At 45.0% G+C, this 111,665-nt stretch overlaps 3 protein-coding genes across 4 annotated transcripts; 1 reads left to right on the top strand and 2 right to left on the bottom strand.

The window, feature by feature from the left end:
- Positions 1 to 16,020: 16,020 nt before the first annotated feature.
- Positions 16,021 to 56,255, bottom strand: TRPV5 (transient receptor potential cation channel subfamily V member 5). Of its 2 annotated transcripts, XM_003929796.4 has the most exons (18): positions 56,169 to 56,255; positions 55,726 to 55,821; positions 51,067 to 51,133; positions 47,384 to 47,529; positions 44,329 to 44,426; positions 44,038 to 44,160; positions 43,400 to 43,537; positions 42,994 to 43,092; positions 42,662 to 42,837; positions 42,062 to 42,208; positions 39,520 to 39,732; positions 29,473 to 29,559; positions 29,298 to 29,374; positions 28,883 to 29,048; positions 28,641 to 28,707; positions 26,575 to 26,843; positions 23,321 to 23,427; positions 16,021 to 22,612 (listed from the first exon to the last, which is right to left on the bottom strand). In XM_003929796.4, the coding sequence occupies exons 2-18, from the start codon at positions 55,791 to 55,793 to the stop codon at positions 22,318 to 22,320; spliced, it is 2,343 nt and encodes a 780-aa protein (XP_003929845.3). In that variant the 5' UTR covers positions 55,794 to 55,821; positions 56,169 to 56,255; the 3' UTR covers positions 16,021 to 22,317. The 2 variants fall into 2 exon arrangements, with proteins under 2 accessions (XP_003929845.3, XP_074235081.1); XM_074378980.1 differs by lacking the exons at positions 55,726 to 55,821; positions 56,169 to 56,255 and having other exon boundaries at positions 47,384 to 47,437; positions 51,067 to 51,129.
- Positions 52,883 to 53,848, top strand: LLCFC1 (LLLL and CFNLAS motif containing 1). The gene is made up of 2 exons (XM_003929797.4): positions 52,883 to 53,153; positions 53,646 to 53,848. The coding sequence occupies exons 1-2, from the start codon at positions 52,892 to 52,894 to the stop codon at positions 53,846 to 53,848; spliced, it is 465 nt and encodes a 154-aa protein (XP_003929846.4). The 5' UTR covers positions 52,883 to 52,891.
- KEL (Kell metallo-endopeptidase (Kell blood group)) lies at positions 56,222 to 77,602 on the bottom strand. The gene is made up of 16 exons (XM_074378981.1): positions 76,696 to 77,602; positions 75,846 to 75,987; positions 75,420 to 75,596; positions 72,689 to 72,813; positions 72,060 to 72,206; positions 68,728 to 68,790; positions 68,447 to 68,635; positions 68,066 to 68,214; positions 66,452 to 66,581; positions 59,180 to 59,290; positions 57,913 to 58,011; positions 57,590 to 57,667; positions 57,057 to 57,157; positions 56,764 to 56,874; positions 56,561 to 56,632; positions 56,222 to 56,338 (listed from the first exon to the last, which is right to left on the bottom strand). Exons 1-16 carry the CDS (start codon positions 76,696 to 76,698, stop codon positions 56,311 to 56,313), a joined length of 1,725 nt encoding a protein of 574 aa, XP_074235082.1. The 5' UTR covers positions 76,699 to 77,602; the 3' UTR covers positions 56,222 to 56,310.
- Between the last annotated feature and the right edge of the window lie 34,063 nt (positions 77,603 to 111,665).

The raw sequence follows: 111,665 nt of genomic DNA, 5'->3' as shown, positions 1-111,665 counted from the left end.
CGGTCCCTCTTCTGCCAGCCTTCTGCCCCGTGCTCTGCCTCCCCCACTTATGTCCTGGAGAATTCAATTTTCTGGACTCTTCCAGTTTCATTCTTGCCAGACCCAAAGCAGGTACACAAATCGCCAAGATTCTCCGTTCTCCCCGACTTTCCTCCCAGTCCCCGTCACCCTTGGTTCAGCAGACTTTTTCTGGAAGGGCCGATGGGAAATGTAAGTACGTTAGGTTTTGCAAGCCACGTACACTCTCTAATATACCTTCTTCTTCTTTGGTTTAGTTGTGGTGGTCGTTGTTTTTAACAGTCCCCAAAGACGTAAAAAGTATTCTCCGCTCACCAGCCAGGGCACGAAAATCTAGCTCTGGGCAGACCCCCTGCTCGGGAGCACCACAGACTGTCCACAGCGCCCCGTGCAAGGGGTAGGTGCCAGATCAAATACAGGATGTGGTCAAATTTGAATTTTAGATAAATAACAAAGAATTTTTTAGTATAAATATACCCCATGTTTTGCAAGTATTCTCTTTGCCAGCCTTCCCATGGAGGTGACATTTATTCAGCTGCTGCTGTGTGCTGGGCCCTTTAACTGAGCGTTCCCAGGTAAACACGTAACAAACCTGCAAGGCAGGTATTATTATCTGCATTGTACTGATGGGAGAAACCGAAGCTCATCTGGTAAAGGAGCTCTCCCAAGGCCATAGAAGCAGCAGAGGCAAGATTCACACCCATCCCTCATTTCAAGCCCACGTATTTCTCCTTAGCACACCCCCTCATTCTAACTGGCAAACAGTTTCAGAGAGGGGAAGCGACTTGCGCAGAAGAATGTCAGCATCAGGCATGGCCCACTCGCTGCCCACAACAAAGAGCTCCGTCATGAGCTTGCTGGAAGCTGTCGGAAAGGTCATTTAGTTCAACTTTCCACTGGAAAGAGGCAGAAGCCCAGGCTGATCCAACCTCTTGGTGCCAGCCAGGTGCCAATACCCTCAGGGCAGGTGTCTGGGTCTTCAGAGTCGCAGGTGTGCGGATCACCTCCTAGCTTCAGAGTCTGTTTTGTCCTAACTTTCTCTGACTCAGAGTTGGAAGATCCAGCAAGGGGGGCGTGTGCCCATGTGCATGGGTTTGGTGTGTGTGTTTGTGATGTGCCATTGGTGGAGTGTTTTGTGTGTGGCGTGCTGTATGTGTATGATGTGCCTGGGGTGTGTTTGGTGTGTCTATGTGTGTGTGATATATGTGGTATGTGCAGTCATGGCCTGCATGGTGTGTGGATGTGGTGTCTGTGATGGTATGTGTGATGTGTGTGTTGTGTCTGTGTGTATTGTGGGAGGATTGTTGTGTGTGTGTGCGTGTATGGTGTGTACTGGGTGATGTATATGGCATGTTTAAGGTGTGTGTGCGTGTATGTGAGGTATGCATATGCATGTGTGTGGTGTATAGTATGCCTAGTTTGTGGAGTGTGTGTATGGTGGGTTTGGTCTGTGTGTATGTATAGTGTGTGTGGTATGTTTTGCGAGTATGTATGGTGTGTGTGGTGTGTTTTGTGTGTATGTATGGTGTGTGTGGTGTGTTTTGTGTGTATGTATGGTGTGTGTGGTGCTTTGTGTGTATGTATAGTGTGTGTGGTGTGTTTTGTGTCTATGCATGGTGTGTGTGGTGTGTTTTGTGTGTATGTATGGTGAGCATGGTGTGTTTTGTGTGTATGTATGGTGTGGGTGGTGTGTTTTGTGTGTATGTATGGTGTGGGTGGTGTGTTTTGTGTGTATGTATGGTGTGTGTGGTGTGTTTTGTGTGTATGTATGGTGTGCGTGGTGTGTTTTGTGTGTATGTATGGTGTGTGTGGTGTGTTTTGTGTGTATGGTGTGTGTGGTGTTTTGTGTGTATGTATGGTGTGTGTGGTGTGTTTTGTGTGTATGCATGGTGTGTGTGGTGTGTTTTGTGTGTATGCATGGTGTGCGTGGTGTGTTTTGTGTGTATGCATGGTGTGCATGGTGTGTTTTGTATGTATGGTGTGCGTGGTGTGTTTTGTGTGTATGTATGGTGTGCGTGGTGTGTTTTGTGTGTATGGTGTGTGTGGTGTTTTGTGTGTATGTATGGTGTGTGTGGTGTGTTTTGTGTGTATGCATGGTGTGTGTGGTGTGTTTTGTGTGTATGTATGGTGTGTGTGGTGTGTTTTGTGTGTATGGTGTGTTGTGTTTTGTGTGTATGTATAGTGTGTGTGGTGTGTTTTGTGTGTATGCATGGTGTGTGGTGTTTTGTGTGTATGTATAGTGTGTGTGGTGTGTTTTGTGTGTATGCATGGTGTGTGGTGTTTTGTGTGTATGTATGGTGTGTGTGGTGTGTTTTGTGTGTATGCATGGTGTGTATGGTGTGTTTTGTGTGTATGGATGTCATGGGGTGTATGTCCTATGTGCTGTGTGTGTGGGGAGTCCATGTGTGGAGGGAGGTGGATGCTGAGATAGAGCAGGGTATGGAAGGGCCCCCTTCAAGTGGAAAGCTGTTGTGTTCCTGACGCTGGGTGGAGGCCAGGCCACGCAGCCCTGAGCCAACAGTTCAATTGGATTAGCTTCGTCCCCACCCACCCGGGTCAGTGGGTTCGGGCTGGGTTGGGAGAAGGTGCTAGAACCCAAACCTTGAACTTCAGACCTTTGTGCCCATTAAGCCAATTGTTTGTCGCTTGCTGACCCATTTAGCTCTGAAGACCTATGTAGCTTCAAAGACCCCAGCTTAGTGTCTGTTGGGGAAGGGGATAAAGCAATGGGGCTTTCCTCATGCTGGAGGGGGGCTGGGGGAGGGAGGAGGACAGGAGGAGGACAGAGTCGCTTTCCAACACTCTTCCTCTTCTTCAGCCTTCCCACCTGGTGTTGTGCCGGGATCAGCCAACAGACTCAACATAGGGGTGCCCGGATGGGAGGGGAGGAGGCGCTTGCAGGATATAAGCTTCTGGCTGCAATGGACCGAACATCGTGTCAGTGAGGGAAGGTGGCCCTAGGGTGGGTGGCACTACCCCCACAGGCTCCTGAAAGCACCCCCATCATTCATTTTCAGTGTCACATTTTAAACCTGCATCCCACATTGCTGGTTTCCAGGGGACAGGAAGGACAGCCTGGACCTCCTTCTTCCTGGAGATGAGCACAGCCCGTGCCACTGCACCCCACGGCAGCACCACCTGACATGAGAGGAATCCGTTCTGTGACCCACAGTCAAGGAGTGGGCATGCCCAGGAGGCTGTGGGTTTTGGGGTGAAGGGGAGTGAGGGGGAGACTGGAGCTCCTGGGAGAGCACTCAGAGGGCTGGCATCTCCCAGTCCCCTTGCCCAGACTCCACAAATAATGAGACATTTGTGCCCCCAAGTGAGTCGCTCCCTCTCAATGGTCCCATCCATACTGATGAGTGCGGGGACTGACCTTTTGCCTGCCTTCATGGCTGCTTCTGACCAAGCCCTGGTGAGAACAAAAGGGGTCAGGAGCCAAGAGGGAGGGCAGACTGGTCTGAAGCAGGCAACCCGCGGACCAGGGGATTAAACTAGTCCTCCCTGCCTGGGGCTGAGCCTCAAATGCTAAGTGAAAGTGAGGTCCTCAGGCTTCCCTCAGGGGCCCCAGGGCAATGGGTCAGAGCCTCCTCTGAGGGTCCCTGAGAGGGGCAGAGAGGTCACAGGTGCCGATGCCAGGGCGTGCAGCCCTGGGACACAGTCTGAACTGGGGACATAGGAGCTGTTGAAAGCAGTTTGGGGCACAATTTCAGATGTTTCCGCAGTTGGGGCACAATTTCTTGATCCAGGTACTATTGATATTTTGAAATAAATCTTTTCTGCGGGTGCTGTCCTAAGCAGCATCCGAGCCTCCACTCACCGGGGACAGTAGCATGTCCCTCCCCTCTGTTGTGACCACCAAAGAATGGCTTTACACACTGCCCGGTGTCTCCCGACTTGGGCAAAATCATTCTTCATTGAGAACTACTGATTTCAAGCCAAGGAAGTATATATATGATCTTTTTCTGGCTTTGTCTCTTTTATTGGTTCTGTGTCTTTCCATGTTCTGCTCAGTTTTTCCACGCTTACTGCCTCTGTCACTGTGCAATAATATCTCTGTTCCCTTGGTCTTAGTCTCTGTGGTGAGAGGTGTGTGTGTGTGTGTGTGTGTGTGTGTGTTTGTGGTGTGTGTGTACATGCATTGCATGTGTGTGGTATGTTGGGTGTGTATGTGATATATTGTGTAGTGTGTGTGGTATATGTGTTGGGTATGCGAAGTGTCAGTGTGTGGTGGGGGAGGTTGGTATGTGTGGGGTGTGAGGTGTGTGTACCTGTGTTCATTGCATAGTATGTATGTGTCATGTGGTGACTGTGTGTGTGGCATTTGTGTAGGTGTGTTGTTTGTGGAGTGTGTTGTAGATGTGGTTTATGTGGTGTGAGTGTGTGTTGTGTGTGTTGCATTTGTGTATGTGGTGTGTAGGTGTGGGTTGTGTGGTGTGCATGCGTGTGTGTGGGGTGTGTGTGTCTGTGTTGTGTGGCGCCCATGTCTGTGTGGTTTGTGTGTAGTGTGGGGATGTGTGTGCTGTGTTGTGTGTATGGTATGTGGTGTGCACTTATGTATGTGATTTATGTGTAGTGTGGGCATGTGTGTGTTGTGTGTGTGTGTGAGTGTGCCTATGACTGAGTGGTCTCTCTGTAGAATGCTGGATCTGTCCTGCTGCCCTGGCCTCTAGGGTTCGCCAACTGCCTGCTGCCCCGGCCTCTGGGCATGTCCTCGCTCTCTGGTCGTGAGGGATGGAACCAGCAAGGGGCAGCGAGGTCGAAGGCACTGCTTACTCACTCAGCTTGGACTTCGTTCCAGTCACTGGGTTCACCAGCATGTGCCAACTCATAAAGCCTGCAGAGGAGCCCATGATAGTGAGTGCATGCATATACACCTGAAGACACACACACACACACACCTGCAGATACACACACACCTGCACACCCGCACACATACACCTGCAGGCACACACACCTGCAGACACATACCCACATACCTACACACACACACCTGCAGACACACACACACACACCTGCAGATACACACACACCTGCACACCCGCACACATACACACACCTGCAGACACATGCCTGCACACCCACACAGCTACACACACACACCTGCAGACACATATCCACACACCTACACACACACCTACAGACACACACACACACACACCTGCAGATACCCACACACCTGCAGACACACACACACACCTACAGATACACACACACCTGCAGACACACACACACATACACACACCTGCAGACACATGCCTGCACACCCACACACCTACACACACACACACACACCTTCAGACACACACACCTGCAGACACATACCCACACACCTGCACACACACACACCTGCAGACACACACCTACAGACACACACACATACACACCTGCAGGTGCACACAAACTTGCACACCCACATGCATACACGCACCTGCAGACACACACACCTGCACACCCACACACCTACACACACACACCTGCAGATACACACACACACCTGTACACCCACACACCTACACACACACACCTACACACACACACACCTGCAGACACACACATGCACACACACCACATACACCACCTATACACACACCAACATACACATATACACTCCACACGACACACATACCTAATACCACACAGACATGGACATGTACACACCACATATACACACACCAACATACACTCATCCATCCCACACCACACAAACATCTTACACCACATACACATGCACACCACACATCACACAGCCCACACACATCATTCTCACATGCAGCACACACAGGCAGCACACACCACACCACACCACACCACACATACATACCACACACACCACCACACACACACGAAATCACACACCACACAACACACATACAAACCACACACGTAACACACACCACATACACATCACACACACACACCACATACCACACATACCACAGACATCATGCATACATACACACTATACACACCACACACACACCCCACTCCCCGCCGCCACACCTCCCACCCCAGGGCTGGGGGTGTGGTACGCTGCTGCGGTGTCTGGCTGGAGGTGTCTGACTCTTGAGCTGGCTCTGTGGCTCCCTGGAAAGCCCTTTGTTCTGAAACCCTCCAATGTCCTTTCGTACCCAAACATCCTATGTGTCTGAAGAAATATGTGTCACCCGTGGTTCCAAGTGCACACAAAGTCACTTCAACTTTCACAGGGCAAGAGGCCTAATTCATTGCAGAACTGCCGTGCACCTTTCCCTAGAAAGTGACATTAGTCCTGGATCCCCTATTCTCATCCTGGTCACTCACTGTAGCTCCAGCCCTGGGCCCCAAGCCCTCATTTCCTGCCTCCCAGTCCTTGGCCCATGGAGCCTCCACATCCAAGGAGTTTCACACTCCACACGCTTCCTTGGCAAGATCTGGGGCAACATCCAAGAGGAAGGTGGTCGAAGGGCTGAGTTGGAGATGAAAATAGGGCACAAGGAGGCAGAGGCGACAAGCAGCCATACCATGCAGCCAGTTTCACGTCTAGATAAGCATGTATGTGCTATTTGACGTAAATTTATGCACGGTGTGTTTTGTGTCAAAATGAATCAATATGTTCCAGCGATGTTCTAGAGCAATTGCGTGTGCACACACAGGTGTCTTTTTTCCAGCGTCCTCCCAGCGGTCTACAGAGTTCAAGATCCACAGCTGTTCAGGCCTCCTGGGCCCCTTCCCCTTTGTAGAATGTACCCAAAAGGCATACATGCACGTCTGTACGGTCACCCTCTCCTCTTGTCCGTGTCTCCCCACTGGCCGCTAGTTCTCACCCTCTCCTCTCTCACTCACCTCCTCAGCAGAAGGTGGGTCCAACCTTGGGAGCGCTCATGTGGTTTGCGGCTTCTCCATCACCCTCTCAGTAGGTTTGAGTCCCGGACCCGGAAGATGTCAGGGGAGGGGCTGAGTGCTGATCTGGCAAGAATGGGTACTGATCCTCTTGGGTTTGTGAGAGGAGGCCTGAAGCTTTGGAGGAAGCCCACGTGCCCCACCGGCCCCACCCAGCTGCAGCTAGAGTCCCCCTGCCCACTGCACCCCACCACCAAAATAGCGAAATGCCAGACTTGTTTAAGACTGGGGGATTGTTTAACATGTATAGACATGCCTGTACCCTCGGACGGGGACAGGCTGGGAGCAGCGTGTCCTTCCTGAAGGTCTGGGTATGAGGGGCTCAGGACAGAGAGACCCAGGAGCAGGGAAGGAGCAGAATCGAGGAGGAGGAAGTAGGGGCACACCTGAGAACCTAGAGGTCGGGAGGCACCGGTGAGTCCGGCGCACACCTTCCCCAACATTCCCACAGCTGGAGCTTCAGCCCTGGGGGGAACCGCAGTAGGGAGGAGGTGGTGGCCCAGCCTCCCCCTGGACCACAAGGCAGTGCTAAGCTGAGGCACCAGGGACTGGGCAGATTCTGTGGCAGGTACCTGAGCTGGGAGGCTGAAAGGAAGGCAGGGTGGCAGGAGCCGAGGGGACCAGGAGGTGCGGTCCCAGCGGAGTACAGGGAGGGACGGAAGGTAAACAGTGCATACTCCAGATGGCTGTTGGGCAATCCTGGACCTAACTGGGCACCAGGAGCGTGAGGTCCCTAGTCAGTCACTACAATAACAGGAACTACAAAATTAAAAAAAGATTTTAGCTGTTCTGCAACTCCCCACCTCCCCTGCCCCCATCACATGATTCTTGGGGTTTGGGGCATGATTCCCTCCTGTGTGTACTGCCCTGTGCACGTGGCAGTGTGGATGCTGTAGTGTGCAACGTGGCTTTGTTTGTGTGTGTGCTGCTACAAGCATAGGGCAAGGTGGAAACGGGCGTTCGCTGGAGCATACAGTGATCTCCTAACAGGAGTATCTGTTCACCCATCACCCCTGTCATCACAGAGGTATGTGCTATATCCTGAGAGCAGTTCTCCTGCCTGGGGCTCCCACTTGTCCTGCTTTATCTCCCTCCTCTTCCTCCTTTTCTTTGCTTTGCTGAGGTTCCTAACTATAAGAGCAGACTTTGGCGTGTCTGAGGGACCCCTGAGTCTTCAAGTTGCTGGGAAGGAAGACCAGGAACTGTTTTGCAGGCAGCACTGGGCCTAAAATTCTTGCACACAGACCAGAGGGCAGAAGGAAACTCAGCACAGGGCTGCCTATCCGAGTCAATACTGAAGGTGCTGGTGTGTGATTCCGCGACTGAGGTTGTGTGCTTACCACTGAGCGTGGCTGCTGTAATGCCCCAAACACACTGATTGTCAGTGGCATGTGAGTGCCTGTGAGCTGAGAGTCTCAGACGTGTCTCTTCGTTCCCTTATCTGTGTTCACCCTTGCTATAGACTTTGGGAAGAGGGCCGTGCCTGACCCACCTGGGTCTGGATTTGTCCATCTGTCCATACACCGAGGGAGCCCCTATGGAGACAGATCTCTCCAGGAGCCCAGAAATCCTTGGTCATTGCCCTGCTCCATTCTGGTGAGAGCTGTGACTTTAATCAGACAATCTCTCTGAAAATCAGCTTCCTTGTCTGTAAAACAGGGACACCTAATACAACTCTGTTTGCTTTATGGCGTTGTTTTTAGGATTAAAGAAGATAACAGCCATGAAAATACTTTATACACCGTAAAGTATCATATGATTGCAAGTCACTTGTTTTACCGTTTTGCTTCGGTGGGAGTGTTTGAAATCGAACCCATCTGGGAAAGGGCTTTCTGGTAGACACTTTAGAGCTGTCTTATCTCAGGGGCTCTGAGTCGTGAGGTAGAAGTAGGAGGTCTTGGAGCCAGATAAATCTGGGTTCAAAATCAGACTCTGCTAATTACTGGCTGAGTGATAATTAGGCCCATCAGCCCACCCCTCTCAGCCTCGGTTTCCTTGTCTACAAAATGAGCACAGTAGTAGTCACTTGACCTTAGGCAACTTACTCAGCCTCTCTGGGCCTTACTTGCCTGCCTATAAAACAAGGATGACAACAGCTAACTTGCAGGCTCCTGAGAATTAGAGAGAGAAGGGTGTGCAAGGCAGCTGGCCCGTGGCAAACATACAGTAATAGCCCTGTTCTTATTCCCTCATTCTTGTCTTCCATGGCAATTATTCTGCCCTGGAGCCCTTTCAGTGACAGACCAGATTACCCTCTGGTGAGCAAATCCGCTCTCTCCCTTCAGGAGGCTAGAGTAGATCCAGCCTCTGGTTGTTACCACCGACACAGGGTGGGTTTCTGTAGCATCCCTTCCACAGACCTCACCCCCTGCCCTCCCGAAGAGACTGTTTACATCTAAGTCCCTCGTTCACTGTTGACTTGTGTAGTGAGGAAATAAGGGTTATGACATTTCCCCTATGCCAGGCTCTCTAACCAGGCTGATCCTGCCCCCGTTCAGAAAGACACCCCAGATGATCTCTTCATAAACTCCAGCTCAGCCTCTGAAGCCCAGTTTGGATGTCAAACCCTCTTTTGTTCCCTAGGCACCCAGCCCTACCCAGTCAGGGCCAGTCCCTGCCTCCTCTGTGCCCCCGCCTCTCTCCCCTCCTGCCCTGCACGGAAAGGATCTTACTGCATTTACATTGTCCCTTTGCTTGCCTATGTTTCCCACATGGAGAGTCTCAAAGGAAGAGGCTAAATCACATCACATTCTTCTTTTTCCCCGTTGACGTGCCTGGCGTAGAGTTTATGTTGAACCATATATGTTTTGTGAAGGCTGTGCCTGGGAAATTGCAAGCTATTTAATAGGTATATTTTCTTTCCTAAGCCTCAAGGGCAAAGGTGGCCCAGTATACACAAGAGAGGGGCTCAGAAGGTGGTGAAGAGCAAGAAGAGGTAGCAGGGAAGTAAGTGTGTGTGTGTGTGTGTATGTGTGTGTGTGTGTGTGTGTGTGCACACGTGCCTGGTGGGGGTGGGGAGGGTATTTTGCAATCCCCAGCTCACATGCAGAGAAATGGCCATCTGCTCTTGAAACATTAATTGGCCTGGAGAAGGTGGGAAGGGAGCAGAAGCTAGGAGGGAGGAAAGGACATGGCGTGTGTAGTAAAGACGCCTGTGCCCCCAGCCATTCCCACCCTCATGTCCTGAGCTCCCCCATCAAGGCTGGCCTGGAACCCAGAGGGAGGGAGTGATTGCTGACGAGACCTAGAGGGGTTGGCACAGAGGCCATGGAACCTGCGATTGCTTCTTGCCCCTCAGGTTCACTAAGTTCACCCATGGAAGGAGGGAGAGAGAAGGGGAAGAGACAGAGACTTCTGCCTGGGTAAAGAAAGAACAAGTTGCTTGGGCAACATGGCTAAACCCATCTTTGCAGAAAAAAAAAAAAAAATTAGCCAGACATGGTGGTGCACCTGTAGTCCCAGTTACTTGGGAGGCTGAGTTGAGACTGCAGTGAGCCATGATCGTGCCACTGCACTCCAGCCTGAGCAACAGAGTAAGACCCTGTCTCAAAAAAACAAGAAAGAACAAGTTGTTGCAATCCTCCCTTTGCAGCTGCCCTCTCCGGAGCTGGTTTATTTAGGGAAAAGAGAGGGAAAGTGAGGGACTCCGGGATGAGGGGCTGGAGTCTGAGAGTTCTTTAAGAAGGAGAGAGCCATCACTGGGGGGTCACCCTCTCTGACCCATGGGCATGAGAGAGGCACTAAGGACTTCACCAGTGACACCTTCCCAGAGCCATGGTCTTTTATGTCTATATCTCCTTCCCTTGCCTCCTTATGTCTGAACTGGAAGGCGGTGTCCAGAGAGGGCTGAGAAAAAGCAGAGGGAGCAGGAGCACAAGAGAAGGGAACCAGGGCAGCCCACGGTATTACAGTCACTCCTTACAGCAGTACAATTTTAGGAACGTGTGTGCGTTCACATGCTTGGCGCTATTTTATTGTCATAAGCATGTCAGTTGCACAAGTCAAAAATGATCATCACTCACTGATGTACAACTTTCCTCAGCTAACACCACGGCAGAGCTGGGGAATGAAACTGGGTTTTCACGTGCTCACGTCATCCGTAAAGGGCCCTGGTTCTCGAGGGAGCTCTGCTCATGGGGATGAGAAAAGAGGCCGCAGCTAAGGTGGCCTTGGATTAGCCCAGTACCTAAGACAGTCAGCCACCAAAGAAGGCCCTGGTGGTGGTTGGGGCAGGGTGTAGTGATGACATGTCTTGGAGGCATGTTGCAACCCTCAGGGGGCACCATACCTTGGTCAGGAAGAAGAAAAAAAGCAGCTCAAGTAAAAGGGCCAAGGAGAGAAAGCTTCATTGATAAGACAATGGCCTTTAAGAATCACGAAGGAGTCTGGGCACAGGGGCTCACACCTGTAATCCCAGAACTTTGGAAGGTCGAGGAGGGCGGATCACCTGAGGCCAGGAGTTCAAGACGAGCCTGACCAACATGGAGAAAACCCATCTTTACTAAAAATACAAAAAAGATTAGCTGGGCCTGGTGGTTCATGTCTGTAATCCCAGCTACTTGGGAGGCTGAGGCAGGATAATGGCTTGAACATGGGAGGCGGAGGTTGCGGTGAGTCGAGATTGCGCCATTGCACTCCAGCATGGGCAAACAAGAGTGAAACTCTGTCTCAAAAAAAAAAAAAAAAAAAAAAAAAAAGAAAGAAAAAAGAAAGAATCATGAAAGAAAAACTCTTTCCCACAGGCAAGTAGGCAAGTGCAGGAAGCCCTGCACAGGTAAGGGTGGAGGCACACACTCGGGCTTTCCAGCTGCAGCTGGCTTGCACAAGCCTCTACCCCCTCAGGCCCAGTTGGTCCTAACTGCTGCCTCCTCGAACACAAAGATAGCAAAGAGGTGCAAAAAAAATGAAGAAGGTGTGTCCAGTCCTTCCACAGGTGGCTCCAGCCTGGCTGCCATCTCAGGGCAGAGAGAAGGGGGCCACACTTCTTCAGCCTCTCCCTGTCCACATGACATCACTCAGCATTACCTGGGTAAAGTATTTCTCTCCATGTTCATTTCTCATATTTTCCTCATTAAGCTTTAAGAAACAAGTGAGCCTGGCTCAGAGAAGTCAACGCTCCTTGACCCCATGTCAAGGCATTGTCTCAGCTTTTCCTGGAGTGAGCACAGGTGTGCTGAGAGGCCTTTTGGATGCCAATGTCTCTTCTCTGCCCTGCCATGCAATGCCACCCTGCTCTAGAGACCTGCTAAGGCAGCCCTTCCCTGACATGGTCTCTCCCCTCTCCTTTTCTTCCTCTCGATCAGCTCTGCCCAGGCCTTATCTTGCATTTCTTCAGGTGCAACACAGAGGGAGGAATGCTGCCCTCTGGCCTCCCTTCCTGAGGCTGCCAGCAGAGCCACTTCCCAGGTGCAACTCAATTGTCCTTACCAGAACAGAGCACCTTGTCCATAACATACTTTGCAAACGTCTCAGGGAGAGGGGCATTTTAAAAGTCCAGTGATGCCTGTGAGAACATCTTCTCATTGCTTTCCTGCCTCTGGCCTATGAGGCATACAGGAGCATGATTTTTTTTTTCATTCTATATTCTGAAATAATCAGGGACAGCAGGAGACAGGAGGGAAGAAGAGTAACCATTTGTGGATACCTGAAGAATTCCTGAGGCAGAAAGAGCATTAAGTACATTAAGTATTTGTTCGACTCTGTGTCTCTGTCCCTGGAGCCCTGTAAAGAAGCCTTGCAGCTGCCTGGCAGGAAGAGACATTTGCCATCTAGTTTAGCACATGGTTCGCTTCCCACATCTGCCCTGCAGTGAGCCGAGTGTGTGTTCTGTGTGTGTGTGTTCTCTTCCTTTCTCACTTGGGCTCCTGAGGGCAGAGGTGGAATCTCGCAGATTATCTTAATGCCTCTTACAGAGGGTACCGCATACCAGCCAGATCAGTAAGTGCTGTCCCAGAGCTTTGCTGAAGGACTTTTCCCCCTTTTCCTCTTCTTTTTCTTCTTCCTCTTCTCTTGTCAGCCCCCCTCCTGCCCCTTCTCTTCCACCACCTTTTTCCTCTTCCTCTTTTCTCTCTGTCTGTCTCACATTCACACACAGACACCTACACACAGACACACATACACACACATACATATTCACACACACTCACAAGCATATTTAGGATAGATAATTTCCTAGTAATCTCATTTGCATTTATTTTTATTCTTTCCAAAGCGTTTCCACTCGTATTACATGGTCGTCTTTAATGACTACAACCTCACTCAAAAGGCAGCTATGTTTTTAACACCTTTGAGAGGTAGAACAAAGTGGAAACATGTATGGCCAGTGAGAAAAGTTAGAATAAAAATCAATCATTCATAGATTCAGTTAAGGAATATTTATTTCACAATACATCGTACTAGGAATTATGCCAGATGATGGGAATACAAGGATGAATAAGATGGACATTGTCTTTACCTTTGTGAAGGTAACAGTCATTTAAACAAATAAGTGCAATACATTTCAGTGTGTGTAATAAAAAGAAAATATTGGTGGTCTAGCAACATAAAGCAGGTGGTCTTTCACCTTACCTAGGAGTCAGGGAGCCCCCTCTTTTAGCACACAGGTGCACATGCACACACCCTAAGTGTATAATCTTTAACCTGAGACCAATAGGATGAATAAAAGTTACAAAGATGAAAGAGGAAATGGAGGCAGAGGGGTAGAAAGGTCCAGAAATTATGAAGCCCAAGAGGAAGGAGAATATAGCACCCAGGAGTAAAAATAATACATCATGGTAAAATCATGTGCAGAACGAGATACTTTAAAATATCTTAAGGACAAACGCAACAACTTTTTCTAATCTACTATGCTATTATAAGTATTTTAAGAGAAACCTATACACACATATCCTTGGAAATGCCTAGAGCATTTCTGGAAGGATAAATCATAAACTTTTTATCAGTGAACGTCCCTGAGAATAACAAGCAAGAGGCTGAGACAGAGATAGGAGAGCTTACCTTCCTAGATACCTTGTGTGCTCTTTGCGTTTTGTACCATATGATGTGTGATCTAATCAAAATTAGTTATTTTTCAAAGCACATGTTTAGGGACTAGACTATCCACAAGACGTGAGATCATGAGATTTACTGGATCTGAGAGTTGAGACAGCAGTGTGGAGGACGAGACTCCTAGGACCCTGGCTTAGGCAACTTTGTTGTGCTACTGCATAGTTCGTTGGGAACGCTGGTGGAGGAGCAGGTTCGGTGAGGAAGAAAAGCTGTTCAGTTTGGGACATGTTGATTTTGACGTGTCTGTAAAATATCCAGGTAGAGCAGTCCAATCAATAGGCGTCCAAGCTGTTCCTGCCTGGAGCTCCAGAGACAGATCTAAGGTGAAGATAAGGAGCTAGGGATTCTGAGCTGGTGCGTGGTAATCTATTGAATCAGGCAGGACTACCCAGGTAGGGAGGAAAACAGTCTGTGGACTGAAAATCTTTAAGGGGTCGGTGGAGGAGAAGCAGCCAGAGCAGTTACGATGTGTGGCACAAGACATGTTAACAAGTAGCGCATAGTTAACTGTAATCTGAATGTTATCTGAGAGTTCAAGCAAAACTAAGACTGTTCAGTCTACAGGTATATAACCTCGCCATGTGGTATCTGTAGCATGAAGTAGACAGGGTCAAATCACAATGAGTGGAGGTGTCAGTGGGAGGCCAGTAGACAATGGGGTTTACTCTTAAGAAGTTTGGCCCTGTACAGGGAGTAAAAAAGGTAAAGCAGTAGCTGAAAGGAGAGGTGGGCTTGAGGGAGGGAGTTTGCAATTTCTTTGAAAACGCAAAAGAATAGAGTATGCTTATTTGCTGACAGAGCTACCGGGGAAGAAGAGGTTGAAGATACACACGTGTGAGAAGAGACATCGATGGACCTGGGGTGTGAAAAGACAGAGTTCGGAACAGATCTAGAACACAGAGGGGAGTTTAGCTTTGCACAGAAGTGGAAGTTGTAAACTCAGAAAAAGATGTCTGAGACAGGTCTCGATCAAGTTAGAGGTTTGTTTTGCAAGGTTGAGAACACACTCAGGAAAAAGAGACAGTAAGCTCTGAGGCCTGCATTTTTCCCAAAGTGGGTTTTGAAGGCTTCAGTATTTAAAGGGGAAAAAGCTGGGCAGGAGGGAAAGGAGGTAAGTTAAAGAAAGGCGGAAGGTAGACAAATAAGACAAGTGGTTACATTCCTTTTTTTTTTTTTTTTTTTGCTGCCACTCCACCCCCACACCAAGTGTTTACTTTCTTTAGAGGCTTTGATTCCCGCTCACTGAATCTGCATGTTGCATGTGAGAAGAAGGGAGCAGAGGAAAATTCAATTGTGTATTTGTGTCATGCTCCATAAATCTGCACTTTACATAAGACAAAGTAAATTAGAGGAAGAAGTCAAATATGCCTTCATTCCGGGGTAGATGGAAGGACGATTTCTGTTCCCGTCTTGTCCTGCACCTGTGAAGATAAACTGTTAATTTGCAATGTCAGGGTGAGGGAGACCTGTTTAGGAACAAAAAGACAGGGAGATTCCAAACTTTTTGGAAGAAAGGCAACTTCCAAAAGTTTGACTCAGTTTCCAAACTCAACTTTTCCCTTTCACCTGGTGAGTTTGAGGTCCCAAGATTTTATTTTCCTTTCACATTCCCCTCTCCTTCCCATTCTTCCAAATCTTTCGAGGAAAGCATTGTAGAAGAAAATGAGACTCTTATCTCAGGTTTGGTCTGATTGATCCCTTGTCACTAGGGCAGTTTATTTCTAGATGCTCAGGTCCCTCATTTTAGGAAGGATCATTCTTAGCAGATTGTAAAATCTCATGCTCCACAGAGAAAAATAGAGGACAGAAGAGAGAAAGAAAACCAGTAAAAAGGGAGGAAAGATCATGACCAAAAGGGGAAAGTAATCCTGGACAACTGATTTAGGCTATATTACTCTGAAGTCCATGCATCACTAGGCAGGCAACAAAAGGGGTTTATATACATAAATAAGTTGCTGTTACTTTTCCCAAAGTTAAGTTTCTAGTTTCACTTGGCAGAACTTTAAGAAAAGCACAGTTTTAATTTAAACTTAATTTTAAATTAAAATTTCTAGTTTTAATTTCTGGATTCCAAATGAGAAAAAAAAATGGGAGCAAATGAAATGAAAAAAAAAAAAGAACAGTAGTTTGGAGACTTGTAGCCAGGAAAGAACTTAGGATTCAGTCCAAATACATTTTAACAAAGAATAAAACTGAAAAACCATGGATAAGGTAAGATCTAAGAATAGGTGTTTTATACTTTTTTTTCTTTGAAACATAATTTTTCTCTCCTTAGTCTTCCATTTTTATCAGACAAATCATAGTAGGATGAATTTATTTGTAAAGAAGTTTTAGTTGGATTGTATGTGGCCTGATTCTTTGTATAAAGTGCAGCAAGAGTAATTATTTTCTATATAGGCTCTTTTTTTTTTTAATTGGCTTGCTGGAAGCTTTTTTGTTTAAGAAATCTCAGTTCAGACTTTTTTTTCTTTTCTTTTCTTTTCGAGATGGGGTCTCACTCTGTCACCAAGGCTGCAGTGCAGTGGCGTGATCTCAGCTCACTGCAACCTCCATCTCCTGGGTTCAAGTGATTCTTCTGTGTCAGCCTCCCAAGTAGCTGGGAGTATAGGCGCCTGCCACTATGCCCAGCTAATTTTTGTATTTTTAGTAGAGATGGGGTTTCACCTTGCTGGTCAGGCTGGTCTCAAACTTCTGTCCTCAGGTAATCGCCCGCCTCAGCCTCCCAAAGTGCTGGGATTATAGGTGTGAGCCACCGCACCCAGTCAGATTAGAGTTTTTAAAGACCCCTAGCCCAGTCAATTTATTTGCACCTGCAGATATCTGTATGAATTGGGTGAATGCCTCTCTTCTTAGTCTCAAGATAACTTGGGGTTCCTGAGCCTGTCAGAAAGTAACATTCTTTACTTATCACAGGTTGGAAACCCTGTAAAAGAATTGTGTAGGCAAGGGACAAGGCCAGTTTTTTTAAGGATCTTTTATTGTCTCTATAAGTCAATGGCAATTACTTAAAACAGTTTGCTTATCTCTTAAAATATTTCATTCTAGTCAAAGCTTTAGTAAAATAGTAGTCTCCAATTATGTCCTGTTACAAAAGAAAGGAGATTTTTATTGAACTCATGCAAATAATGATATTGCTATAAATTAAGAATATTCAAAAATAGTTTTCAATTTCTGGAGAAATCAGGTAGAAAGAAAGAAATATGCTTTAAATTTGGCTCACAAAAGCATATTTTACTCAATTATCTAAAGCTGTAAACAACTCAAAAACTGAAAAGAATCAGCAATGTTTCAGATAAAAAAGGTCACACAAAAAATTATTTTAGTCTTCTATTAGCTCAGTTCATGCAATTAACCTCTGTTCTACTTGATATTAGGTCAGCAATCCTCATGAATACATCAGATCTCTGAAGGTCTCTCTCTCTCTCTCTCTCTCTCTCTCTCTCTCTCTCTCTCTCTCTCTCTCTCTCTTTTAATGGGACAATCTCCAAAGCTGTCAGAAACCTTCATTTAAAAGTATCCATCTGATATGGTTTGGCTTTGTGGCCCCACCCAAATTTTATTTTGAATTGTAATCCCATAATACCCACATGTGGTGGGAGGGACCCAGTGAAAGGTAATTGAATAATGGAGGCATATTCCCCCCATGTTGTTATCATGATAGTGAGTTGCCCACTGTACTCCAGCAGGGGCAACAGATGGTTAGATAAGGGGCTACCCATTTTGCTTTGCACTTGTTCTCTTTCCTTCCACCCTGTGAAGAGGTGATTCTGCCATGATTCTAAGTTTCCTGAGGCCTCCCCAGTCATGCAGAACTGTGAGTCAATTAAAGTTTTCTTTATAAATTATTGAGTCTCGACTACGTCTTCATAGCAGTGTGGGAATGGACTAATACCCCATCAGAGTCCTATAGGTGATTATAAACAAGGTTTTGATAAGGAACAAAGTAAAATAATAATTGTGAATCACAAAAGATATCCATGGTCAAACATATAACTGACAAGGAAATCTGATTATTTCTGTGGCACACAATAATTTAAAATAATTATAATTATTACTGATAATATATACTAAGACATATTAAAATTATAAGAATATTATATAATTTTGGAACACATAGCAATAGCACATTTATATAAATATATCCCAAGAAAGTTAAATACCATTTTATATTTGGCAATGCTTCCTGTATGATTTTAACATATCAACTAAGCCAAATATGTTTCTCTTGGACCTTTAAGAGTCAGTTTGAGGTTAAAAGACTGCATTTAGAATATAATTTTGGAAACTTTGTCAAACATTAAAAGTTTAAAGCACTTGATATCACAAAATGAGATTACAGGTTATTATAAAGTAAGTCATTTAGCTAAAGTGATAACTCACCAATTTTTTTTAAAGCAGAAATCTTTACTTTTTGATAAAGAAGAGCTTAGTTTCCTAAAAAATAGGACCTAATAGAGACAGCATGAAGGTAACTGAATCTGTCTTTCTCTTTTTCATTATTATTATTATTTTGTTTTTGCCGTTTATTCAAAGGGCAAATGAAAATCTTTTATCATCTCTTAATATTATGCAAAAATCTTATTTAAAAGATAAAACCAAATTTTATTTTTTCTATTATCATATTATTAATTCTAAAGCTAATTTTAATAGAATCTTGTAAGCAAATCTATCAAATTTTAATTAGTTTGATTATAAGGTAAGGTTTCCATAAGACTTTTATAAGCTTTATAAATTCATGTTAAAGAACAGATCAATAGTCCAAGAAAATCCTGTTATCCTCACACAGGTGCTAAGATTTGGACCCCTTCATCAATGTGCTATTTATATTAATGTTCAATTTATATAAAAAACTAAATAATCCCCTTTAAATTTTAGCCAAACTTGAGCACACACAAAATTCCTCTTATAAGATCAATCTTCCACAAACCTTCTACAACTTGCTTAAAACTTCAGTTTTGTCCTTTCTGTTAACTTGAAACAGTCCTTAAAATCTTCCAAACTAGGGTTGGGCACTGTGGCTCATGCCCATAATCCCAGCACTTTGGGAGGCCGAGGCGGGTGGATCACTTGAGGTCAGGAGTTCGAGACCAGCCTGACCAACGTGATAAAACCCAGTCTCAAAACAAAAACAAATCTTCTAAACTTGAAAAAAACATCTTTTTTTTTTAAAGAGCCACACTCTCATGACTTATTTTAACATTTGTTTAAAAAAACAAAAAAACTACATCCTACCTCTTTAATACACATTGTTTGTACCTAGTAGTTTTAATTACATTCATTAATTTATAATGTTAACTCTTAGTAACTCTTATTTTTAGTGAAAAACCTAGGTGGTCAGAAATTTTAATTACATACCAGGTGCACAGACCAGAACAAAGGACAATACCTGAGGGTATGCCAAGGGCTCAAATCAAAAAACATGTAAGTTTATAGGCAAGTTAAGCAAGTATTAAAAGGATTACAGGGCTGAGTGCAGTGGCTCATGCCTATAATCCCAGCACTTTGGGAGGCCGAGGCAGGTGGATTGCTTGAGACCAGGAATTCAAGACTAGCCATGGGCAACATGGCAAAACCCCATCTCTTAAAAAAATACAAAAATTAGCTGGGTGTTGTGGTGCACACATGTAGTGCACCTACTTGGAAGGCTGAGGGGAAAAGATTACTTGTGTCCGGGAGGTCAAGGCTGCTGTGAGCAGTGATCGCACCACTGTACTCCAGCATTGGCAACAGCGCAAAACCCTGTCTCAGAAAACAAAAACAAAAGCAAAGGACTACAGAAGCAGAGTTTTAAAGAGCTTCCACTATGAAGAGAATAAAGAAGAAGGACGGCAACTGAGCAGTTGTCCATACCCTGCGTGGCCCTGTGTGTGTGAGCATGCGTGTTACACAGTGTGTGTGAGCATGCGTGTAACACATTGTGTGTGAGCATGCATGTTACCGTGTGTGTGAGCATGCGTGTAACATTGTGTGTGAGCATGCGTGTTACAGTGTGTGTAAGCATGCGTGTAACACAGTGTGTGTGAGCATGCGTGTTACACAGTGTGTGTGAGCATGCGTGTAACACAGTGTGTGTGAGCATGCGTGTTACACAGTGTGTGTGAGCATGCGTGTAACACATTCTGTGTGAGCATGCGTGTTACACAGTGTGTGTGAGCATGCGTGTAACATTGTGTGTGAGCATGCGTGTAACACATTGTGTGTGAGCATGCGTGTCACACAGTGTGTGTGAGCATGCGTGTCACACATTGTGTGTGAGCATGCGTGTCACACAGTGTGTGTGAGCATGCGTGTCACACAGTGTGTGTGAGCATGCGTGTCACACATTGTGTGATCCCTCACTGTTGGGCACTCAGCCCTGAGCTGGTGGTATCTGAATGAAGTCTGTGGTTTCACAAATCCCACTTATATCTCTGCTATCCCAGACCACAATCCTCTGAAAAGCTGTCATGGCTTTTTGATGAGGGTGATGACAGGGGCTAGAATTAGAAGTACAGTGCTGAGGACACAAGAGAGGTTACCCATGAGCACCTATAATGGGTGCCCTGGACCCCTGATTCCTAATTTCCCTCCTGGAGAGGGATGACCCTTCCTCTATTGTTGCTGGTCCTTTCACACCTCAGTGTGGGGCAGAGGGAGATGGGAATGGAGGATGGCTATGTCAGGAGTCCAAGCAGGAGTCTGTTGCCTCCAGGCATAAGCACAATTAGCTGCTGAGGACAGAGCAGGAGGGTCCTAGAAAATAAATGATTAGGCCATTCAAATATAGGCATAATTTGCCATACAAACTTAAAAATACAGCAGGATGCGAACACTTCAGACTGTGAGCCTCAAAAAGCAAAGAAAGGGCAATTCAACAACAACAATAACAACAACAAACCCAATTCAAAAATGGAAAAATAAACCAAAAAGACATTTCTCCAAAGAAGATACATAAATGTCCAATAAGTAGGTACATACAAACATGCTCAGTATCATTAGTGGTTTGGGAAAGGCAAATCAAAACTACATGTGAAACCACTTCACACCCATTAGAAGGGAATGTAAAATGGTAAAAGCTACTGTGAAAAACAGTAGGGCAGTTCCTCACAAAATTAAATGTAAGAATTATCTAGCAATTCCATTTTTAGGTGTATGCTTAAAGTAACTGAAAGTAGGAACTTGAGCAGATATTTGTACATCAGGTTCACAGCAGCATTATTCACAACAGCCAAAAGGTGGAAAAAACTCAAATGTCCGTTGGTAGATGAATAAACAAAATTTGGCAGATTTTGGACTAAGATTTGCAGAATCCCACTTGGATAAGATACCTAGAACAGTTAAATTTGTAGACAGAAAGTAGAATATTGGTTATCAGGGGCTGGGGCAGGAAGATAGCTGGAGAGTTATTGTTCAATGGAGATTAGAGTTTCAGTTTGGAATGATGAAAAAGTTTCATCAATGAATAATGGTGTGATGGTTACACAACAATGTGAATGTACTTAATGCCACTTAATTGTACATCTAAAACAGATAACACAGTAAATTTTATGTGACATGTATTGTGCCTCAATAAAAAACTAAAGAAGGCAAGAATAAGGACATTTTCTCATTGTAGTTGTGGTTTGGGTGCTCACTGGGGAGACAGCCCAACAGGAGGTTAGGAATAAAAGAAGGGCCACAACCTCTAAGCCATGCCTGGCCCTCCCCACATGAAGCCCTGGGGAGCCAGAAAAGCCTCATAGCTTACTTTTTAATTTTTTTTTTAAGCTGGAGTCTCACTCTGCCTCCCAGGCTGTAGTGCAGTGGGGCAATCTTGGCCCACTACAACATCTGCCTCTCGGGTTCAGGCAATTCTCTGCCTCACTCTCTTGAGAAGCTGGGATTACAGGCACCCACCACCAGGCGTGGCTAATTTTTTTTTTTTTTTGTATTTTTAGTAGAGACAGGGTTTCACTATCTTGGCCAGGCTTGTTTTGAACTCCTGACCTCATGATCCATTTGCCTTGGCCTCCCAAAGTGCTGGGATTACAGACATGAGCCACCACACCTGGCCACAGCTTACTACTTTCTAGGGACTGTGTGGGGCAGAAGAGACAATGGTCCTGACATTAATCTAGCATCCCTACCCCATGTCTTTAGTTGCCAACTTCCTTTTTCCTGACATTTGGGACTTCCAAGAACCCAGAAAATACATAAGACAATAGACGACCATTGTCCATTGCCAGAAATTCTGACGTGAAGTGTAAGACATGGCCCTTTATGAATTGTCCTGTCCCATCCTCCCATGATTAACAGGCACAGAAGTTAGACAGTTGCATAGGCAGATGTCTCTGTCTCTGTCCCCACCCCCAGGCCAACCGGGAATAAGGTCAAGAGTGACAGCGATGTTAATCAGAAATGGTAGACCTCCTCTTCATCCTCCTCACTAAGGTTCAGTCCAAGATTCAAGTGCCCCAGGGTGTTTCGACGAAGGATCTCCCAGCCTCGGTGACTGCTGCTCTGGGACGTGGTCCGGGATAGGGAGGAATTTGGGAAGGCCAGGGAGGCTCTGGCTAGAGTCCCACTCTCAGCCCCAGAGGGCTGTTTCTCAGAAAGATGCTCTTGGTCATCCTCCTTGTCTGAATTCTTGAATGCTTCCACATAGCGAAGCGCTCGCAGAGGATTCTGATCATTGTGGTTCTCAACCCTGATGAGGGGAAAGGGGAAAGGACTCAGTCCAGGTGGGGAGAGAGGGGCAGGGGAGAAGCAGAGGTGAACATTTAGAAAGCAGAGTCATGAGGGAAGGAGAAAGAAGAAAGCAGAGTTGAAGCAGGAAGAGTCTCTGGGATCAAGTGAAGGAGGTGATTGGAGTGGAGGTTAACCTGGGATAGAGATGATCAAGGCTGAGAAATCAGAGCTTGCAGGGTGGTAGGATGCACACAGGGGTGTGTGCATGTGTGGTGTGTGTGTGTGTGTGTGTGTGTATGATGTGTTACTACTATGTGGGAATGTGAAAGAAAACAGAGCCAACGAATAGATAAGTGTATCACAAGGATGACGAGATGCAATTCAAGAAGCAAATGTGAGGAGAGAGAAGAGTCACATCAGGAGATGAGGGCAGACTATAAAGGAGGAAGTTAGATCCAAGCCAAAAGTACATTGGAAATGGAGGTCAGCTCGGAACAAGACTGCAGCCAACTGGGTAACCCATGCTGACACCTGAGGTTGGACACATGCACACAACCTTTTACACGCGGCTGCCCTGCGGTACGCACAGCATTCTTCTTACCCCTCCACTTCGGCTCCAGCCCCCTCCCCGAGACAGGCTAAGGCGGGCTCCAGGACACCTCTCTGTCACCCTTACTTCCATGGCCTTATATGCATCTGCATCTTTGTATGCGCACACGTCACTCACCGCAGGAACCAGCGGTCCCCCAGCCCGTACTCGCACCCACAGATCCCGGAGCGAGGCCACAGGCAGCGAGGCAGCTTTCGTTCCAGCATCACTGTGGTGGCCACGACCTGGAAGGAGGAAAGAGGGACAGGAAGAACTCAGCCAGAGCCATGAGGGTCACAGAGGCACTGAGGCCAGTGGCAAAGGAAGCAAAGGCAGCCTGCGGAGACGGGACACTAGAGGCGGATGGTAAGAACAGCCACCTATTCACCCGCCAGCCTACACCAGGCACCATGCTACCAGCTTCACTCATCGAGAAATGAGAGAGGATATTTTGGTGAGTGTTTTGAATAAAATAGCGACCCTTGCATTACTATTCAGACTCATGGAAAATGAGTCACTCCAAACTGACCTTGATTTCTTTTTCACGGAAAAGCCGCAGACCAGTTATCTTGATTTAAATCAAATGATTAAATAGAATCTCTATGATCCTGGGGATGAATTGATACTGTTACCGTTCAGGGAATTTTCAGCAAATTAAATATCCACATCTTAAGACGGAAAAAGGTTGATTAATGACCGCAAAGTTGGCCGGGAAATTTCCAGTAGCAAGTCCACTCCGTCTTCTGTCCTTTGCTCAGCCTTCATTAATTACTTAGATGAAACGTGGAAGACCAGCTTATCAAATGTGCCTGTGACACAGAACTAGGAGGGATACATATGTGGGGCAACAGAAGCAATATAAAATGATCTCACTAGACTGAAATGCGGGTGTAAAATCAGTAACAAGAAATTTAAGTAAACCAAATCTAAGGCCCTACATTTACATTTAGGAAGCTTAGATAAGCGAGTCATAGAACAAAGATGTGGGAGTGCTGGCTGATCACAAGCTTAATAAGGGCCAGCTGTATATTTGCTAAAAGACCTGTCTCTGTTTTACGTGCCCTGAGCATTATGTCCAAGTAAAGAAAGGCATGGCCTCACTTTGTACCGTATTGCTCCAGTCATACTGGGGACTATTTTAGTTTCAAAGGAACCAGGATCTATCAGCACATGAACAAAGGGTACAATCAGAATAGGTTGGAGGCCGGGCACGATGGCTCACATCTATAATCCCAGCACTTTGGGAGGCCAAGTGACGATCAGGATGGTCAGGAGTTCTAGACCATCCTGGCTAACACGGTGAAACTCCGTCTCCGTCTCTACTAAAAAACGCAAAAAATTAGCCGGGCGTGGTGGCACACACCTGTAGTCCCAGCTATTCGGGAGGCTGAGGCAGGAGAATTACTTGAACCTGGGAGGTGTAGCTGGCAGTGAGCCGAGATGGCACCACTGCATCACTTCAGCCTGGGTGACAGAGTGAGACTCCGTCTCAAAAAACAAACAGAATAGCTTGGAGCCAGGAAGGCTTACTAACTGAAAGAATCGTTTATGTTATAAATAACTCACGTTTTTTCTACTCTCTCTTTCTCGTTACTCTACACTTCTCTGTTCCTTAGTTGCACCAAGTTCCCTCCTAGCCAGGACTTCCAGTCATTTTGCTCTCTTTCCCTGGACAGGTTTTCTTCTTTGCCTTGAAAGGAATGTCTATTGTTCTTCCTGAGCCGTCATGAAGCCACCTCCCTCCTCAGGTAACAGCACCCATTTTTCGTTTAGGGAATTGCTCTCTCACTCTCAGTGCGTTGGTTTGAGTGGACTGGGCTTCACACAGTTTTGCTTTATTAGTCTGTTCTTCCCCAAACCTCCCCTCCACCACCATCGCCAACACCCCCACTATCCAGTCCTTGGTCTTTCTTTAGATTCAACAATGTGCCTATGACCCAAATGTGTTCCCACGAGATGGAACATGGAAGGGGTTGACAGGGGGAAAGACGTTCTTTCTAAGCCTGCAGTATTGTCTAGCACCAGGAGCCTCACAGAACACAACGTGAATGGGCCCGTGGAGCTGTGTGTTGCAATGCACGGCCTCATTCTTTTTAGAGTTTGGAGCTTCTAGAAGTGATCTCACAAACAGGATGGGAGAGCTTGTCTTAGGAGAGAGGTCAAAGAGAGCTGATGTAATGTGTGAGATGGGGATCTGCATTCTGGCCAGATACCTCTAAAGTTAGTTTAGTTCTCTAAACTTTTCATTTACAAGGACGAACACATCCTCCTCCCCCTGTTTAAAAATCTAAAACTCTGTCTGAGTTTGGTTTTCTGTCCCGGTAGCCAAGAGTCCTAATTGATACTAACCTTGACCTCCATCCCTTTCCGTCTTTCCTCTTAACTAGCTAGTTTGCTCACCTTTGGGTTCTCATCTTAAATGTTACTCCCTCAGGAAACCACGTCTTCAAGTCTCATTCTGATTCCTCTGCTGCATCCCTTTCGTTGCACCTCACATTCTCTATGGCACTTTTGCTGCTGTAATTTTACAGCTTTCTGTGAAGTCAGTCGCTTCCTGCCTGTCTTTCCAACTAAACCGTCAGCTCCATGAGGGCACAGATGGTGTCTGTTGTGTTTATGCTCATGTTCCCAGCTCCTAGACATTTTCCAACACATAGCAGGGTCTAAACGATCATATTAAATGAATAAAAAGTCTAAGGGAAAAACGATGGCTATATTCAAATATTTGAATGGTGCTTATATGGAAGAATGTGTTCTGTGTTACATGAGAGGGCAAGACTGGGGTCAAAGAATGAAATTTTAAGAATATAGGCTTTAGCTCAATGCAACATGAATGTTTAAGAACAAAATCTTCAAAAATATAAGAAAACTCCCCTCCTCCTATCCTCTACCTGAATTTACAAGATAATAAGGTCCTAATCAGCATTACAGAAGATATTGAACGACCTGACCAATAAATGACTCTTATGTTAAGTAGGTCAACTTGAGGGCCATTGAGGGTCACTTCCGATTGTAATATTTGTTAGCCTATGGTATGAAGAAAAGATCATGGAGAAACAGGGATTTATAGAAGCAAATAGAAGGTTCAAATGGAAACTGGAATATACCAGAACAAGGTCATTTCTAGTTCCCACTGGACTAAAGAATGACTCCTAGATGGGCTTTTCGCCTGTGAGCAACAATCCCCCTCAAGCCAGGATCCTTCATTTAATCCTTCTTCCATCCCTTCCATTTATCCACATGTACCTCAGGTGTATGGAGACCTCTGTTGAGGTGACAGCCTCACTGGATTTTTGCATGACTCTTTTAAGAATGACCCACCATAACATATCCCACTTGGATTTTTCTCTCCATCTCCTGCCTCTTAGCAAGACTAACACAAAAGAACTCACCTGGGCCCTCCAGAGCTCATCCCTCTCCTGGGCCACCCTCCAGTGGGTGTCGCCCATCATGGCGATGAACAGGTTGAGCATGAGCAGTGTGGCAATGATGGCGAAGGCGAAGTTGACAATGCTGAACATGAAGGGCAAGTCCACATCGTAGTTGGCAGGCGCATCAATAATGGTGAGAAAAAGCTCGAAGGTGCTGAACAGTGCCATGGGGTAGTCGTAGAATTCCCCCAGACTGGTTGGGTCCTCTGTCTGGAAAATGATATAGAACGCTACTCCGCCCAGGAAGAGGACATGGAGATGGGATAATGGAGTTATCATAATAAGCACGGACCTGGTAAGCACTTATTCTATCTGTGATTTACATATTTATCTAAATACACTTGCACACATGCACAGGTAATTACGTACAGATAAATCTTTCCTGTGGAACTGTGTAACCCTAACATGTCCAAAGATTAAGTTCACCACTCTGGATAATGGTCATGGTAATAATAATCAGTCATTTAACAACAACAAAATTGTGTGTGTGTGCAGTGTGTATGTGTGTGTATGGATAATGGATAATAGGTCACCTAACTGGTTTCTACATTTTAGAAAACCAAATACTTAAAAGGCAAGTTATTACAAGAATGCATGGAATCTTCAACAATTTTTAAAGAACAGAACACATGAACAGGCTAAAAGGAGAGCCCCTTTTTCATCTTGATGGCCTCAAGATAACCGTCCGTCACTCTAACATTCCCTGGGTGAACCTGAACCGTCATAGCAAACGGATTCTTGCTCAGGGTGGAGCCTACCAGCTAGCAGTGACACTGGAACTTCAGAACAGCACTAGAACATTTGAAAGCCTCCTCTCTGCATGGGGAACTGAAGTACAAGATGATTCCAAGAGCAGAAACGGGGTCTTTAACAAAGCATTGCCTCCGTAGTTATTTAAGAGAAAAGCAAGTGCAATGGCCAAGAAGTGATCGTTTAGAGAGTTCTGGATAGAGGACATCTGCAGAGAGCCACTCTGTGACCATCACCAGGGAGTGGGAGGAAAGGCTACATGAGGGCTTCGGGTGGAGATCTCCAAACAGGCAGAAAGCCATAGTTTTACCCTTTCACATTTCAGATTTTGGTGGGGTTTTTTTGTTGTTGTTATTTTGGCCTATTGTTTTGGGGGAATCCCCATTGAATGGGCAATTCTTGAGGACAGTAATAGAGTCCTCTGCACTGAGCCACTGCCTTTTAGAGATGGGGGGATCTTCATGGGCCATCCAGTGCCTCCTCTTGTCTAACAGAGGAGTTGCAGACACTGAGGGCTGAATTTGAGTTACTGGCCTTTCACTCTTCAGACCTAGGCCTTCCTCTTTCTGTCCCTCTCTAAGGACTCTCTTCCACTCGTCCCCCCACCCTCTCCTGCCCTCTGGCTCCCTCCCCCTGCCTGTGGTTTCTTGCTGTGCTGCTCCTGTGTTTAGCTCCCTGGCACTCTGACTGGCTGTGCCTTGACTGGGTGCCTGTGTGTCCCTGTTCTCCCAGTCTCTCTTCACAACTCTTCTTTATTATTTTCTCCGTCATTCTTCAAACCATCCCAGCTGTTTTTCTGCACCTCCTTTTTATAATTCTTCATTATTTTTCTCAACTTTACATGACCACATATAGAAAGAAAGCAAGTTACATGTTGTTGAGTGCTTTGTTTCCTCTTCTGCATTGTAAACGTAGGAGAGTTCAGCGTGGCACTGTCTGTTTGTCCACATGGTTTTCTGAGATCCGTGACTGGCCAGTCTTTCTTGTTTAATGCCCTGCTCTCACCAAAGGCCTTTTTCTGTCTCTCCTTTAAAACCCTTGCAGAGCAGTTAGTGAACGCGAATGTTATTGACTCTGAACACATGGCTTTACCTTCTAGGCCAATCTGAGTGGCCCCTGGTCCTATAAATATGGGTGTGCTTTTAGACTTACTTTCCAACAGGAGAAAAAAAAAAAGGGCAAAATGAAGTGCAAATGTGAACTGAGAGTAAGAATGAGAATAAACTTTCCAGAGAACTGGATCTGCTGATCTAGTAGAGGTGGGAATGGTGCCTTACCAGAGGCAAATCCCAAGATGACCACAGCCATCAGCCAGCAGAAACGCATTAGGTCTCCAAAAATCATCTGCAGGAAACAGACAAGGGAGAAAGAGTGGGATGATTGTTTTTCCACTGCCTCTGAGCAGCTAACGCGAACAGGTCCGGAGGCCCCCACCGTTCTACCAGCTCTACTCTACCGCCATCCCTCTTTCCGGGAAGGCCCCGTGCCTGAGGCAGAGGAAGCTGTGAAAAGCACTGACCTTCTGGATCATGATGGTGAAGGGGCCCAGCATCTGAAATCCTCGGGCGAAATACATGACACTGCACCAGCCCAGCACCAGGGCAAAGGACATGGGCACCACCTCCCCATTGGTGCTGGTGAGCCGCATCACCATGATCACCAGCACCATGAAGGCATAGGCAATGCTGGGGGAGCAGGGAGCAGTGAGTGAGAGACAGACTGAAACTATTCTAGGTTCCTACAGCACAGTGGTACCCACACACTCAGGCCTAGTCTTTACACCTGAAACACACATACAGTCACACCTATAAGCCCACTGGAGAGAAATCCTTGGAGTGAAAGTGAGCTGAGGTCTAGATCTGAGAGAGTGAACTGGGAGATGGGAAACGATTCTGGTAAGGAAAGGCAGGGGGCTGGAATGAGGGGATACTCACATGATGACATGGAATGGCCCCCCAAGAATCGTCTGTCCAAAATATCGAGACGCACCAACCCTGAAGATGTCTGGGATCTGTGGAGAGGACAGCAAAGCAAAAAGACAATGCAGACTGTGGTTCAGCCTGGGCCTTAGATGGAAGGTGCTTAGCCTGGACCCCACCCGCACCTCACCTCTAGGAGCAGGATGATCACAGCCCCAATGACGCTCACCAGCTCCCCCACCAGCCTGATGATATCTTCACGTGTCTTGTAGGCCTCCTATTTGGGGGAATTCAGAAGTGCTTTCTGATGGGCAGAGAGTCAAATCCTTTTGTGCAAATGACTGAAAGCTGCTAAAGTCCATCCAAAATAAATGAAAGCTCCCCTTTCCACCAGCGTCACCCCACCCCCATTGTACTTGCCATTGTGGGCAACTCTGTGACCAGGACAGGAGTCTATGTATCCAAGGTTTAATATATGTCACATATACCAATGTCTTGCTCTACCATCTAGCAAAATTGCCTTTTCTATAGATGCTGTAAGCAGTAATTTATGATGTATATACTGAGCAGCTGAGAACACATTTCAGAGCATCAAGTGAGCCAACAGGAAGAGGCATTAATGGTTTGGGCTGGTTTCAGCTATGTGGAAAGTCCAGCTTTTCCAATCTCGTCATGATTCCCAGTGAGAAGAATACACTGTAAACATATAACAGGATTCATGTTCCCTCATGGGTCCAGAATCTACTACCTCTAGTGAGACTTTGAACCAGTTATGGCAAATCTCTGAACTTGAGGTCTCTCATCTGTAAGACGGAGGCTATAGCGCTTACCTCCCAGAGTCATTGTGAAGCTTCCATTAATGATATATTTACATAAACTTTCTAAACCATAAAGCACTATAGATATATTCACCATGGTTTTATTATAATTTGATATTATGGCAAAGAGCAGAGAAGGGGCTAGAGACACTATGAGGAAGGATCCCTGTCTATCCTGAGCAATAGTTGTAGAAGGTATAGTACACAGCGCAAGGTGGAATGAAGACCACCCTACTTCAATGCATGTTACTTCACGGTGAAACTTATGCAATATCACGGATATAGTGATAGAATCCTGCATTAATTCTCCTTATCTCTTTGAAGTTTTGAGCTGACTTGAAAACATAATAAAAGCTGGATGCCGTCTTTCTAGAAAACTGTGTTCACCTATAGACAATTCCCACACGATATTGCACAAGTAATTTCAACACATGCAAGCAGCCTTTTGACCTCTGGGAGCTCTGTTGTCCAAGATCACACATCCAAGTTGTGCACACAAGAAAGGAGTTGAGAGTCCCCTGGGGCCAGCAGGAAAGCTGATGATTTGAGCTAGGGAGAATGTGATCCCTCATTCGCATAAGGAACAGCAATTACCCTGCTCTGCTAATCAGCTGGAGCCTGTAAGCATCTCTCCAGATGCTAATGCAGCAGGACACTCACCTGTCCAGTGAGAGGCAGCACTTTTAACATAGGGAACCAGGAGAAACTAAGACACAAGCTTCTGTCTGCGTGTCTGGGGAACTCTGTGGTCTAACCACCTGCAACCAGACGTCGGTCAACACTTCTATTTATTTATTTATTTATTTATTTATTTATTTATTTGGCTTAAAAAATTGTATGCTCTGTAAACTTTTTTGACATTTATATCTTTTGAGAAACTGGTAAATTTTATTGATCATATAACAGAAAATTTCTTTTTTTACTTGCTTCCAAAAAATTTAAGAGTTTTTCTTTTTTTTAATGCCCTCAGCTCTAGCAACTATGTTTGAATTCCTATCTGTTCTCCTAAAATTCTGTTCATGGACTGTGTTCTTTTTCTTTATCTTAATGTTTCCATAGCATCTGTCTTTTATTGCAAAACATGCCAACTCCTTCAGAGTCAGGTAGTGAGTAGGAGGATAAATAACAAATACATTACTTTAGAAACAAAACAACATTAAATATAGAAATAACTGCATCCATGCCACGTAAGCGTCTTAAAAAAAATTATTTTTATTTTAAAAATATTGTGTCTTGATTCAATATGTCTGAAAAAATGCTACCACTCTTTTCTTGGCTCAAGAAGAAAAAGACTACACATAACTTGGCGAGGACGGCTGTGAAGATCAGAGTTCCCCTAGAAGCCAGCCAGGGAGTAGCAGCAGCCATTCCTTCAGGAGACAAAAATGTGAAGCCCCTCTAATGCTGGGGACAGTTTTGGTCACCAAACCCTCCTGCTGGGGCTTCCTCTTACCAGTTCAACAGAAGCCTTTACAAGTAGGTGTTCCCCTGCCCAACTTCACTAATGAGTAACGGAGGTGTTCAGAAACTCCCATTTTTTGACTCTGCACTTCCAGGGATCTGACTGCCCTAGAGTAGCTGCCTCCAGCACTGCCGCCAGTGTCCTCACCCTTAAACTAGGCTGCAAAGTGCCATACACCCCTGAGAGCACCCTTCGTTGCTGCTCTCCAAGACCAGAATACAAACCCTTCTGTAAAATTGTGTTTGCTTTGTTTTATAAACTACTCTCTCTGGAAAACAAAAATAATATATGTGTGTAAAAGTCACAATAAAAGTAATGATGATATTGGGCTTTTAAAACACTTTGATTTTCTTTAGATTTCCAGGGGAACTCCAGTGTTTCGCACTGATATGTAATGTTAGCTCTTGCTTTAGAATAGAAACTCTTTGCAAAGGTAAGGAAGATTTCAGTATTTCAGAAACGGAAAGGGGTATTAAGTAGAAGTGAAAATTGGCTCCCCTTTTAATTAACCACCGTTGCACCTCTAGAATTAAACCCTAAGCCTAAACTGGTAATGAATGTTTCTTTTAATTTTTAGATTTTCATTCTTGTGGAGTTGCATTCAAGATTTTTGTTCTAGATGGAGATGCTGATTCACAACTCTCTAAATTTAAGGTCCTTATGAAAATGTTTCTGCCTCATTTTCCGGGTGCAGTGGTTCACGCCTGTAATCCCAGCACTTTGGGAGGCTGAGGCGGGCAGATCACCAGAGATCAGGAGTTCAAGACCAACCTGACCAACATGGAGAAACCCCGTCTCTATTAAAAATACAAAATTAGGTGGTCATGGTGGTACAGGAGAACCACCTGAACCCAGGATGTGGAGGTCGTGGTGAGCTGAGATCACACCATTACACTTCAGCCTGGGCAACAAGAGCAAAACTGTCTCAAAAAAAAAAATACTATAGAAAATATTGTTGCCTAAATATGCTTGGCCAAGTAAATTATCAGGGCACCCATTCCCCAGTCCTGCTCATTCAGTTCCCAATTCTCTCTTGCATGCTCTCCTTTCCCTCGGTTAACAGAACTACTGCCTTAGGGCAACCCGTGCCATCTATCATCTAGCTTACCCTACATCTATTTCCTCTCTTTCAACCCACACCCCACAATGCTTCTGAATTAATCTTTCTAAAATGCAGATAATATCCTGAGGCTGCTCTGTTTAACATCGTTCCTAGCTCTCCAAGGCCTTCAGAATAGAAATGCAGGAGAAGTGGCAGTGGAGGGTGCTCCTTAATCTTTATCGTTGTAGAAATTCATTAGATAATGTCTAAATTTGATTGACAACTAGAGATAGAAGCATTTGATTCAAGGGATGCAGAAGTGATAACAGCAAGAGCTAAAAGGTGTAAAAACCGGTTGTCCCCCACAAGTAAGACATGGGTGAAGAGGAGGGGCTGTCCAGGATGCGGTTGCTCTCTGTTAGTTCTGCCATTTGATTTGTAAGTCATGTGCATGATGTACATCATTTTCTTTCAATTAGGAAAGCTCACCATGAGATAAGAATTGAAAAAGTAAGACCAGAGCACCAAACAAGATATACAAAACCTTCGCTGCTATGGCCCCTGCCTTGTGTCCTCATACCCGTGTGAGCTCCGGCCACATTGAGCTATTGGGGTTCTGAGTTCCTAAGTCGGGTCCCTGCACAGCCTACATCACTTTCTCAGAATGCCTTCCCCTACCAGTTGGCCTGGCTCAACCTCACCGATGCCTCAAGACTCAGGTCAGGCCAGCACTCCTCCTGGGCCTCTTTTCCTGCCCCTCCATGCCCAGCTCAGGTGTTTCTCCTGGCGCATGGTGGGGCTTCTGTGGATTGACAGCCCTCTCCCAGTACACTGAAAGCGTCTGAGTGCCCCATGTCTCCCCAGTAGTCTTAGAGCTCCCTGAGGGCAGGGATGCCTTCCTCCTACTTTTTATCCACAAATGTGCAATGTGGTAAGTACTCAACTGGTAAAAAAAAGGAAGGAAGCAAGGAGGAAACGGAGAGAGGAGATAGCAGGTGCAAGCTGAGCATTGCCTAAGAGACGCGGAAGGGTGGTAAGGAGGAGAGGAAGTGGAATGGAGAGACCGAGCTGGAGCCATAAGAGGAAAAGGATGACAAGTAAACGGAAATGACGTCATCCTTGCCTGAAATTTCTAGATTCCTACATCAAGGTCACCTAAGCAGGCCTGGCTAACCATGCACAGGGAAAATACTCCAATCCACCCTTTAAAAATAAATATCATCTAACAATGACTGGAAGTTTTTAGTTCACGACATGGCTTGCAATTTAAGGAGTTGTCAACAACCAAATCCCCTATGCAGGTTGGCATGTATAGTTCACTGAGAATTGGCCTAGTGAGATTTGCTCTCACTTCCCAAATGGATGAGTTCGCTGCATTGAAGGAAATGTCCAGAGGGAGTGGGCATAGCAGTACCTGGGGCACTGCTGGGTCATAAGGGCCAGGGGTGTACGTGTACCATGCGGAAAGGATGGGCAACATAGGTCACCCCAGTGGGAAGTGGGAAGGCCCCAGAACCAGTTGTCAAGCCCAGCTCTAGATCTTTTTCCTCCCCATGATCCCAGACTTGCAAAGGAATGAAGTTCTCAGAGAAAGCTCTGCTAGCTCATAAGAGCTTCTCCAATTCCCTAACTGGGCATGAGTTCCTAACCAGGGCTGCCACCAGAATCAACTGGAAAGTCTTTGTCACAACACACATGTCCAGGCCAGCGCTGGGTTAATTTGGATCAAGGACCTGGCATTTTCTTTCTTTTTTTTTTTCTTTTTCTTTTTTTGAGATGGGGTTTCACTCTCGTTGTCCAGGCTGGAGCGCAATGGCACAATCTCGGCTCACTGCAACCTCTGCCTCCTGGGTTCAAGTGATTCTCCTGCCTCAGCCTCCTAAGTATCTGGGATTACAGGCATGCAACACCACACCTGGTTAATTTTGTATTTTAGTAGAGACAGGGTTTCACCATGTGGGTCAGTCTGGTCTCAAACTCCTGAACTCAGGTGATCCACCCACCTTGGCCTCCAAAGTGCTGGGATTACAGGCGTTAGCCCCGATGCCCTGCCATTTTCTTGAAAAGTTCTGTAGATGTTTTGGACATGTACCCCAAGTTGAGAACCACTGGGCCATAAAGAGAGAGAGAGAGACATCTGGTTCCCACATAAGTCAAGCTGCCTTCCAAGGGTGAATTTCATGTTTCAGTCTCTGCATTTTCTCAGGAGGATTGGCTTGGGAAATTAACTCTTTCTTCTGAAGAGTCTTTACTCATTCTCACAGAATTATGACTTGCTCTATATGCCAGTAGGTTAACCCCATCAAAAAATAGTGCCAATGATCAAAACTAGAGAATAGCCAGTAGGCCAGTATCTGGGAATGGGAATCCTTCTCTATCTGATCCCCTCCTATGGCACTTCTCAAGTGTTGCTCATGTTGTCAGGGGAAGATGAGTAGATACAAGTGAGTGTGGCAAGTCCCGGCCAGCCAAGAGAGAAGACTGGGATCTAGCCCATCACTCTGCAGGGAGAAATGGACTTGTCTGGTGTTTAAAGGTGAGGATTCTGAAGGGAAGCAGACCTGCAGTCCAATCCCTGTGCTGCCCCTGCTAGCTGACTGTCTTTGCCAAAGTGTTCAACCTCTCTTGACCTCATACTCACCGTCTTTAAAGTGGTGATGACTGTATTTACTTGTTAGGATTTCCCGCAGAATCACAACATTGGCCTCCCCTGGCAGCTTGCTGGAAATGCCAAGTCTCACGTCCCACCCAGCCTTACAGTCACAATCCACATCGAATACGGCCTCAGAAACAGTGATGGATGCATGTGAAGTGCACATGATAAGTGCTCAGTGGATGTTACTTCTACCTCCCGGGCTCCCTGGCTCTCCTCATCTCTTTCCCTGTCTTTAATGTGCTGTGCTTGCTCCACTTTGTGTTGGTTAGGACCCTTGAACAGAGGTGTATAGAGTTGGCAACCAGTCGCTTTTCAAACAGCAGCGGTCCTTTGGGTTGTTCAGAACTTACGGGGGATGACGATGTGTAGACAGATAGATCCCACTGACTGTGACAGGTAGAAGATGATTTTTAAAAGACGGAAACACAGTCAGGATGATTTTTGCCTTCAACAAGTACTGATGCCAATCCCTTCCCTCCATCTCCCCACTACATTCCTAGGCCCATCCACCATTATCTTTTGCTTGCTAAACTGTAATCGCTTCCTAACTGGTCCCCACACGTCTGTTATTCACCATGCAAGCAAAGTAATTTTTCTAAAACAAAAATTACCCTGTAAGTCTCCCCCTGTCAAATCCTTCTGACTTTCCATTACCCTGGGGATAAAGAGTGAAATCCTCAACATGGCCTTTAAGGCTCTACATAATTTGGGAAGGATCTGCCTGGACAACCTCACCTGGAGGCACCCACCCCAGCCCTCTGTGCTCTAGCGAACCTTCTTTCAGTTCCTAGACCTTGATGAGGTTCTTCCTGCCTTGAGGTTCTTCCTGCCCTGAGGCTTTGAATATTCATTCTCTCTCTCTAGAACTCTCTTTTCCCACTGAATTCATACTTAGATCTGAGCTCAGTCATCTTTCTCAGAAGCAATCTCTGGCCTCCCAGATGGACCAGACCCCTGTTGTAAGTTTTTTTTCCCAGTCTGTGCTTTCCTCATCATAAGAAAAAAAAAATAACATTGATGCCGACAGTCACAGACTGTAATGAAATATCTATTTGCATGATCATTTGATTAGTATCAACCCATCTATAAACACCAAGAAAGCAGAGATCATGAGTGTTTTGCTCAGACTGTGGTTGTTGAATTTCCAACACCTGAAATAGTTGTTTAGCCTGTATGAGGCTCTCAATAATAATTTATTTAATGAATGGATTAGCAAAACATTTCTGGGAAAGAGAAAAGCAAAGGAAGGCTCAAGAGAATATTTTTCAAAAGTCAAAAGGGAGATGTGATGAGAAATTAGACCCCCCTGCTGAACAGTACTCCAGGAATCTCAGTGACCGGAATGGTGGACCTAGGACTGGGAAGGCAGAGGTACACGGATGTCAAAGATGGAAGCCAGGGGTTCTCAACCCTGGCAGAACATTTGACTCAAGCAAAGAGTCTCTTAAAAATACCAAGGCCACAGCCTCCACTTCAGACATTCTAACTTATTAGGTCTAGGGTGTAGCCTAGGAGCCAGTCATTTTACTAGCTTTTTTTAACTAGGTTTCTAATGTGCAGTCTGGGTTAAAAATCACAGATCTAATAAGAAGTAGGATTTTCCCGAGGACACACGACTGCTAAATTTCAGAGTTAGGGCTAAAACCCAAGCTGCTGGACTCCTGGACTTTGAACTTTTTGCTCACCTGGAAACCTAATAGTGCAGGCTGCTTTGCCTAAGCCAAGTAGAAACATATGGAGATAAGAAGTTAACTCAAATTAATAGAGTTCTGGGAAATCTCTGGTGAAACAGAACTTTTATGGCTGAACAATGATCTTAGGGTCATTAAGATAGCCCCCCAAACTGGATAGAGATAAACTAACTCCAGCTTTACATACATCAGTTTTTGTATAGTTTTTGCTGCCTTATACAGAGGAATTTGTTTTCTTTCACCTGTTCTGAGATGTTGCTGTTGCATTATTCCCATAAAACCCCAGATATTAAACTAGAAAGGATCTTAGGGGTCATGGAGCCCAGTGATTTCCACAGATCCCAAGAGATCTGCAGAGGAAGTCCTGAAGTAACTGAGATCCCTGTGATCCCAGAGTTATTAATATAATTGGATGGTAAAGTATTCATTCATCTAAGAAAATGCTCCACAGGCTAACAAATATGTCAACAATTGCATGCCTCAAATCAAGACACTGTATTTGTGCATTTTCATTTTTTCTAAGACTTACTCAAGTAAGAAAACAGTAGGAAAAAAATGCGAATTTCCTATTATTTATCAAATCCGGTGCATTGTGATAACAGAATCTTCCAAATCATGGTGATAAATTTAGAAGCCCCGATCTAATCCACATGGGCTTACTACTGAAGAAGAATATAGTCAACCCATAAATCAGGTCTGGGGCTCAAAGCATAGGGACCTTTCACTAGTGTTCTTTGTTATCGAACCCCTTCCAGCAGCATTCTTAATCCTCTTAACCACCCACTTCTCCACCAAGAAAAGAATACCTGAAAGTCCAAAGTCTTCTATTCGAGCTGAAGTGGCTTTCACTGAAGCAGAAGGCAAAAGGGTAAAAATGCCAAGGAACAGGAAGGGAGGCAGAAGAGAGAAAAAAAGAAGGATGGGTCAGGTGTTCAGCTATAATTATGCTTCTGAGTCCTGAAGCAAAGGAGGTGATCTTTTAAATGTAGACTATCTGGATCAAAGAAACATGTTTGTACATAACTAGCCTTGTCCCAAGGAGAAAGAGACACACAGGAAGGAGATTTCTGGTCATCAATGGCTCAGCATTGTCCACCTTTTAACCCGGAATACTGTCTACATTCAAAATGCAGAAAATCTCCAAATAAGTTTGAGACAAAAGGAAGGCTGGAGAAGACTTATCTGAGGAAATAGGGCCAGGGGCAGTGGAAAAGTCCAGCCACCCCCAAAGTGTTTGTGTGTACACATTTTCTCAATTTTTAATCACTCCTCCCCCAACTTGCCATCTCCTAACTGTCCTTATCTCCCTCATGTCCTATGCCAGGGACAACTCTTGTGCCCACACTGAGGTGCATGGAGCACAGCCTCTCTGAGCATCTCTAACACACTCAGGCTTGTCTTACCCAGGCAGCAACCCTACCTGGAGAGAGGCAGTGGCTCTGGACACATGACACACTGCATATATATATGTAGAAACAGGAGAGGTGACGTGTCTCTACCTAGCATGGGGTTCATTGGGCATCTTTGCCCTGTTCTTTCTCTGTGCATATCGCTGTCTTTGGTCTAAACCAACTCAGGATTTTTGCTTCTTGGCTATAGAAAGTTTATATTCTTTTTCTGACCCAAACTACCTCTCTTCCTAGTCCAGGTTGAGCTATACCTGTAGCTGCCCTCTCCTACATCGAGATCATCTTCAGTCACTCAGCTCTCACTTGCACTGCAAAATTCTTTTTCCTGGTCTTTTGCTTTGTGCCTATGAACCTAATCACCTTCTGTGTATTTTTGGCTCACCAGGACAAAAATTTTAGTAATACACAAAGAGTCAACCCCCAAGAGCTATATTTGTTAAATATGTATGTTCAGAAGTGCTCATTAGAGTACCCTTTCTGTTGCAAAAAAAAGGGGGGTTACTTTCTTCAACAGCAGATTTCTGTATTTACTCTGTACCTCTAATCATTCCTCTTCCTTACCCCAGGTTTCCCTTGGCCACCGCAACACAGAATGGCAGCCCTACAACAATAAATGGAACCTCAGAAAGTATTTATTTCAACCTGATACCCAATCCAGACATCTTTCTGCAGAGTGTCTGACAAGCAGATGGCTGACCCGTTACTCCCATAGGCTCATATAGACCACGCACAGAAGAGGGTGCAGGCCAGCAGGGCCGTCCGTGTTGCCCCAACACGGCAGAAATGGACTCAGAAATTGACTTGGAGCAATTTTTCTCCTTTCAGGCAATAGAGTTTACCTTCAACATCCCACTACAAAAGCCTGATACTTTTTGTAAATTATCAAAAAAATTCACAAATGATGAAGCTTACTCGTTCCAAGTACTCTTTCAAAGTTTGTCTCAGAAAATCCACAGCTCCCTGGACAAACGTTCTTGTACTTATTAAAGCCCATCTCTGGCCTCCTGGTCTCATGTCTAATTTCGACCTGGGTGTTCAGGCGCCTACACCTGCTGGAACGTAGAGGGTGGCGCCATCCCTAAGTAGCACCACTTCCTTTCCAGCACCATCAACCCCATCACGCAATTCCCTTTCATCCCCTTCTGAGAAGAACAATCACCTGTAGTAGTTTTTGCTGGAGGATGGTGATGTCTCGAGAATGAGTGCGGTTGCCACCACGGAACTTAAGGGGGCGGTAGACGCAGCACATGGTGAAGCAGATCATGTAGAGCAGGTACAAGGCAGCCAGGACGCAGAAGTACGGCCGCCCGTACTTGCTCCACTTGAAGTTCACCAGCTCCTTCACTGGGGTCTGTTCCAGAATCTGACGAGCCTGCCATGAAAGTGGAGTGAAACTTGGGGTGAATAACACAGAAGGATGTTTTTTTTTTTTTTTTTTTTTTTTTTTCACTGTGTACCAGAAAAGGCAGGGCAGTAAGCATCACTCATTCAGCTGATCAGTCACTTCTTTGATGGACAAATAGTATATTTTTTGTATATGCTGGGCCTTGTGCTAGTGACACAGATAGGTGACTATAGCAGTAAACACAAGACACCATAGCACCACAGAGGATTTAAAGGATGAATAGTAGTTGGCCGAGGAAAGGGAGAGTTAGGAAAGATCATACCATAAGGTAGCAGCAGTTGTCAGGTCAGGAAGCTCTGAGAACCCATTGCCCATTTGCAGCCGAGGTGTGGTTGGGGAGAAGGGAGAATCTACTGGGAGTGGTAAGCAAAAATGATAATGACTGAGGTAGAAAAGGGTGTCATGCATCATAAATGCCAAGGTAGGAAGTCTGCATTTTTTTGTTTTTTTCTAAATATAACCTCTAATCATTCCTAAATATAACAGAAAGCAATTGGGGAATTCAAGCAGGGAAGTAGTCAGATTTGCTCTAGAAGTATTGCTGGGCTAGAAAGAAGCAGTGGAGGTTACAGGCAATAGGATGTGGCAGGGTCTGCTATAAGCAATCAGTGAGAAGTTAAGGATACACAGGAGAGGGGATGATGGACAAAAGGAGGCATCTGAGAAATTAGAAAGAGGCAGATTCAAAGCACAGTAGAGTAGCCATTAACAGCAAGAATACCTTTTCTATGGAAGCTAGGGGGGAGGAGAGGGACAGTGGGCAGTTTCCAGACATGCCTGGCAGTTTAGGGCAGGAAGCTGAAGGACCCCCAGCCAGAAAGCCTCTATTTTTATCCTACGGCAGGGGTCTAGGTCTTCAGAATTACAGCTGAAGATAGTGAGGGATATGAAATAGGGCCAGAGAGGAAGATTTATGGAGGAAAAAAAGCAACTGACCCAAGACAGGTATGAAACCTGCTAGAGAATATTGAGAATAGCTTAAATCAAAGACCAAGGATACGTAGTGGTGAAATCCACATGGGATTGTGCTTTTAATTCCTGCTCAAAGTTAATCTGTTTCCAGGGATATTCTCTGAGGAAGATCTCACAAACTGGCCACTCGACTTTTCTTCTATTCATTAGTATTAAGTTGTCAGTTTTCTGGCTCTGTAAGGGTTCCTGGGAGATTGTCATGTGGCAGATAAAAAGCAGAAACCACATCTTGGCACTCTCGTGGAGCATCCTGAAACCTGGAGGTCTTTTCTCCTCTCTACTGCAATCTTCAACAAATTTTCCTTTCCCTCACATCACTCAACCCAGAGTTATTGAATGGCCTATATGTTGCTCCCTCTCTAAAAAGCTCTTTTTTCTCTCATCTTCCTGGTGACTCCCAATTCTTCCTTGAAGATCCAGCCTCAGCATTTAATCTGTGACATCCTCTCTGGTCTATCCAAGCCAAGTTGACTCAACCTCAATGTGGCTGTCTGCAGGCATGGTACGCACCATTATTATGGCATATGTCCTACTCTGTTACAATTATTCAGGACAAGGACTGAGAATTGAGGAAGTCAATGAACAGAAACTGTATTTTATTTATTTCTGTATTGTTGGTTTCTTGTGCAGTGCCTAACATACAGCAGGTGTTCAATATGCTTGCATTAGTCCATTCTCACATTATTATAAAGAACTACCTGACACTGGGTAATTTATAAATAAAAAAGATTTAATTGGCTCATGGTTCTGCAGGCTGTACAGGTTCTGGAGAGGCTGAGGAGACATGCAATCATGGCAAAAGGCCTAGGAAAAGCAGGTACATCTTACATGGCTGGGGCAGGAGGAAGAGAGAGCAAGGGGAGGTGCCACACACTTTTAAACAACCAGATCTTGTGAAAACTCATCAGCACGAGAACATCAAGAGGGACGTCTGCCCCCATGATGCAATCACCTCTCACCAGACCCCTTCTCCAACACTGGGGATTACAATTCGACATGAAATGTTTGCATTTAGACAAAAAGGCAAACTGTATCAATGCTGATCCAATGAATGAATATGAGAAAAACACTCTGATTTGGAGTTTCTCATCTGAAATGTTAGAATGAGGAAGGTAGGCAGAAGGGACTGCAGCTAAGCAGCGAGACAGGCGATTCAGGATAAGAATGTGCATTGGACCTTTCCCCGGGTCCCAGGAGACTTTTAATCTCTGCCTACTCTAAGGCTGGGAAGTGCCTCGGGCCCAGGATCTTAGTGAGTGGACAGACTCTGCACAAGCACTAAATTCCCTCACACGGCAGCCCTGGTCCTCCTTGGCATCCATACCTCTCGTTTATCCGAGGAGACCACAAGCTCTAGGAAGGACAGCTCCTCCCCGCAGGAGTCAATCTCCGTGAGGTCATAGAGAATGGAAGTCAGGGGTCCATATGACCACTGGATGTGCTTCCGCTTCTGCATCAGGTGCTGGAACATCTGAGAGACCATGGGGATGGGTTGGGGTCAACGTGTGAGAAAGTGGTCCAGAGGAACAACTGCATTGGACGGAGCCCGTTGCCCACCCCTTGAGACAGTCAGACGGTGGGGAATCAGCAAACCTCTGTATCTATAAGCTTCCCCTTTTTGTCATCTTTCCTGCTCTGAAACCCCAGCGAGCTCAGAAAGAAGAAAATAGGCAAACGAAGCTGGGGCTGTGGGTTACCATAGCACATGCATTAAGGTGAGGTTCTCAAATCCTCTTGAGTCGAGGAACTTGAGGCTGAAGATTTCAGTGATGGAAAAGGAAGCAAGGGACCACCATCCTTTGGGGAGCGTGGAGAAAAGGGATTTTAGAAAAAGGTGGGTCCTTCACCTCGGTTTCTCCCATGGCCAGCTGGGTAGGTTGAGGGTCATTAAAAAAATACCTCAGGGATGGGGAGTGTGTCTCACCACAGTGTTACCCTCCACTCCAGCCAGCTTGAAGGGGGTGAGACCCTGGTGATTGGGCACGAGGTCCAGGGGCTGCAGGTGGTCCCCATGTCCATCATAGGACAGCAGCAGGTTGTACATCTGGCAGGCAAAGGTTTTGTTGGGCTGAAGGATGAGGATGTGTAACACTGTGTTTCCTGGGGAGGATGCAGTGTATCATGTAGGCACTGGTCTAATGTCCCTAATGTCCCCATCCCCACCGGGGGGGTCTTCCTGAAGATCCCAGCCCCTCTCTTCACCCTGCCCCTGGCCCCCTGAAGCATCCCGGCTTCCCTCCCCATCCCAGCTCTTACCCAGGGAGTCCTGGGCCCGGATGTCGGCTCCATGTTCAATGAGCAGCCGCACGATCTCCTCGCTGTTCACACAGGCAGCAAAGGACAAAGGGTGCTCCCCTGGGGACACAGAGAGATCCATGGCAGGAGAGTGCAGGACGGAGGATGGGGTGGGCAGTCTCCTCCAAATAATGCCCTCCTCCTCTTCCCCCACATCTCAGCTCTGGGCTTGGGGGGACACTCTTCCAGCAGAATCAGAGGAAGGATCGTGGAGGGAATTGGCCTCTGGCTTAATTAAGCCCTAGAAGGGCTGCCCCTCCCAGCTGCCCAGCAGACAGAGCTGAAGGCAGGACCCTCCTGCCCTGGCCTCCCTCTGCCTTGCCCGCCTCTCCAGCTGCCCCTCCTCCAAGCCCAGCCCTGCTCTCACCAAAGTAGATGAGGTTGCGGGGACTATGGCGGAAGGCAGTGCCCGTGGCTCTGGCAGAGACACTGGCCCTGCGGATGAGCAGGGCTCGCACCAGGTTCACGTTCTGGTTCACAACAGCGATGTGCAGTGCAGTCTGACCTGGCCCAGAGACAGCCGTCATCAGGGGTCTGCCTCTGTCCCCAGTTCTCTCAGGGACACAGCATCCCCCACCATTCCTCTCAGTAGGTTCCTGACGGATCTTTGCATAGACTTCTGCCCTGGGCTTGGGAGGGTGGCCTGGGACTGACAGACAGCGGTTCGCTCCTCAGGCTGCCCTGCTCATTGTACCCACTCCTCAGCTATTGGGCACCAGCAGGGGATTGCTGCAAATATAGTCATTCTCATGTTGCTATGAGAGAAAGAAATTGAGACAGGTCCTGCAGGGACTGTGGGAGGATGGAGAGGAAATGCTAGAGGAAGCCACAGATCTCTAAAAGCCAAGACCAGGCCCTTCGCATTTCTCCCAACTCAACGGAGTCTGATCTCCTGACCCTCCATCACCCTGCCCCACCCCATCCTTCAGAGGCCAGTTTTAAGAGACAAAAGCACACCCTCCATCTCAAAAGTTTCTGCCTTGAATTACTGTGCGGCCTCCTTACCTGCAAAAGCCTCACATGTGGTGGGCTCAAAGACCAGCTCTGGGGCAGCCTCCATCAGCACCAAGGCCACCTCCAAGTTGTCATAGAGGGCTGCTATGTGCAGTGCCGTCTCCCCCAGGGCTCCTGGAGTGGAGTAAGACAGGAACGTCAGACAATTCCCAGGCTCCCTTGAGGAAGGGGCCTCAGGGTCCAGGGAGACCCTCCAAGGCCCCATTTCACAAGCTTAAAGTCCTGGGGAGGAGGGGTAGGTGCTTCTGCCCCCACCTCCATCCCATGAAATCCAGATCCCACCTCTTTGTCGAAGGTCACAGGTGCAGTCCAGTAGAAGTTGCCTAAGGACAGACAGGTCGTTTTCCTTAGCTGCTCGAAGCAGTGGAGACTCTAGAATCCTGGGGAAAGGTAAGCATGCATTTGGAAGAGACAGTCAGAGCAGAACAAGGCCAAGAGCAAAGGGGATCTGAGACATTCTCTAAGACCACGTGACACACACAGTGTGCAGTGACACTGGAAATCAGTGCCTACTGGACTCAAATGACCGAGGGTGGACTTGGGCAAGGCTCAACCCCGTGGCCTTCCTTGCAATTCACATCATGGTGATTCTCCTGCGAGGGTGGGCCTTGAAGCTCTGCTGGAGGGGAAGAGTTCATGGAAGGGCCTAGAACAGGAGGGAAGAGAACCTGTGGTCCGGAAAGAGTGGTCTGAGAGTCTCTGAGAAGAGGAGGACCCTAGGTGTGGCTGAGTTCACCTAACCTGAGTAACTGTCTCAGATCCTGGATAGTTGAAGCGTGGGACGGAGGACACTTCCCTCTGCGGTCCCCCTGCTCCCGGGACTGCTGGCCCTGCTGTCTCTAACCAACGGGAGTTTGGGGAAAAACAAAACAGAGAGGGAGGAGGAATGGACCGACTCTTAGATCTTTCTTAGACCTTTCGAAATTTGTGAAATTCGTGAGCCACTGAAGTTCTGACTACTCCCTCAAGCTTTGTTTGTTTGTCTGAGAGAGTCTTGCTCTGTCGCCCAGGCTGGAGTGCAGTGGTGCGATCTCTGCTCACTGCAGTCTCCGCCTGCCGGGTTCAAGTAATTCTCATGCCTCAGTCTACCGAGTAGCTGAGATTACAGGTGCACACCACCATACCTGGCTAATTTTTTGTATTTTTAGTAGAGACAGGCTTTTGCCAAGTTGGCCAGGCTGGTCTCAAACTCGTGAGCTCAGGCAATTCCCTCGCCTTGGCCTCCCAAAGTGCTGGGATTACACTGCACCCGGCCTCTTCAGGCTATTTAGATACAGGTCCCCGCAGAATGTGCAGAGTTGTGGGGTGAGGTAAGGGATATCTCTTTCTTCTGCATTATACCCTTAGATGCAAGGGTCTAAACAGTTTGTTTATTTGGGTGTCTCAAGGCAAAGCAGGTTAAGATATTCATTCTACAGGACCTCTGTTAATCTTTGTTTCTTCCATACCCAGATTTGAACCCAACGAGAGATAAAGCTGGAGCCTCTCCTACTAGACATATGCAAGTATTAGCCCCAATGGCAAACACAGGGTCTGGAGGGGAAGAACAGAAAGGACAGGCCAAGGAGTGGCTGCTCTGAGGTCCCCTACCTCCAAATTTCTCTCTTCCAATAGCCCCAGGAGCCAGGGTGAATACGTGTTTTTATTTAAAGAAGAAGCGTTTAATCTAAAGGTGGGGCCTGGTTTCCGTGTTCAGGCAGCGCCCCCAGGAGGGGCAGTTGTGAGGAGTCAGCTCCCTGCCCCATCTCACCCAGGAAATCAGTCCCAGGGAGCCCAGTGTTCCTGACCAGCCCAGAGTGGTCAGGGCTGGGATTGTAAATTCACCCCCATCCTGAGGCCACTGCACAAAGAAAATCCTTGCCTCCCTAGCCCTCTAGCCCCACTGCCTCTCTGCAGAGGGTCCAGGTTTGGGCTGGAAGCCCCCTTTCCCAGAGACCCAGGGGACCCACTCTAAAGCAGGAAGGTCAAAGATTCCACTTCAGCAATGGGGTAGGTGAGGTGAGGAAGCAGAGGGCTTGCCAGTATGAGGGCTCAGAGGCACTTGGGACCAGGCCCAATGCAAACTGCAAATGCTGGACCCCTTGTTCAAAATGAATAAAAACTTCAGGTTGGGCTCAGTGGCTCACACCTGTAATCCCAGCACTTTGGGAGGCTGAGATGGGCAGATCACTTGAGGTCGGGAGTTCAAGACCAGTCTGACTAACATGGAGAAACCCTGGCTCTACTCAAAAAAAAAAAAAAAAAAAAAAAACAAAGTTAGCCGGGCATGGTGGCACATGCCTGTAATCCCAGCTACTCAGAAAACTTGCTTGAACCCAGGAGATGGAGGTTTCAGTGAGCCGAGATCACATCATTGCACTCCAGACTAGGTAACTAGAGCGAAACTCTGTTTCAAAAAAAAAAAAAAAAAAAGGAAAGAAAAAGAAAATTTCAAGATAAGGACATCGAACCAAGCACAAGACTCGTCTGGAATACAGGGGAGCCCTTTGTGACGGCTAATGTCTGCTTACCAACCTCACTCCTCAAACAGCATTTTTTGGAAAAGGAAAAGGGATGAAGGGCAGGTCCAAAAAAAGGCTAAAGGCAAAAGGCAAGCCCCAGAACCCCTGGAGGCAGAGGCTGCCTGTGGGATTCGTCCCTGCCCCAGCTGCTCTTCCTGGGAATGGACCGTAGGGCTAAGCCATGAAATGATCTACCTGCAGGTGCGCTAGCCCTGGCCGCTCTGAGAGCTCTCCAGAAGCAGGCACGAGTCCCATTCAGTCTTTGCATCCTTGGGCTCAAGCACCCCTCTGCACAGAGTAGACTCCATAAAAGGCAGATGGACTGAACTCAGCACCCTCCAGTGCCACCTGAGCAGCCCTCCTCCGCTGGTCAGCACACAGGGATGCACCAAAGTTCTCCCCTTTCTCACACAATCCACTTTCATTCAAATGAATGTCGATTCCTCATCGTTCTTCCGCCACTCACAGGAGCGCGACTCTCCTCCAGCAGCCTGCTTTTACCCGCCCTCCCCGTCCCACACACCCTGGCTTCTTCCCTCTGGTCCTTTTTGGTCTGCTCACTCCCCTTGCTGTCATTCTGCCTTTGTCCTTAGGTCTACCCTCAAGATTTCCCTGTGTGGCCCAAAGCCACATCCTCCACCACCACTAAAAGGAGCCAGCTGGGATTCTGTAATTGGTGGTGGTGGTCGGGGTCGGGGGGTGGATGCTGGAAGGAAAGGGTGTGTCTGAGTGACTGGCACTGAATTCTAGGGTGTTCTATCCAGGAAGCAGACCCAGGTCTGTCAGAGGGTCTGAGGATTGTGGCGGGAGGGACATGGGTCCCGTGGGAAGCCTACCTCTTTTGCTGCAGCATGTGAAGCTTGTCCAGGTGCTGGTCCCAGTCTTGTTCTCTGACCAGAAAGGAAGGCAGAAGTTTCTGGAGTTGGCTCCGGGGCCCTTCTGACTTGGGTAGAAAACCTCCCATGTCTTCTTTTTGCAGGGACTGGCAGATTATAGAAATGTGGCAAAAGAAACAGGTCTAGGATGACAGCAGTTGAGCAAGAGATGGGGTCTGTTTGGAGCCGGGACAGGAGTTTATTTCCCGTGACTTGTGTATGCAGCATGCAGTGTGTGTGTGTGTGTGTGTGTGTGTGTGTGTGTGTGTGCACGCGCGCAGTATGTGGGTGGTGAGGTGTGTGTGTGCGCACCGTGCGTGTCTGTGGGTGTGTGTGGGTGCAGTGTGCAGTTGTGAGGTGCTGTGTGTGCATGCAGGTGCGCTGAGGAGACTGACCACCCTGCCTGGGGAGAAGTGCTTTTCCTGGAGGGGGAGGAGCTGTTTGCAGAGCTGAGCCCCAGGGCCACAGAACCACCCAGGAGAAGAAAAGGAGGAGGGGAAGGTTCCTAACTGTGGACTGGGACTGCTGAGACCCAAGAAGCTGAGGGGTGGGGCAGAGGAGTTTGGAAAAGGAAAAGGGATGGAAGGCAGGTCCACAAACAAGGTGGGCAGATCATTGGATGAGGGAGAGGAGGAAGTAAAACCTCCAGCTCAAGAGTCAGGCAGAGCCTGGTTCAAATCCTGACACCTACAGTTAGGTGAGCTTTCTGGGCCTCAGTTCCTAACCTGTGAAACTGGGGTAACAGCTGTGCTGTCTCACGGGAACATCTGGAAAGCATGTGTCACAAGCATGCAATCACTGCTGATCCCCCTTCCACAGGTGGGTTCAAGACACCGCCGGGCTGCTTCTCAGAGCTTCCCATTTATGTGTCTCGTGGTCATCTCCAGGGTTCCTGGCCCCCCGCCCCTTCCCAGACCAACTGCTCCCTGTGAGAAGTCCTCATGACCTTGACTGGCCAGCTTCCGGGAGTGTCTCTGAGCAGGTTCTCCTGTATCTGCAGATACAAGTAAGAGGAGTCCCTGGGGACCCCGAGTTTCTACAGAGGTTGAACAGCAGAAACTGAGCAAAGGTAGATGACAAAGAAATCGTGATTCTATGTTTGGGACTCTTCAGGAATGAAATACCAAGAGGAATGAGTAATGTTGCGTTATTTTATTAAGTAGTTCCTATCCACAGTTTCGCTCTCTGAGTGTTCAGTTACCTAAAGTCAGCCACAGTTGGAAAATGGGTGAGTACAGTACCATTTCGAGAGAGAGAAAGAGAACATTCACATAACCTTTATTACAGTATATTTGTCATAATTTTCAATTTTCTTTATTGTTGTTAAACGCTTTTTTTTTTCCAGACAATTTCACTTTTGTCACCTACACTGGAGTGCAGTGGCACAATCTTGGCTCACTGCAACCTCTCTGCCTCCCAGTTCAAACTATTCTCTTGCCTCTGCCTCCTGAGATTATAGATGCCTGCTACCACACCTGGCTAATTTTTGTATTTTTAGTAGAGACAGGGTTTCACCATGTTGGTCAGGCTGGTCTCGAACTCCTGACCTCAGGTGATCCACCTGCTTCAGCCTCCCAAAGTGCTGGGATTACAGACGTGAGCCACCACACCTGACCTAAACTCTTAACTGTGCCTAATTTGCAAATTATACTTCGTCACATGTATGTATGTATGTGTAGAAAGAAAGATAGTGTGTATATACAGGGTTTGGTCCTACCCACAGTTCCACAGTTCCTGACCTACACTGGAGGATGTTGGAATGTATCCCCTGAGGATAAGAGGGGACTGCTGTATATGATAGCTCGTGTTATATATGTTCTCATTGTTTTCAAAGATGTACATCAATATTATTGAATTGTATTCACTCAATAGACCTATAGGTAAATGGGAACAAGGAAGAATTCTCTGTGTGAGAATTTATGGATGTGCCTGCTCCAAGCCTCATGGTTAGTGGTGAGATTGGAACTAGTTTTGAAGGTGGGATCTCAGTTCCAAACCGCTCTCCAGACCTTGTTGCTTCTTAGGACCCTTTTGGCTATAAAGATGTGAGAGGCCAGTGTGAGGACACACTGGGGCCCTCCCTCTGGGGGTCTTGAGGAGTGGGGACTGCCCCCTTCTTTTGTTGTAAGTAGGAAAGATCTGCTCCAGAGATTGTCAGGACAGACAGAAACACCTTTAGAGAAGGACAAGAATTGAAAGGAAATTGAACAAGGAAAGTCAGAGGAGCCAATATCCATTGATGATTCAAAAAGGGGAAAATTTGGATCTTTTTCTTGTTAAAAGCCCAAAGGAAAAGTTAAAAAAAAAAACGTGGGAATTATGTTCTCACTGGGAGTGGGGAGGGCTCAACTTGCGGGACATTCTTCTGCCTCGCTGGGGGTGAGGGCCTTGTGGAGTGACTTCCAGTTTAAGGAGATGGAGGGAGCGATAAGGGTGAGGCGGGGGTTGTAGATGCTTTGATAAGCGAGGCAGGCCAGGAAAGGAGCACCTGCCAAGGAAGCTGCAACCCATAAAGCTGGTCCTGGGCACGGGGGCGGGGTAGGGGCTGGCAGGGGACGAGGCAGGGGAGGAGGCCAGCCCAGTCTGAGCTGCACAGAGCAGGTGTGCAGGGACTTGCCGCCAAGGGCGTTGTCTAGGGGTCTAGGGAAGAGAAAGGTGAGGCCCAATGCTCAGGCCCCCCATCCCTGGGTCTTCACCTTCTCACTCGCCCTTCTCTGCTTACCTTGTCCTCCCCAATGGGAAGGGCATGGACAAGTAGCCTGGGTGAGGACCAAGGTGTCCCCCTGCCGTCCAAGCTGGTAGACCAGAGATTTGGAGTCTCTCCTCGCCTTCTCTCCCTACTGTTTCTTCCTTTTGTGGTATTTGACCTCACCGTTCTATTTTTTCTTTTCTCGCCTTTCTTTTCATGCCTCTCTCAGCATGTTGCAGGTGAGTACGCTTGCAAACTCTCCAGCTTCCCTGCCACTGCTGTATGGTCAGTGATATCTCCAGGCAGCAGGAGAACTGGGTTGGGGGCACCAAACCACACCATCAGGTCCTAGAAACTTTCACACCAAAGCAGCCTGACCTCTTATTCTAACATAATAAAGAGGAGGGGGAAACTTAATACCTGGATTTTCATTTTTCAGAATTATACCCCCAAACCACGTGGCCATAGCCATCTAGGAAAAGGTTTCAAATACTGTACTTTAAAACCAATTGTGATTATTACTGGATGGTGGAATTATTAGCCTTTTTGGGGGTTGCATTTTTCTATATTTTATATTTTTGTAATAAGAAAAAAAATATTTAAGGGATTCCCTGTTTTCTGCAAGAATTTATCTCCTTCAACAACGGAGGGCCGGGTGGGTGGTGGTGGTGAGGAAATGGAAGTAATGTTCTTCAGTGCAACTCAGTTATTTCCACTCAAGGCTGCCCAGGAGGCAATTCTCACCCCAGCCACCCTCCCCATTCATTCCCACAGAGCTGGAGATGGATTCTCTTTTTCGCCAGAAAACCAAGAAGCTCCACCCCCAAAATAGCCAGGAGGGAGGAGATTAGTGATGGTTTTTTCCATTCAAGCATTATTCTTGGGATCTCAGGTCAATGGGTTGAAGGTAGGGGTGAACAGGGTCACCTGCATACTTGAATCTTTCCTCACTCACCTTCAAGTGACCTCCTGTACCACTCCCCAGTCCCTCGTCATCTGGCTTGGACCACGGGGAAGAAAGTCTGTAAGAGATGACGGTGTGTGTCGTATACAAGAGAGCTTCCACGTGGGCGCGTCTCCTAACACCAGTAACCTCTGTGGGAAAGCACCTCCTTGTGTATTTCCCTTTCTGAAATTCCCTCTTGCAGAAAGGGTGCCTGTCTCCACAGTGTCCTTGGAACTGCATGTGGTGTTTCATTCAGGTCTGGTATGCATGGATGAGCAGGAGCAGCGTGAACTGGTTATGAGAGTGCAGGAGTGACTAAACTCTCCTCTTACCCATCAGCATCCATCCTGCGTCTCACGGCCTGTGCTTCTGTTTCTGGTTTCTGAAAAAAGGCCTTCATTCTGTCTCCCTAGCTTACAACCTTCTATCCATCTCTGCCCAAGAAGCTGTTGGGGGTGACTACCCACAGCCAGTTGCTGCCAACAGACCTGTGCTCACCAGCCTCATAGGCAGGAGGTGCATCCAGGTCCTGAGGCAGGATTCTTCCACATCTGTTATTTGGGATTCTAGACTCCCTGCCACACTGTGGTTTCTCTGCAGACTCTTAACTCCTTCTGGCAAGCAATGGGATAAGAGATGAGCCGCCAACAACATTTTCTTTCTGTCCAAGAGTACAGAAAGGAGCCAGACGCGGTAGCTCATGCTTGTAATCCCAGCACTTTGGGAGGCTGAGGCAGGTGGATCAGCTAAGGTTGGGAGTTTGAGACCAGCCTGACCAACATGGAGAAACCCTGTCTCTACTAAAAATACAAAGTTAGCCCGGTATGGTGGCACACACCTGTAATCCCAGTTATTTGGAAGGCTGAGGGAGGATAATTGCTTGAACCTGGGAGACAGAGGTTGCAGTGAGCCGAGATTGCCGCAATCCACTCCATCCTAGGCTATAAAGTGAGACTCTGTCTCAAAAAAAAAAAAAAAAGAGTACAGAAAGGTATAAAATGAGAGAAGAGGGTGTTTCAGCCTGGTGGTACAAGAGGGCAAAGGCTAGAAAAGGGAGAAAACCAGGGGAGGATGAAGAGAGGGTAGGAATGGGTTCTACTGGGTGCAGGCACGCTGCTCTTTGTCTCTCTCTGTTCACTCTCTTCATCTGTCTCTCTTCTCAGTGTCTCTGTCTCTCACTTTGTCTCCACCCTTCAGTTTCTTTGTCTCTTTGTCTCTCTTTCTCTGTCTGTCTCTGCCTGTCTCTGTCTCTCTCTGTTTCTGTGTCTCTCTCACACACACAGAGCCTGTGCCCTTGCCCACCCTCGCCCTGTGCTCCTCCCCATCTTTATTTTCTGGCAGACCCATGCTTCGTGTAGAGCAGCATGTTCACGCCCATGACTTGAGAATCCTGGCTGGTGCATCTGTTCTGAACCTCATCGTATGCAAACTACTCTTCTGAAAGAAAGGCTGCGTGGAATAGTGGGAAAATATCGTATTTTAAAGTAAAAGTTAATCGAGAGTCCTTTTCTGCCCCTTAATATTTGGGTGATTTGGGGTGAGTCATTTCTTCGGTGAGCCTTAGTTTCCTCATGCATGTAATAGGTATGGCAACACTATGATTTTTCAGTCCTCGTTGCTACGTGGATCTAATGGATGTGAATGTACATTCCAAATTCTTAGGTCATTTCTGTTGCTAAATACAGGATGACCCACTGTGGTCGTCTTGGAAGACTCTGCCATCCCTGCAGGCTGTGCTCCATTCTCATGCCTGGCAATGGAATGCTCTAGTGAGCCGGAATGAAGGTCAGGCCCATGGTTGTGATGTCACAGAACATGTGAAGTCAGGGGTCCCATGGAAGGGAAGGGGAGAAAACTGCCCTGGAAAGGGGTCAGGGCCAGGACAGGAATGGGGCAGGAGGTGCGGGGAGCCTGCTGGGCACTGGGAGGAGGGGGCGGCCAAAGGCAGTGGGTTGGCAGGTCCATGCCTCCCCTGGCCCCCCAGCTCTGCAGGGCAGCATTCCTGGTTGCCATCTTGCTGCTGCCGCAGGTGAAGCCTCTGAAGGGGAGCCCAGGCCCCAAAGACAGGAGCCAGACAGAGAAAACAACCTTTGCAGGTAGGTAGAAAAAAAAGACGAGCAAGTCTGGAGGCTCAGGGTCAGGTCTGTGTGAGGCCGGGCCCAGGTCACTGATGAGGCTGGGGTGACACCTGACCTGGGTCTGGGTTATGGAAGGAAACTCCAGCCCTGATTGTTATCGTGTGAAATAATAGTGTCAGGGCACACCATCGGCCAGCTGAACTCAAACACAACTTCTGTGTGTGTAAGCATGGTGCATTTGACTGTCTTTTGTCATGCTTCAAGGTGATCCCTGAGAAGCATGTGTGTGTGTGTGTGTGTGTGTGTGTGTGTGTGTGTGTGTGTGTGTTTGAGCTGCGGCTGTGGTTGAACACAGATCAGAAAAAACCTCTAGAAAGAGCATCCACTGTCTGGTCAAGGTCAAGGATATGGGCAATTGGGCCTGTAGCCCTAGGCTTTCCTATTCTAACTTCTCCTCTATGGTTCGGGCCAGGGTCAGGGCTCAGTCCTCATCCTTTTCCTCTATTCCAGAGCAGAATCAAGAAGAGTTCGAAGAGCACTTCGTGGCCTCCTCAGTGGGGGAGATGTGGCAGGCGGTGGACATGGCCCAGCAAGAAGACGAGACATCCAAGACAGCAGCTGTTCACCACCACTCTTTTCACCTCGGCTTCTGTTTCAGTCTGGCCAGCGTCATGGTTTTCTTGGGAGGGCCATTGAGGCTGCCAGTGAGATAGCCTGTTTCCTGGATATCTACCTCTGCTTCACGCTCACTCACTGACCCTCTCCCCGCATAGGCTCCAGCTCACAACTCCCAGAGGAGATGCAGGCATGGCTCTCTGCCTCTCATCGCCGTCACTGTACCTCAGGGTTCAGCAGCAGAGACACCAGTTGCCAGCAGTGCCAACTGACTGCATCTCCAGGTTCAGAGTTTCATCTCCCGGGACCAGAGACAGCAGACCCACGTCCTCCTCTCCCACAGCTCCCCTGCTTTTGTTCAGGACAGCAGATTAGTGGGAGGAGGCAATGACAATCAAAGAGCAATAAAATCCTGAGAAAATTGGGAGCCACTTTCCGATACTTAATCTCAGCCCTTCTTGTCTCTAACTACACTGCTGTACTGTCCAGTCTTTGGTCCACTGGGCGGAAACGCACCAGGTCACCAACTGTTGATTCTTTCCTTTTCTTGTGTCCATGAGATATTTTTGACATTTCTCCCTCTTCTCTGTTCTGACTTCGGAGGATTTTTTCCCGCATGGTTTCTGACTTCTAGGCATAGAACATAGCAGGAACAAGTCATTAAGAGACAAGCAGAAGCCAAGTGCCAGCTTTTATTTTTGGAACAGAAGCGGAAAGGAGATGTTGCTCTGATTCTGTGGATGTGACCAGGGTGGTGTCGGTCAATATTTCTGTGCTGTGGCATCTTTGGTAGCTGGGTTACCAGAGTTGGCAGCGGCTGGAGGGGTTCAAGAAGGCACCAGGTGGACAGCGGAAATGTCTAGCAAAGGCAGGGGTGCTGCTCAGGGGCCCATGGACTCGGAGCTGCGGAGGGCTGTGAGCGTCGTGAGAGTCCTGGGGGCTGGGCTCCCTACACATCACCTGAGCAGGAAGAGAGGTCATTGAAGGAGGAGGGTCCACAGGCCAACACTGACCTGGTGACAAGGGGTAACCAGGGACAGCAGACAAAGAGGGGAACAGGGGATCAACATCTCCAAGGGCCACATGGAGCATCTGAAATGTATAGGCCATTTAACCTCGTGACAGGAGTCCAGGAGGGCCTGGGCTGTATGATGACGCCATTTACCAGTGACCGGGAGGCGGGGTCGAGCGCAGGAGCTCTGGAGGGACGTGTGATCTAAGCATGTTGAAGACCTCGTGCCTGAGTCTGTTGAGGGGGCACAGGGTGCTTAAGGAGGTGATATCAAGTGGGCGCCACACTTAAGGTGAGGCGTCTGAAGAGGAATGTGGCACACAGTCAGCTTGTTGCGGGTTCTTTTTTTTCTTGAGACTGGGTCTCGCTCGCTCTGTCACCCAACCTAAAGTGCAGTGGCATGATCTTAGCTCACTAAAACCTCCACTTCCCAGGTTCAAGCGATTCTTGTGCCTCAGCCTCCTGAGTGGCTGGGATTACAGGTGTCCGCCACCATAACCGGCTAATTTTTGTATTTTTAGTAGAGATGGGGGTTTCACCATGCTGACCAGGCTGCTTTTGAACTCCTGACCTCAAGTGATCCACCCGCCTTGGCCTCCTGAAGTGCCAGGATTACAGGTGTGAGCCACTGTGCCTGGTCACTGGCTCATTTTTAAGGCATCTGTATTTTGGAAGCATGAGAGAAAAAAAGTTGGTCTCCTCTCCTGAAGGAACCTGGGAATAGAGATTTTTCTACATTTCAAGTTGTGGGGGTGCTGAATTTGGCAGAAGAAGCTGTAGTCATCTGGGTGGTGATTCCAAGGAGTAGGGAGGGATGAGAAAGGTTGACAGTGAGGATGTCTGCGGCAGAGGGTCTAGGGTATTTGGGGGAGGGGTGTCTGAGGAGGGGAGTTCCATGAGCTTCAGGAATGAGGTGTTTATCTGACATAAAGCAAGTTGTGGTGGGAGGTGGCCTCCACCTACCTGGGCATAGCTTTGGAAGAAGATCTGCTGGGGGGTGAGGTCCAGGCTGGGCAGGATGGTCTCCCCATGGTGCCATAACAGCCTCTTGTTGTATGCCTGGGAAGAGGTGGGGTGGAGAGGGGCCCTCAGGCTCCAGACCTGTGGCCATTTGAAAGTCCCTCCACACAGTAGCCGAAACCCACGGCCCTGGCTCACTGGTTCTGCACTGACAAGTTGATCTGAGCCAGAAGGAGGAGTACTTCCCAGAAGACCTATAAATGTCCTAAAAACGGAGGATGGCTGGAAGTGGGGGGTGATCCCCAAGTTGCCATCTGTGCAGGGGGGATGTGAAGGGCAGAAAGCCACGCGACTGGACTCGCATAAGGAATGGTAGAAGGAAAACTCAAAGACATGTTTTCTAGTCTGCCAGTACACGTACACAGTAGCCTCTGACACAGGCATACCTGCAGCGCAATAGCTAGACCCCCAGCATCTGCAGCATCCTCCAAGAACCTGAGGGAGTCATTGAAGGAGGTTCCACTGGGTAATGGAAAGGCAGCATAATGGCGCTCTAGGCACAGGAGAGCTTCCTGGAGGGCATGAGTGTCACAGCCCAGGCAGCCCCCAGGCAGCACTGTTGAAAATGGGACAGGAAAACACACAGTTGAGGGTCGGCTGGTGCTGCAGAGACGAAGACGTGGGGGGTACCACAGACTGACCCAGCTCCCAGGAACATGGCAAAGTTTCCAAGACTGCCCCACCTCAAACCCTCAAACCACCTTCCTTTCCCTGCAGGCCTCCCCTGTGGCCTTCCCTTGGGTTCCCTAGAATCCCGCCTCCCAGTGGCCCCTGTTACCCACAGAGCTGGTAGAAGATGTGCAACAGCTCGTGGGCCATGATGCTGCCAGCGGCGCCAAAGTTCACGGCTCTGGGGAGATCAGTGTTTGTTTGAGCCCCAGAATCTTTCAGCATTTCTCCAACCATAACTCCCAGCCATCCCGACAGCTTGTCAGCTCCTCCTGGGAAACTCCCTGCCTACCCTCACAGAGTGACCCATACCTGGGGTAGCCAGGGTGGAAGAATGGGGGTTGGAGGAGTCCAGCTGGAAAAACTACCACATGGTCAGATATCGAATAGTAAGCATTGACCTCCCAGGGGGACACCTGCCACCTGCGGGAAGAGCATATATGAACTCCAGCCCCCACCATGTATTGCCCTGCCACCCTGAGGCATACACAGTCCTAACTACCATTACTGCTCGTGCTGCCTGCCCTGAGCCCTGCCTTCCTTTCCTGCCAGTCATGGATGGGTCTCTCTGGGATGGAGCGCCCGTGTCTTCCGTGCTCTCATACCTGTGTGGAGGGAAAGGCCGCAAGAAGCTCTGGACAATTCTAGCTCGGAGGGACCGGACACAGCTCAGGACAGACTGCAGGAAGCTGGGTTCAAGTTGTATCTGGGGAAGAGGCCAGAGGTGACTTGGGCACACAGAGACTTATACAGATGTGCGCTGACATACACCAATGGGTCCATTTGACCCTAAGCAGACAACCCTGATACACAGGCATCCAGAGATCAGGGGACAGCAGCCCAGTGGCATCATCACACAGCACACAGGCTTCACACATATCGGCACACAGATGAACATGCCCAGGCCAGTCACAGGATGCATGCATGCCTGTGGGCACACGCATTGGGTCCTGGAAAGATTCTGTTCTTCTGCCAGCAAGACCTACAGTGTGGATATCCCGCCATGAACCCCAGCCAGCACCAGGGTAAAGACAGGGCTGAGTCACCCAGGGACACTGATTGTCTGACAAAGACTCAGGAGGATCAGAGAAGTGAGAAGTCAAGGACTGAGAAGGAGCTGGGCAGCACAGGGACCCACATCACTGTATTCTTGTTGGGCCAGCTCTGGCTTCAGGGTCCATTCTGAAGCCCCCATCTCCACCCGCAGTTGAGCGACCTGGAGAGAGACACAGAAGCGGGTAGGAATCCAGCTACTCTGAGTCTACCAGAGGGAATTTCTCCCGCTCGTTGCCCTGTCCCAGCCTCTCACATTGTTGCCAGGATGTGCATGTAGCATAGTGGCTTCCCTACTTAGCGTGTGCCCGGGGAAGCCTTTGGCTCTTGCTTCCAGCCCCCGACTCCCTTGGTCCAATACTCCACCCCCCAACAGGCTCCCACACTAGCCAGGACGCCTGGCCTGACCTTGTCCTGGGCCATGTTCTGAGTCTCCTTATTCATCCAGGGAAGCTTTCTGAGGCGAGTGATGAGGGTATCCCGGATCGCAGTGAATAATTCCATGGCCTGTGGGAGTGAGATCCGGGGATAAGGGGACAGGATCAGGAGAGGCCTCAGCCTGGCCCTGCCCACAGCTTCTGACCCTTGGAAAAAGCTTTGGCCTCAAGGAGCTGCCTTTGCTGGAGCTGCGGCTAGAGAAGAGGCAGGAGCTCAGAAAGAGATGCAGAAAGGATCATTCCTAGATGGCCATAAACCTCCAGCGGGCAGAGGATCTGGGGAGAGAGGAGGGCAGTGCCAAGCCCACAAAGGGAAGGTGGGGCCTGGCCATCCATTCCTTTCCGTGGGGAAATAGCCTGATGGGGGAGAAAGATGGTCTTCTTACTCCTGGGGGCAGGAACACCTCTCAGAAAGCAGAGGGAGGAGAGGGCTGTCATTTTCTTCTCTGGCTCAGGGCTCTTGTCCTCACACTTTCTTTTTTAAAGCATCCACTCCCTCTCCCCATCCTCCTGAGCTCTTCAGCTTCCCAGCAAGTCTCCCGGCTTCACAACCTGAGTGTGTAGTCACTGCTTCCCCAGCCACCTACCACCTCACAGAAATCCTCTCTTGGAGGAAAATGAAAGGTGGTATCAAGAGCTTGGGCTCTGGCATCAGAATGCCTGAGTTCAAATCCTGTCTCTGTTTTTTGGTAACTGTGTGCGACCTTGGGCAAGTCACTTAACCTGTCTTTGCTTCAGTTCTCTCTTCTACAAAATCAGGATCATAGGAACTAGATAAAGTAGCTCATGCAAAGTACCTGAGGGAGTCCCAGGCATGTGGTAGGTACTCAGTAAGTATTCAGTGGTGATTTATTTGCCCTCTTCGAGAGTATGTCATGCCATTCTGATGTCATGTCATGTGTTGCTTAAAAAATCTTAGATATCACAGGGAGGAGGCTTAGAGATCATAGTGTTTGATTTTCTCATCTGATGGTTGAAGAAATGCAAGATGGGGAATGTTGGGTGACTTGTCCAAGCGACAGCATGCTCTCGAGACTTCATGTCCAGAAGCTGAACTGTTTCCACCGCACGGATGGAGTGGGTCTTTGGGTTCCCTCTCTCAGTGGCCCTCCTCTCTCTGACTGCCTGATTCCCCAACCACACATACCACTGAGAAAGGCAAAGTTCATAGAATGAGGGCAGGCTGGGTTGGGTGGGAAGGGGTAGAGGGAGGTGGGCTGGGAAGAGCTCTCACATACAGCACTTCGGGTGCTCGGGCCAAAGGCCTCACGGACAAACAAAGCCGCCAGTGTGGGCTGGAAGAAGGTGCTGGTCTCCTCCACGCACTCCACCCATCGCGGGCGGGCAGGCTGTGGGGACAAAGCTAGAATGAGTGGTTCCCTTTCAGAACTCTTTCCCCATCTGTCTCCCCGAACTTCATTAGATCTTCATTCCCAGAGGGTGCTCCTTTGACCAGACCTTCTGGGTTTCATCTCACATTACTATCCCTTAGGGTGACACACATCACCGCTCAGTACAAAAGCACATCTTCCTTCAGAGCTGATCTCATGAGCCTAGTTAAGCAAATCCTTCATGTTATTGCCTGTTGAATTTGACAGCAAGGCCTCTAGGAGGCATCATTCTGGGGGACCGAAAGGCTCCTGGGAAGAAGATGAGAACCCAAACCTCCTACTTCGGCAGTCTTATGTTCCCCCTGTTCACTCCGTTACACTCCACTCCGGGGTTCCAGCAATGACTCCCATCCTCCATGCTTCTTTGCTCAAAATGGAGATTGGAAATGGAAATTCTGTCCTTCCACCATCACCCTTACCCTCTCTCCAGGTGGGCACTGCGTATCATACTGTAGCCTCTTATAAAGAAGAACATTGTCAGAGGAGAATCGGGTTTTAGGATTTTAGATGCCATATTGTTAGCTAAGAGAAGAGGACACAAGACAAGACTAAGTGAATAAATTCAGCGAGCTAGAAGACTTTCAGCCAAATCAGAGGAGAGAATAGAATGGGAAGGTGGGGGGCTTTTGCTGCAGAGGCAGGAGGCCGTGGACAAACACCCAAGAGGGCAGTGCCAGCTGAGGACCTCGAGAATGAGAAATGTAAGAGACGGATGCTGAGAAGGTCTTGGCTGTGGGCTTGAATGGCTTTTAAGACTTGACAAAGGAGTTAACCCAGAGGTGACACCAGGTGGATGGAGATGCACACTCAAGGACCCCAGGGACAGGAGGAGGTAGCTGGTCTAAGGGAAAGCTGAGCTGGACCTGATAAAAAACAGCTAATATGCTAATTTGGGTTAGGCAGGATGAAGCCTCAAAACTTTATTCCTGTGATTTGTTTATTTCCCAAAGATCTGCCCACAGGGAAGGTAGGGAGGCTGCCACTACTACTCTCTCTGCAGGACCTGCATGAACTAGGCTGCTCCTGGGAATGGAAGGAGTTTACGGACCTCCCACTAGAAGAAATAGAACAAGTCAGTCTGGTTAGTCACTGAAGAAGAAACTCCTGAACCCACCAGTTGAAGAGGGTATCATTTTGGAGGTGGCTGCAACCAGCTGTCAAAATGAAAACAATATCTCGTCTACCTTCCTCAAAGGTTTGGGATCAGGGGAAATAATACCCTAAGTACTTTAAGGCACTACCCCACTCTGTTGGCATTATCTTGGTTTAACCAGGCTTGGAAAACACACAGATTGAGTCCTAGTGAATTAGATAGAGAAACTGATGTTGAATGGTAGTGCAATTTGGGTGGAGTCTCCTCTGTCTGCAACATAAGTAAACATCAATGGTGAATGATTTCAAGCTAACTTGACTTTCCCTGACATCCCTACTAAGAATTTTAATTAATCCTTGCTTAGCATTTCTTTTCCTTATTTCCTGTTTTGCTTTTCTTCATAACACGACCTAACATATTTTATTATTTTATTATTTTATTGTCTTTCTTTCTTCACCAGGATATGTGGCTGAAGGCAAGGTTATTTATTTGTGTGTTTTGTTCACTGCCGCATTCCAAGTGCCTAGAGAAGTACCTGGAATACAGTAGGTGCTCAATAAATGTTTGTTACATAAATGAATGGATAAATCTGTAGCTAGGTCTTCAAAAACCTGACCCGAAGTCCTTCTCCCTTCAGGATCTTAACAGTGGTCTGGATGAAGATACACTGAATAAAACTGCGAATGATCCAAAGTGGGAAGACCTGAATAAATGGAGATGCTGGGCTGAATATAAATCATTCACATTTAATCATTACAAATGTGAACTTCTGCTGTTACTTCTCAAAACCTATCTTCCCAAGTTTCATAAAAGAAAACCTGACTTAGGGCCGGGCGCGGTGGCTCAAGCCTGTAATCCCAGCACTTTGGGAGGCCGAGGCGGGTGGATCACAAGATCAAGAGATCGAGACCATCCTGGTCAACATGGTGAAACCAGGTCTCTACTAAAAATACAAAAAATTAGCTGGGCATGGTGGTGCGTGTCTGTAATCCCAGCTACTCGGGAGGCTGAGGCAGGAGAATTGCCTGAACCCAGGAGGCGGAGGTTGCGGTGAGCCGGGATGGTGCCATTGCACTCCAGCCTGGGTAACGAGAGAGAAACTCCATCTCAAAAAAAAAAAAAAGAAAACCTGACTTAACAGCCATTTTCATTGACTGTAACTCTATTCAAAATTATTCATCCAAAGATGGTCCAATAATGAGATTTAGAAATCTTTCTGTATTAGGGCACTATAAATTATAATTCATTCAGAAGAACATGATCGGAAGTTGGTAATTAATGGCCACTAAATAGAACCAAACATTTTGATCACATCAAGGCCAGCCTCTAGGTGATGTCTTTGATTCCATTCTTCCTCTTAAACATCACTCATCATCAGGCTATTCCGTTGCTAACCTTAAAATATGTTCTTTTAAAATATAAATGAGGCCGGGCGCGGTGGCTCAAGCCTGTAATCCCAGCACTTTGGGAGGCCGAGGCGGGTGGATCACGAGGTCGAGAGATCGAGACCATCCTGGTCAACATGGTGAAACCCCGTCTCTACTAAAAATACAAAAAACTAGCTGGGCATGGTGGCGCGTGCCTGTAATCCCAGCTACTCAGGAGGCTGAGGCAGGAGAATTGCCTGAGCCCAGGAGGCGGAGGTTGCGGTGAGCCGAGATCGCGCCATTGCACTCCAGCCTGGGTAACGAGAGCGAAACTCCGTCTCAAAAAAAAAAAAAAAAAAAAAAAAAAAAATATAAATGAGAGAAATCCCTCTGCATGTCCCTATTTATTTATTTAGATGGAGTCTTGCCCTGTTGCCCAGGCTGGAGAGCAATGGTGGGATCTCAGCTTACTGCAACCTCTACCTCCTGGGTTCAAACGATTCTCCTGCGTCAGCTTCCTGAATAGCTGAGATTACAGGCACGCGCCACTACACCCAGCTAAGTTTTATATTTTTAGTAGAGACGGGGTTTTGCCATGTTGGTCAGGCTGGTCTTGAACTCCTGACCTCGTGATCCGCCCACCTTGGACTCTCAAAGTGCTTATTCCCAAAGGGATTACAGGCGTGAGTCACCATGCCCAAACTTGCATGTCCCTGTTTCATACAGACAGAAGCAAAGATCCTTACGGTGGCCCACCTGACTCCTAGAATTACAGGAGTGAACCACCACTCCCGGCCAGCCTTCTACATTTTTTAAGCCTGAGCCTCAACATGAGCACTCTACAGCCTCCAAGAAGTGCCATGAAGCCATGGTGCTGACATTTACAGGTAGCTATATGGTTCTCTCCTTCCCGCTCTGATTCCCTCCCCACTATTGTCAGAGTCACTCTGTTCCAGGTGCCCTGGCTTCCTTGCTGATTTTCAAACACCCGGAGTACGCTCCAGGGGCATCAGTGGACGCAGCCTGCCTTGCAAGCCTAGTCTTCTCCTCCCAGCCAGAGCCACCAGGAGGATCCCTCACCCTGCACCAAGTTTTACCCAGCCTCCCTCCTGCCCTGTCCTCATGAGATGATGCCTCTTTCTTTGCCAGAAAACTCCTTCCTCTCTCTAGACATTTTGCCAGTTCTGCCTACTGCACAGAGATGATACTGATCCTTCAAATGCTCCCTGATCTCTCCCTCTTGGGAACTCCAAGAATATCTGCTGTCTAAACCAGGATCCCCCGGGAACACAGCCGTACGAATCCATTTACTTTGGTTACAGCTGTTTTTGCACTACAGGGACAGAGTTGAGTAGTTGTAACACCAACCATTTATGGATCACAAAGTCAATATTTACTATCTTGCCCCTTATAAAAAAGTTTTCTAACCTTATTTGTAGCACCTACTTATTTCTCAATCCCGTACCCTGTGTGGTTAAAAATATGACTTTATGAGCCAAAACATCTGTTTTGGAGTCTGTTCATTTACTTGTGAGCTGTGTGGTCTTGGGAAAGTTTCTTGACCTTTCCACGCCTATTTCTGCAGCCGCAAAATGGGAATTAAAAACCACGAAGTGTTTTTGAAAGGTTTAAATGAAATAACCTGCGCTAAGTGCGGACAGACAGTGACTACTGCATGTATATCAGCTATTATCATTATTATTAAGTGTCATATTTTATACTATTGTTCCAGAAAGGGTAAGTGGCTTTCCCAAGCTTACACAACTATTTGTTGGCACAGGTTAATTCAGCTTTTAAGCCTAAGGACAATTATGTGCCCTAGTGGAAAAGATAATGGCTTCAGGACATCTAAAACTTCTGCATTCTTTTTTTTTTTTTTTTTTTTTTGAGATGGAGTTTCACTCTTGTCACCCAGGCTGGAGTGCAGTGGCATAATCTCGCTCACTGCAACCTCCACCTCCCAAGTTAAAGTGATTCTCCTGCCTCTGGCTCCTGTGTAGCTAAGATTACAGGCGCCAGCCACCACACCCGGCTATTTTTTTTTCTATTTTTAGTAGAGATGGGATTTCGCCATGTTGGGTAGGCTGGTCTCGAACTCCTGACCTCATGATCCACCCGCCTTGGCCTCCCAAAGTGCTGGGATTACAGGTGAGAACCACTGTGCCTGGCCAGCCTTCTGTATTCTTTAAGCCTGAGCCTCAACAAGAGCACTTTACAGCCTCTAAGAAGTGCCATGAGACCATAGTGCTGACATTTATAGGTAGCTGTTTGTTGCCAGGGATTTTGTAGCAACCCCAACCAAGATAAGTTGGGGCTCTGGTCTGCTTCACCTGAATCAAGAGAAATGCTGGGCAGAAGCTTCTTGGGGACTCTATAACCCAAGTGACGCTCCTCAGGAGGACTGCATTTTTAACGCAATGAGTAAACAACACAGACCCTGGAGCCAGACTGCCAGGGTTCAAATCCTCACTCTGTTAACTTACTATCATACCTGAGCAATTTCCTTAACTTTAGCACCTCTGTTTCCTCATCTTTTTTTTTTTTTTTTTTTTTTTTTTTTTTTTTTTTTTTGAGACGGAGTTTCGCTCTTGTTACCCAGGCTGGAGTGCAATGGCGCGATCTCGGCTCACCGCAACCTCCGCCTCCTGGGTTCAGGCAATTCTCCTGCCTCAGCCTCCTGAGTAGCTGGGATTACAGGCACGCACCACCACGCCCAGCTAATTTTTTGTATTTTTAGTAGAGACGGGGTTTCACCATGTTGACCAGGATGGTCTCGATCTCTTGACCTCGTGATCCACCCGCCTCGGCCTCCCAAAGTGCTGGGATTACAGGCTTGAGCCACCGCGCCCGGCCTCCTCATCTTTAAAATAGGAACAAAACGGTGCCTCATGGAATTGTAAAGATTAAATCAGCTGATAGATCTGAAGGATTTCTAAAGTGTCTAGCACATTATAAGCCCTTGATAAGCAGCAACTACATTCCGGTCCCTGTGAATACCTTTTCCTTCTCTGAATTCCACAGCAATTTTAGGTTGGCAAAGCAGAGAGCTTCTCCAAGGCAGAGAAATGTCCCCCAAACGTGGGTCAAGACGGCCAGGGGGAGACCTATGTTAATTCTAGCTAAATAATTATAAGCTTGCTTGGCTCACAGTATACTGAAGTTTATACACTGAACTAAACTATATTATTGGTGCAGTTAATTAGAAATCAAGCGCCAACAGGAGGCCTAATGTAAAGACCACCGAGAGCACAGTAACACCAGGGAACACCGCGGGGTGGGTGCAGGACAGACAATGCTGCTCTGGTCCCACGAATGCCTTCTCAACATGGAGACTGCAGGAGGGCCTCGTAAAGAGGGCTTATGCAAACATCTCTGAAAAGGGAGGCAACCTCTGCTCACAAGATCCGGGAGGGTCTTTGCAGATGGGAGCTGGCAAGGAGGAGAAAAGCTTTGCAGGGCAGTGATCACAGAACACCTCAGGCTCTGCCTAGGTTCTAGGAATACGGAGTGATTTTAATTGCTCCATGTCCTCAATGCTCTGGAGACAAAAGCCCCTTGATGCATCGGGTGTGGTCAGACCAGGTGGCTACTCATCCGCTACACTTCCGATGCAGCCACACCCTGATAACAATTGGTGATAAACTCTGAGTACTAGTTTAGCATGAATTAGAAGGATCTCAAGTGCTCTCTGCCCAGCTATCTTACCTACTCCTTCACCCTCCCCTTCCTTGCCTATAAGATCAATGAGATTATGTACATAATAAAAGTGTCTGGAGCCCAGAGTTCGGGGCCAACGCATTCCCCACACTTGTGTTGGTCCCCTGGACCCATACTGTAACTTCTACTCTTGTGTCTCTGTCTTTACTTCCTTTTCTCAATCTCTCGTCACCGCGGGGACTAAGGGCACCTACTTACAGGATTTGGGCTGGTACCCAACATTACTAAGAAAAAAAAAAAAATCCAGTGATTTTTAAGACTAAACTGAGGCCTTCACTGAGGCTGGGACATATCCAATATACTAGACTCTTCTGCTTGCATTTGGATATATCCAACTTGGGATTTCAAGATTCTTGGCAAAGGAGCATCTCTGTGTCTTGTGTAATAAGTAGACTCTGGTTAGTGAAATACATTTTCTACCTAGGCCCCTCCTCAGATATATCCACATCTGTGCCATGAAGCCTGCATGTGGCCCAATGGATCACACTGGATGTCAGAGATAAACTCTCTGTGAAGCACATTTGAACATGAAATCTACTAGACAGAAGACAGGCCACTGCTTAACATATTTCTCTCTCATCCCAATACATTGTTAAGTTCTATGTCCAAGTTATCCTGAGCAAATAGTGTAAGGGTTATGACAAAGAAAAGGCAGTTCTTGATAATTTCAGAGTTTTATATTTGAGCTCAAACACCCAGGAAGAAGCCAGAGAGGTGGTCAGCCTGGGAGATGTGTGCCTGAAGGTCTGGCATGTAGTATCTTAGTTTTCAAGTTAAACTTTGTCTGTCCAACTTGCCTGCTTCTATGGAAAGCCAAGACATGTGGGAGCATCTACCGTCATGCCCTCTCCCTCCCTGAGAAAGAGATGCTAACATTTACTCCTCAAAAGAGTAGATGCTCCTTTTGAGTATCTGGGCAAATACACTCCCCCGTCTCCTCACCATGGGTGGTTGCTCTGTCAGTTCCCGCAGTTTCTGGCTGAGCTTCCTGCGTGCCTCCTGGAATTGACTGTCCAGGGCTGGAGAAAGGGTCCCCACCAGCCCTAGGATCATGTGGCTCTGCAGAAAGTCCCTATGGAGACAAAAGAGACCCACACATATACCCCACGAATCTGGAGATGCCTCATGAAAAGCCTCCCTTGTGTAAGTCACCTTGACACTCCTGAAGGCAGCCCCTTCTCCTCTGTATTAGTAACTGTTTTAACGTGCACACAAGCCAAAAAGAGCTTTTTGTGGTGTGTGTTGGGGTGGGATCTTTCTCTTTAGTAAAAGGAACTAGATGAAGAGGCAGCCTTCAAAATCACAGGGAAAGGAAGTTCTGGGCTAGATGAAGTCTGGATTCATGTCATGAAACAGATTTTACTTCCACAGTCAAGAAATCTCAGGTTATCCTCAGACATATCTCATAGCATAAGTAAGTTGGGCGCTGTGACTCCTCTCTGCTCTACCAGCAATGCTCCTACCTGGGGTGCATTGCACCTTTATGTGAGTCTGCTCACTCTCATGTGAATGGGCAGTTACCTCCCTCAAAAGGGATTTCTAGATTCTGATGCCATCATGAAGAAGGGCCTTGGGTCCAAACCCTTGGAAGAAAGGCACTACTTTCAGGTGGTGGCCACCCAGGGATCGGGGATGCAGAGAACCCAATAAAAAGCCACACTCTCATGTCCCCAAACCCAACTCCTCCTTGATTTCCTGAAACCAGCAGAAATGCTTAGACACTGTTTCCCTAAGAGCTCCAGAATCCTCACACCACACCTGAAGAATGGCCCCTCCTCTTGCTTTCTTCCCCTAAGCATCCCCAGCCTTCACCACCTTCATCTCCTCATCTTATGTGCCTCCTCCTCCTGCCCACAGTTCTTAGCTGCTAAAAAGACATACATGCACTCAACTGTCCTCTGTGTCTGGGTCTTCCAGCATCTTCTACAGCTCAGAGGCTCTTTACTGGCTGGTGTTCTACTCTCAGCATACCCTGTGTCTTGGCTGACCCTACATTCTTCATGTCGTGTGTATCCTCCCTTACCCATGCTCCCCAAGACACATCCTTCTTTTTTTTTTTTTTTTTTTTTTTTTTGAGACGGAGTTTTGCTCTTGCTACCCAGGCTGGAGTGCAATGGCGCGATCTCGGCTCACCGCAACCTCCACCTCCTGGGCTCAGGCAATTCTCCTGCCTCAGCCTCCTAAGTAGCTGGGATTACAGGCACGCGCCACCACGCCCAGCTAGTTTTTTGTATTTTTTTTAGTAGAGACAGGGTTTCACCACGTTGGCCAGGATGGTCTCGATCTCTCGACCTCGTGATCCACCCGCCTTGGCCTCCCAAAGTGCTGGGATTACAGGCTTGAGCCACCACGCCCGGCGACACATCCTTCTTGATCCCTCCATCCTCTCTGTGCCACCCACCCCATGCTTCTCTGCCGCCACAGGTAGCAAGTTCCTCTTATCTTCTCAGGAGTCCCTTACCAGCCTGCCTCCCCAAGGTCTCCTTTACCCCTGAGACCTACGGTGCTCAGGCTCTCCTCCCTTTCCATGATCTCCCCAATCCCACCTGGGCGAACCTGTCCTTTAGCAGCAGATCCTCCACCAGTTGTGACATGTTTTTCAAATACTCCAGGTCATGGACCATGAGTAACTGAGAGGGGCTCAGGGACATCGGTGTGAATGTCGCTTGCAAGCAGGACAACCAGTCGATGGCAGGAGCCATTTCCTTAGAGGAGGGACACAAAGCTGAGGGGGGAAAGGAAAAGAGAAGAGAAGGAAGGGGAAAAGGCTTCCCTTTGGGTGTGAGAAAAAGAAGGGAAGGAGCTGATTGGGGAAGGGAATGGAGCCAGAGACAGGATGAAAAGGAATTAAGGGCACTAGGATGAAGGAGAAGAGGAGGTAATATTTGGGAGGGAGGTCCCCATGCCCACAGTCTTCTGGCTCCCAGTTCCAGGCACCTTGAGCTGGTCGATAGTGACCATCTGGAAGAGCTTGCCCTGTGCCCGCCGCTGCTCCAGGGGCCTCAGAAACTGGAACAGCTGCGAAGTGATGGAGATGGACCAGGAGGCGTGTTGTTGCACTTTGTTTGGGTCTCCTCCCAGCAGGGTTCCCAGTTGACTCAGGTAAGTCAGGTATTCCCGATAGATCTGGAGGAAGGAAACATGAATCACGGGTGCCAGAGGCCCCTGCCTTTCTCCTGGCATCAGAGGGCAGGGCCTTTGTCCATGTACCATCTTACCTGGGCATAGATCTTCTGTTCCTGATCTTGCTTGAGGGGAACATCAAATTCTGGCTGGTCTATCTGGACACAAGAGAGACTGGAGAGAAGCAGGGAGCATGGGGGATGGAGAGGGAAGGTGTGGGGAGGTGGGGAATATACCATGGGAGATGGCCTTGGGAGATGGACATAAAGATTGAACAGAGGAGAAGCAAGAGTACAAAGAAAGGAACGGATTAGCAGTTGAGGGGCAGGAGAAGAAGAGCCCAGATGTGAAAATGGGAAGAGATGGTGAGTATTACAACCAGTGTGGGTGTGCCCAGAAAGGCAGAAGCATAATAATCAGCATCCTAAAAGGAGCTATTCCTCGTGTCGGGGTCAGGGCCAGGGTGAGTGAGATGTGGACCTGTCCCAGGTACAAAATCTAAGAGGTACCGAAAAACTCAGTAATCAAACTGCAACCTAACTTAGAAGTATATTCTTCTAATAGGTAGCTTCATCTCAGCCAGCCATAGCAGCTGAGCTTTAGCCAACCACAGGCTGCCAAGTGATCAGACCATGCCCATTAAAGGCAACAGCTGTAAGTATCAAGTTGTTTCTGGGTGTCACTTCCTCTTTCTGTACATACTGCCTGCCTACATTGTTGGATGGAGCTCTCTGAACCTCTACTGCTTCAGGATGCTGCCCAATTCGTGAATCATTCTTTGCACAAATAAACTCTTTTAAAAAATTCAGTAATTAAGATAAATATTTAAGATTTTTAAAAATAAAAATTACTACCAAAATTGTGTGATAAATAAAATCTCAAAACTTTGCTTATCATGGACTTATTTTCCTAGAAAAAAATACACAATGTACTTTTAGTCAATTTCAAAAAGAATCATGATGTGTTCAAGAAAAGTCCACAATGTATTTTTGATTCACTTTGAAAAAAAAAAAATTAGTATTTTTAAAAATATTCACATAGAATTTTGTCCCATTTTGGGGGAAAAAAAGCATAATTTTTTTTCAAAATAAATTCATAATGAAGAAAAATTTGATATCTGCTTCATCACAGATTGTTGCATTGATTTTGATTTTTTAGGAGTATTTATTAAAATACTATTTATCATGATACTGAGTTTTGTAGGCTTTTTTAAATTAGCACACAGGCAAGCACCCTGTATATCTCACCTTAGTCTGGCCCTGATGAGCCCTTGATTCTATTCTGAAGATCTTTGCTTCTACTCTTCCTTTTCTTCTCCAATTTCAATGTCCCACTCTTCTCTTGGCCCACATACCTTTCCTCCATCTTGAAAAAATCTTTCACTTGACTCTTGCCACATTGTATGTCCAAAGTTCAAAGAATAAAAAGGCATCTATGCCCAATGTTTCCACTCTCTTACCTTCCTCCTAAGTTCTGTACAGTCTATGTCCACTTCTGTAACTGTTTTGAAAATATCTCTAGGTTTCCAAGGGTGTCTTCTCCTTCCTTGTTCTCTGAGATGACCCCTCCTTCGTGAAGCTCCTTTTTTTTCCCTTTGTGTCCCACCATACTGGTCTAGTTCCCATCTCTCCAACTGTACTCACTCTTCTCTGGCTCCCTTCTGCCCTCTGTCTTCAGAATTCTTCTTCTGTAGTCCATTCTTCCTACCTGCTTTTAACCCAAGACACTGTCCAGACTTACACTGATGATAACCATCTTCCGCCCATTAACACTAAATCAAAACAATAGGATCATAGTGTAATCCCCCACTTTCTTTATTTATATCCAATCAGTCACCAGATCCTCTATGAACACCATGGACTATCATCACTAGGGTGACGTATCCTAAATCCTTGTGCCTGGCTCTTCCTTTCCATTTCTTCCACTATCTCAGGGCCTCAAAAATGCTCATTTAGTTTCCTCAACAACCCCAGATTGACCTTTGAAACTGCTGACTTTATGCACAACCATCAAAATATTTGCTCTATGCACAATTGTCATAACAGTTGGATGTCCTCAGTACCTTTTTAAAAAATCATTATGTCAAATGTTATCATCTCTACCTATCTTCTTAGAAAGAATCAGACTCAACCTTACATCTTCAGCTTCACTTTTACCTCCTACTACACCCCACCCTTCCTCCCAAATCCTCAATTAAATAGACCAGCCTCCTCATTGACTCCACAGAGGAATCACAGCATTCCAGCTTCTTCCCCCAGCTCAGGATTTCCAATGTCCCTTAGCTTCACCTCCTCCTGTGTGGACTAATCTTGCTTCAAGGCTGGCTTAGCTCACCATCTCTCATTCTCTCCTCTCTGAGCCTCTCCTTAACCAGTTAACCAGTCCCCAAAGGCCACATCAGTTAAACTCCTGAGCACACTGTTTAGAACTAAATTTTAGAATACCTCATAATGATAACCGAGTCTTCTTTTGTATTTATCCTCTGATAATTTTGTAGCTCTTTTGACAGTAGGTCAAATATACAGGTAGCATCATATTGTTTAACCACAATAGTGATAGATTCAATGTTTTTCTTTAGTTACTCAACAAATACCTGGCAAAAGCCTCTAGCTGCCTGGCCCTGTGCTAAGTCCTGAGGAACAAAGGTGAATAAAGCATGATCCTGTTCTGAGGAAGCTCATCATCGTCAACACAGAGTGACACATGCCGAGAGCATGAGGAAATGAGAGGAGGGAGAGATGGGCTTCGCCTACTCATAACCAGGGTGTTGGTGAAGACTTCCTGGAAGAGATAATAAAGCCAACATTTGAAAAACATGTAAGTGTTCCAGGTTGAGTGTGAGGGATGGTTGCAGGCACAGGTAGCAGCATATGTAAAGAACTGAGGAATATTCCTGGAACTAGCAGTGAATCAGCCTGGCTGGGGGGTAAGGGAGAGAAGGAATGTACAGGAGATAAGCTGGAAAAGTGTGTAGGGGTCAGATCACAGGCGTTTGCAAAGCTTTAGTAAAGATTAGGGATGAGATTCTGATGACCTGGCAAGCCACTGGGGCACTGACAAGCACTTAAACACAGACAGTAGCATAGTCAGTTAGCCCTTGGTTCAGAAAAGTTCCCTCTGGTAAAAACAGAGTAAATAAAATGAGGGCAATCCTAGAGATAGGAGAACTAGTTAAGGGGCTCTGAGATTAATCCAGATTAAGTAAGAAAGACCAGGCCTATTTCCATCCTTCTAGCACTGCAGCTCCATCTCCCACCCCCAGCTAATGTCCCTGACTTTCATATCAATAATTTGTCCTAAGGTAAGGTTGTTTCCTATATCACACATGTGTCTTATCTCCACAACCTGCAACCTTCCTCTGAGGGATGATTGGCTAGAGTTGGAGGCAGGTCAGGTCCTACAGTGTCTTCACCAGTGCATCCCTCACCTGGATGACTGGTGTGTGTGGAAAGGTAGGATGAGGTCCCAGGTAGGCTCTGAAGAAAGGGAAATGGCCATACTGACTCATCAGAAGTCTCAACGTTCGGTTAAAGTTTAAGGAAGTCCAGTTACCAGAGATGCGCCAGCCTCCAAGCTTTGAAGGAGAGAGAGGGGTCTGAGCATAAGAATCTGTGGGGCCCATCCCCCATTGTCTTGATCTTCTCTTATGCAGCTGCTACCTCCTGCCCTCTGGTCTGGCCCCTTTGATTCCCCTAGGGTGCCACATCTATCCTTGTTTCTTTGACTTCTTCCAAGGTCCTGATACTTTCACAGGGCATAACCATTTTCGTTTCTTTTCTTTTCTTTTTTTAAGACGGGGTTTCACCACGATGGTTAGGCTGGTCTTGAATTCCTGATCTCAGGTGATCCACCCACCTCGGCCTCCCAAAGTGCTAGGATTACAGGCGTGAGCCATTGCGCCCGGTTGACATAACCATTTTCATCTCCATCTCCCTCCTAGAACTTGGGGAGCCTTAGGAAGAAGACCCACCCTCTAGAAAAATAATGGCAGCCCCAAGCATGCATTGGTCCCATATGTGATGTATCCAGAAAAGTTAATTTTCCAACTTTTCTCACCTCCTCAATAACTTGTCGGAGGGGACCAGCCCCCGCAGCTTCAATGGCACGTGTATCCATGCAGGAGTTGTAGAACTGGAAGGCTTTCTCCTCCCCAGAGCCTGGGTGCCGGGAATTCTGGGCCTCTAGAAAGGAAGCATGGGAGTGAGGACTAAACACTGATATTTTTATCTTGCCCAAATTCCTATATAAGGGATCTGGGGAGTCATGCCCTACAAATCCTATGTAATCCTATGATTTTATTTAACCCTGTGTAACATGATTTACTTTCCAACCTGCTTCTGACATAACATTAAGAGACAAAGAAGAAAATCAAAATATTTTACCCCAAACTATATTTCTTTGCCATATTTTGAAATGGCCCGGCAAAGCTGTTCTTTGTAGGGGGAAAACGTGCATCTGTAAAGAATCTCTATTAACATAGCTAGATCTTTCGATTAACTAAAATATGAAGAGGAAATGTTTGTCACCAATTGTCTCTAAGGGCAGCCACTCTCCACAATCTTTATCTTAACCTCAACATTCCCTTTCTGTCTATCCCAGATCTTTAGACAAACCTAACCAATTGTCAAACAGGAAATGTTTAAGTTTACCTACAGTCTGGAATCCACCCCTGCCCCTTAGAGTTGTTCCACCTTTCTGGACCAAAACAATGTATTTGATTGATGTTTCGTGCCTCTCTAAAATGTATAATAATAAACCAAGCTGTGTCCCGACCACCTTGGGCACATGTTCTCAGCATCTCTGGAAGGCTGTATCACAGGCCATGGTCACTCATATTTGGCTCAGAATAAATCTTTTCAAATATTTTACAGAGTTTGACTCTTTCGGTCCACAGGAGAATAAAGGGGGTGGCAACTGGTATAGAGGCAGACAGGGAGGGTGGGAGACAGGGAATTTACAGGAAAGAAAGACTCACACAGAACATGGGAGGAGGGGGAGGAATAGAGATGAGGAAAATAAGAAAGATGAGAGGACTGCCCAATTTGGCGTGGATCAACTTGATGAAAAGATGAAAGCAGGAAGAGGGAATGTGGAGAAGAAGACACTATGGAAAATAAAAGAAATGTGGGGCAAGAAAAACAAGAAGGAAAAGACGTGGAAGAAAGGAGAAAGCAGTAAGTGGGATATGAGCAAAGGAGAAAAGAGAGAAATGAAAGGCAGGAAAGAAATGATTGAAGAAATCAGAGAAACTCAGGGAACTAGAGAACTTTAAGGAGCTGGAGAGAAGAAAAGTCATGAGGAAAGGTTTAGCAAAGAGAAGAAACAGGGGCGGACTCCCCTAGTCCAGACTCCTCATCCACTGATCCCAGGAAACAAACACACACATTACAATAATCAAATGCAAGTCTCTCTGAATCATCCACCCTCTGATACCTAACACTCTTTCCATCCTCAGTCCCACTAATATCTGTTCATCCCATTGTAGGCGACAGATTTTATCCTGAGCATGTTTCTTCTTGTTATCTCCGTGCCTTGCCTGAAAGTATCCATCTACCCAAAGAGAGTCCACCTCCCACTCTTTCCCCATCAAAAACGGAGGGCGGACGGATGCATTTATTTTTACCAGATTCCAATTGACAGTGCAGTGTCAACACATTCTGTAGGTTCCCTTGGACTGGAAATGCATGCGTATCTTATAAGTTCTTATTCCCAAACCCTCACCACCATCCACCGACTTCCTGGGCCCCACTTCCAACCTCCTGCACAGTTTCAGTTCCTCCTCCGGGTTTCCTCTCAGTCCTGGCAGTTTTCCTCTACAGCCTCCATCTGCAGGAACTTTACTTCCACTGCCAATTAACTCAGCTCTCCTCTTCTTCCAGTATGTTCTCTGTGCTTCCCCATTTTTTCTCTTCCGCACGGTGATGAAGTGCTCTCTCACTTGTCACCCCACCATCCTGCCTCTTTCATTCTACTATAGTCCCTCATCTCCAATCATCCATCTCTATGATCCCACTTCTTCCAGGTCACCTTGCTTGGCATGGTCCAATGTTATAATGGAGAAGCGAGAAGCAAGAGATCATTGTGAGAGAGGGGAGCTGCAGCCTAGTGTGAGGGAGAGGGTAATATTGACAAGGAGGCATTGGGAGACTAGTGGTTTTGGAGGTTAGAGAACAAGAGTGATGGAGAAAAGAATTAAAATCCAGATATAGGTGAAGGGGAGGAAGGTAGCAAACCACACTGCCACATGTGTACCTATGCAACAATCTTGCATGTTCTTCACATGTACCCTAAAACCTAAAATGCAATAAAAAAAAAGAACCAAATGTAGAAAATAAACCTCTAAAACTATTTTAAAAATGCAGGAGGTGCTGAGAAGATGCTGCTGGAGGAAGACACTATGCATAGGATAGAAGCTGAACATTTGGAGGAAGCAACAAAAATGGAGCTGGCTGAAAGGGACAAGCTGGAGAAAATGGGGTAATGACGGACGCATGGAGAAGGAAAGAAGATGGAAATTCGATGAAGACAAAATGCAGAGAGGGACCAAGAGAAATGGAAGAAGGGTACCTAAGGCGTAGGAAACAGTGAGAGAGGAGCAAACCCAGACAGCTCCCACTATCCTACCACATTTATTCCCCCATCGTCTCTAATCATCCATCCCTATTATCCCACCTGGAATAGTAAAAACCAGTTACTCCACAACTACACAGGGTTCGGGCCAGTCATGGTGGTTCTAGGCTCAGAGTCACCTGCTTGCACAGAGTATCTTCTCCCCTGCTTCGCTCACCCAGTATTCTCCGAAGTCGGTTTTTGTTCCTTTTGGCAAGCTCCTGAAAAGACGTGTTGGTCCCTTTGGCCCTTCCACAGGCAAAGCTGAAGAAGTCGGTGCAGGGGGCCACACTGGTGTTCCCAGAGGCCAGATAATGATCTCGGAGGTCCAAACACACAGATGTCTCGCAGGGGCCTGTGGGGAAAAGCTCAGAGCTGGGAAAGAAGAGGGAAAGAGACCAGGGCTCCCCCAAGGGGCTAGGCAAAGAACATCAGGTGAGCAACTAAGGGCGGAGCTGGTGAAACGGAAATGGTTAGGATGCAGGGAGGAAGCAGAACCATGGAGATCCCAAGGGTCAAGGTGAGCAGAAGTCCCAGGAGCAGGGACTGGGCCCCAGGGTTGGGGGAGGGCTGACTAGGTTAGGGGGTCTGGGAGCTTGCTTACGAGGGCCACAGTTCCAGAAGATGTAGAACAAAAGCACAGAAGAACAAAGGAGCAGGCCCAGAAGCAGGATAGCTGTCAGCACCCGCCTGGCCACTGCCCATGGCCTGCTCCCTTCCACGGGCAGCCTCTCTTCTGGAGAGATCTATGGGAGGAAACAAGAGGTGAAAGATACAAGGTAGAGGATTGAGAGAGAGGGATGGGGAGAAGAGGAGAGGAGGGGAGAGAGAATGAATCTGTTAGTGCCACAGTCCCTTTATATAGAAATAATTCTCCCAAGTCTTTCTAAAGCCAGTCTTACTTTAATGCCTGGGAGATGAGAAAACAAGGAATATCAGCTGTTTTGGGTGAGGATGAAGCAGACCATTATGGGATGAGTGTTTGTGTGAATTTAGAGCCTAGAGTGACAACATCAGTGTATTCCAGCCCCAGGAGAGGAGACCACTCACTTCCTGGCTCCAGAGAGTCCCCATTCCACCTGCCTGGTTGGGTTCCCTGGGCTCTCTCACTTTGGTCCCCCCACTCCTGAAGTGAGTGGAGAGAGAAGGAGGAGAGAGAAGCTGGTTCAGGAAGTAGTGCATTAAAGAGAGTTTTATCAGGCCATTTTGATACCCCCTCTGCCCGCCCTGCCCCCACACACATATTTTTATATCGGGGCTATGTTGGTAGATGGGCTTCAGAATGAACCTGTCCATTGGATGTGCCATTCTCACTCCCTCTCCCATGACCTCTCTCTCTTTCCCCCTTTCTACTCTGTAAGCCTCACAGTCCGTCCCCTCCAGTGGAGACAGGACATTTGCATACAGCACCCTCACCCCCCACCCTAGGCCTCCGACTCCAAAAGAGGACTCACCATCTGTCTGTCCTCTGTGGCCACAGAATCCTGCCTGGTTCCACTCTAGGTGCTGATTTGGAGAACTGGGGTTCCAGGAAACGGTCCCCCTTCTGCCCCCACCCCAGAGAAGGGGCACTTCTGCTGCTCTTTCCCCTGTCCCCAGACACACCGGCCTGGCCTCTGGGTGGAGACTGCTTATCAGTGGAGGGCACCCAGGCTTCTCCTCCCCCTTTATCTCGGCTTCTCAGGGGAGCCGATGGAGGGAGTCTTCACTTCCCAAGCAATCTTGCCCTTGGTCTCCTCCTCTTGCCTTGCACTGTGACTTTGCCCATGAAGTTCTTTTATTTCTAAAATATTCTACCTTCTCTCTTTTCTTCTGTGTATTTAAAAAAAAAATAATGAGGCACGGTAAAATTTTAGAGTTTATTTGAGTAAGAAGCAATTCATGAATTGGGGTGCACCAGACCGACAACAGTTTAGTGCTGCAGCGACAACATGTCAGAGGCATGCATTTACTGGGAAGTTATAGAAGCAAAATAAAACATTACTTGATCGCTTTGCAGTTGTGTAATTGTGTTTTTTTAGGTAACTTTCTGGAAAGTTCTTAGTCACATAATCATGTTAGTTAGCTCCTTATCATTGGCTGGGGTTGTTTTACTTCTATCATAAGCATTTATCAGAAATGACCCAAGTGAAGTTTTGCTTCTGTTTGTAGTTTTAGCAAGAATACGGCAATTTTTAAGGTCCTTGGTTTTGTTTGCCTGGGAATTTTCAGGCCCAGTCCCCATTTTAATTTTTTTTCATACCTCTCTGATTGGTTTCTCTGGGATTCATCAATTCCCAGGTCAAATGCCACCTTTCCCAGGAGGCCTCCCAGCTCCATGCCCATTCACAATGTTCCCAAGCATGCTTAATTGTTCCTCTCGGTGTTTCACAGCTCTGCTGGCTGCTGGCAGAGTCATGCATTCGAAAGATCACCCAGCTAGGAAACCCTAATCTGCTAATTATTAGCTCTGTGACAATAAACAAGCCACTTAAACTCTGAGGCAGGTAAGCAAGTTTTGTCATCTGGAAAATGAAGGTAATACTTGCCTATGCGTACCTCATAGGGTCTCATGCTTTCTACAAAACAAAACAAGGCTTTACTGAGCCCTTCTTTCTTTCATTCTGCTTTCTGTTACACTGGTAGCTTGCCTCTTCAGCTCCTTATTGATTGAAACTCTGTCACGGCAGGTACAGTGTCTGGTTTTCATTCCTGCCCACCCAAGATTCTTTCTAAATGTTAATAGAAACGAGCTGCATTCCAAGCCGGAAATGCTCTTCCTCACATCCTGTTAAGCCCTTACCCGTGGTCTCAGTGAGGCAAGCACATTTCTGGGGGAAGGTGTTTCACCTCTGTCCCTTGTTTCCCCATCCCAGGAAAAAAAATGTAATTTATTAGGATAGTCTTGCAAATGATTCCCTGGCAATATTTCCAGATTCCATGAGCACTGCGCTAGGGCCATGGTGTACTTGCCGGATGAGGGTGAGTGTGGAGAAGCGGAATGAAGCCATTCTGCCCCCCTGGGGCCAGACGATTGGGGTGTCATGAAAGTCATAAAGAAAAGTCAGAACTTCATACATTAGAAAAGAAAGCATTGGGGAAAATAAGGCTTTTGAGGAAAGGTGTGACAAGACACAATAATATCTAAGAAACACTGGTGGTGGTATTGGGGATCTGGGGCTGATTGGATAAAAGACAAGAAACAGAGTGCTTAGCTTGGTGTTGGAGGAACGATAAAGATAGGGCCCAGCCCAGGGGGATGGCAGAGCGGAGGGAAGTGTGTAGAAAGAAAAATTGTATGGAGTAAAGTCATGGCAATGGACTGAGTGGAAGAGGGGTCTATCATACAGCCACAGAGGAGCACCATGTTGCATTTCTGCATGACTAGGGGAATAGTGATGCCAGTGATAGAAACAATGGAATTTTGATTAAGGGTGGGAGTAGGAATCAGTGTGAGGGGAAAATGATGATTCAGGATTCTAGAGGTGTTTGGTCTGTGTGGGTACATTCTGATGGTGCCTCCATTGCAAACTTCACTTCACCAGAAAGTTCAACACTCTACCCATGGGCTTTTAGTTCCTTCACACATATTCCCTTCCTCACACCTTTTCTACCAATCAAATCCCCTGAGCTGATGTTTCCTTAGGAAAATGATAATGTAAACCACTTAGATTAGATAAGAGAAAGTTGAAAAAGGAGTGTGTTACGTGATATTACCCGATGGACAGCCGCCACAGCCTAGACTCAGATTCTCTCCCTGTCAGAGAAGCTGAGCCACCCACAGGGATGAAGCAGCACGGCTACTGGGTTCACCAATCCCTACTCAGCTGCCTCCTGAAGGCAAAGCAACCTCTGTCCTGGGAGCTGTCTCAGGAGCATGGCTTCCTCTTATCACCCAAGTCCTACTCCATGGTGAGTCATCACCAGCGCAGCCATACCTGGTCATGGGAGTGCAGCAGCATCCACTCAGATCTAAGCACCGAGAAGAGGTGCGTTCACAGCTGGGGCACATGGACCACATTTATCTTTGTGGACACTGCCTCCTGCTTGCCTTAATTCTCCTGTCTGTCTATTCTAATTCCAGGAGCTTTTGTTTGATGCCGTAAGAGTATCAAATAAAATACTGGTAATAATAAAAATAACCACTTTTCACTGAGCACCTCCTTTGTGCTAGGAATGTGCTAAATGTTTTGCTTCTATGTTGTCCTTCAATCTTCACAGAAATTTTGTGAGGGAAATAAGAACTATTTTTAGTAGAGACGAGGTTTCACCATATTGGCCAGGCTGGTGTTGAACTCCTGACCTCGTGATCCACCCACCTGGGCCTCCCAAAGTGCTGGGATTGCAGGTGTGAGCCACTGCGCCAGCCTGTTTTTGGTATTTTCTACACGCCACCACTTTTTTTCTTCCCAGTCCAACAGGTGTTGAAGGTAGTACTCTGAACACAGAGACTCTAATAAGTTGTGTCGATTCAATGTATGTTTCCTCAAGAAAATTTACATAAGCTCTTGCTAAAACCAAGGTCTTAGTCAAATACTACCATAATAATTGTTTGTAACAAACCACCCAAAACTCAATAGTTAGAGAAACATGCATTTATTCTTATGTTTAAATGTCTCATTTGGAACAATGAGAAACAAAAGATTAGGACAAGCTGTGTGGTTCTTCCTCTGTGAACACAAGAAATACGATTAAGGGGTTAGGAAACATACCAGTTACTTATTGCTCCATAATAAACAACCCTTTATTTGGTGCCTTAAAAAAATTATTCTCTCCTTTCTATGGATTGGCAAATTAGGAACAGCTGAAGTATCCTCTGTGTTCATTTGTGTTTGTTTTCACATAGCAGGCCAGTTCAGGGCTACCTATTCCAGCATGGTCTCACTCACATGGTTCATGGTTGACTGAGGCTGTTGGCCAAGGTGCCTCAGATCTCCTCCATGGGGCTCTCTAGCAGGTAGCTTGGGCTAGTTCCCATGGCAGCTGCATTCTATGAGAGCAAGAGTAAATGCCGCAAGGCTCTGGAGACTTAGGCTTGGAAGCTCTACAGTATCACTTCTGTCATATTGTATTTGTCAATGCAAGTCCCAAGGCCAACTGATATTAAAAATAAACTCCACCACTTGAGGGGAGGATTTGCAAATAATTTGCAGTCATGTTTAATATGCCACAGGAGGAAGACAGTTTTCCTGTGAAACAACCTATCATGAAGAGATCACTGAACCAGGAGTTGAAAAACTTGATTTTCAGTCCTACATTAGTTTTAAACTAGCTGGGTAATTTTTACCTGTTTTTTCATCTAGATAAAATGTAGCACTGAAAATCTATGTCTCTAGGTTTCTTGTTTGGTATCTATTTCTCTCAAGGGGCCTTTCACATCCTGAGTCTTCTAAAGTCTCTTAAGTTTAAAGTCAGAGCATTAGTATCAATGTATGGTAACTGATTCTCTCCCCATTAAAGATGATCGTAGATCAAAGAAGGAACTACGTAAATCCACTAACCCAGTCCTGAACGTGCTGGCCAAAGAGATGTAAGCAGAGGGTCAGCGTAGCAACTGGGACTTTTCCTTAGGAGACACTTGGTATTTTTCCATTGCCTTGGTGTGATTTGTTGTTGCTATTGTTTTGTTTTGTTTGGCCCTTCTTCTATTCTGCTGCCCAGAAGGAAGATGTTTCCTTCTAGGAAGCTAAGCTTGACAAGAATGCGGTTCACACTTGCGGGAACTGTTGAGCTCTTGAGCTGGAAGGAACCCAGCGTCTGGGTGCTGTGGATGTTGTGGAGAAAAGTGGCTATATTGGCTCTGGACTGCATGCATCTCTACAAACTTTTACATGTAAGAAAATAATTGTTTTCTTTAGGCTACTGTTCTTTCTTTCTATTACTTAAGACTAACTTTAATACTACTAATAGATATTTACCTAAGATAAATGAGGTTTGACAATGTCTACCTACTCGGTGTTGTTAGATACAGATGACTGTGTTGTAAACTGCACAACTTTAAGGACTGACAATTACATAAACTAAAATGCGCATGGTTTTCTACAGGGTTGAGCCACACAACCCATACCTAACAACTAGTATGATGTGGAAAGAGGAAGTTGATCTCTTACTAATGTGTTATTCCTATACTTCATGTTGGTTTACTCAGAGGCCTCAATATTCTTGCTGAAGTTATTCAACTTGTGTTATTGTTTTCTTTTCTTTCTTTCTTTTTTTTTCTTATACACAGGGTCTTGTTCTGTCACCCAGGCTGGAGTGCAGTGGTGCAATCTTGGCTCACTGCAGCCTCCACCTCCTGGCTGTACAACTTTAAATTGTCCCCTTTGTTTTGAGATGGGGTCTCACTCTGTCACTCGGGCTGCAGTGCAGTGGCATGATCACAGCTCACTGCATCCTTGATCTCCTGGGCTCAAACAATCCTTCCACCTCAGCCCCATCAAGTAGCTGAGACTACAGGTACACACCACCACACCAGGCTAAATTTTTGTTTACTTTGTAGAGACCAGCTCTCACTATGTTGCCCAGGCTGATCTTGAACTCCTGGGCTCAAATGATCGCCTACCTTAGCTTCCCAAAGTGCTGAGATCACAGGAATGAGCCCCTGTACCTGGCGACTTTTGGAAGTCTAAAATAGTTGGAACCCTCCCAAGAAAACAGAAATAGCTCTAGGTATTTCAGTGAAAACATAATACATCTAACTAGATACATAGGTAATAGAATAATTGAGAAGTTAAATGGGTGGGGGAGGGAAAATGAGGCAGCCCTAAAATTATCAACAGAAAAAAACTACTACAAATCTTTAGTTTAGAGGAACAAAGAGGAGAAGGGTGTTACCAGAGCCTAGAAGTTGTACCACCTACAGAAGATGGACCATTCTGGACCGTCTCAGCAAGGTGGGATCTTAGAAGAAAGAACTATTTGTGGACATATTCCTGCCCTTGGAGGTACTCCTTGAAGCAGAGAGAGAAAAGAAGAAACATCTTGGTTTCTTCTCTACTTCCACCCTCTTCCCCTTGGCTGAATCTTTGCAGAAGTCAGAAAGGAAAGAGCCTTGGGAAACATAGTTTCTTGTGATACAGAGCAGAACAGAGGAAGCCAGGAAGCTGACCTGCAAACAGGCAAATGACTGGCACAGAGGATTTGTAGGAGTATTTGATTCGTGCGTAAAGGCACTGGGAACACGCAGTTCTGCTTCACAGCCCAAGGGTGCTCAAAGCTGAGCAGAAAACGCTTCTTTTATGCAGAAATCCTCAGTATCTTGAAAATTAGATGTTTTTATTATCTGGAAACAGCATCTTTGGAATAGACATTGCTATTCTTAGGATAGTCTGCAACAGCAGTAACAAAGGTAAGCCCCCTTCATATACCTCTGTAGACAACAGACGTTAACTTAGAGAAAAAAGAGAAAAAGAAAAATAACACAGTGGATGCTGCATAGTAACCACAGCTGACTGGATGATTTATTTCCTGTGAAAATCTACCCCTCAGGGAATTCCAAAAACATTTGAAGTGAACTTGTTGGGAGAGGCAAGAACAGGAAATTCGGGATATCGATGTTCATGTGATATCATGTGTATCCCCAGATGAATGGATCAGGCATTGCTTGAATTCTATGAATATGTATTTCAAGAGTATAGTCTGTATTAATAATCAAGCATGGCCAACGGTTTTTATTTTTTAAAATGTCATTTGCAGTCTGGGTATGGTGGATCATGCCTGTAATCCCAGCACTTTGGGAGGCCGAGGTGGGCAGACCACCAGAGGTCAGGAGTTCAAGATGAGCCAGACCAACATAGAGAAACCCTGTCTCTGCTAAAAATACAAAATTAGCTGGGTATGGTAGCACATGCCTGTAATCCCAGCTACTTGGGAGGCTAAGGCAGAAGAATTGTTTGAATCCAGGAGACAGAGGGTTGCAGTGAGTTGATATTGCACAATTGCACTCTAGCCAGGGCAATAAGAGCAAAACTCAGTCTCTCTCTCTCTATCTATCTATCTATCTATCTATCTATCTATCTATCTATCTATATCTCATTTGTATAGCCTGGGCAACATAATGAGATCTCATCTCCACAAAAAAACTTTAAAAATTTAATCCTAGCTACTCAGAAGGCTGAGACTGAGGTGGGAGGATTACTTGAGCACAAGAGTTCACAGCTGCAGTGAGCTATGAAGGCAGTGACTTTGTGACTTGCAGAATGGGATGGCCTGGGTTTTCTTTTAGCCTCATATATCCCAGTCATGGAGCTGAAGAATGCAGAAACCTGGAAATGAAATGGATGGAGACAATACAATCCCCAAGGAAGCCTGCTCTCTCCAGCCAAAGAAGCAGGAAGAGGGCAGCCTACCAAGACAGAAAACATGTAATAGTCAACTCTACTCAAGCCAACTACCACAGAAAAAACGGTGGCTCCTCTCTCATCCATGCCAGCAAAGGCTGACTGGAAAGCCTAGATTGCCACCTTTGAAACACATAGTGAGACATGCAAACAACCTCCCACCACACACACACACACACACACACACACACACACACACACACGGTATCAGAGAAGCCCAAGTAGGAAGCCAGAAATTTCATCCCCACTGGGCAATAAAGAGGCCCCCATCCCCTCCTGTTAGAGGTGCCGGTGGAGGGAGAGTCAAGACTTTCAGCACTAATCAGTAGTAAGAAGAGCAAAGCACCCCCTCAGCCATAATGTCTTAGAGGCTATGTGGGGAGGAATCACTCCTACCCCTCCAGACAGAAAGTCCTACCCCTTCACACGAAAGGTATCAATAGACACCAAACGGGTGCTGGAAACCCTAACCTTGCCCAACATTAATGAAGAGTCCTCTGGGTTGTCAACAGAGGTCAACTGAGGAACTCAAATTTCTCTTTAACCAAGATGGTGCTCCCGACTGCCACCACTCTGCTGGAGAAGTTCCTGAAAAAGCTAGCTAAAATAGAAGGTTTAAATAAGATCTAGGTTCTCATAATAGAACACAAAGATGCCCAGGTTTCTATGAAAATCACTCATTATACCAACAACCCTGGAGATCTGAAACTGAAAGGAAAAAAAAAGAGATAATCAATAGATATTAGCATAGAGGCCAGTTGTGGTGGCTCACACCTGTAATACCAGCACTTTGGGAGGTGGATCACCTGAGGTCAGGAGTTCGAGACCAGCCTGGGCAAAACTACCAAAAATAAGAAAATTAGCTGGGCATAATGGCGGGTGCCTGTAATCCCAGCTACTCAGGAGACTGAGGCAGGAGAATCGCTTGAACCCGGGAAGTGGAGGTTACAGTGAGCTGAGATCGCACCATTGCACTCCAGCCTGTGTGACAAGAGAGAATCTCCATCTCTCTCTCTCTCTCTCTCTCTCTCTCTCTCTATATATATATATATATATATATATATATGCATAAAGATGATAGACATATTAGAGTTATTTAGTAATGATTTTAAAGCAATCATAACACAATTGGTTAGATGAGCTGACACAAATGGAAAAAAACTAGAAATTTTGGAACTCAAAATGCAAAATTAGAACCCCAAAATAAATAAATAAATAACCCAAATTTAAAACTCAGTGGATGGACTCAACAGAGAACAGATGGGGAAAAAGCCATGTACTAGAAGATAAAATAAATTACCCAATCTGAACAACAGAGAGAAAATGGACTGAGAAAAATTTGAACAGCGCCTCAGAGATGTGTGGAACTATAATAAAAGATCTAGACCAGGCACAATGGCTCACACCTGTAATCCCAGCATTTTGGGAGGCTGAGACAGGGGTATCGCTTGAATTTCCAGAAGCAGAGGTTGCAGAGAGCCAAGATTACACCACTGCACTCCAGCCTAGCGACACAGCGAGACTCCATTTCAAAAAAAAAAAAAAAAAAAAAAAAAATCTAACGTACTTTCATCAGAAAAAAGCAGGGCTAAAAATGTACTCAAAGAAACGATAACTGAAAACTTCCCAAATTTGGCAAGAGACATACACCTACAGATTCAAGAAGCTAAGCAAATCCCAAACAAGATCAACCCAAAAAAATCCACACTGAGACGCATCATAGTTAAACTTCTGAAAACTAGACACACAGAAAGATATTAAAAGCATCAAGAAAGAAATAACGTCTGTATTGGAAAAATGATTCAAAGGACAGTGGATTTCTCATCAGAAACCATGGAGGCCAAAAGGAAGTGACATAATGTTTTCCAAGTGCTGAAAAGAGGACTGCCAGCCAAGAATCCTATACTTCAAAAAAATATACTTTAGGAATGAAAAGGAAATCAAGATATCTCAGATGAAGGAAACCTAAGAGAAGTTATCATTAGCAAAACTAAGAGAAGTTATCACCGCCCTAAATGAATGACTGAAGAAAGTTCTCTAAACAGAAAGGAAATTACAAAAGAAAGTAGGAAACTTGGGGCCGGGCATGGTGGCTCACACCTGTAATGCCTGCACTCTGGGAGGCTGAGATGGGCAGATCATCTGAGGTCAGGAGTTCGAGACAAGCCTGGCCAACATGGTGAAACCACATCTTTACTAAAAATACAAAAATTAGCTGGGCGTGATGGCCTGCGGCTGTAATCCCAGCTACTTGGGAGGTTGAGGCAGTGAACTCGGGAGGCAGAGATTGCAGTGAGCCAACATCGTGCCTGGGCAACAATGCATCTGTCTCAAGAAAAAAAAAAAAAAAAAAAAAAGAAGGGAACTTGGAACACCAGAAAATAAACCATAATAAGCAGTATATTGGTAAACACAATTGACCTTCCTTTTTGTGGAGACTTTGAAATTGTGTTTGATGACTGAAGCAAAAATTATAATGTATCTGATAGCAATGTAGAGAAAGACCATTACATTATAAATATGGGAGAAACTACCAGGCACAGTGCCTCATGCCTGTGATCCCAGCACTCTGGGAGGCCGAGGTGGGCGGATCACCTGAGGTTAAGAGTTTGAGACCAGCCTGACCAACATGGAGAAGCCCCATCTCTACTAAAAATACATGTAATGTAATACTAAAGCAACCACTAAATTTATTAGAGCAAGGGCCAGGTGTGGGGCTCAAACCTGTAATCCCAGCACTTTGGGAGGCCAAGGTGGGTGGGTAATTTGAGGTCAGGAGTTCAAGATCAGCCTGGCCAACACGATGAAACCCCATCTCTACTAAAAATACAAAATTAGCCAGGTGTGGTGGCATGTGCTTATAATTCCAGCTGCTTGGGACGCTGAGGTAGGAGAATCACTTGAACCCGGGCGGCAGAGGTTGCAATGAGCTGAAATCATGCCACTACACTCCAGCCTGGGAGACAGAGCAAGATTGTCTCAAAAAAAAAAAAAAAATATATATATATATATATGTGTGTGTGTGTGTGTGTGTGAGATACATATATGATACACATATATCTTACATATATAAGATATATATATATCTTATATATATAAAAAAGCAAGAAATACACCCAAAAAGACTATAAATGTATCAAACTAGTTTGAAAATGTTCAAGTAATCCACAGAAAGCCATGAAATTACAGAAATAAAAGAGAGACTAAACATAAACAAAAAATTAAATAAATGTTACATTTTAATGCACCAATAATTACATTATATGTAAGTGGTCTGATAAACCAAGTTAAAGACAGGGATTGGCAGAGTAGGTTACAAACATCACCCACTTATATGTTGTCTACAAAAAATTTACTTAAAATATAATGATATAGACAGCTTAAAAGTAAAATATTGGAAAATATTATATCATGCAAACATTAAGCAAAAGAAAGGAGGACTAGTTTTATTATTACCATATGTAACAGACTTCACAGCAAAGAGAATCATCAGAGACAGAGATATTTTATACGGGTAATTCTCCAAAAAGACACAGCAATCCTAAAAGTGTGTGCACCAAACAACAGAACTGAAAAAATATGTGGAACAAAAACTGATAGAACTGGGAGGAGAAATAGACAAAGTCACACTTATAGTTGGAGATTTTAACACCCTTTCTCAAGGAATTATAAACTATCTAGACAAAAAAAAAATCCTCAAGGATATACAAGAACTCAATGTTCTAATTAACTGGAGGACTTGCACTGGGCCCCGATTTTGTTCTCTGGCTCTCTGAGGCATGGAATACGGTGTGCTGGTGGCGGGGGTGGTGCGGTGAGGCGCAGCCGCTGTGGCAGAGCGCCAGTGGGTGTCAAGAGCCTGCCTCCTGGCAGATGTTCACCACGGTGACAGAGGAAATGCAGATGGGTTGGGGGACAGTAGAGCCGGGGAGCCCTGCTGGAGACTGCGTGTATGGTCACACCGGAGGTAGTGTTGGATCTGGTGTGGGGTGCTGGCTGGTGCAGGGTGCCTTCTCTATGCCCCACAAGCAGGAGTGACTGTTCAGGGTGGAGGAAGATCTGCTGTTCTCTGCACAGTGTTAGTGCAGGACCAGGCATTGGCAGGGGTGGGGCTTCTGAACTTGTGCACACCAAGGCTCCATCTGCAATGACAGTCTGCAAAGGGAAGTGGGCTGCACTCCCCTCCACTGACAGGGCAAAGAAAGCAAACCCCTCCCACTAGTGTTGGCACATGCCAGCAAAGTGATGTGGGGAGTTGCTATGGGCCTGGAGGAAGCTTCAGTCTGAGGAGGGAATGGGTAGCCTGGTGCGTGGCCATGGAGCCACCCAGCTGGAGCTCTCCCCTGACCAGGCACAGTCCACCAGCACAGAAGCTATGGTGCCAGCCCCAGGGCACCGGAGACTGTCCTACAAGCAGGTGTGGCCCGGCTAGGGCCCGAGGAGAGGCCAGCAGACCAAGGGGTGTTCAGGTCAGATCAGCTTGGTTTGATGGGCAAGACCACCCTGAAAGATCAGGCTCTGCAGTTCCTTTAGGGTTAAAATCTCCTATGGGAGCAAGTGAAGCCTGGGGATGAAACACATACATTTCAGGCCATCCCTGGAGGTGCTCCACTGCAGACACTCCCACATCACACCCTCAGGCTCCACGTCAGCTGGTTTGCTGCCTCTACCACTTCTCTAAGCAGTGTCCCCTGCCCACTTGAGTGTGGTGGCTGAGGAGGCTCCTCCTGCTGGGTTCTAGAGGCCTATGGTGAAAGCAGGTTGCCAGAGGACCTGGCACTATATTTGCCAAAAGTTGATCCAAACTATGTACTCTTCCTCCCAGTTTTTACTTTGCAATTGAAGTCTGGTTGCAGATGCATCTTATTAGCAAAGCCCAGGTCAAAGCCTGTGTCTGACTGCAAGGGAGTCTGGGAGAGCATGGTCTGATTTCTCTCTTGGAGAAGAGGAATTTGTAAAAAGGGAAATTCTCCAAACATAGAAAGATGTTCAAAAGATACTTTGAGTTACAAACACAATAAATGTCCACTACAGATAGAATACCATGTTTGGTAACTAAGAGACTATATTTGCTTTTTGAAGATCTAAAGACAGTTTTCAAGTTCTGCTGGATAGAGTAGGTAGGAGAAGCGAGTACGTTTCTTTGGTAAATTATCCACTTTCTCTTTCAGTTCTTGGTGTTCTCTTTTTCCTTGATTCAGTATTAATATATTGTATTTTAATAGAAATACACACATTTCACTTATCTAATTTTATTAGCATATAATTGTGCCTAACACATCCTAGTTTTAACATTGTTCTCCATTGCTATGTATCCTATTTCTAGTTTTATTTTCTTTTGTATTTCTTTCTTTTTATTACAAAATATATGTTCATTATAGCAAAACTGAAAATCATAAAAGCACACAGAAGAAAAAAGTTATTTTTATTTTAGTAAAAATAGCTGTAATAATAGCTGTAATAAACACCCCATTATCCATTCCACTCATACCCCATTGTAAAACAGACAATGAAGTTTCTATGGGATTCCGTCTAACATCCTATCTGGGGTGGACCCTATTTGATGTGAGCAAACCAGACGATTTTATTCCCCTGGCCAATGTGATTAGTTCAGGTAGAGTCCTGAACTCAGGAGAACTAAGGGGGAGCCCTGTCTTTATAACAACCCATTCTCAGGGAACTAATCAGTTTTCAAGAAAACTACTTCAGGTTCACCAGAGCAAAAACTCATTCACTACCATGAGAACAGTACCAAGTTATTAATGAGGGATCCATCCCCATGACTCACACACTTCATATTAGGCCCTGCCTCCCAACACCACCATATTGGGGATCAGGTTTTGGCATGAGTTTTAGCAGAGACAAACCATATTGAAGCCATAACTGAAATTATGTCTTCATCCCATCATTAGACTCTCTAGCGTCATAATTTCAGAGGTCTAGTCCCAGGTTGTTGCTTTTACTTCTTAGTTGAACAAGATAAGATTTATACAGATTTATCATTTCACAACAGGAAAATGTGTATTTTGGCTCTAAACCTACTCTAGATCTGCTTGTGTGGCTGCCTTGGTTAGGGGTCTCCACGGTAATTCTCTTTTGGGGACCTGGAGTCTCCCAAGCAAATCTTGTTTTGAAATAAAATTTTCTTGCTTTGCTTTCCAGATTGTCCTCTACATTTTCTAAAGCCTGTGGTCCATAAATATAGAACTGGCGGATGTAACTTGATTTTATTACAGCAGTCTGGGTTTTGGTGCCAATGCTATGTTGAAATGTAAGAGTGTTATTGGATTTGTACTATCTATATTTAAAAGACTAGTGGGTTACTTGAGCCTGGAATGCCTAACAACTTCCGAGAAGGGTCAGAACCACACTCTGCTCACCAAAAAAGAGAGGGCCCAGCAGCTGGCTGGTTGTGAATGTCTAAAGCCACATGACATGCACCCTGTCCGGCTTCTACTGTGGAACCTACAGCAACCCAATTAAAACTATTGTTCCTCCCCTGACTAAACCTGAGGACAGCCAGATGCCTTAAGGGCCTCCAAGCTGTCATGAAGACACAACCCTCCAACTTCTCTCTCAATATTTCCAAACACACTGGGCCTGAGGTAGTGACAAGCCGTGCAGTAATACTGTATTTTATTTGAGATCCTCCTCTGTGAGCAGTGGTGGATCAAAGCTAGCATGCCTCCTTCATACCTAGAGATTCACTCACTTAGGGAAATAATCCATTCTAGTTCCTCTGTGGAAGTTGAAAGACAGTCTGCATAAAGTGACCTTTGACTCCTATTCTCATATTCATAGATGGCAGGCCTTTTCTTCATTCCTGACAGGCATTCATTACTGCGGCTCCTCTCTTCTGAGGTCTCAGTTGTCAGTTCTAAATCTTGGGTGAAAACTCTAATCTCTAGTATGTCTTAAAACCTCTGTGAATTTTGTACATGCCTCTGGCCATGACGTGGGACGGGGGAGTTCCACGGCTTCAAGCAATGCACTGCCTTCTCTAGGTCTCCACTTCTTCTTCTGGGCTAGGGAGTTTTGGGAGTTGCTGTTTCTGAAAAAAGAAAGGTATTGGGAGTGGGGCAGGGCCAGGGTGAATGTGTGTTCTGACACCCAGAGGGAGACATAGGTAGACAATATACAAGTATACAAATGAATACTATAATTTCAGGTCATGATAACTGCTGTGAAGAGAGATAAAGCAGAAAAAGGGGACGGCGAGAAAGGTAGTGGTGTAATGAGGTCATTTTTGATAAGGTGATCCAGCATTTGAGCAGAAGGAGTGAAGGCGTTACCCATGTGAGGATCTGAGGGAACACGATAAACTTTCCTTCATGTGTGGTGGGATGTCAATGGGCAGATTTTAAAGGCTTGTCCAGGCTCCTGAGGCAGGTGGTGTTACATGGAATTACTGCAAGATCCAGGCAAGAAATAAAGATAGGAATTAAAGTGATGGGAATGCAGGTGGCAAGAAGCAGCTGAAATCAACATATATACATACTTTCCTCAAAGGTAGCACCAGTAAGGCTGGTTGATGAATTCCAGGTGAGATGATCATGCTTGAAGTTGACGCCTGATGAGCAGGATGAATGGTGGTGCCATTTTCTGAGGGGAAGACAGTTGAAGGAGGAACCGTATGTGAGTGGGTACATGTGGTCTTAGATGTTTAAATGAAGGGATGTTTATCAGATGTTGAAGAAGAGATTTTTGAATAAAAAATTTTAAAAAGCAATTTAGAGCTTAAGGCAAAAAATCAAGGCCAGAGATAACAACTAGGAAGTTATAATTACAGCCAAGGGACCCTAGGAGACCACGCAGGGATGAAGTCAGAGCATGGACCTCTCTAACACTGGACAGACAGAAAGAGAATCCAGGAAGGGAGATTTTTTTTTTTTTTAATTGTAGATTCAGAGGGTACAGGTTTGTTCCATGGATATATTGTGTAATGGTGACATTTGGGCTTCAAGTACACCCATCACCCTAATAGGGATCCTTGCACCCAATAGATAAGTTTTCAACCCTCACACCTTCCCCATTTTTGAAGTCCTCAGTGTCTATTATTTCCATTTTTATGTCCAAAGTATGCTCATTATTTACCTCCCACTTGTAAGTGAGAACACATGGCATTTTATTTTCAATTTCTGAGTTATTTCACTTAGGATAATAGCCTCCAGTTCCATATATACTACTGCAAAAGACACAATTTCATTATTTTTAATGGCTGCATAGTATTCCATTATATATATATATCACACACACACAGAGATATCTATGTGATGTATATATATACACCATATATATTAAATGTAAGTGGTCTGATAAACCAAGTTAAAGACAGAGATTGGCAGAGTAGGTTACAAGCATTACTCGTTTAATTTTATATATATATATATCTCTCTCTCTCATATTTTCTTTATCTAACATCTGTAGATAGACACTTGGGTTGGTTCCATGTCATTGCTATTGTGAATAGTGCTGCAATAAACACATGAGTTCAGGCGTCTTTTTGATATAATAATTTCTTACCACTGAGGAGATACCCAGTACTGGGACTGTTGGGTCAAATAGTAGTTCTATTTTTAGATCTTTGAGAAATTTTCACACTGTTTTCCATGGAGATTGTACTAGCTTACATTCCCACCAACAGTATATAAGTGTTCCCTTTTCTCTGCATTTTTGCCAACATCTGCTGTCTTTTGACTTTTTATTAATAGCCATTCTGACTGGTGTAAGATGGCGTCTCGTTGTGGCTCTAATTACATTTCTCTGATGATTAGTGATGTTAAGCCTTTTTTCCTATGTTGGTTGGCTGCTTGTATGTCTTCTTTTGAGAAATGTCTGTTCATATCCTTTGCCTCTTTTCAACGGGGTTATTTCTTTTTTTCTAATTGAGTTACTTGAGTTTTTGTAGATTCTGTTTACTCTGTTTGTTGTTGTTGTTTTGTTTTGCTGTGCAGAAGAATTTTACTCTAGTTAAGGTTCATTTGTCTATTTTTTATTTTGTTGCATTTGCTTTTGGGGTCTTTATCATAAATTCTTTGACTAGGCCAATGTCTAGAAGAATTTTTCCTAGATTTCCTTTTAGGACTTTTATAGCTTCAAGTCATACATTGAAGTCTCCGCCTTGAGTTAACTTTGGTATGTGGTGAGTGATAGGGGTCCAGTTTCATCCTTCTGCGTATGGCTGTCCAATTTTCACAGCACCATTTATTGAATAGGGTGCCCAGGAAAGGAGATTAATTTAGGGAACATTAGGATTTTTTTTTTTCTCTCTCTCTCTCTGGGTGTGTATATTGATGTTTTTATTTTTTTTTCTTTTTGAGGTGGAGTCTCCCTCTGTCACCTATGCTGGATTGCAGTGAGGCCATCTCTGTTCACTGCAACCTCACCTCCCAGGAGCAAGTCATTCTCCTGCCTCAGCCTCTCGAGTAGCTGTGATTACAGGCATGCATCTCCACACCCAGCTAATTTTTGTATTTTTAGTAGAGATAGGCTTCACCAAGTTGGCCAGGTTGGTCTCAAACTCCTGACCTCAAGTGATCCACCCACCTCTACCTCCCAAGTGCTGGGATTACAGGTGTGAGCCACTGCACCCAGCCCGATATTTTAAAATTGGATATATCACATTGGGGTATCCATATAGATATATTTATGCACTAAAATTATTCTGTGTTTTTAAAATTATATTTTTATCACAAGTTTATCAGTGTTCTTCCTCTCATCAAATAATTAGCTTTTAATTTTGTATATAATTGTGTCAGTTACTTTCCAGGTTATTAATTTATGCTTTTAAATTGCTTCCCTATTTTGCTTTAAATTAATATTTTATTCTGTTCTAGAATTCTACAGTACAATCATTTTTTTCATGAATATTTCTTTTTTATTTCTTCTTATTAAAGACCTTTAAGTGAGTACATTTTCTTCTAAACACTGTTTTGGCCTACATCCCAATACATTTTAATATGCAGAGCTCTGTTTATTATTACTTTAAAATAGATTTTTATTGCATTCTTAATTTGTTTCCTAAGCCAATTTTTACTTATAAAAAAGCATTTTAATATGCAAAAAATTAAACAATTTATTAATGTTCTCATTATTTATTTCTTTTAAAAATATATTATGGCTAAAACATGTATTGGGCAGAATTCCTGCCATTAAGAGGTTAGTGGTTAATATTTTTAAATATATCCTTATGGCTTACTTAAGATTTTTTGTTAACAGCTATATACCAATATATTTTTAATTTTCTCATCTAAGTTTACAATTTATTGAAGTTGCCTGAGTTACTGGATTGTCCAAGTAGTCAATATTTGTGTTCATTCGTTTTATCATCTTGATATTGCCAGTTCCTGTCTTCCCACCCCTAAGAATCGCCATTCTTTTTGAGATAATCCTGACCAAGAAGGATTACATTCAAGGTATTAGTACTGCCCATACAAGGAGTCTGTGATGAGTTATCTTTTTCCTAACAGGTTATTTGTGATGACCGGGTGAGCCTCTTGAGTTACTGTTTTCTTACCATGACCCCTATAATGACTGATGCAGTAGAAATTCTGCCTCCATTTCTGGTTGTAAAAATGCTAGGACTGGATATCAGCTCCACCTTGACCATTGCTGTTCCCTGGGGAGCCTGATTTTGCTCCTTGAACCCTTAGTAACTGGGTGAAGAGAGGAGTCACCCACAATTATGCATTCCTAGTTACTTCCTGGTGCTGATGCTTCCTGCATTTGAGACCTGCTACTACTTGGGATCTTCTCAAAACATTGAATTCTGCCAAAAAGAAATCCAAGTTTACCACTATTATCTACCCCTCTTAGAAAACCACTGCATTGCTGAATCCAATTTTGACTTCCTTTTTCTGCTGCACATGAACTATTGAGGTTCTAGTATGCTGGCTACTTGAAATTGCTAACTTCAATGATGTGCAACTCAGATCTTTCTCCACAAGTGTATTATTTTGTCATTCTTTTTGTGTTATTCCATGTTCTCAGAGAAGCAGATGTCAAAAGCAGATTCACCACGCAGGTGCTTATTAGGGGGAAATGTCTGTGAAGGAATACGAAAAGGAACCGGAGAACACCGGGAAGAGTCATCAAGCCACAATGCAAGTCTGACCTGGAGTGTAGGAAACAGGGAGACAAGGTGAGCGGAAACCTTCTAGACGGCCACATTGTCTGAGAAGGCTGGGAAAACCAATAGGGAGTCCTCAAGCCAAAGTTGCAGTCAGAGATAATCCTTTTCTCCAGGAATAGGTTGTGTCTTAAATCCCATGAGAGCAGTATGTAGGTGGCGTAGCCTCGCATAGGGATAGATTCCAAAGCTGGCAGCTGGAGCTCTCCTCAATTAGCTCCATGTACTTGGAGGTTTGCAAAGAGAATTTTGATGGCTGCCACACTCTCCTCCATGTCAGACAATTGTGCATTAAATGTTTTAATGATACAGTCTTTAATTGAATGTAAAGTTGTTAAGTGTTCTTTTATAGTGTGCCTTTTCCTTATATTATATTGTTCCCACTATGCCTAATAATTTGTGTATTGATTTCTACTTGTTTTTCAAGACAGAGTCTTGCTCTGTTACCCAGGCTGGAGTGCAGGGGTGCAATCGCAGCTCACTAAACCTCCACCTCCCAGGTAAGTGGTTCATGCTCCAGCTTCTTGAGTAGCAGGGATTATAGGTGCCCACCACCACGCCTGGCTAACTTTTTGTATTTTTAGTAGAGATGGGATTTCACCATGCTGGCCAGGCTGGTCTCGAACTCCTGGTCTTAACTCATCTGCCCACCTCGGTCTCCCACAGTGCTGGGATTATAGGCATGAACCACTATGCCCCATAATGATTTCTACTATTTAGAATATTATTTATACTTTCTCTGTAACTTAGAAAAGTGATAACTCATCTTCAGTTTTTGAATTGACTTTGTTTTTCAGTATAGAATGAGAGTTTTCTGAGAAGTTTGTTTATTTGTTTGGATTTCTTTGCAAAATAGTAATTACGGTTGAAATTCACTCTATGGAATTGTTTTGTCCCCTTCCTATACTTCTTATCCTGTTCTGCTTTAGCAATGATGAGTTTTTATACATAGACAATATCTTTCTTTCTTTCTTTCTTTCTTTTTGAGAAAGAGTCTTGCTCTGTCACCCAGGCTGGAGTGCAGTGGCATGATCTCAGCTCACTGCAACCTCCACCTCCCGGGTTCAAACTATTTTCCTGCCTCAGCCTCCTGAGTAGCTGGTACTACAGGCACGTGCCACCACAACTGGCTAATTTTTGTCTTTTCAGTAGAGATGAGGTTTCACTGTTTTGGCCAGGATGGTCTCAATCTTCTGACCTCTTGATCTGCCCATGTCAGCCTCCCACAGTGCTGGGATTACAGGCGTGAGCCACCGCACTGGGGCACATAGACAATATTTACATGTTCTTCTAAAATGAGTTGAAGATAGTTTTATTTAATTCAATTCTACAAAGTTAACTAATGCAAAGATTTTTTTACTTCTGGTTCCAAAATGGCAATATAGAAGCAAGATGGTTTCACTTTCCCACACACACAAAAAAACAGAAAACCATTATACAGTGCCAAGATATTCACCAGCAACAACCCAAAAGTCAAATGCAAGAATGAAATAGTTCCCAAGGCCACAGAGAAGTGAAAACATTAAGCAAATGGTAAGAGAATTAGACTTACACATCTGCAGTGCTCCTCCCCCACCATTCTGCCCAGCACCAAGCACATGGAAAATTGCCCCCCAACTCACAATCTACACTTGAAAAAGAATGATTAAGGGGCTTAACCAGCTTCCCCATCATCTTAGGTGATCTGGCAGGAGACCTTTTCTTGCCTTAACCCACAGAAAGCATCATGACTGCCTGAAGGGAGAAATAACCCTGAGGAGAGGCAGAGACAAAGTGTGTAGGCAGGAGTAACATCCCCAGCTGTGGAAACTGATCTTTTACTTGGCCAAAGAAGACACCAGATCAGAGTGGTTGTTCAGCAGCACCATGCTTTAGAAGGCACATTCCACAGGTCTCCTGGGCACAAAGCCCTAGCCAGCCTTGACACTGGATAATCCGAAAATAATCCCGTTGGGTTCTCCCCAATTCAGGATAGGCAGTGCTCTGATCATTTACTAAAACTGAGGTGAACCTGGCACCATCTTGAGCCAAAAAGAGGGCAGCAACCTAGCAGTAAAGATTCACTAAGCAAATATGTCTAATAAAAACCAGAACAAGCTGGACAGGGAAGATTGTAATGTACAGTCCTTCAATGCAAAGACATAGACATATACCAATAAGAAGCAACTGCAAACAGAGAATCATGACCTCACCAAAGGGACAAAGCCAAAATCCAGTAACTGACCCTAATGAGATGGCAATGTGTGAGCTCTCTGACCAAGAATTCAAAATCGCAGTTTTGGGTAGTGAAATAATCTGTACACCAACCCCCTGCAACATGCAATGTATTAATGTAGCAAACCTGCACATGCACCCTCTGAACCTAAAATAAAAGTTGGAAGGAAAGTGAATAAATAAATAAAACTAAAATCTCACTTTAAAAGATATCTTCATCAAAATAAATTCAATGGTTCAGCATAAAGACTAAAATAATCACCTGTAATGATGAACTAGTGACATCATACAGTACAAAGATGGTGTTATTAATGAGAAGGAATGTTATAATAGCACATATCTGAGTTGGCATAGCTATTCATTGCAAAGGTAAAAGACTACATAGAACCATTCTTGGAACCAACCCAAATGTGCATCAATAGTAGAATGAATAAAGAAAATGTGGCACATATATACCATGGAGTACTATGCAGCCAGAAAAAAAGAATGAGTTCATGTCCTTTGCAGGGACATGGATGAAGCTGGAAGCCATCATTCTCAGCAGATTAACACAGATACAGAAAAACACCGCATGTTCTCATTCATAAGTGGGAGCTGAACAGTGAGAGCACATGCACACAGGAAAGGGAACATCACACACTGGAGCCTGTCAAGGGGTCGGGAACAAGGGGAGGAAGAGCATTGGGACAAACAACTAATGCATGTGGGGCTTAAAATCTAGATGACGGGTTGTTAGGTGTAGCAAACCACCATGGCACACGTATAGCTATGTAACAAACCCGCACATGTATCCCAGAACTTAAAGTAAAATTCAAAAAAAAAAAAAAAGAAGAAAGAAAGAAATATTCTAGGATGCCAACTAAGAGAATGTAAATTAAAAAAAAAAGTTTTTTTTTTAAAGATGGGGTTTCACCATGATGGCCAAGTTGGTCTTGAAATCCTGACCTCAGGTGATCCACCCACCTCAGCCTCCCAAAGTGCTAGGATTATAGGCCTGAGCCACCGTGCCCAGCCCAAATTTGTTTTTTTTTCCTTTTTGTGGAGAACGGGGTCTCACTGTATTGCCCAGACAGGTCTCGAACTCCTGGGCTCAAGCTATCCTCCCGCCTCTGCCTCCCTAAGAGCTGCGATTACAGGCATGAGCCACAGTGCCTGGCAATAAAAAATTTAAAATTAGACAGTAACCTAGCAGTAAAGATTCAGTAAGCAAATGTATCCAATAAAAACCAAAACAAGCTGGACAGAGAAGACTGGAATAAATAATCCTCCCATGCAAAGACATGGACATATTCCACAAGTAACAAGTGCAAACAGAGTACCATGACCTCCCTGAGAGGACAAAGCAAAAATCCAGTGACTGACCCTAAGGAGATTAGATTAACAGAATCAAGGACAAAAAAACATAAGATTATTTCAACAGAGGCTGAAAAAGCATTTTATAAAATTCAACATCTCTTCATGACAAAATTTCTCATAAAAATACATAATGAAGGAACATATTTTAAAGTAATAAAGACCATATATGACAAACTCACAGGTAACTTCATACTGAAGAGGGAAAAATTGAAGACCTCTCCTCTAAGGGCTGGTAAGGATGCATACTCTCACCACTGTTACTCAATATAATACTGGAAGTCCTGGCCAGAACAATTACGCAAGATAAATAAAGGGCATCCAAATTGGAGAGAAAGAAGTCAAATTATCTTATTTGCAAATGACATGTTCTTACACCTAAAAAAGCCTAAAGACTGTACCCACAGCCCCAAAAAACTGTTAGAGCTGATAAATGAGTTCAATAAAGTTGCAGGAATCAAAAATCAACATGCATAATTTAGTAGCATCGATATGCACCAATGTTGAACAATCTGAAAAAAAAAAAAAAATAAAAAAATCGATCCCAATTAGAAAAGCTACAAAAATATAAAATACATAGGAATCAATCTAACTAAAGACGTGAAAGATCTATCCAAGGAAAACTGTAAAACTCTGATGAAAGAAAGTGAACAGGACATGAAAAATAGATACTTCATGCTCATGGATTGGAAAAATTAATAATGTTAAAATGGCCATTCTTCTAAAAGCAACTTACAGATTTAATACGATCCATATCAAAATGTCAGTGACATTCTTTACAAAAATAGAAAGAAAATGTCCTAAATGTATAAGTGACCATAAAATATCCCAAACAGCCCACTCAATCCTGAGCAAAAAGCACAGTCTGGGGGCATTACATCACCTAACTTCAATGCTTTTTTTTTTTTTTTGAAGACAAAGGTATAACTTTATTCACAAATAATGTTTTTTTCAAATTTATTTATTTATTTTTTAAATTGCACTTTAGGTTTTGGGGTACACGTGAAGAACATGCAAGAACATGCATAGGTATAGTAACCAAAACAGCATAGTACTGTCATCAAAGCAGACACATAGAAAATGGAACATACTAGAGAACTGAGATGTAAGTCCATGCATTTATAGCCAACTCATCTATGACAAAGATGCCAAGAACATACAAAGGAGAAGGATAATCTTTTCAATACAGGGTGATGGGAAAACTAGATAATTATATGCAGAAGGATGAAATTAGACCCGTATCCCTCATCCAACATTCAAATCAAATCAAAATTGGTTAAAGACTTAATCTAAGATCTGAAACTATGAATCTGATAGAAGAAAACTGAGGAAATGCTCCAGCACATTGATCTGGTGAAAGATTTCTTTGTCTAAGATCTCAAAATCACAGACAACCATGGCAAAAATGCGACGAGATTATAGCAAGCTAAAAATCTTCTGCACAGCAAAGGAAGCAATCCACAAAGTGAGAAGACAACTCGCAGAATGAGATAAAATATTTGCAAAGTATCTACCTGACAAGTGATTACTAATAGCCAGAATACTTAAGGTGTTCAAAGTAGCAAAGCAAACACACAAAAATAATTCAGTTTTTAAATGGGCAAAAGCTCTGAACAGACATTTCTAAAAAGAAGACATACAAATGATCAACAGGTATTTGAAAAAAAATGTTCAACATCACTAATCATCTGAGAAATGCAAAGCAAAGCCACAGTGAAATATCATCTCATCTTAGCTAAAATGACTTATCAAAAAGATAAGCAGTAACAGATGCTGGTGAGAATGTCTAGAGAGGGAAGCCATCGTACACTGCTGGTGGGAGTGTAAATTAATTATTACAGCCCCTATAAAGAACAGCATGGATGTTCCTCACAAAACTAAAGACAGAACTGCCATGTGATCCAGCAATTTTACTATGGGGTACACATCCAAAAGAAAAGCAAACTATATAGCTTTCCTTTCTTTTGGATGTGTACCCCATAGTAAATTAGTTGAACCATTGTGGAAGACTGTGGTGATTCCTCAAATATATATATATTTCTAGATCTTTGAAGAATTATATATATAGTGTGTATATATATATAGCGTACATATTATATACACATTATATATATAGTGTGTATATATATACACTATATATATAATGTATATATGTGTATATATATATGTATACGTGTGTGTGTGTGTGTGTGTGTGTGTGTGTGTGTGTGTATTCCTTTTTCCTTTTTCTTTTTTTGAGACACAGTCTTGCTCTGTCACCCAGGCTGGAGTGCAGTGGCATGATTTCAGCTCACTGCAACCTCCACCTCCGGGGTTCAAGTGATTCTCCTGCCTCAGCCTCCTAAGTAGCTGGGATTACAGGTGCTCACCACCACCATGCCTGGCTAATTTATGTATTTTTAGTAGAGATGGGGTTTTGTCATGTTAGTCAGGCTGGTCTCAAACTCCTGACCTCGTGATCCACCTGTCTCGGCCTCCCAAAGCACTGGGATCACAGGCGTGAGCCACTGCACCTGGCCGAGGAAAGTGTGCAGAGTCTCTGCACTCTCATGTTTAATGCAGCACTATTCAAAACAGCCAAAATATGGACTCACACTAAGTGACCATAAACAAATGAATGGATTTAAAAAATGTGTTATGTATACACAATGAAATATTACTCAGCCTTAAAAAAGAGTAAAATCCTGTCATTTGCAGCAACATGGGTGGAACTAGATACCACTATGTTTAGTGAATTGAGCCATGCACAGAGAGATCAATATTGCATGATCTCACTTATATACGCTAAAAAAGTAGATCTCATGAAGGCAGAGAATAAAATGGTCGTTACCCAGATGCCAGGAAGGGTAAGAAGGAGGGTGGGATAAAGGGGAAAATAATAATATAAATGTATTTATTACCACTGTAAACTTAAAACAGTAAAGACGGTAAATTTTAAATGTATATTTTACCTCAATTTTGTAAGGTGTAAACAAAATTTCTGTTTATCAACTGCAAATAGAAACGTTGGATTTCTTTCTTTAATGTGAAGTTTTGTGCTAGTGATTTTAAGTCTAAAAATGTCTCCTCCCTTCTCTTTTTTTGATCTCATCCAGGGTTTTAAATCCAGCATTATACTAATCATGACATTAACCCATTAGCTGTCAGGGTTCTCAATGATAGCTTTCAAGATGATTTTCCCATTCAGTAAGTTTCTTAGAAAAATAACTTAAAACTTTATATATATAAATATGTATATTTTATTGCACTTTAGGTTCTGGGGTACATGTGAAGAACATGCAGGATTGTTGCATAGGTACATACATGGGAATGTGGTTTGCTGCCTCCATCCCTATCACCTATATCTGGCCTTACTCCCCATGTTATCCCTCCCCAACTCCTTACCCCTCATTGTCCCTTCCTTAGCCCCCCCCAACAGACCACAGTGTGTGATGCTCCCCTCCCTGCATCCATGTGTTCTCATTGCTTGACACCTGCCTATGACTGAGAACACTCGGTGTTTGATTTTCTGCTCTTGTGTCAGTTTGCTCAGAATGATGATTTCCAGGTTCATCCATGTCCCTACAAAGGACACGAACTCATATTTTTTTACGCATGCATAGGATTCCATGGTGTATATGTGCCACATTTTCCCTGTCCAGTCTATCGTGGATGGGCATTTGGGTTGGTTCCAGGTCTTTGGTATTGTAAACAGTGCTGCAATGAACATACATGTGCATATGTCTTTATAATAGAACAATTTATAATCCTTTGGATATATACCCAGTAATCAGATTGCTGGGTCAAATGGAATTTCTCTTTCTAGATCCTTGAAGAATTGCCACGCTGTCTTCCACAATGGTTGAACTAATTTACACTCCCACCAACAATGTAAAAGTGTTCCTATTTCTCCACATTCTCTCCAGCATCTGTTGTCTCCAGAATTTTTAATGATCGCCATTCTAACTGGCGTGAGGTGGTATCTCAATGAGGTTTTCATCTGCATTTCTCTAGTGACCAGTGACGATGAGCATTTTTTCATGTTTGTTGGCCTTATATATGTCTTCTTTTGAGAAGTGTCTGGTCATATTCTTCGCCCACTTTTGAATGGGTTTGTTTGCTTGTTTTTTCTTGCAAATGTGTTTTAGTTCTTTGTAGATTCTGGATATAAGTCCTTTGTCAGATGGGTAGATTATAAAAATTTTTTCCCATTTCGTTGGTCACCAGTTCACTCTAATGATTGTTTCTTTTGCTGTGCAGAAGCTCTGGAGTTTAATTAGATCCCATTTGTCTATTTTAGCTTTTGTTGCCAGTGCTTTTGGTGTTTTAGTCATGAAGTCCTTGCCTGTGCCTATGTTCTGAATGGTTTTGCCTAGGTTTTCTTCCAGGGTTTTTATGATGTTGGGTCTTATGTTTAAGTCTTTAATCCATCTGGAGTTAATTTTAGTGTAAGGTGTCAGGAAGGGGTCCAGCTTCTGCTTTCTGCACACGGCTAGCCAGTTTTCCCAACACCATTTATTAAACCAGGAATCCTTTCCCCATTGCTTGTTTTAGTGAGGTTTGTCAAAGATCAGATGGTTCTAGATGTGTGGTGTTGCCTCCGAGGCCTCTGTTCTGTTCCATTGGTTTATATCTCTGTTTTGGTACCAGTAACACGCTGTTTTGATTACTGTAGTCTTGTAGTATAGTTTGAAGTCAGGTAGCATGATGCCTCCAGCTTTATTCTTTTTGCTTAGAATTGACTTGGCTATGCGGGATCTCTTTTGGTTTCATATGAAGTTTAAAGTGGTTTTTTCCAGTTCTGTGAAGAAGGTCTTGGGTAGCTTGATGGGGATAGTGTTGAAGCTATAAATTACTTTGGGCAGTATGGCCATTTTATGGATATTTGTTCTTCCTTACCATGAGCATGGAATGTTTCTTCACCTGTTTGTGTCCTCTCTTATTTCGTTGAGCAGTAGTTTGTAGTTCTCCTTGAAGATGGCCTTTACATCCTTTGTGAGTTGTATTCCTAGGTATTTTATTCTCTTTGTTTGGCTCTCTTTAAGTCTGTTATTGGTGTATAGGAATGCTTGCAATTTTTGCACATTGATTTTGTATCCTGAGACTTTGCTGACACAGCTTATCAGTTGCAGGAGATTTTGGGCTGAGACAATGGGGTCTTCTAAATACACAATCATGTAATCTGCAAATAGAGACAATTTGACTTCCTACTTTCCTAAGTGAATACCCTTTATTTCTTTTTCTTGCCTGATTGCTCTGGCTAGAACTTCCAATACTATATTGAATAGGAGTGGTGAGAGAGGGCATCCTTGTCTAGTGCTAGATTTCAAAGGGAATGCTTCCAGTTTTTGCCATTCAGTATGATACTGGCTGTGGGATTATCATAAATAGCTTTTGTATTTTGAGTCTGTTGATACCTAATTTATTCAGAGTTTTTAGCATAAAGGGCTGTTGAATTTTGACAAAAGCCTTCTCTGCATCTATTGAGATAATCATGTGGTTTTTGTCTTTGATTCTGTCTATGTGGTGAATTACATTTATCAACTTGTGTATGTTGAACCAGCCTTGCATCCTTGGGATGAAGCCTACATAATCGTGATGGACAAGCTTTTTGATGTGCTGTTGCAATCAGTTTGCAAGTTTTTATTGAAGATTTTTGCATGTATGGTTCATCATGGAATTGGCCTGAAGTTTTCTCTTCTTTTTTAGTTTCTGCCGGGTTTTAGTATCAGGATGATGTTGGTCTCATAAAATGATTTGGGAAGGATTCCCTCTTTTTGGATTGTTTGGAATAGTTTCAGGAGTGGTACCAGTTCCTCTTTGCATGTCTGGTAGAATTCGGCTGTGAACCCATCTGAACTTGGGCTTTTTTTGGTTGGTAAGCTATTAATTTGGCCTCCACTTCAGCCCTTGTTATTGGTCTACTCAGGGTTTCAACTTCTTCCTGGTTTAGGCTTGGGAGGGTGCAAGTGTCAAGGAATTTATCCATTTCTTCCAGGTTTACTGGTTTATGTGCATAGAGTCATTTGCAGTAATCTCTGATGGTGGTTTGTATTTCTGTGGAATCTGTGGTGATACCCCCTTTATCATTTTTATTGCATCTATTTGATTATTCTCTCTTTTCTATCAATCTGATTAGTGGTGTGTCTATTTTGTTGATCTTTTCAAAAAACCACCTCCTGGATTTATTAATTTTTGAAGGATTTTTTTGTGTCTCAATCTCCTCCAGTTCTGCTCTAATTTTAGTTATTTCTTTTGTTCTGCTAGCTTTTGAGTTTTTTTTATCTTGCTCCTCTAGCTCTTTCAATTTTGGTGATAGAGTGTCAATTTTATATCTTTCCTTGCTTCTCATGTGGGCATTTATTGCTATAAATTTTCCTCTAGATACTGCTTTAACTGTATCCCAGATTTTCTGGTACAGTGTGTCTTCATTCTCATTGGTTTTGAAGAATATCTTTATTTCTGCCTTCATTTCTTTGTTTATCCAGCCAACATTCAATAGCCAGTTGTTCAGTTTCCATGGAGTTGTGCACTTCTGAGTTAGTTTCTGAATTCTGAGTTTTAACTTGATTGCACTGTGGTCTGAGAGACTGTCATGATTTCCGTTCTTTTGCATTTGCTGAGGAGTGATTTACTTCCAATTATGTGGTCAATTTTAGAGTAGGTGTGATGTGGTGCTGAGAAGAATGTATATTCTGTAGATTTGGGATGGAGAGTTCTGTAAATGTCTATTAGGTTTGCTTGGTCCAGGTCTGAGTTCAAGTCATGGATATCCTTGTTAATTTTCTGTCTCATTGATCTGTCTAATATTGACAGTAGAGTGTTAAAGCCTCCCACTATTATTGTGTGGAAATCTAAGTCTCTTTATAGGTAATTAAGAACTTGCTTTATGTACATGGGTGCTCCTGCATTGCACATATATATATTCAGGATCATTAGCTCTTCTTGTTGCATTGATCCTTTCACCATTTGTAATGCCCTTCTTTGTCTCTTTTGACCTTTGTTGGTTTAAAGTCTATTTTACCAGAGACTAGGATTGCAACTCCTGCCTTTTTTTGCTCTCCATTTGCTTCGTAAATCTTCCTCCATCCCTATATTTTGAGCCTATGTGTATCCTTGCATGTGAGATGGGTTTTGACTTTTAATCTAATTTGCCAGTCTGTGTCTTTTGATTGGGGCATTTAGCCCATTTACATTTAAGGTTAATATTGTTATGTGTGAATTTGATCCTGCCATTTGATGCTAGCTGACTGTTTTGCCCATTAGTTAATGCACTTTCTTCATTGTGTCATGCTCTACCATTTGGTACATTTTTGGAGTGGCTGGTACTGGTTGTTCCTTTCTATGTTTAGTGCTTCTTTCAGGAGTGCTTATAAAGCAGGCTTCATGGTGATGAAATCTCTGAGCAATTGTTTGTTCATAAAGGATTTTATGTCTCCTTCTCTTATGAAGCTTAGCTTTGCTGGATATGAAATTCTAGGTTGAAAGTTCTTTTCTTTAAGGATGTTGAATATTGGCCCCCACTCTCTTCTGGCTTGTAGGGTTTCTGCTGAGAGATCCGCTGTGAGTCTGATGGGCTTCCCTTTATAGGTAACCCGACCTTTCTTTCTGGCTACTCTTAGCATTTTTTCCTTCATTTCAACCCTGGTGAAACTGACGATTATGTGCCTTGGGGTTGCTCTTCTTGAGCAATATCTTTGTGGTGTTCTCTTTATTTCCAGGACTTGAATGTTGGCCTGCCTTGCTAGGTTGGGGAAGTTCTCCTGGATAATATCCTGAAGAGTGTTTTCTAGCTTGGATTCACTTTCTCCATCACATTCAGATACACCTATCAAGTGTAGATTAGGTCTTTTCACATAATCCCATATTTCTTGGTGGCTTTGTTCATTTCTTTTTACTCTTTTTCCTCTCATCTTGCCTTCTCATTTTATTTCATTGAGTTGATCTTCAATCTCTGATATCCTTTCTTCTGCTTGGTCGATTTGGCCATGGAAACTTGTGTATGCTTCACGAAGTTCTCGTGTTGTGTTCTTCAGCTCCATCAATTCATTTATATTCCCCTCTAAGCTGTGTATTCTCATTAGCATTTCATCAAACCTTTTTTCAAGGTTCTTAGTTTCTTTGCATTAGGTTAGAACATGTTCTTTTAGCTCAGAGAAGTTGGTTATTACACACTTTCTGAAGCCTATTTCTGTCAATTCATCAGACTCATTCTCCATCCAGCCTTGTTCCCTTGCTGGTGAGGAGTTGTGATCCCTTGGAGGAGCAGAGGCATTCTAGTTTTGGGTGTTTTCATCCTTTTTGTGTTCATTTCTTCCCATCTTCATGGATTTATCTACCTGTGGTCTTTGTATTTGGTGGCTTTCAGATGGGGTTTCTGTACATCCTTTTTGTTGATGATGAAGTTATTTCTTTCTGTTTCTTAGTTTTCCTTCTAACAGTCAGGCCCCTTTGCTCTAGGACTGCTGGAGGTCCACTCCAGACCCTGCTTGCCTGGGGATCACCTACAGTGGCTGCAGAACAGTAAGGGTTGCTTCCAGTTTCTTCTTCTATTATCTTTGTCCCAGAAGGATACCCGCCAGATGTCAGCCTGAGCTCTCCTTTATGAGGTGTCTCTGGATATACAGGGATCAGGGAGATGCTTGAGGAGACAGTTTGTTCCTTATAGGAGCTCAAGTGCTGAGCTGTGAGCTCCATTGTTCTGTTCAGAGATGCTGGGCATGTACGTTTAAGTTGGCTGCAGTGGAACTCATAACCACCTTTTTTCCCCAGGTGCTCTGTCCCAGGAAGGTGGGGCTTCATTATTAAGTTCTTGTCATGCTTCTGCCTTTTTTCAGAGATGCCCTGCCCAGCGAGGAGGTAGCCTACTCACAGTCTGCCAGCAGATGTGTTGCTGAGCTGCCATAGACTACCTAACTGCTGTGTGAACTTCTCTGCAGTTTTGTTTACAGGGGTATAGTTAGAACTGCCTTGGTAATGGCGGTCTGCCTCAGTTATGGCAGACTGTCTCTCTAATGGTGGACTGCGTCAGTAATGGCTGTCTGCCTCGGTAATGGCAGATTGTCTCAGTAATGGCAGACTACCTCAGTAGTGGTGGACTGCCTTGGTAATGGCGGATGCCTTTCCCCCCACAGAGCTGGACCATCCCAGGTATTGCTGTGCTTGCTGTGAAATTCTCAATCCAGAGCGTTTCAGATTGCTGGTCTTTTTGGGGGTGGGACCAGCTGAGCCAGATAACCTGGCCCTCTGTTTCAGCCCCCTTTTTTTTCAGTTGAATGGGTGACTCTCTCTCCCAAGCTTTCCAGTTGCCAGTTGAAATGGCACCTGGATTTGTGTGAGTTTTTGTGCGGAAACTCACTGTGCTGGCTGAAACAGCTGCGCTGGAGACTCATGGTGATTTTTCACCTGGGAATCTCCTGGTCTGTGGGCAGTAAAAATTTGTTTGGAAATGCGGTGATCACTCACTCACCCTCTGCGTTTTCACTGGGAACTGCACTCCAGAGCTGTTCCTATTTGGCCATCTTGGATCAGCCTCCTTAAATGTTATTCAGTGATAATAAATGTGGTCAGCAATTCTCCCTCTGGCCTTTGAATCTATGAATAATTTTTCTACCTTTTGTTTTGTTTCCAAATAAATGATCACCTAACAAGAAAAAAATGGTCTTCGGGGAGTAGGTTTTCTTCAATAACTTACAAATATTGTCCTCTTCAAGAATTTTGTGATATAGGTTCTAAAAGTTGTAGTCATCCTAGGCTGGGCGAGGTGGCTCATGCCTGTAATCCCAGCACTTTGGGAGGCCAAGGTGGGTGCATCACTTGAGGTCAGGAGTTTGAGACCAGCTTGGCCAACATGGTGAAACCCCATCTCTACTAAAAATAAAAATACAAAAATTAGCTGGGCATGGTGGCAGGCACCTGTGGTCCTTGCTACTTGGCAGGCTGAGGCAGGAGAATCATTTGAACCTCAGAGGCAGAGGTTGCAAAGAGCCAAGATCGCACCACTGCACTCCAGCCTGCATGACAAGAGCAAAACTCCATCTCAGAAAGAAAGAAAAGAAAAAGGAATAAAAGCTGTAGTCTGTAATCTTTTGAATATTATCAGCTTATTTTTAGATTCATGTATCATCATTGCATTGCCATTGAAATGAAAGGTGGAAGCAAGTAACTGCAGGCTTGTTTATCAGTTTTTCTTTTTTTTTCTATTATTGGTCAGTATGTTTCTGGATGTGAACAACAGATACCCAACTCTAACTAATTTAGTCAAAAAGAGATTTTTTTCTTGTGTGACCACAAGGAAGGAAGAGTATCAGGACTATTTTGCCCTCCACTCCTTGTCACAGCTTCTTCCTAACACTGGCTCCCTTATCTCTTCTGTAACCTGGTTTCCTCCATGTGGGTGGTAATAGCTCTAGGAGTGCACCTTTGATCCCCAATATCAACAAAGGGATGACACTTCTTCTCCTCAAGTCCAGTTTGGCATTTGCTGAGGGAGAGCTGTGATTGGTCTTGCTTGAGTCAGGTAGACAGCAGCACCATCACTTATCACTGGGGTAAGGTGGTGTCTATATGATTGTCCCAGTTTGACTTATGTGCTCACCTTCAGGCCTATCATTTGTGGTCAAGTGCATAGACTGGGAAGGAAAATCACATGTCCTTAAGCCAAATGTTTGGAAAGGGGAAAGAAGCATTTCCCAAGGGAAAAAGTTGCTTCCTCAGAGAAAGGAGGAAGGCGTTCTAGACAGACAAAACGATTCCTATTAATTATAATGACTTTTACTTATTTGACACCACATATTCAGAAACTCTCTTTATATCCAAGACAGATTATTATACACCATTCTCAAGTTTTGTCATTTTTAATGCCTTATTTTAATCCAATTATAGTTTGGGTTTGATTTCGTGGTCTATCCCATCAATTAGCTTTTCAAGGTTAACAACAATAATCTTCTTTATCGACATTTTAAAAATAACTTTAAAAAATCAAGAAATACAGCTATGCATAAAGTAATGTGAAAATTTCCTGCCGGTTATCCACTTCCCTCAAATCCTCAGCCAACCAATATAACAGTTTGGGGGGTATCTTTCTAACCCATTTTCTAATCATATCCTAACACACACACATACACACACACACACACACACACACACAGAGAGAGAGAGAGAGAGAGAGAGAAATGTTTTAAAACAAAATATATGATACCTTGTATGATATTCTATAGCTTTCTTTTTATTTTAAAGTATTCAATTTTATATATCAATATACCTAGTATTCCCCACTTCTATTTAATGGTTACATAGTAAGTATTCCATTTAATAAATACAACAACATTTATTTAATCAGTTCCCTTTCCTTACACACTAAAGTTGCTTCCAGTTACATTCTTTTATTTTGTTTATTTTTATTTTTTTGCGACAAAGTCTCACTCTGTTGCTCAGGCTAGAGTGCAGTGGTGTGATCACGGTTCACTGAAACCTCGACCTCCCAGGGTCGATCCTCCTGCCTTAGCCTCCTGAGTACCTGGGACTAAAGGTGCCCAACACCAAGCCCAGTCAAATTTTAAAATTATTTATAGAGATAGAGATCTTCCTATGTTGTCCAGGCTGTTTTTAAACTCCTGAGCATAAGCAATCCTCCTGCCTTGGCCTCCCAAAGTGCTGGAATTACAGGCGTGAGCCATCACATCCAGTCAAGTTGCATTATTTTAAAGCAAAAGATATGTATGTTTCCAACCAGGGTATATGGGTCCTTTTGTACATATCTCTGCACCCTCATGCAAGTACCTTTAGAAGAACAATTCCTATAAATGGATAGCTGGGTCAAAGAGTATATCAGCAATAGTCCTAATTACTCTGTTATGGTTAATCATTATATTGCCATCTCTTTTATTCTAACCTGTCCTAGATTAATGACTGCTACAATTCCTCTCATTTATTTGCTAAAACATATTACCCATTCTTTTTATTTTGACTGTGATTTTTGGAGTCATTCCATTGAAGAAAAGTTAGAATTTTCTCCTGAGCTCTTATGTATTAAAAAGTTGTTTTTTTTTGCAAGAATAATTTTCCTGACTCCATTTTTGCATACCTACTGCCAATCTTCGATACCGATGTTTTCATTTGTATTGATGTTTTATTATGTTCAATAGAAAAGGAAAGCTCTGACCAATTACTTTGTCATTTGGCGACATCTTTATTTAAGCATTTAAAAATATACTCTAATTAAAACACCACCAACATGAAATGTGTTATTCTATTTTCCAGAGAGCTGAGCCTAAGTTTTAGACTTAATCATTAAAAGTTTTTATATTTTATTTAAATATTAGGCATGAAAATCAGTCTTAATTGATTCTTTTGAGCATATCTGAATGTCTTCTTGGTTTCTCAAGACCATCATTAGGACCTCACTGTCACAAACAATGGGAACTCAGAGAAGGTTTGCTCCTGCACTAAATGAACAAAACGTCTTAAGTCCTTTGGTCACAACTGGTTGTTATTTCTCAACATGTCTCTTAATTAAGAGCTAACACACTGCTTGTTGTTTTCAGTAGACCTAGCCTTTTTTTTTTTTTTTTTTTGAGACAGAGTCTCACTCTGTTGCCAGGCTGGAGTGCACTGGAACAATCTCAGCTCATTGCAACCTCTGCTTCCAGGGTTCAAGTGATTCTCCTGCCTCAGCCTCCCGAGTAGCTGGGACTACAGGCAAGCGCCACCATGCTTGGCTAATTTTTGTATTTTTAGTAGAGACAGGGTTTCACCATGTTGGCCAGGATGACCTCAATTTCTTGACCTCCTGATCCGCCCACCTCAGCCTCCCAGACTGCTGGGATTACACGTGGGAGCCACCGCACCCCGCCGACCCTGCCTTTTCTTATCTCCTTTCTATGCGTAAATCATTTTATCAAGCTTGATGTAATTGTCTCCAATAAATAAATTAACAGATTAAAGGGAGTCTAACAGACTTCCTGTCAGTAAAGTGCCTAAGCTTTATGGAGTTCATGGACTTTGTCACATTTATTTTGTCTGCTTGCTGGTTTATTTTGCTATTTTCTGATTCCCATTTATGTTCTAGAAAGGCTACACGGTTGAGTTTTGGATTAATAAGACATGTATGTTAATTATAACACCTAGAGAATCAGGATCATAGAGTACCCCAAATACAGACATTTTCAAAAGTGCCAGAATATCGAAAGAAGATATAACTATACTCAAATATTGCATGGTTCAAAATTTTAAAGGATACTTTGAAACACTTTTCTACCTGATTCTCCTCCCTCGAGGCAACCAATGTTATCACTTTCTTCTGTGTCTTTACAGAGGTAATTTTAAGCATATACGTCTGCATAAGCAAATGCATACAAGTACATTTTCTTTTTGTACAAACAGTAGTATATTGAACATATGTGCTATGCCGCACAGATCATTGTGTATTTAT

This window comes from Saimiri boliviensis, chromosome 10, assembly GCF_048565385.1.
Source record: "Saimiri boliviensis isolate mSaiBol1 chromosome 10, mSaiBol1.pri, whole genome shotgun sequence".
Taxonomy (NCBI): Eukaryota; Metazoa; Chordata; class Mammalia; order Primates; family Cebidae; genus Saimiri; species Saimiri boliviensis.
Note: the sequence above shows the minus strand (reverse complement) of the source record. Positions and strands in the feature narration are given on the sequence as shown.

Coding starts and splice junctions, on each gene's coding strand:
- LLCFC1 (XM_003929797.4), top strand. CDS start 52,892: ATGGAAGGGAAGGGGAGAAAACTGCCCTGGAAAGGGGTCAGGGCCAGG. Junction 53,154..53,645: donor AGAGAAAACAACCTTTGCAG/GTAGGTAGAAAA, acceptor CCTCTATTCCAG/AGCAGAATCAAGAAGAGTTC.
- TRPV5 (XM_003929796.4), bottom strand. CDS start 55,793: ATGGGGAGACCATCCTGCCCAGCCTGGACCTCACCCCCCAGCAGATCT. Junction 42,838..42,993: donor CCGGGCCCAGGACTCCCTGG/GTAAGAGCTGGG, acceptor CATCCTCCCCAG/GAAACACAGTGTTACACATC. Junction 42,209..42,661: donor GAGTGGAGGGTAACACTGTG/GTGAGACACACT, acceptor ATGGTCTCTCAG/ATGTTCCAGCACCTGATGCA.
- KEL (XM_074378981.1), bottom strand. Junction 66,582..68,065: donor GATCTGCTGCTAAAGGACAG/GTTCGCCCAGGT, acceptor TTGTCTCCATAG/GGACTTTCTGCAGAGCCACA. Junction 57,668..57,912: donor AGAACATGGCCCAGGACAAG/GTCAGGCCAGGC, acceptor GTCTCTCTCCAG/GTCGCTCAACTGCGGGTGGA.